General features: G+C 40.9%; 1 long non-coding RNA gene across 4 annotated transcripts; it reads right to left on the bottom strand.

The window, feature by feature from the left end:
* Positions 1-44102: 44102 nt before the first annotated feature.
* On the bottom strand, positions 44103-100200 carry LOC135229516 (uncharacterized). Of its 4 annotated transcripts, none has more exons than XR_010320203.1 (5): positions 84374-86167; positions 67558-73764; positions 60230-60465; positions 49819-50001; positions 44103-47966 (listed from the first exon to the last, which is right to left on the bottom strand). It is a non-coding gene; the product is annotated as an uncharacterized LOC135229516 (long non-coding RNA). The 4 variants fall into 4 exon arrangements; XR_010320205.1 differs by lacking the exon at positions 44103-47966 and adding an exon at positions 100083-100200 and having other exon boundaries at positions 48607-50001; positions 84374-84527; XR_010320202.1 differs by lacking the exon at positions 44103-47966 and having other exon boundaries at positions 48607-50001.
* Between the last annotated feature and the right edge of the window lie 43979 nt (positions 100201-144179).

Here is a 144179-nt window from a genome sequence, read left to right as displayed (position 1 = left end):
CTAATCTGATACTTCAATCACTCATAGGTTATTTCTCTTGATAGAGTCCCACATGATTCTTAGGATTTCTTCATGTTTTTTAAAAATAATTTTCTCTGATTTTTCTTCAAATATATCGGTGCCACGTTATTTATCTTCAATCTCATTAATTCTGCTTTCCATTTCCTCAATACCGTTCCTCTGTCTACTGAGTTGTCTAATTCTGTAATTTTATTGTTAATCTTCTAAATTCCTGATTGCTTTCTTTCTATGGATTGTTGCAGCCTATTAAATTTTTCTTTATGTTCTTGAGTAACCTTTTTAATTTCTTCAGCTACTTTATCTGTGTGTTCTTTGGCTTGTTCTGCATTTTGCCTGATCTCCCTGATCTCTTGAAAGTTCTGTATATTAACCTTTTGTATTCAACATCTGGTAATTCCAGGAAAACACCTTCATCTGGACGATTCCTTGATTCTTTGTATTGAGAGATTGTTGAAGTGATCATGGTCTGCTTCTTTACGTGATTTGATATTGACTGCTGTCTCTGAGCCATCTATAAGTTATTTTATTTTATTTTTTACTTTTGCCTACTGTACCCTAGCTTTTTGCTTTGTTTTGTTTTGATATGCCCAAATAGGGTGCTTGAGTGAGCTTGCTTGATCATTTGCAACTTTCAAGATTTAACATCCTGTCACCAGATGGCTCGAGCTGTTACCAGGTATATGAGCCTAGGAGTCCATTCACTTTTCTTGTATAGATTCAGCTCAGGTGTCTAGATAGTTGGTCATCAATTGTAGGTCATCAAGTCCTATAGTCTTAGATGGGGAGGGGTGATTGTTGGAGACACAGGTATCTGGTTGCAGCAGGCGGTCACACTCTGAACAAAGGCAGGGGGCTGACAACCATCTCCCAAGTGTCTGTGAGGAAAGTGCACCCCTGTTTTCTATAGTGCACGGGTAGGTGGGTTCTGCAGTCAGACCACAGGCACCCTATGCTTTTGTTTGTAAGTACTGGGAGGCACCTGTTATCCTTGGACCCCTGTTGTGGGTGTCTAGATGATGTGGGCGGAGCCACCAGTTCTCAGGCCCCCAGTGTAGGTAGGTAACGACCCTGTTTAATAGGCAGAGCAGTGTCAAACATCAAAAACACACCTCTCCACTGCAAGGTAAAACAGTTGAAGTTGGATACAAAGCACATACACCATTGCAGTAACAAGGGCCTAATCTCCTGAAATGGGCCTACACAGGTCCATGCAGGGGTGAAAGGTATTCAAAGTCCGTGGACCATTTGTGCCTGGAAAGGAGCTTCTTCTGTCCTGAGCTTCCCAGCTTAGTGGAGCTGGCAGATTATCTTTTCCCCCAATTGTTAATTTATTCCTTCTCCAAGGCCAGGAGAATGGCTCAGGCTGCACAGCAACACCTATCTCAGGTGCAGGGAAATCTACAGCTACTGAAGCCGTCTTGGGGGCTGAGTGCACAGTAAAACAAATGCAAGGACTTAGCTTTTGCCAACAGCACTGTTCTTCTCTGATTCCAGAGTTGTGAGTAGACTGTGAGACTTGCTGTCTTCCCCTGAGGAGACTGCATCCTGAATGCTACTGTCAGCCCTACCACTGTCCCTCCAGGGGACTGTGTCCAAGGGGTGCCATTTCTCACCAAGTCAGGTCCGGCAACTGCTCGCCACTTCTGAACCGTGTCTCCCTCCCCCAGCCACTCAGTCTGATTTCCTAACTTTGCCTTTGATGTTCAGGGCCCTTATCTTGTCATGTATAAAATTGTTCCACTTGTTTTTTCAGGTATTTGTTTTTTTTGTTTTTTTTTTTTGGTTTTTGTTGTAAGAGGAATCACTGGAAGTGTCTGACTACTGTGCAATCTTGACTCCACCTCTCTCTATCTTCTTTTGATGCTTTCTGCGTCACTTAATATTTTCCCTGTAGAATTCTTCAATATTGCAACAAAAGGCTTGAATTTTTTCTTCAGTTCTTTCAGTTTGAGAAATGCTGAACATGTGCTTCCCTTTTGATTTTCTAACTCCAGGTCTTTGCACGTTTCATGATAATATTTTACTTTGTCTTCTTGAGGTGCCCTTTGAAATTTTCTGTTCATCTCTTTTACTTCATCATTTTCTTTTTGCTTTAGCTACTCTACATTCAAGAGTAAATTTCAGAGTCTTTTCTGACATCCATTTTGGTCTTCTTTTTTTCTTTCCTGTCTTTTTAATGACCTCTTGCTTTCTTTTTTTTCTGACAGATATACATATATATTTTATTTCATATCTTTATTGTCATACTTTAGATGAAGGTTTACAGAACAAACTAGGTTCCCATTAAACAATTAGTTCACATATTGTTTTGTGACACTAATTACCAACCCTACAATATGTCAACACTCTCCCCTTCTTGACCCTGGGTTCCCTATTACCAGCTTTTCTGTCCCCTCCTGCCTTCTAGCCCTTGCCCCTGGGCTGGTGTGCCCCTTCAGTTTTGCTTTATGGGTCTGTCTAATCTTTGTCTGAAGGGTGAACCTCAGTGGTGACTTTATTACTGAGCTAAAAGTGTGTCCAGGGGACATATTCAGCATTTCTCCAGTCTGTGTCAGGCGAGTAATCTGGTCTTTTTTGTGAGTTGAATTTTGTTCTACATTTTTTCTCCAGCTCTCAGACCCTCTATTGTGATCCCTGTCAGAGCAATGACCTCTTACTTTCTTCAAGTATGATGTCCTTGATGTCACTGCACAACTCATCTGGCCTTCAATCATTAGCCTTCAATTCATCAAATCTATTCTTGAGATAGTCTCTAAATTCGGGTGAGATATAATCAAAGTTGTACTTTGGCTCTCGTAGACTTGCATATGAGAAATTGATGGTCTGTTCCACAGTCAGCCCCGGTCTTGTTCTGACCGATGATATTGAGCTTTTCCATTGTCTCTTTCCACAGATGTAGACATTTGATTCCTGTATATTCCATCTGGTGAAGCCCATGTGTATACTCACCATTTAAGTTGTTGAAAAAAGGTATTTGCAATGAAGAAGTCATTGGTCTTGCAAAATTCTATCATGCTGTCTCCAAAGCCAGATTTTCCAACTACTGTTCCTTCTTCTTTGTTTCCAACTTTCACATTGCAATCATCAGTAATTATCAATGCATCTTGATTGCATGTCTGATCAATTTCAGACTGCAGAAGTTGGTAAAAAATCTTCAGTTTCTTCATCTTTGGCATTAGCAGTTGGTGCACAAATTTGAATAATAGTCGTATTAACTGCTTGTCATAGATTCAAATGTGTCCCTAAAAAATATCTGTCAACTTGGCTAGGCCATGATTCCCAGTATTGTATGATTGTCTACCATTTAGTCATCTAATGTGATTTCCCTATGTGGTGTAAATCCTATCACAATGATGTGATGAGATGGATTAGTCGCAGTTATGTTGATGAGATCTATAAGATTAGATAGTGTCTTAAGCTAATACCTTTTGAGGTATAAAAGAGATAAGCAAGCAGAGAGATATGAGGACCTCATAACACCAAGAAAGCATCCCCAGTAGCAGAGCATGTCCTTTGGACCCAGGGTCCCTGCACCTGAGAAGCCCCTTGACCAGGAGAAGATTGATGATGGAGACCTTCCCACAGTGCTGACAGAGAAAGTTTCCCCTGGAGCTGACGCCCTGAATTTTGAATTCTAGCCTACTAGACTGTGAGAAAATAAATTTCTCTTTGTTAAAGCCACCCATTTGTGGTACTTCTGTTATAGCATCAGTATATGACTAAGACACTGGTCTTCCTTGTAGGCATATGGATATTATCCTATCAGTGACAGCACTGTACTTCAGGATAGATCTTGAAATGTTCTTTTTGATGATGAACTCTCTTCGATTTGGCACAGTAGTCCATAAAAAAAAAAGTCCATATGATTGTCCAATTCAAAATGGTGAATATCAGTCCATTTCAGCTCACTAATGCCTAAGATATTGATGTTTATGTGTTCCATTTCATTTTTTAATGATTTCTAATTTTCCTAGATTCATACTTCATACATTCTATGTTTCTATTATTAATGGATGTTTGCAGCCGTTTCTTCTCCTTTTGTGTCATGCCACATCAGCAAATGCAGGTCTCGAAAGCTTGATTCCATGCATGTCATTGAGGTCAACTCAGAGGAGTGTGTGCAGTTTTGTTCTTCTGTAACTTGTATCTTTTAAAATAAATCTTATAAAGCTTTTGTTTAATTAAATGGTTTTGAAAATTCATCTAAAATCATTGCTAAGCTTTCTGTTACAATTCTTCAATTGCATTTAATTTCTATTAGGTTTTCTGCTTAGACTATTGTATAAACTTCAATAATAAATTTTATATCAATTCACAACCATTATAATTTCTTTTTCTTTTTTGGGGGGTGTTTAAATCTGAAATATAATTATGAATAGAAGTGTTAATAGCAGATATTATTTTCTCGTTTCTTCTGTTAAATAAACGTTTGAACTTAAAACTGTTGGATGATCTGTTTCATCTAAAAAACTCCACCTTTTTTTTTAAGAAATAAACTATTAGTCTTATTTTGTTTATTTATTACATATATATAACTATATACGTCTTTCTTTACTCTCTGGTTCTTTTTAAGATTTTTTATTGTATTTATGTACTGAAGTTTCACTACATTATATCTTGATTCAGATTTATTTTTACTTTGCCCTCTTGGGATATCTTTGCCTTCCCTAATCTAAGGATTGATATGTTTCATTGTTTTTAGTCACTAGTTCCCCAAATGTTTTTTCCTATATTTTTGAAGGGATAGAATTCCTTCACGTTTTGTGAATATATGTACGTCACATTTACAATTACGTTTTTAAAATGATTTTGCCCACGAGGTAGCTAATATTTTCCTAAATTAAAGAAGTGGGAAAAACAGCACAATACAGAAATAATGAATGCCACATCAGATCAGTTATTTGATGCCATGTCTTATGACTGCCAATGGAACATATTGTTTTTTATCCATGTCTCCCTATTTATGTGCTAGTATCCTGTCCTGTGAACTCATTTCAAGGGCTGTGTGCCTGCCCTGGAAGCAGCTTTAAGCATTTTCCCCAGGTCTAAATAGAAGAGGATGTTTTTTCTTCTGTAAAAAGAAATCCAAATAGGGTTTTTTTTTTTTTTGTCCCTTTTATTTTTATTTTATTCATTGAAAGAGAAATAAATATTTATTTGTAGTCTATTTACAAAACTTTTTCACCTGTCTTTATTTTTAATTTTCCCCCACAATTTTGTGATATGGGTATTAGCATTTATTACATTATACACAAAAAGAAAGGAAAAGAAGAAAAAATTCTGATGATAATTTCAGAGAAGAAACAAAAGTGGGAGAAACAAGCCTTAAATCTGGACCATGACCATACATGGAAGGTAAAACTTTTATTCACCACCTTCGCTGGGTGACACCTAAAATATTTCAGAATTTGTGTCAGGATTAAATTGTAGTTTATACTTCACACAACCTCTTAAGGTTGATATCACCACTGACATTTTATAGATGATAAAATTGATATGAGGAGATTTTAAGTAGTTTTCCCTAAATGTCCAGCTTAATTATATATGTATATAAAACCTTTTAAAATACATACCCTGTAAACCAAACCCATTGCCATGGAGTTGATTCCAACTCACAGCTACCCTATATTATCTCTCAACTATTTGAAACTGGTGAATCTAAAGGGTGGTACACTTTTTAATGACATAGAACAGAAAGAGAGAGAGAAAGGAAAGAAGTAAAGGAAGGGAGGGAGGGAGGAAGAGAAAGAGAGAGGGAGGAAGGACGGAAGGAAGGTAGGAAGAAAGAAAAGTTATTAAAATAGAAATTCTCTGTATATAGTAGAGGATCAACAATATATATAAATGAATTTTTATTCCCAGATGAAATTGTTTTAGTGTTAAAAATTTATTCATTTTAACAAATTCTTGTGTTTATATTTCGTCATATGTCCTGGCTCTAACATATTCTCATTCAACAGTGAGTTATTCTAAAACAAATGAATGATAGAAGAAGACATATACACTATCACAGAAAAATGGCTTCTCAGAGCCTCCTAACGAACTCCAATTAAAGTATTGCTCCCAATTCAAAAGTATCTGTTCTTAGGAGATTTTGCTTACAAAGAAACACCCATGTTGTCTCCTTAGTAAGTCAGGGTGTACATATTATGTAAAGGAATATCCTCCAATGGCTTCCAAGTTTGAAATAAATTACATATCATCATGACATGTATTGCCTTGCATTGTTGTTGTTGTTAGTTCCCTCAAGTCAGTTCCAAGTCATAGTGGCACTATGTACAACAGAATGAAACACTGCCAGGTCCTGTGTCTTCTTAGGTCTTCCTTACTCATTGTCCAGTTTTCACGTGCATATGAGGCAATTGAAAACACCGTGGCTTGGATCAGGGACACTTTAGTCTTCAAGGTGACATCTTTGCTTTTTAATGCTTTAAAAATTTCTTTTGCAGCAGATTTTCCCAATGCAATGCATCATTTAATTTCTTGACTGATGTTTCCATGGGTGTTGACTGTGGATCCAAGTAAAATGAAATCCTTGACAATTTCAATCTTTTTTCCATTTATTATGATGTTGCTTATTGCTCCACTGATGAGAATTTTTGTTTTCTTTATGTTGAGGTGTAATTCATACCTAAGTCTTTACAGTCTTTGGTCTTTATCAGTAAGTGCTTCAAGTCCTGTTCACGTTCAGCAAGCAAGGCTGTGCCATCCGCATATCATAGGATGTTAATGAGTCTTCTTCCAATCATGATGCTTTGTTCTTCATGTAGTTCAGTTTTTTGGACTATGTGGACTGCATACAGATTGAATAATTATAGTGAAAGGATGATGCACACCTTTCCTGACTTTAAACCATGCAGTAGCCCATTGTTCTGTTTGAATGACTGCCTCTTCATCTATGCAGAGGTTCCCCATGAGCACAATTAAGTGTTCTGGAATTCCCGTTTTTTGTGATGTTATCCATAATTTGTTATGATTCACAGAGTCAAATTCCTTTGCATAGTCAATAGAACACAGGTAAACATCTTTCTGATATTCTCTGCCTTCAGCCAGGATCCATCTGACATCAACAATGACTTACCTGTTCCCACGTCCTCTTTTGAATATGGCTTAAATTTCTGACAGTTTCTGTCAATGCACTGCTGCAGCCACTGTTGAATGATCTTCAGCAAAAATTCACTTGCATGTGATACTGATGATAATTTCTGCATTTGGTTGAAACACCTTTCTTTGGAATAGGCATAAATATGGATCTCTTCCAGTCAGTTGGCCAGGTAGCTGTATTCCAAATTTCTTGGCATAGACATATGAGCACTTCCAGTATTGCATTTGTTTGTTGAAACATCTCTATTAGTATTCCATCAATTCCTGTAGCCTTGTTTTTCTCTAATGCCTTCAGTACTGCTTGGACCTCTTCCTTCAGTACCGTTGCTTCCTGATCATATGCTGCCTCCCGAAATGGTTGAACATCTACCAATTCTTTTTGGTGTAGTGACTCAGTGTATTCCTTCCATCTTCTTTCGGTACATTCTGAGTTGTTCAATATTTTCTCTGTAGAATCCTTCACTATTGAACTTGAGGCTTGAATTTTTTCTTTGGCTCTTTCAGCTTGAGAAATGCTGAGGGTGTTCTTCCCTTTCGATTTCTAACTCCAGATCTTTGTATATGTCATTATAATACTTTGCTTTGTCTTCCATAGCTGCTCTTTGAAACCTTCTGTTTAACTCTTTTACTTCATCATTTCTTCTGTTCTTTTTAGCTACTAGATGTTCAAGAGCACATTTCAGAGTCATAAATCTTATGACATCCATTTTGATCTTTTCTTTCTTCCCCTTTTAATGACCTCTTGTTTTCTTTGTATGTCTGATGTCCTTGATGTCACTCCACTACTCATCTGGTCTTTGGTCATTAGTGTTCAACATGTCAAATCTATTCTTGAGATGGTCTCTAAATTCAGTTGGGACATACTCAAGGTCATACTTTGGCTCTCATACACTTGTTCTGATTTTCTTCGGCTTCAAGTGGAACTTGCATATGTGTAGTTGACTGTTCTGTAGTTGGTCCCGGCCATGTTCTGACTGATGGTATTGAGCTTTTCCATCATCTCTTTCCACACAGGTAGTCAGTTTGATTCCTGTGTATTCCATCCGGTGAGGCCCACACTTATAAAAAAAAAAAAAAAAACTTGCTGTTTATGTTGTGGAAAAAGTTATTTGCAATGAAGAAGTCGTTTGTCTTGCAAAATTCTATCATGTGATCTCTGGTATCATTTCTATCACCAAGGGCATATTTTCAACTACTGATCCTTCTTTGTTTCCAATTTCTCATTCCAGTAACGAGTAGTTATCAATGCATCCTGATTGCACATTCCATAAATTTCAGACTGTAGTAGTTGGTAAAAATCTTCAATTTCTTCATCTTTCTCCTTAGTGGTTGGTGTGTAAATTTGAATAGATTGTATTAACTGGTATTCCTTGTAGGCGTATGAATATTATGCCATCACTGGCAGTGTTGTACTTCTGGATAGATCTTGAAATGCTCTTTTTAGTGATTAGTGCACAGCTATATTCATTGCAACACTGTTTACAAAAGCAAAAAGATGGAAACAACCAAGATGCCCATCAACAGATGAGTGGACAGATTATGGTATATTCACATAATGGAATATTACACAGTGATAAAGAACAACGATGAATCCATGAAACATCTCATAACATGGAGGAATCTGGAAGGCTTTATACTGAGGGAAATTAGTCACAGAAGGACAAATATTGTATGAGACCATTTTTATAAGAACTCAAGAAAAGATTTAAACACAGTAGAAAACACTCTTCGATGGTTGCCAGTGTGGGAAGGGATGGAGAGGGTTTTCACTAATTAGATAGTAGATAGAATTATTTTAGGTGAAGGGAAGGACAACACACAATGGAGGGGAAGTCAGCACAATAGGACTTATCCAAAAGCTAAGAAGTTTCCAGGATACAACCAAACATTTTGAGGGACAGAGTAGCAGGGCGGAGGTCTGGGGACCATGGTTTCAGGGGACATCTAGGTCAATTGGCATAACAAAGCATATTAAGAAAACGTTGTGCATCTCACTTTGTTGAGTGGCATCTGGGGTCTTAAAAGCTAGCAAACTGCCATATGAGATGCATCAATTGCTCTCAAGCCATCTGGAGCAAAGGACAATGGAAAACACCAAAGACACAAGGAAAATATTAGCCCAAGAGAAAGAAAGGGCTACATAAAGCAGAGACTCCATCAGCCTGAGACCAGAAGAACCAGATGGTGCCTGGCTACCACCAATAACTGCACTGAAACGGAACATGGCAGAGAATCCCTGATGAAGCAGGAGAAAAGTGGGATGCAGACCTCAAATTCCAGTAAAAAGACCAGACATAATGGTCTGAGATGGAGGTACCCCAGAGGTCATGACCCCCAGACTGTCTGTCAGCCAAAACTAAAACCCATTCTTGAAACCAACTCTTCAGACAAAGATTAGACTATAGGACCTAAAATGATACTGGTGAGGAGTGTGATTCTTAGCTTAAGTAGACACATGAGACTATATGGGCAGCTCCTATCTGGAGTCAAGGTGAGGAGGGAGAGGAGAACAGGAGCTGGTTGAATGGACACAGGAAACACAGGTGGAGAGAAGGAGTGTGCTGTCACATTGTAGTGAGAGCAACTAGGGTCACATAACAATGTGTACATAAGTTTTTGTATGAGAAACTGACTTGGATTGTAACTTTTCACTTAAAGCACAATAAAAAAAAATAAAAGAAAATCTAGTATAGACTCATGAACAACTTTTATGACCTTTGGGAGATGATGCTTTTCTTCTAAATTTATATCCTAAGATTTGCTGAAGCAGTGCATCAGCTCCCATTGAGGAGCTGTATTTCTTCCTTGGGTGTTCTGTGCACAATAATGCCAAAGCAAACTTTCTTGAAGTCAGGTATCATTACCTGGATCTTCTCCTCAGAAATCCACGATGAATTACCATTGTCAATTACTAGCTACACAAAGTTATTTTAATTCACATATATATACATATATACATATATCTTCAGTTTCTCTGCTATGCATTCCTTTCTACCCCCTCATCCAATTTCCAAAGTTCTAGTTAACCAGACCTTTTACTGGAGTGTCTATATGACATGGTCATTGTAGCTGCCATGACTCTGCTCAAGCTTTGCGCAAAGAAGTGCATTCTGTCACTCTGGTTCCCTGATGCCCGGCTGACACAAAGTATTGCACAGCGGCGCCTTCTCTTACTCATTTCTCTTTTTTTGAATTTTTTTTTTGTATTTAAAACTCAAGTTATATGATAATTAAGTAATAGAAATGTTATAAATTTAAAAAGAAAAAGTATAGAGAGTATAAAGAGATTAAGAATGAGAGCATGAGATGAGACAGTGAAAGATTTCAGGCCCTTCCCGCCTCCCTGTCACAGCTGGCAACCCCCAATAATCTTTGGTTTGTATAAATTTGCTTATTTCATATAAGTAAGATCATACAGTAGTTGTCTTTTTGTGACTAACTTTCTTCAATCAGCATGATGTTTTCAAAGCCTAGCAAGAAAGAATTTTCAAATTCCAACTATAGCTAACCTCAGTTTCTGCTATCATTCCCAGTTCTCCATCCTTTCTCCAACTAGTGTACCCCCTTTGTCTCTTCTGTTGCTGCCCCATTCTGCCTTTCAGTGGCTGAGCCCTGCTTTCTGCTCTCTCCTTGGTCTCTGTATCCCTCTTACACACTGCTGGCAGGTTCCGTCTCTGGATCTTGTCTCTGGAGCTTTCCCTCCATCCAACACACACGACCTAGCTCTATCTCTTTCTGGATCCTGAAGTCTACAGTCCTTCCCACATATTCACAAACATACACAGACCTTTAGGTTGACATAGGCAACCCACCCAGACACAACCAGTCAAGGTGGTTGTGTGCTGTCTATCTGAGGTTTCTGGCATCAGGTTCTCAGATACGGACATCTCTTTCTGCCTCACGCTGAAGGAGTTTCTCTAATAAGGACAAGGGCTTCTATTCTGAGAAAAGCAATTTTAATCCCCTACTGTAGCTTGGTTAAGAAGGGTACAAGAAAGAGGTATGCATGTAAGAGTCTTAACTAAATATACGCATTCTTCTCTTTAAGTATAACTTCTCCGTAAAACAGCCTTTCAGTAAAAGAGGTTGAAAAGAGATGAGCATTGCTCTCGTTTGAGTGCTTACACCCCAAATTTACTAAGAAAATCACCCTTATAGAAAACTTCTTTCAATGACGTCACACATTTATTATGAAGTTATAGGGGAATGAGGTCATTTCTAAGTTCCAAAGGAACAAGTTCATTGGAATTCAATAAATGTGGAATTAAAGAAAAATAACTTCTTAAAAAATGAACTACCATAAACAGTGCCACTTTACAATGGAGATTTTGTCTTCCACAGCAGTGCCCCCAAGAGGTGGTGGGTCTTTGGGGAAGAAGAAAGAAACCATGGGGTCTGCAGAGGTGGAGGATGTGGTGATGGAGAGGCCTCCAGGGGTCCCTATGACCAAAGCTTTGGGCTCACAGGTGAGAATAAGTACCCTGAAAGCTCAACTAAATCTACTCTCTATTCTCAGAGGTCTCTACCAGAGGAAAATGCCCAAGAGTCAACAACATCCCAAACAAAAAGTCAAAGCTCCAGGCACAGGAAGATTCCAAAACAATCCGAGAGCTCTTTTCCTTCATCTTCCACCAAGCAGACCTCTCACTCCTCTAGCTACGGGGCTACTTCAGAGAAGCAATGGGTCAGGTGTGCACATTTCACCCAGGTGCACACAGTCAAGGGGGTGGCGGTCGCCTGGCAGACCAAAACCTCCTTTGCCCCCGTGGGCAAGATGCCCCAGGTCTTTGAGGCCGAGCTCTCTGAGGAGAGCACCATCGGCTCTGCCCCCAGACTGGCCAACACTGAGTCCCTGGTCAGCAACCTGGAGCCCTGGCAGGAGGGGCCCCAGACCTGTACCCAGGAGCCCACCGACCAAGAGAAGGAGCATTGGGAGAGCCCCCGCGCAGCCACCCCGGAGTGGCTGGTGACCCGTGAGCACGGCTTCCGCTGCGTGGCCTGCTGTCACGTGTTCGAGTCCCAGGAGGCCCTGGTTGCGCACGCGGCGCATGCTGTGAGCCAGGGCTTCAGCTGCCAGGTCTTCTTTGAAGACCTGCTGGAGAGGCGGCTGCCAAGCTCAGTCCAGCGCAGGCCCCAACGCTGCCACCAGCTGGCCAGGCGTTACCTGATGGCCTCCAAGAAGAGGGAGGTGAGGGAGAAGAGAGCGGTCTGCAGGCACCTGGAGGAGCAGCTGGAGAAGCAGAGAGAAGAACTGAAGAGGCTGAGGCACCAGCTGGACAGGCTGAAGAGGCAGGCCAGGCTGCAGAAGGCACAGCACCAAGGCCAGAGGGGGAAGCACCTAAAGACCTGCTAGCACCCTGGGACTAGGAGGAGCAGGGCCTTTGGGCTGGAAACCTAGGCCCTTCAGGAGAGACCTCCATTCAGGTTCGTTTAACCCAGCTTCCCTGGAAGATCCTACCCTCCTTCCCCTCTGATCACCAGTCTTCCACCCCAAGGGCACAAAGAGCTCCAGCCCTAAGGGGGATCTGGATGGAAGAAGCCCCACATAGCTGACCGCAGACACCAGGTCCCCTCAGAGGCTCCCCTGGCCCAGGAGAGGACAGGACAGGCCTCATCTTGATGGTGAGATCTTGGGACCCTAAGGATGAGCACAGCATAAGTAGGGAAAGGGAAATGGGATTTCAGTGGGACTTGGGAGGCTAAGGGGGACCCTGTTGAGGTGTGATGGTGAAGGGGGTATCACTGAGTTCTTTGGAGGAGAAGGAATCAGAGAGATGGCAGGGTGTCAGGAAACCTGCCTGCAGGTGAGCAGTGGGCATAAAGCCCTAAACCAAGGACTCTGGGTCCCTTCCCAGCAGCATACAGGCAGAGAAAGAGGTAGGGCTTGGCAGGAGGAGTGGAGGGCCCGATGAAGGAAAATGAATTCACCCCAGCCATGTCTTCTGGTCTCCCAGGGTGAATTTGGGGTTATGATTAGGAAGCATTGTTGTTGCCTCATTAGGGGAATGTAACTGGGAGGTGGTGTAAAAAAATCCCCCTGGGTGTTAAGAGTTGATCCAGCGCTTGCAGGGTATTTCTTGTAGAGTATGTCCTCGGGTAAGGGGTAGAGCTTTGGAACTTTTTCATCTCCTTTAAATAAAGCTGTACATTCTGGTTCTTGACACGTCAATAAATGTTGTTAATTTTTTTTTTTTTCCTGTGGTCAAATCTGACCTGTCCCGAGGTCAAAGAAATGGAAGAAAAAGGCCCTCTGAGGTGAAAGAAGCAAAAGAAAGGAGAGGCTTCTGAACCTGGGGAGAACAGCGAGAACACAGGTGACCAGAGGTATGGATGGAAGAGGCAAATTCAGGCCCAGACTCAACAGTGGACAAAAAAGACCAAGTCTCAGTCACAACATCAAATCCCAGGTGTGGGGAAGCCCTGGACATGACAGGGATGCATCCATCTCTCTGGGCCATGAGACCACAGAGGGCAGAGGAAAAGGAGGGCAGGGCCTCTAGGATGGGCACCTCCATCCACAGTCTGTCCTGTGTGTATGCCTCAGAGTGACAGAGACAGCTCCTGTGAGGGAGAGGGTCACAGGCAGAGAAAAGCCAAGGTGTTCAGGCCAGGTAAATTCTGCAGTCTCCTAAGGATCCAAAACAAAAATCAGAGATTCTCAGAGGTATCAGGGTGGGAGGGGTTGGCATTCCCAGGCTGGGGAGAGGCTGGCTGGGGAGGTACTGCTTTCTGAAATCTTTTCATCAACATCTTCTTAAAAGCTACCTTCCCAGTTGATGTCCTCTTTTATGCTCTAGGCTCAGACCTCAAAGGGCCTCGAATGCACAAAGGCGGGTTATACAGTGGGTCAAGGCAGGGAGGAGGTGGTACCAGCACATCCAGGAAAGAGAATTTTCTGGAGCGCCATGAGTTACCTAGTGAATCGCACATGGTGTCCAGCCTTCTACATTTAGCTGTAGACATGTGCTTGCAAACGTGTTTGGGGGTTAATTCTACTGAGTTCCCAAAATTATTTTTGGTCATTTCCAGTTATAGAGACCAGAAGAGCTCACTGGTTCCAGGAACAAGAAATCCACTGGATCTGATTATTACTGTCTGTGGTGTGCTCTCCTTCCAGTGATTAAAATCTTTTGTCTGTCATTATAGAAAATTTTCACCTATTTAAAATATCTAACGAAACACATTAAAATATACATGTATCTATAATGTTTATCAATTTCCAAAGTTCTGAAATTATTTTTTATTTTCAAGATTACAGATTTGTATGACAAAAAAGTTATGTCAGGGTCCCACCCTCATATGTAATTTGCTCCCGCTCCCACAAGGTATCCAATGTTAATAGACACATGTGTCCTTTCCTACACCTCTCTGCAGGGACACATACACACAGTCACAGGTACACAAGTACATCTGCTGGGGTGTTTGCTTTTATGGAGACTTCGTCTCACTCTACCCACATTGCTCTCGCCCCTTCTTTCACTTGACATTCTACCTTGATTCTCTGTAAGTCATTAGATATGGCACTAACACTATATTTTGGGGTCTTCAACTTACATGAATAATTTAAATAGATGGTATCAACTCAGTACACTTTATCTGGACTTATATATGTTGTTGTTAAAAGCTATCAAGTCAGTTCTGAGTCACAGTGACCCTAGGCACCACAGAACAAAACTCGGTCCGGTCATTGCAATCCTAATAATCGTTGCTATATTTGAGCACACTGTTGCAGCCACTGTATCTATCTCATTGAGGGTCTTCCTCTTTTTCCCTGGACCTCTGCTTTACTAAGCATGATGTTCTTTTCCAGGAACTGGTCCCTCTTGATAAGATCTCCAAAGCCATCCTTACTTCTAAGGAATATTCTGGCTTTCTCTGCTCAAGACAGATTTATTTGTCCGTACACAACACTACTAATACAGAAGCATTATCATCCATGCTTTTTAAGTCCACTCTTCCTGCATGTTCTAATTCTCCTCCCCCTGTTCTTTCCCACAAGTGAATCCAAGGTAATTCAGGTTAACAATGTGGTAAGTCGTTTCTCCTATCCTTGCTTAAACAAGCACACACAGACATACATGTATCCTCATCTTCTCATTTATACACACACATAAACATCAACAGGTATTCAAGCATATTCAAACAATTGATATTGTTTAACCCAGATGTGCTCATTTTATATACACTTCTCTGCACCTTGATTGTTTCAGTAATACTTCCATAATACTTCATAGAGATTTCTCCCACTCAACTACTACAACTCTTTTTCATTCTAAGGACTCCCTGTTTTATTGAGGATGTAGCTTTACCATAAGTTCTCTATCATTCCACCATCAATGGACAAAGTTTGGTCATATTAATAATAACTATCCTTTCTATACTATAGGATTTGTTTCTGTGGAATAGACTCCACAGAGTGAGATTTTCAATTCAAAGGATGTTAAAAGTACAGAGCCACGGCCATGTCTTTCCCCTAGAGGCTGCCATAATGCACCTCTCCAGCCACGTCTCAGGGCATCCTTCTCCCCACAGCCCAGCCAGCCATAGGTGGTGCTGATTTTCCAATTCTGCCAGTTTCACTGGCAGTTTGATATTTTCTTAACTTGGACTATGTATACTGGGCATGTGGATTTGCTCTGAATGAACTGTTTGAATTCACTGCTCATTGTTCAAGTGCTTAACTTTTATCCTTCTGTGTAAAATGGAAATTGTTATTAAGCCTTGTCATCTCCATTTCACATGATTTTCCAAATCTATCATTTGTGTATCACATTTTTGCAAGCTTTGTCCCCCAGAACAATCACTTGAGTCAGCACCATTTATTAAATAAATATAATTTTCTTGAAATGCTACCTTTGTAAGTTATTGTGACTTCTTAACAGATTTTCTGTTTCATTGGTCGACTTGTCAGCTTCTATGCTATATAATATCAATTTGTTCTGTTACCCGAAGAGATAGACACCTGTTACTATCCTGCTTTTTCATGTTTTACTTTGGTAAAACCGCCCTGGTTTTGCAGCGATTAAGTGCTCAACTGCTAATCCAAAGAAAGTTTGGCAGGTCGGACCCACCAGGTGGCTCCAAGGGAGAAAGACCTGGTGTTCTGCTCCCGTAATGATTACGACCTAGAAAACCCTATGGGGCAGTCAGATGGGATCGCTTTGAGTCAAAAATCGTCTCCAAGTCTCATAACAACAGGAATATTCTTTGTTATCTACTGTACTATTTGTAGCATATGATTACTGTATACAGTTCAAAACAACTATCTTAATATTCCGGCTAGAAATGCATTCCACTTATATATTAGTTTTAGGGACCTCCATTTAATTGACAAGACATTCCATTTGAAAATATGGCATATTTTTGCATATATTCAGGTTTCATTTTATGTACTTTAATACATTGTCTTCCCTCATAGAGGTCCTTTGCTGCTCTGGTTAAAACAATGTTTTGCTAAATATTTTACAGTTTTGGACACAGTGTGATACAGTCAAGTAGTAGGGGAAAGAGAACGGTCTGCCCTTCCCACCCTTGCCAATTTTAGACCCTTATTCTATACTGGAGAGAAACCATTGATTTTGATGCATTTGTCTTTTATGCAGGTATGTAATTATATCATCATTATTTTAAATATCTTTTAATACTTGTACTAGTTATTTAAATTTTCTAGTTCATTCCTTCACCTAAAAACTATGTTGAGTGATACCAAAATTTTTGTCTAGTTCCAAATTTATCGGAATGGGTTTAATATTTTTCCATTTATCTCACACCTGATAAGTTTGGGGATTTGTTATGCACCAATAGATAACTAATACTCTGAGCTACTGACCTTTATGGTAATCTACACACAACTTGTTTGTGACAGTTAAGTACTTCCACCTGGCCTCTGTTCAGCTGGGATACCATGATTTACATTGCTACTAGGCTGCCCAGCCTCCACTAAAACCTGAGCCTATAGAGAATTGTTCTTGTTAGCTGTCATCGAGTCCTTTCTGACTCATGACCACCCCATGTGGGCATAGTAGAAGTGTTCAGTAGGGTTTTCAAGGCTGTGATCCTTTAAAAGCAGATCGTCAGGACTGTCTTCTGAGGTGCCTTTGAGTAGGTTCAAACCACCAAACTTTCAGCTAGTATAGAACACTTAACTGTTTGTGGCATCCAGGGACCCCCTGCAAAGGTACATATTGGTAAGCTCCATGTTGCTGGTGCTCCCCTCAGCTCTACATTCCTTATTCTTTTAATGAAATGGGTGTCCTTCAGGACCTCCAAGAAATGGTCTTATAGAAGACTAACTCAGACATGCCCACATATTGGAGGCTTTTATTCCCTCTTCCAACACCTGACACAGTAGGTCTGGTATTTCGATTTCATAGAATGTGGGCCGCTGCCTTTTCCAAACTTCCAAAAGCAATCCCACAGCATATTAAACCCATTTCCAGAACCCTTGCTATGGCAATAAATCCTTGTCAACAAACAAAGTCTACATAAGAATTAGAGTGTTTCCTTGAATGGACAACATTTTACATGCCTCCATAAAGAAAATGCCTCAAGGGCAAAGTTTAAGAGTAAACCAAGGCATTTCCCATCACTCCTTACCTGAGAGGCTCTTCATGAGGATTTCCTGACACACATGGCAAAGGACATAGTAGACACTGCCTTCTTTTTTACCTCTTCCCTCCTAAACAAACAGAAACCTTTGCTAAGATGTCAGGTGTCAATTCCCAACTCCTCTTCTTATCCTGTATGTAAGTTCTGTAATGAGACCAGGACCCAGGCAGTATTTCCCATCTTTCAAAGTTTGGAGGTCCAGTGAAATCCTGTTACAAGTCACTAGATCAGCCCAGGAGCTGGAAGACTGAAATTCCTGGTCCTCTGACAACTGGGAAGGGCAGGGTGGGATTGGGCAGAGCCTCCTTGACCATCACTTGCCCCAAGAGGCTCTGGAGGCTGCTTCATGTTATAAGTCAAAGGCCCTTCCAGCCCAGTCGCATAAGAGCAGGGAAAGGCTTTTTCCATTGAAAGAAAAGATGGGCTCAGGAGCAGCAGGTTTGAGGCCATTCAGCTTCGGTCAGCTTTGCGGCTTCAGGACATCCTGGCCGCTGGTCACCTTCACAGCTGGGCCTTTATACCTTTTCACCTCTCTCCCATTTTTCTCCCAGTACCATGGGCTGTGGCTTCTGCTAGTTTCAAAGATTTCAGTGTTTCTGTAGCTCCTCGTCCCGCTCAGAGGAGGCAGGTTTGCAGGGTGTGAGGGACAAACCCATAGTGCTGCTTAGGTGTCCTTCAACAGAAACCCTCCTGAGGTGACAAACTGTCCTGACTGATCCTGAGACCAAGACAGAGAGAAACTCAGTGAAAGGGTCATTGGCTTCTGCAAGTGTCAGCGCTCTCAGGGTCATGTCCTGGGGTCATGCCCAATTGCAGGAAAAATGAACTGACTCTGAACCAGTACACAGGCCCCGGAAGCCTCAGGAGGATTCTGTCTTAGTCTAACTCAGCACTGGGGAAATCCTCATGGGGTGGGAGCAGTGATATTCCTGGGATCTTTATTCTAAATTTTCAGAGCAGTTGATACAGTCTTGAGGTAGGAAAAGAGAAAGCTTGGGACCACAGGAGGGTGGCAAAAGAAGGAGCCTCTTATCACTCACTCCCTCTGGGGTCTTGTTCAGGTTTTTTTTTTTAATGCAACTTGGGCTCCAGGCAGGCACTTATTTCTAAAGTTGTATTTCTCTGTTTTAATTTATGATATCTAAGTCAAATCTGGAGTCTGGAGCTCATTTTGATAATTCGTCTTTAGTCTGTGCAGACAAGAGTCCGCTCACACCCATAATGAGAGCAGAGGAAATAAATTCCTCTTGCTCCTCAAACTAAGAGTACCACACTTGGGGAGCTCTCCTAGGGCAGCGCAGGCGGTGAGTCCACTCTGGGGCCCTGGGAGGGGGATGGGGTGGGTGCCAGGCAGTGTGGCTTCTGTGGCTTCACCTTCTTCTCCGGGAAGTGCATCTCGAAGGCCTCCACATTCGGATCCTGACGCTAACCACAAGTTCCCACCCTTCTGTGTCCACTGTCTGGACCCAAGTCCTCACATGCCTCCTCTGCCCTCCTATCCCATCATATGCGCTGTGATCAGGCTCAAGTGTGTACCCTGGGTCTCGCCCTCTATGGCCTTATGCTTCCCCTAGTTCTGTTGGGACCTGCCAGCCTGGTGGGTCTGAGGTCCAGGTGGGGCTGGGTGGGCTGGGACTGTCACAAAAGGCTCCTGAAGCCAGCTCTTTCCTGCTCCCCGCCAGCTTGTGGCAGGGCTGCCTGGGGCCTCGCGCCTCCCCCGGGTGCCCCTCTCTGAGCATCCCTGCCGCCCCCTCCCCTAGTTCTTGAGGCGCCTTCTCTTGATGCACAGGTGCAACTGGGCACCCCACCGCACTGAACCCGAAGTCAGTTCTCAGCTAGATTATACACCTGAACCTGAAATGCACAACCTTAAAACCACTAGAACCAATAACTTGTTGTCATCTAATCCATTCCAACTCATAGGAACCATAAAGGGCAGAGTAGAACTGCCCTATAGGGTTCCCAAGGAGCGCTCGGTGGACTTGAACTGCCAACCTTTTAGTTAGCAGCTGTAGCTTTTAACCACTACTCCACAAGGTTTCTTAAAACTGCTAGATAGGTGTGAAATGAAAAAAGGAAAATAAAAAAAATTAAGAAAAAAAAACAATTACAGAATATGTAAAAGAAAAAAATAACAAAAGAAAAAAACAACTACAAAAAAATCACATAATATGAGACTGTAACCTCACATTATGGACTCAAGGAGGCTGGGTTGTATCTTTCTTTGCAAATAAGTCTTAGATAAGGGAATTGGTACCAGGAGTAGATACACACTCTCACTTCAGGAAAATGGAAAATCTGGGATTAATTGACCTGGATCAGGTGGAAAACAGTGATAACCACATAATATTTAAAGATGAAATCCTAACAGCCTAAAACATGCAGTGGAAATTTTTCTAAGGAAAGTAGCATCAGAAGAGGCCTTTAATCACTACACAAAATGGGTCAGTAGTTCGAGATCTCCCTACAAAGATGGAATCAACTCGATGGCCAACTGGTTTTGGGTTTGGTAGATCACTTTTAGGCAGGTTCCAGCAAACGTGCAAAAAACAGATCATTTCAACCTTGTACACAGTCAATAAAGAAGAGAAAGCTATGAGATGCTCCCCAACTTGTTCCCTAAGGCTACTTTAATATTGATACCAAATTAGAAAAGGAAGGTATAAGAAGAGTTACAGGACAAGCACACTAAGCAACTGAGATGCAAAAATCTACATAAAATGCTGGCAAAGAAATCCAGCAAAGTATAAAGCACGTAATATGCGAGCATCAAGGGGGTTTATTGTCAGCATACAAGCTTGAGTGAACTTTAAAGATTTAATAATTTAATTCACCACATGTGTAGGTTAAGGAAGAAAAGACATAGGTTCACCTCAAGAGACGGTGAAAAAGCAGTGATAAAATCCAACCACACTGAGACATAAGAACTCTGAGCAAACATGGAACAGAAAAGGAGTTCCCGAATGTGGAAAACTACAACTAGCATGATAGTTCCTGGTGAAATGTGGGACATTCTCTTTAAAATTAATTAGAAATAAAATCAGGATGCTTTCTCTCATTATTTCTATTAAATATTTAACACTGGAGTACAAAAAGAAAAACATATAACTCTTATTATTCATAGATTATAGGAATGTCTCCACAGAAAAATTTAAAAACCATAGAAAATATTGGAATTAATATTAGTAAATCATAAATTTTTTTTTTTTATAAATACGAAGTAAAAAATAAAGTGAATGTCTATGCAGCAGCATCAAGGCAACTCTGTCATAGCTCTCAGTGAAAGCAGAGGGCACTGACAGGGAAACAGCAGGATTCAGGTGGGCTAGACGAAGGAGGGGAGAGCACTATTTTACACTGGGCTGGATTTATAAGGACCGGTATGTGTGTTAGTTACCTAGTGCTGCCGAAAGAAAAAAAAAAAAAAAAACACACAATTGGGTGGCTTTAAAGAACAGAAATTTATTTTCTCACAGTTCAGGAGCCTACCTGTCTGAATTCAGGGCATGGCTTACGTCTACATCAGCTTCTAAAAGCTTCCAGCCACCCTTTGTGTTCCTGGTCTTGTAGATGCATCTGCTCCGTTGTCTGTCTTCCTCTGCCACTGAGTGTGTCTGTGTCTATTCTGCTCTTTGTATAACTCAGAAGGGACTAGGTTTAGGACGCAACCTACACTAGTATGGCCTCATTAATATAATTTTAAAATCCCCTATATCCAAATCAGGTCACATTTACTGGTACAGTGGTTAGGATTTCAACATACCTTTTGGGGTTACACAATTCAGTCCATAATAGTGCCCTCACCAGATACTCTGGACTGAGAATACTACCATGAGCAGTTGAGAGTGGTTCTATTTTTTTTTTCTGCATTAGTTGTTTGTAACTTGTCTCAGTGGTCACTCATATGAACTTTGGAGCAACTTTTATGAAGACCCTGACCAACCTTTTGTACCCATGTCCATTGTGTGGAAAAACACACAGACTCCCATCACTGAAGCCTTGGGAAATTCATTGATAAGTGTGGGGAATGGAGTTGGGATCAGAATTGTTTTGTGGCCTTGATAACATGGCATAGCTGTTAGATACCCACATGGAAATATCAGGTAATAATACTAACAGCTAACACTTACTGAGTACATGCAGTGGTGCCAGGATTCTTGTAAGGGCTTCTCCTTTCCTAAGATATTTGTTCTGCATGATAGCCCTATGCGGAATGTATCATTATAATGCACATTTTATACATGAAGAGGCCGATACAGAGATTTAAGCTGATATTTGAGTATAAGTCTGGACCCAGGAGGAGTTGAAATGGCTGGAGGTGTAAATCTCACATCCTCAGCTACAGACCGATGGCTGTGGACTCACTGAGGCATCTCAGAGAGAGGGTGTCAACACAGAGAGAGGACTAAACACCGAGCCCTAGGGCACCCTGACGCCTACAAGCTGGCCAGGTGAACCACAGCCAACAAAGCTCTCTGAAGGCCAGTGTGGTTCCTGGAAGGTGGTCTGTCCTTTCTCTAGGCCGAATTTCCCCACTGTCCTTCCCACCTGCACTGCCTTGTCCCCTTCCTAATGGCAGGGACAGTGTGTAACTTTCACCACTGCCCAAGATTCCAAGGTTACAATAACATTGGTATGGAAAGCAGAATGATGGAGTCAGGAAGCCTGGTGGTCACATGCAACCAGTTGGAAACAGAAAAGAGCAAATAAAGACGGGGAGAAGACCGTGAGCCAGAGGAGTAGGAGAAATGAATATTTCCTGAGTGCTAAGTAAGGCTGGGCGTCTGCTAGTGGCATGTAGTTCCTCATTTAAACTTCAGAGGGACACAATTAGTGGAATAGACATTGCTATCCACTTTCATCATGCAAACATTTTATTATCTTTAATTTTAACAGTAACTTCTTACAAAAACAAATGAGAAAATAGAAAAGAGTATAATAAAAGAATAAAAAAAGAAAACATCTCATCAATTCAGTACTATCATTTTGCCTCAGCAGCTACACATTTTTGTTGTTGATGTAAATATAACACACAACCTTTGCCAAGTGAACGAGTTGTACAGGTGTACACATTACTGACAGGAATTACATTAATCGGCTGTGCAACCCTACCCTTAATCTGTGTGATTTTTCCATAATTGTAAACAGAAGCTCAGTTTCCATATGCAATAAAAAAAAAATACAATAACACCCCTTTATTCCCTCCCTCCTGTCCCTGGGAACCCCTATGAACTTTCATCTCTATACATTTGCCTGTTTTTGTAAAAGGCATGCTTTTTAATTTGAAAGTTCATGACAAGCTACAAGGGTGAATTCATGTGGAAGCAGAAGTTATTTGCAATACATACATCCTACTACAAACTTGGTTCTAAAATATACAAAGGATGATTCATAAAGAAAAAAAAGAATTCAATAGAAAGACAAGTAAATATTTGAACGCTCTCTAAAAGATTTCTGTATGGCCAACATCCATATGGAAAGGGACTACATCAGTTATCAGAGGAATTCTAATAAAAGCTCACAATGTGATCCTAATCCTGCACACCAGAATGGCTAAAATAAAAAAATAAAAAAAAAATGGAAATACCAACTATTTGGTAGAACATGGAGCAACTGGAATTCTAATCTACTGCTAGTGAAAGTGCAATTTGGTACAACCACTTTAAAAATGCTTTGGCCATATCTACTAAAGCTGTGAACATCCATATATTCTATGACCCAGCAATTCTACTTCTAGATACATACCCGATAGAAATGGGTACATATGTTCACCAAAACACATAAGTCTAACCATCTGCTAAGGAATGAACACCCTCCTTCTGAATGCCTAACTTTTGTTTTTAATTGTTCTTTAGATGAAGGTTTACAGAGCAAACTAGCTTCTCATTAAACAGTTAGGACATATATTGTTTTATGACATTGGTTACCAACTCTAAGACATGTCAACACTCTCTCTTCTTGACCTTGGGTCCCCTATTACCAGCTTTCCTGTCCTCTCCTGCCTTCTAGTCCTTGTTCCTGGGCTGGTATGCCCCTGGAGTCTCATTTTGTTTTATGGGACTGTCTAATCTTTGGTTAAGGGTGAACCTCAGGAGTGACTTCTTTATTGAGCTAAAAGGATGTCTGGGGGTCATATTCTCAGGGTTTCTCCAGTCTCTGTCAACCTAGAATTCTGGGTTTTTTTTTTTTTTTTTTTGAATTAGGATTTTGTTCTATATTTTTCTCCAGTTCTGTCCTGAATGCCTCACTTAAAAAGCACTATTCTCGTCTGTTCTAAGGTGATGGCCATATATAATGATAAGCTTATAAAGAAAAGTCTAGAGCTTTCTGTGAAATGCAGCAGCAAATCTCTAGAGGCTCATGTTCTTATAGCTTCTGTTCCCTCTGGAGCTACTGCTTCTGTCTGTCCTTCTGCTGGGCTGCACCACATGGAACCAGTTATAAAATTCAACCTCATCTTATAAATTCACAGGAGTCCTACTCACACAAAATTTTTATTGGCTATGAGAACAGGTGTGTAGAGGAGGTATAGAAGGGATTTCTATTGTAGCAAAGCAAAACCTTAAAATGAAATGGCTGGGAATGGCGGGCCTCCTTCTGTAAAAATGCTTTTCTACATGGAATATGGGAAAATGCAGTTAAGATATGGCTTATGCAGAAAGGCAAAACGGAGTGCTTGCAGCAATTTGGTAATCATTTAGATCACCTGTAAAAATATTTTCATCCTTTTTCTCATAGCTTACAGGAAATGAAATTCCAAAAGGATCGCATATTTAAAAGTAAAATACGTCACCATACAAATTTCAGAAGAAACTATGAGAGGTTTTGTTTTGCTTTTTGTTGGTAAAAGAGAAAGATTTTCTAAAAATCCCAAAGCTGTGAAGGCTCAAACTGGTAAGATACAGATATAGATGTTTGGCATATGAAAAACTATATGAAGAAAGCAAAAATACAGGCAAAAATCTGAAGAAAAATTCATAGGTTAAGGATTTGGAAGATATAGAAATGGTCAATAATCACATGATAAGAAGATCAACCTCATTAGTCATTAGGGAAATGCGAATCAAAACCAAAACGCACTATTATTTCAAAACCACTGAGATGGCTCAAATCAACAGGATGGACAACACAAGTGGTGAGGATGTGGAGAAACTGGAACCCTCATACATTGCTGGTGGACATGAAACATGATCCAATCGCTTTGGAAAACAGTTAGGTGCTTGCTCAGAAAGGTAAACATAGAGTTAGCATGCAACATAGCAATCCCACTCCTAGGTATGCATCCAGGACAACTGAAGCACGTTCACATAATAACTTACAAAAGAATTTTCATAGTAGAATTATTTATAAATAGCGAAAATGTGGAGAGAATCCGAAAGTCATGAACTGATAAACTGTGGTATACTCGTAAAATGGAATATTACTCAGCCATTAAAAGGCATCAGGTACTAATACATGGCACTATATGGACAAACCTTGAGAACGTTATGCTAAGTGAAAGAAGCCAAACAGAAATGACTGCGTGGTACATGATTCCATTTACATGAAATATCGAGAACAGACAAACCAACACAGACAGGAAGTAGATTAGCAGTTGCTATGTCTTGGAGGAAAGGAGTAATGAGATGACTACTAATATGTAGGGCGTTTATTTACAGGGTACTGAAAATATCCTGAAGCTAGACAGTGGTGATTGTTGCACAACTCTGTCCATATACTAGCAACCACAGAATTGTGCACATTATAAAAGGCAATGTTATGGCCGGTGAATTATATCTCAATAGAAATATTTGTGACTCCCGAAAGACTAACATTTCAGTTAAATATATAGAACCCATAAATCAGTAGGCGAAAAGAACCCATTTTACCATATCTCTCTCCAGCCAAAGTGAAGGGGGTACATTCTATTAATACATCTTATTTTTTTATCTCTTCATTAACAAGTTCTGTTCTCATTATACATAACTAGTCTCCATTTCTAATCATACATAACTAGTCTCCATTTCCTTATGTCAGTTTTCACTATTGTAACTACATAAACAGAGCACTTCCATAGTTTTTATAAAAACCCACCCACTCATTCAATCAGACATATCATATTTGGAAGCTTCTTAGGTGCCAGAAACTAGGATACTCTGACCAACACAGCAGACAAGGTCCTGCCTGCATGGGCCTTCTATTTTTGTGGAGCACTCAGATGATAAACCAGCCAAACAGTATGTAATGTTACCTAACATCAGGAGGGAGGCGTATAATTTTGGAGGTGTCCCAACCTGTGTCTCTCTCATGAAGAGTTCCCTCTTGCCTCTGAACCCAGTGGAAAGTAAACACTTTGAAGGAACTGTGAGGTCAGTAAGTGTGAAAAAAAGACATTTCATTTCAGTTTCATTTTGTTGGTATTACCTGCTACGCTGTCCACATTTTTTTAAACACTATCCTGCAGCTGACATCAACCAACCCCCCAAAAAACAAAAACAAAACCCGATGCCATGCAGTCGATTCCGACTCACAGCGACCCTGTAGGACACAGTAGGGTCTCCAAGGAGTTCCTCGTCTTAGGACACAAATAATTCCTGCTTATGAGAATCTGAAATTTGTTCACTGTGGATGTGTGAGGGACTCAGTAACACTTGCAGAGATTCCATGTGGGTGTGGTGCTCAAGTGTGAGCATTGGGAGGAATGGACCCCATGTGCACTTTGCATCCTTCTGGAGATTATGATACAACAAACATTCCCTCTTCATTGTCCTGCATCTTGTAAGAGAACAGAGGGAATTGTTAGGCAGAACCATTTGAAAATGCATGGCAAGAAATTTTATTGAAACATTAAATTCAAAATAAAATCTTCCTATGTTTTTCAACCTTCCCTACCTCATTTCAAGAGGTAACTGGACTCACAGAGTTAAAGCCCTGAAACTTCGAGACTCTGAAGAGTCTGTTGTAAGAGTCTCAGCTCATTGCAGTAATCACATTGAGTGAACTGGAAACCAAGGGAAGAGTGGGAGTCAGACAGCAGAGACCTACACATTGGGAAGGGGTGAGGCCTGCTTCTTGATAATGCCCTGGGCTAGGTGGCAGCACCTCAAAGGGTAATGCAGGCACACAAGTAGACAAACCACATTATGGTGTTCCCAGCCCTGCCAAGGTTCTCATGCTCCATCTGGGAATGGAAGCAGCAGAGACAATGCTTCTAGAGAGATCACCCACATAGGCTGAGGCGATGGGTGTGTTAAAGATCTCTAAACCTTGGTCCTTCTTTAGACCCCGGGGTACCTAGAAAATAAACCAACACCAAATATACCCCTACAAAGAAGTAAGGTTAAAATTTTACCCCAATTTTGTAAGCCGAGAGCTCTGAGTTGGAATTCAGTTTATTTAAAGAAATATCAAGTTTTCTTGCACACATGAATTTGTGCTGATTCACTTACAATTCATATTATTCATTCATCCACGAAGTCAGCAAACATTAACACTATAACAGCTACATGTGAGACCCTATGGCAGTTGCTCTTGATGATGAAATGACTCAGAGAATTTCCCTCAATGCCTGGTGAGAGAAACAGCCAAGTTAACAGTTGTATCAGTCATGTATTGCTGTGTAACAAATGACCCCAAATTGTCGTGTCTTAAAAGAGCAACAATTTACCAGCTCACAATTTTTCAAGTTGTCAGTTTGGAGCTCTTCTGATCTGGGTCAGCCTCAGTGGCTCACAACACGGCTTCCTCATGTGTCTACAATTTGCTTCCAGGTAGCTGGGAGCCAGTTCATAACATCAAGTCAGTGAAACCGCTGGATCCTCCCTCCATTGGTCTTCCATCATCTAGCAGGCTGGCCTGAGGGTGTTCCCATGAGTTCTCAGGGTTTAAGAGCAACAAAAGGGAAGTCTCAATGTAAAGTCTTTCAACTCTCTCATTTTATCAGGTTTTCTACCATCCCAATGTCCAAAACAATAACGTCAGCCCCAACTGAGGGATGGAGAAAGACTCCTACTGCTAATGAAAGGCGCTCCAGAGTCTCATAGAAGGCATGGGCACAGAGAGAGGATAAATGTGTAGACATTTCTTACATCAACCACAAAAAGTAAATGCAATTGTGTTTTATGCTGTGGTAAAGGGTTTTGCAGGTACAATGGAGTAGGGAGCAAGAAGTGAACAAATCTACCAGGAGGATATTTAGGGAAGTGATGTCTGAACCAAGTTGAGAATATGATTGGATAGTTAAGGTGTGAAAAAAGCCCCGGGTCCAGGAAGCCCCATGTCTTCTCCAGAGAGAAGTCTGAGGAGACAGGCTGAAGCCACTTAGGCATTTGGTACATTTGTGACCAGATGCAGATCATCTTTTGTTCTACTGTTTTCCAACCACTCGTCCCTATTTATAGTTTGGAGTCATACAAGAGTAGACCCTAGCATTTCCCTGTTGAAAATTTATTTTCCTCTGAGAAGTCATCACCACCCCAATGTTCTTAATTGCTTCCTCAAATGCTGTCTCCATTTAGCAGCTCCTTTTCTAAATGGGCTCCAGAGTGAAAGCAGAGCCTGGAAGATGCACAGGTCATGGACTTTCCCCAAGTCAACTCCTAAACCTCCCATTCTGGCTGGCCACAAATTCCTGAGTCTTAGCATTTTATGGTGAGCTCATAAGCCCAATCTGTTCCAATGGGGTCAGTTCTCTTAACCACCATGCTTCACCAGAGAGTAGGCCATCAGATGGGATGGGAGAGAAAATCTAGTCACGGGGAAGAGCCTGTGTGAAGCCTCAGAGGCTAAGGAGACCTGAGAGGTGTTCAGAGTGGACATTGTATGACCAGGGCTGGAGAGACATGATTCCAAGAGAGTCAAATGAGAAGTTTTGGAGAAATCAACTCCTGGTCACACTGTAACGATTCCCTGTACTCTCTCTCTCCCCACCAAGGGATAGTAACGACATGGAGTGCAGAGAAAAGTTGCAATTCCTTTTTTATATCTAAGCCCCCTTTTCCCAGTCTGGGACTGGCAGTATTCAAGCTCCTACTTGAACAGTTCCATATTTTTCTTTTTGCTGTGTTTCTATTTAAAGTGGACCCATGGAACTGAGCAATGTCAGGAATGATGTCGCACAGGGTTATGGAAGCCATGCCATTCATGCTGATCTCACCTACTCTTTTGGAGAGGGTGTCGATCTGAGATCCTGTGGGAGAGCACCTGGAACTACTCTATCACAGAAATTCTGGACTAAACCGGAGTCCCCAAGTCACCAAACGGTCATGCATCATGAAGAACTGGGAAAAGGGATAAAGATCCTTCAGAACATCATTATGATTGGACATCTTCACCCGGAGAGGATGAAACAGTGATATACAAGGAAGAGGCCCTTCTCTAAGACTCTAGATAAGGGTGAGAGGAAAAATTGTCCCAGATTGATGTGTGTTATGGAACAAAGGGTCTGGTTTCCACCAGAAAAGACAGCCATGATAGGACAAGATGAAGGAATTGGGAATGGATAAGGTCATAAGGAGGAGCGTCCTGAGAAAGCATTTCCTGTCATTTGGTTGGCAATTAACCAAATTCTTATATCAATAAGAAATGTAGGAATAAGTGAGGGATCAAGCTACAGAATTCATTGGGAGTTCGAGAGCTTTCCAGGCACTCTGTTGTTTAGGATCTGTACCTGGTGGAAAGGAAGGAAGCCAGTGCATAACTAGGGCAGAGAGTATAGGATGGGGGAAAGGGTGGTTAGAGAGAAGCATACTTATTATATTTTCTAATGACATGATATTAATGTACTATGTGAAGAATTAAGAAAATATCTCAGGAGGTTCTGGCAGTGAGAAGTTGAAGGAGCCCAGAGCCCACATCATTGAGGGCAGAAGATGGCTTGCAGACTCCTCCCCTAGATTCAGGAACTCCCCTTCTCCTCCTATGTCTTCTCCCCACATCTCCCGAAGGGCCTAAAAAACCCTCACAGCAAAGAGAGCTATAGGATAGAATTTTTTTACATTCCTTCTTTTCTGAACCTGAATTTTGTCTAGAATCTTTAATTTGCCACTCCTTTCAGGGCAGTTTTGTTGCCCTCTCCACTACCATTATTTTTGCTGCCCCCCACCACTACTCCAGTGCTGCCCTCCACTGGCCCTATTTCCTTTTGCTTCCTAGGTTTCTAACTGGCCTCTAAAACCCTCTTGAGAGATCCCCTGCTGCAACTTCTGTCACGGAGTCTGCACTCCACTCCCAAGATGCTTCCATCTCTTTCTTCCTTAACTCGCCAATCCTACCTTCATACTCAGAAAAATACAGACCCTTATGTTGACATATACAACCCACCCACACACACAGTTGATGTGGTTGTGTCTTGGCTACTGAGATTTGTACCATCGGACTCTCAAATATGGACATCTCTTTCGGCCTCACACTGAAAGAGTATTTCTCATAATGACATGGTGAGAGCTTTCTGTTCAGGGAAAGGCAATCTTAAAGGAGAAGCTTTAAATTATACATAAATATACAAATTTTCCTCTAAGTATAATTCTTTGAATAACAGGTCTTCCCTTAATGGCCACGTAAACCAGAGACGCCATCAGCCTGAAACCAGAAGAACTAGGTGGCGTGCAGCTACAGTCAATAACTGCCCTGACAGAGGATACTAGCAAGTTATAAAAATGATGGTACCCTCAAATACAGCCCTTATACTGAAAGAAAAGACCAATATGAATGTCAGAGATACTCTGAAACTTGCTCTTGAACGTAAAGTAGCTAAAGGAAATGAAAGAAATGATGAAGTAGAAGAGCTGAAGAGAAGATTTACAAAGGGCGGCTCGAGAAGACAAAGTATGATAATGACATGTGCAAAGACTTGGCGTTAGAAAAACAAACGGGAAGAACATGCTTGGCATCTCTCAAGCTAAAGGAACTGAATAAAAAAATCCAAGCCTCGAGATGCAGTAGTGAAGGATTGTACGGGCAAAATATTGAACAACACAGGAAGCATCAAAATAAGATGGAAAGAATACACAGGGTCACGGCACAGACACACACACACACACAAAAGCATGGGTCGATGTTCAACCATTTCAGGAGGCAGCATGTCATCAAGAACTGATGGTACTGAAGGAAGAACTCCGAGCTTCACTGAAGGCATTGGCAAAACAAGACTCCAAGAACTGACAGGTACCAATTGAGATGTTTCAACAAACAGATGCAGCACTGGCTGAATAATTTAGCCAACCGACTGGAAGAGATCCATGTTTGTGCACATTCCAAAGAAAGTGATTCAACAAAATTCAGAAACTATCAAACAATATCATTAATATCAAAACCCAGTACAATTTTGCTGAAGATCATTAAAAAGAAGTTGCAACAGGAATTCAAGTCAGATTCAGAAGAGGATATGGAATCAGGAATATCATTACTGATGTCTGATGGATCTGGGCTGAAAGCAGAGAATACCAGAATACCAGAAAGATGTTTCCATGCGTTTTATTGACTATGAAATGGCATTATACTGTGTCAATCATAACAAACTACGGGTAACACTTCAAAGAATGGAAATTCTAGAACACTTAAGTTTGCTCATGTGAAACCTGTACATAGACCACGAGGCAGTTTTTCAGAGAGAACAAGGGGCACTATGTGGTTTAAAATCAGGAATAGTTTGTGTCAGGGTTCTATCCTTTCATCACATTTATTCGATCTGTATGCTGAGCAAATAATCCAAAAAGCTGCACTCTATGAAGAAGAATGTGGCATTAGGTTTAGAGGAAGATTCATTAACAACCTACGATATGCAGATAACACAAACTTGGTGAAAGTGAAGAGGACCTGAAGCACTTAGTGGTGAATATCAAAGACTACAACCTTCAGTATGGGTTGCACCTCAACATAAAGAAAACAAAAATCTTCGCAACTGGACCAATAAGCAACATCATGATAAACAGAGAAAAGATTGAAGTTATCAAGGATCTCATTTTATTCGGTTCCCCAGTCCACGCTCATGGAAGCAGCAATCAAGGAATCAAATGATGTATTGCAAATCTGCTGCAAAAGAACTCTTTAAGCTGGTGACAAGCACAGATGTCACTCGGAAGGCTAAGGTGTGCCTGACACAAGCCATGACATTTTCAAACGCCTCATACGTATGTGAAAGCTGGACAATGAATAAGGGAAACCGAAGAAGAAGTGCTGCCTTTGAATTATGGTGTTGGTGAACAATATTGAATATACCATAGACTGCCAGAAGAACAAACAAATCTGTCTTGGAAGAAGTACAGCCAGAATATTCCTTACAAGCACAGATGGTGAGTGTTTGTCTCACATACTTTGGACATGTTATCAGGGGAGACCAGGCCCTGGAGAAGGACATTATGCTTGGTAAAGTAGAAAGTGAAAAAGAGGAAGACTCTCAGTGAGATGGATTGACACAGTGGCTGCAACAATGGGCTCTAGCATAATAACAAGTGTGAGGATGGCACAAGACTGGCCAGTGTTTTGTTCTGCTGTATATAGGGTCACGATAAATTAGAACTGACCTGATGACACCTAACAACAACAATACCCAGTTCGGCTCACTGCCTGTCTCTTAGTTTGCTGTACTGTGGTGGTTTGGATGTTGCTATGATGCTGGAAGCTAGGCCACCAGTATTTTAAATACCAACAGGGTTATCCATGGTGGACAGGTTTCAGTGGAGCTTCAAGACTAAGACACACTAGGAAGAAAGACCTGGAGATTTACTTCTGAAAATTGGACAATTAAACCCTTACAGATCACAAGAGAATACTGTCCAATTCACTTGCTTTGGACATGTCATCAGGAGAGATTAATCAGTCCTAGAGGAGAATATCATGGTTGGTGAAGAAGAAGGCCAACAAGGCTGTAGGAGACCCTTGGTGAGATGGACTGGCACATTAGCCATAATGATGGAATCTAAATTGCTGGCACTTGTGAGGATGACACAGGACCTGGCAACCTTTAGTTCTGTGTTACCTAAGTTCACCATTAGTCGGAGTCACCTCAATGGCAGCTAGCAAAAAATTACTGTTTGAGAGGAGAACTGAGATATGAACTTGATACAATATACCAAATATTAAAATGTTCAAAGATCTCATGTTTACTATAAAAGAATAGGAATTGAAAATACAACTTTCAAATCGCTAGAAGGAAAAAGAAAGAGAAATTTCATCATTCCAATAAAAAAAGAAACAGGAAAAGCAGAATAATAATAATAAAAAAAAGAACAGTGAATATGAAGTATAATATTGGAATTATGTCTAAATGTATGAGTAATAGCAAGAAAAAGGGATTAATACCTAAGGAAAAAACATGTACACTCAGCTTAGACTTGCAAATCCACCCATATCTTACTTATAAAAGAAAGTTAAAACATAATGTTAGAAACTTTTAAATTATGTAAATGAAGAAATTTCTACTGTCTAATGACTACATGAACAACCCTCTGCCAGATACTGTTGATACAGAAATGATTAAGAAAAGATTCCTTGCAGTCTGGTGAGAGAAACAGCCCAGTTAACAAATCAGTTATCAATTGCTGTATAAGAAATGACCCAAAAATGAAGTGCCTTAAAAGAACAAGCAGTTACTTCGCTCACAGTTTTGCGGGTTGGCAGTTTGGGGTTCTTCTGGTCTGGGGCAGACTCAGCCGCTCTCGGCTGGGCTCCCTCATGTATCGGGAATCAGCCACGATGTCAGCTGGTGGGCAGCCTGAAATCTTCTCAGCTGGATTCTCTCTCTAATGGTCTCTTGTCATTTATTAGGGTGGCCTGGGATGTTCCCATGGGTTCTCAGTGTTTGAAGAGCAGCAAGAGGGCAAGGAGGAGCCCTGGTGCTGCAGTGATTAAGGGCTCAGTTGCTAAAGGAAAGGTAATCAGTTTGTACCCACCAGCTGCTCTGCAGAAGAAAGACATGGCACTCTCCTTCTGTAAAGATTACAGCCTTGGAAACCCTATGGGGCAGTTCTACTCTGTCCTTCAGGGTCACTATGAGTTAGAATATACTTGAGAGTGGTGGGTTTCGTTTTTGGTAAGAGAGCAAGTCACGATGTGTCTAATTATATTCGGTCTCTGCTTCTACTGGTCTTTGTACTGTCCCAAAGGCCAAAGCAATCATAGATCAGTCCAAATTCAAGGACTGGAGGAAGAATCTTGCTCTTGAGAAAGGGAGCTGTAGGTCATATAATATGTATGGATACATACATATTAGAACATGTGGCCATTTTTGCTATCCATCACAACATGTAAATGCAATCAAGTTTGTCCCTAGTTGTGGCAGAAGCGTTTCTTAAATACAATAGAGTGTGGAGCAGGGTGGGAAATTCTACCAGGTGTAGGGTTGGAAAGGCTTCCACCAGGAAGTGATGCTTGACCTAAATTTTGAAATACGAGTGGATGGTTAGGAGATTTTCTTTTTTTATATATTTCCAACCACTTGCCCACATTCTACCATCTGTCATCACACAAAGCGAGCCCTCTGCTCCCATGTTGACATCTTTCATTTTCCTTCAAATCCTCAGGCTCTCCTCTACCTACCAAGCACAACTTCCCAAACCCTGCTTAAAATGTTTCAACAATTTGCTTCTTCCTTTTCTAATTGCCCCCTGGACAAAAAAGGAGATCAAGCAGAGGACAGTGGACCTTTCCCCGAGGGCTCACCTAAGCCTCCCAGGCAGGTTGACCATAGACGTCGTCCGGAGTCTCAGTGCTTTTCTGTGTTGATGTAATCCTACCCTTTTTAGTGGCTCCAAGGGAGAAGCATGTGGACAGGCCAAGAGGCTTCACAGGGTTGAGAGTCAGGAGGTCAAGAGAGAGTGGCCTAGACACCACCACTGAGTGATGGTACCTCCAGGCAACAGACCAAAAACCCCATTCTGCACGGATGGCTACGAAGGGTGAGTCTTTTGAAAGAGTTTTCTTTTATTTAACCAATAGATATATATTGGGTATCTCCTATGGGTGGGGTTCTGTCTCACTTTCTGGGACTGCCAAATATGAGGCAGACCTTGTCTTTGTCCCCAAGTTATTTACAACACATTTGGAAGACACAAATTGGAAATTGAGCATCTCCTATGACTCAGTGCTATGATGGAGGATTACTAAAAGATTACTAGGTCCTCTGAATACATAAACCAGAAGCACAGACTGGGTACCTTGGAGGAGGAACCAGTCAACAGGAAGGGAGAGAATGTCTACTAGTCAGAGGGAACGGCCTGTGTGAAGCCTAAGTGGCAAAGGAGGCCTGAGAGGTGTTCAGAGTGGACATTGTGTTTCTAGGGCTGGAGAGATTTGATTCAGGGCCAGAGAAGAGGTTTGGGAGAAATAGCGACTCATTATACTCTTCTATTTCCTCAACTCACAGTTTCCTTCCTCTTAGATGTTGACTTCTTTAAGTGAACATTTCAATTCATTTTTAAGATATAATTTCCCTCCTCCCAGCCTCCTAGCCTCTCCCACAACAGTTGCCATATTTTTTCCTAGTGCGCTGTTTAGATTCAAACTGGGCCCTTGGAACTGAGCGATGTCAGCGATGATGTCACACAAGAGTTACTGGAAACCTTGGTGCTCACTCAGATCCCAACTGCTCTTTGTGGGTCTGAGGTCTCCTGTGGGAGAGCGACTTTGGATACCAAATTACAAACGGTTCTGCCTAAATCAAGGTCCCCAACTTGTGAGAGTTTGGGACATCATCTCTACGTGGGAGGAGGAGAAACAGCTTGCCGTTGACCATCCTTCCTGGTTCATCTTCACCCAGCCAGAATGGAGCGTCAATACATGAGGAAGAGGCCTTTCTCTAAGGCCCAAGGTAAGGGTGGGAGGAAAATTCAGTCTGTGCGATGGGTGCTGGGCAGCAAGGGGTTTGATTCACCCCGGAAACAAGGACCACAAGGGATCATCGAGGCTTTCACCTGAAAAAACTTCCTGTCAATTAGTAAACAGTAAGAAATTATAGTGTGAATAAATAAATGAAGGAATAACTATGTGAGTGAAATATAGAATTCTACTGTCATCTGAGGGGCTTTCCATAACCGTAGCAGACAAGTCAGATTTGTGAACTCTCCTGCTTTGTTAGCGGAAAGAACGCAGGTGGGCAACTGGGGCAGTGGGTATAGAACCAGGGAGAAGGGTGGTTACAGAGACTTGTACTTCATTTTTTCATGAGAATGAATTAATATATCATGCGAATAAAAAAAATATATCAAATTTATCAGGAGGTTTTCGGAGTGGGTGGTGTGATGGAGCACAGTACCACACGTTCATTCAGAGTTCCCAGTCAATGTAAGCTGCCACAGTCCTCAGCCTGGACGCAGGCAGAAGAAGGTCCAGGAAGGCCCTGCCCCTCTAGCTCTAGGGATTTCCCTTCTCCTCCAAGGTCTCCTGACCATCTTTACCGAAGGGTTTGACATTTCTTCTAGGTAAAGACAGCTATAGTATAGATCGTTTTTTATTCTCTTGTAATTGCAAAGTTTTATTTTTTTAATTGTGTTGAAAATATACATAAAACATAACTGAATAATTTCTAATGTATGAGTCAGTGATACTCATTACATTCTTCAAGTCATATAACCATTCTCAATACCTTTCTCCAAACTTTTCTACAACCATTAACATAACCTCAATGCCCCAATGGAAAAACTGCCCCTTCCCCCTCCCACAACTGGCAACCACCAATAATCCTTGCTTTCTATATATTTGCTTATTTCATGTAAGTCAGATCGTACAGTATTTGCCCTATACTTAGGGCAAATACTAACTTATTCCATTTAGCATGATGTTTTCAAAGTCTAGCAGGAAAGAATTTTAAAATTCCAACTATAGCTAACCTCAGTTTCTGCTATCATTCTTAGTCATCCATTCTTTCACCGACTAGTGTGCCCCCGCCTTGTCTTCTTTGTTGCTGCCCCATTCTGCCCTTCAGTGGCTGAGCCCTGCTTTCTGCTCCCTCCTTGATCTCTGTATCCTTCTAACCAACTGCTGGCATGTTCCATCTCTGAATCTTGTCTCTCTCTCAAGCTTTCCCTCCATCCAACGCACCCGACCTAGCTCCATCTCTTTCTGCATCCTGAACTCTGCAGTCCTTCCCACAGATTCAGAAACATACACAGACCTTTAGGTTGACACAGACAACCCACTGAGACATACACAGCGGAGGAGGCTGTGTGTTCTCCATCTGAAGTTCTCACATCAAGGTTCTCAGATACGGCCATCTCTTTCTGCCTCACTTCATCTACTAAGGACTGGGCTTCTATTCCGAGAAAAACAATTTTCATCTTCTACTGTGGCTGGGTTAAGAAGGGTGCAAGGAAGAGGTACACATGTAAGAATCATAACTAAATATACACATTCTTCTCTTTACATATACCTCCTCTATAAAAAGCCTTTCAGTAAAAAGAGGATGAAAAGAGGTGACCATTGCTCTGGAGTGTTTACCCTCCAAATTTACTAAGAATATCACTCACATACAAAACATCAAGTCACACATTTATTATGAAGCTTCATGGGAATGAGGTCATTTCTAAGTTCCAAAGGAACAAATTCATTGGAATTCAATAAAGGTGGAATTAAAGAAAAATAACTTCTTAAAAAATGAACTACCATAAACAGTGCCACTTTACAATGGAGACTTTGTCTTCCACAGCAGTGCCCCCAAAGGGTGGTGGGTCTCTGGGGAAGAAGAAAGAAAGCATGGGGTCTGCAGAGGTGGAGGATGTGGTGATGGAGAGGCCTCCAGGGGTCCCTATGACCAAAGCTTTGGGGTCACAGGTGAGAATAAGGACCCTGAAAGCTCAAGTAAATTAACTCTCTATTCTCAGAGGTCTCTATCCAAGAGGAAAATGTGCAACAGTCAACAACATCCCATGAAAAAAGTCGAAGCTCCAGGCCCAGGAAGATTCCAAAACAATCCGAGAACGCTTCTCCTTCCTCTTCCACCGAGCAGACCTCTCACTCCTCCAGCTACGGGGCTGCCCCAGGAAACCCATGGGTCAGGTGCGCATATTTCACCAAGGTGCGCACGGTGAAGGGGGTGGCGGTCTCCTGGCAGACCAAAACCTCCTTTGCCCCCGTGGGCAATATGCCCCAGGTCTTTGAAGCCGAGCTCTCTGAGGAGAGCACCATCGGCTCTGCCCCAAGTCTGGCCAACACTGAGTCCCTGGTCAGCAACCTGGAGCCCTGGCAGGAGGGGCCCCAGACCTGTACCCAGGAGCCCACCGACCAAGGGGAGGAGCATGGGGAGAGACCCCGCGCAACCACCCCGGAGTGGCTGGTGACCCGTAAGCACGGCTTCCGCTGCGTGGCCTGCTGCCGCGTGTTCGAGTCCCGGGAGGCCCTGGTTGCGCACGCGGAGCATGGTGTGACTCAGGGCTTCAGCTGCCGGGTCTTCTTTGAAGAGCTGCTGGAGAGGCAGCTGCCACGCTCAGTCCAGCGAAGGCCCAGACGCTGCCACCAGCTGGCCAGGCGTTGCCTGATGGCCGCCAAGAAGAGGGAGGTGAGGGAGAAGAGAGCGGTCTGCAGACGCCTGGAGGAGCAGCTGGAGAAGCAGAGAGAAGAACTGAAGAGGCTGAGGCACCAGCTGGACAGGCTGAAGAGGCAGGAGACCAGCCTGCAGAAGGAGCAGGTGCACCACCGAGGCCAGAGGGGGAAGCGCCTGAAGGCGTGCTAGAACCCCGGGACTAGGAGGAGCAGGGCCTTTGGGCTGAAAACGTGGGCCCTTCAGGAGAGACCTCCATTCAGGTTCGTTTAACCCAGCTCCCCTGGAAGATCATACCGTCCTTCCCCCTGTGACCCCAACCCTCCCAACCCAAGTGCACAGAGAACTCCAGCCCTAAGGGGGATCTGGATGAAAGAAGTCCCAGATAGCTGACCGCAGACACCAGGTCCCCTCAGAGGCTCCCCTGGCCCAGGAGAGGACAGGACAGGCCTCATCTGGATGGTGAGATCTTGGGACCCTAAGGATGAGCGCAGCATAAATAGGGAAAGGGAAATGGGATTTCAGTGGGACTTGGGAGGATTGGGGGGGGGCCCTGCTGAGGTGTGATGGTGAAGGGGGTGTCACTGAGTTCTTTGGAGGAGAAGGAATCAGAGAGATGGCAGGCTGTTGGGAAACATGTCTGCAGGTGAGCAGTGGACATAAAGCCCTAAACAAACAACTCTGGGTCCCTTCCCAGCAGTATAGAGGCAGAGAAAGAGACAGGGCTTGGTAGGAGGAGAGGAGGGCAGGTTGAAGGAAAATGAACTCACCCCAGCCATGTCTTCTGGTCTCCTAGGGTGAATTTGGGTTTATGATTGGGATGCATCCTTTCAGCCACATTAGGGGAATGTAAGTGGGAGGTGGTGTAGAAAAATCCCCCTGGGTGTTAACCATTTCTGGATAAGAGTTGATCCAGGGCTTGCAGGATATTTCCTGTAGAGCATGTTCTAGGGTAAGGGGTAGAGCTTTGGAACTTTTTCTTCTCCTAAATCAAGCTATACATTCCGGTTCTTGACATGTCAAACAAACATGCTAATTTTTTTTTGTTTTCCTGTGGTCAAATCTGACCTGTCCCGAGGTCAAAGAACTGGAAGAAAAAGGCCCTCTGAGGTGAAAGAACCAAAAGAGAGGACAGGCTTCAAACCCGGGGAGAACAGCGAGAACACAGGTGATCAGAGGTAATGGTGGGAAGGGGCAGATTCAGGCCCAGACTCAACAGTGGACAACAAAGCCCCAGTCTCAGTCACAACATCAAATCCCAAGTCTGGGGAAGCCCTGGACATGACAGGGGTGTATCCACCTCTCTAGGAAATGAGACCACAAGTATCACAGGGAACCCCCCAGGGGCAGAGGAATGGAGGGCAGGGCCTCTAGGATGGGCACCTCCATCCACAGTCTGTCCTGTGTGTATTCCTCAGAGTGACAGAGACGGCTCCTGCGAGGCAGAGGGTCACAGGCAGAAAAGAACCAAGGTGTTCAGACCAGGTAAATTCTGCAGTCTCCTAAGCATCCAAAACGAAAAATCAGAGATTCTCAGAGGTATCAGGGTGGGAGGGGTTGGTATTCCCAGGCTGGGGAGAGGCTGGCTGGGGAGGTGCTGCTTTCTGAAATCTTTTCATCAACATCTTTCTTCTTAAAAGCTACCTTCCCAGTTGATGTCCTCTATGATCTATGCTCAGACCTGAATGGGGCCTAAAATGCACAAAGGTGGGTTATCCAGTGGGGCTAGGCAGGGAGGAGGTGGAAGCAGCATATCCAGGAAAGAGAATCTTCTAGAGGCGCATGAGTTACCTAGTGAATTGCACATGGCGTCCAGCCTTCTACATTTAGCTGTAGACGTGTGCTTGCAAGACGTGTTTGAGGGGTAACTCTACTGATTTCCCAAAATTATTTTTGGTCATTTCCAGTTATAGAGACCAGAGGAACTCACTGGCTCCAAGAACAACAAGAAATCCACTGGATCTGATTATTACTTTCTGCGGTGTGCTCTCCTGCCAGTGATTCAAATCTTTTGTCTGTCATTCTGGAGAATTTTCACCTATTTTAAATATCTAACAAAACATGTTAAAATATACATATATCTATGATGTTTATGAATTTCCAAAGCTCTGAAATTGTTTTTTATCACATTTGCAAGATCACAGATTTGTATGACAAAAAAATTAATGTCAGGGTCCCACCCTCATATGTAATTTGGTCCTGCTCCCCCAGGGTATCCAATGTTAATAGACACATGTGTAACCTTCCCTACACCTCTCTGCAGGGACACATATACACAGTCACAGGCACACAGGTATATCTGCTGGGGTGTTTACTTTTATGAAAGCCTGGTCACACTCCACCCACATTGCTCTCGCCCCTTATTTCACTTGATATTCTACCTTGATTCTCTGTAAGTCATTAGATATGGCACTGCCACTATATTTTTTGATCTTTTAACTTACATGAATAATTTAAATAGATGATATCAATTCAGTACACTTTATCTGTACTTCTACATGTTCTTGTCAGAAGCTATCAAGTCAGTTCTGACTCACAGTGGCCCTTTGCACCACAGAACAAAACACCACCCGGTCATGTGCAATCCTAATAATCTTTGCTATATTTGAGCACACTGTTGAAGCCACTGTATCAATCTCATTGAGGGTCTTCCTCTTTTTCACTGGACCTCTGCTTTACCAAGCATGATGTCCTTTTCCAGGGACTGGTCCCTCCCTCTTGATAACATGGCCAAAGCCATCCTTGCTTCTAAGAAATATTCTGGCTTTCTCCCTTTAAGACAGATTTGTTCGTTCATACATAACACTACTAAAATGGAAACATTATCATCCATGCTTTTTAAGTCCACTCTTCCTGCGTGTTCTAGCTCTCCTCCCCCTGTTCTTTCCTGCAAGTGAATCCAAGATAATTCAGGTTAACAATGTGGTAAGTAGTCTCTCTTATCCTTGCTTAAACAAGGACACAGACTTATACACACACACAGAAGGATAAAAGTTAAGCACGTGAAAAATGAGCAGTGAATTCAAAAGGATCGTTTATGTGTATAACACTCATAAACATAAACAGGTATCCAAGCATATTCAAACAATTGATATTGTTTAACCCAGATGTGCTCATTTTATATACACTTCTCTGCACCTAGATTTTTTCAGTAATACTTCAATAATACTTCACAGATATTTTTCCCACTCAACTACTACAACTCATTTATTGATGATGTAGCTTTACCATAAGTTATCTATCATTCAACCGTCAATGTACAGTCAACGTTTGGTCAACACTAATAATAACTATCCGTTGTATACTACAGGATCTGTTTCTGTGCAATAGACTCCATAGAGTGAGATTTCCAGCTCAAAGTATGTTTTAAAAGTACAGAGCCATGACCATGTCTTTCCCCTAGAGGCTGTCCTAAAGCACCTTTCCAGCCATGTCTCAGGGTATCCTTCTCCCCACATCCCAGCCAGCCATAGATGGTGTTGATTTTTAAATTGTGCCAGTTTCACTGGGACTTTGATATTTTCTTAACTACAAGTGTTTTTGAGCAACTTGGACTATGTTTATTGGGCATGTGGATTTCCTGTGAACGATCTTTTTGAATTCACTGCTCATTTTTCAAGTGCTTAACTTTTATCCTTCTGTGTAAAATGGAAATTGTTATTAAGCCTTGTCATCTCCATTTCACATGATTTTCCAAATCTATCATTTGTGTATCACATTTTTGCAAGCTTTGTCCCCCAGAACGGTCACTTGAGTCAGCACCGTTTATTAAATAAATATAATTTTCTCAAAATAGCGCCTTTATATCAATGTTTATTGTGACTTCTTAGCAGATTTTGTTTCATTGGTCGACTTGTCAGTTTCTATGCTATGTAATATCAATTTGTTCTGTTACCTGAAGAGGTAGACACCTGTCAGTATCCTGCTTTTTCATGTTTTTCTTCTCTATACCTTTTAAAGCAGCCGTAGTGTTGCAGTGATTAAGTGCTCATCTGCTAATCCAAAGAAGGTTTGGCAGGTCGAACCCACCAGGGGGCACTGAGGGGAAAGACCTGTTGTTCTGCTCCCATAATGATCACAGCCTAGAAAACCCTATGGGGCAGTGAAATGGGATCACTATGAGTCAGAAATGGACTCCAAGTCTCCTAACACCAGCAACATCCTCTGCTATCTACTGTACTATTTGTAGCATATGATCACTGTATACAATTCAAAAACAACTATCTTAATATTCCAACTGGAAATACATTCCACTTATATATTAGTTTTAGGGACCTCCATTTCATTGACAAGACTTCTCATTTGAAAATATGGCATATTTTTTGCATACATTCAGGTTTCATTTTATGTATTTTAGTACATTAGTTTTCGTCATAGAGGTCCTTTGATGCTCTGGTCAAAACAATGTTTTCCTAAATATTTTACAGTTTTGAACACAGTTTGATCCAGTCAAGTAGTAGGGGAAAGAGAACGGTCTGCCCTTCTCACCCTTGCCAATTTGAGACCCTCATGTCTATACTGGAGACAAACCATTGATTTTGATGTATTTGTCTTTTATTCAGGTATGCAATTATATCATCATTATTTGAAAAATCTCTTATTATACTTATACTAGTTATTTAAATTTTCTAGTTTATTCCTTCACCTGAAAACTATGTTGAGTGATACCAAAATTTTTGTCTAGTTCCAAATTTATCAGAATGAGTTGAATATTAATTTTCCATTTATCTCACACCTGCTAAGTTTGGGGAGAATCTATTATGCCCCAATAGATAACTACTACTGTGACCTGCTGACCATTATTGGAATCACACACAACTTGTTTCTGACAGTTAAGTACTTTCACCTGGCCTCTGTAGAGCTGGGATCCCATGATTTGCATTGCTACTAGGCAGCCCAGCTCCCACTAACAACCTGAGCCTATAGACAATTGTTGCTGTTAGTTGTCATCAAGTCATTTCTGAGTCATGACCACCCCATGTGGGCATAGTAGAACTAACTGTTCAATAGTGTTTTTAAGGCTTTCATCCTTTAGTAGTTGATGGCCAGGACTGTCTTCCAAGGACCCTCTGAGTACGTTCAAACTGCCAGACTTTCAGATAATAGTCAAGCACTTAACTGTTTGTGGCGTCCAGGGACTCCCTACAAAGTATACATATTGGTAAGCTCTATCTTGCTGGTGCTCCCCTCATCTCCGCATTCCTTATTCTTTTGATGAAATGGGTATCCTTCAGGACCTCCAAGAAATGGTCTTATAGAAGACTAACTCAGACATGCCCACATATTGGAGGCTTTTAATCCCTCTTCCAACATCTGACCTAGCAGGTCTGGCATTTCCATTTCAGAGAATGTGGGCCATTGCCTTTTCTAAGCTTCCAAAAGCAATCCCACAGCATATTAAACCCATTTCCAGAACCCTTGCTACGGCAATAAATCCTTGTCAACAAACTATCCTTGACCCAACTTTATATTAAACTCCCCTTGACTCAGCACCTTCAGCACCCACTCCTCAGCACACCCCCGTCCTGCTCACACAAAGCAGCCAGGTCTTGCAGCTCCTTCAGTGTACAGTCTCTCCCCCCTCAACCACAACAGCACTGCCCCCGGTGGCTGTGCTGGTATCTGACAACTAAGTATCTGGACAAATGCATGGGACACTATCTCAGGACTCTGCAAAGGAAAGTGTTGAAGGTGGATGGGGGCAGGGCAGAACCAGAACATAAAGTATGAACATTCTAGAGGCTGAAATTAAATGAGCCCAAATCTCACAGCTGCACACCCGTTGTGGACAGAAACAGCCCCGAGAGAAGCCCTCTCTCATATAAATGGGATAGAAGGTCCGTAAAGGAGAGAGACAGGCAGCTGGGCAGGTGGGCAGACACCTGAAACTCTGGCAGAGGAGAATCCTCTCTGACCAGAGTATGGAAGAACCAAATATTGTAGAGAAAGCTCCATTACATTTTCTCTCTCTCTGCTGTTAACTGACACCTAGTCAATTCTGCCTCAAAGGGTGAGACTTTTCAAAAGCAGATCACCAGGTTTGTCTTCTGAGGCGCTTCTTGACACGTTCAAAGTGCCAGCCTTTTGGCTGGTTGTCCGGTGCTTTGGCCCCATAGGCAGAACCAGTCACTGATGTGCACAACAGAATGAGGAGATTAAAGCCCCAGCATTCCCGCCAGTGGGCCAGGAAAGCACTCCTTCTGAACTCAGAGAGCAGAAGAGAAAGAGGAGGCTGTGCAAGAAAGAGATTCTGCAGACTTGCTATGAACTCCTGGTTCACCCCCCAGGTGCGTATCCATTGCCCTGACCCTAAGAAGCATTATCAAATCCTTTAAGACCCGCACTATGGGTTAGAATGCCATCAAGGTTCCATACTGAGTGGCGCTCACATAGGTTAGACCTAAATACACCTGCAAACCCTTCAAAAATTGAACTAACATTTGAACCATAGAATACAAAAGATGGGACAGAACTTGGAGCCTGAACATAACTGGGTCAATCGACTGCTAAAAACAAAAAAATTCTCCATAAAATTTAAGCAGGACTTGTACTCTCAAAATCATAAGAAACAGATTTTAAAATGCTATTCTAATCCAAGAAATAACAGGGACACTTTTTAAATAAATGGAAAGATAATAGGTGCTATTTGCAAATGAAAATTTTACATGTTAAAAGTACAATCGTAGGAATAAAAAATTCAGTTGATATTTTCACAATAGCAGAATGGTGATGACAGAGAAAAAAACTAAATACTTGAAATAGATCAGTAGAAAATATCCATTCTGCAAACAGAGAGGAAAATATGGAAAAAAATGGACAGTGCCTCAAGAACTAGACAAAAAGCTTATTTATTGGAACTCCAGAAGAAGTGGACAAAATGTGTGGTGAAGAAAATAGTATTTGAAAAAATACTGGCTGAACACTTTCCAAATGTGGTGAAAGACATAAACTTACAGATTCAAGAAGTTCAGCAAACCACAGCAAGTTAAAGAATTCCATGCCCCAATACCGAATTTTCACAAAAATATTCTGTGGGTTATGGGTTTTTTGCCAACCCAGTGGGCCTTACCCCACATCCCAAGTATATTTGTAAGTACATTACTCTAATTTTTTTTTTTTTTTTAACAGCAGCATGTAAAAAGAAAAAAACAGTATACTGTACTCACAGACACACCCGGGAGGGGAAAAACAGTTCACACATATATATATATATATAGAACATGGGTTACTTGCATAAAAATACCATACATCATAATCAACTGCAGAATAACAAAGGTCAAGAAAATACTCAGGAAGGAGGTAGAGAGAAAACAACACATTTCACCTGAGAAAAATAATTTGAATGACTCTGTATTCACTATCAGAAGCCATGGAAGCCAAAAAAAAAAAAAGATTGTGAAACATCATTTTTTCAACCCTGAAAGATGGAAATATTAACCCAGAATTCTATGTCCAATCATTACCTTCAGGAGTAAAGCACAAATAATGCCATTCTTAGGGGAAAGAAAACTGAGAGAATTCATCACCACCAGACTTCTAAGTGAAACACTAAAGGAAGTACTTCAGGTGGTAGACTTGGAATTTCAGTTGTATTTATGGAAAGCAGAAAACGTGGAAACTATGTGGATAAATATACTATGTCAACACTGTAGTTACTGCACAACATGGCACTGAACAAGCCTCTTTGGAAAGTTTTTCCAGTCTCTTGGAAATGCTTGGAAATACATCCTGGCAAATCATTATTAGAGAATGGAATTAATTTTGACAATACCTGAGAGATGTCTGTAGTCAAGTCTAGTGAACAAACTGGAAAATAAATTTACTGACTGAAACTAAGGTGTGGTAACAAAACATGAGTCTCAGTTCCCGTGTGGCCATGAGCTGGTTCTGAAGGCCAACCTTCCCCAGAGAGGCACTTCAAGCACATGGGGGGCAACGGCTTCCTGTTGATATTGCTAGGTGCCATCGAGTGGGTTTCTGAGTCATTGTGGCCCAGTGTAAAAGGAGAACTTCCCCGATAGGGTTTCCTGGTTTGTAATCTTAACGGAAGCAGTTCGCCAGGTCTTTACTCCTTAGAGCCTTTTGGTGGGTTCAAAAAACTAACCTTCGGTTAACAGCCGAGTGCTCAAACTTGGCACCACCTGGGCTCCTTGGAGCAATGGCAGCACCACAGAATTTCGTAGAAACCTTCCCATAGGCCTTCTCTGAGAGGTAACCCCTTGCTTAAGGACCAAGTTTAGGTTTTATATATACTCATTCTACATAAAGTCTAGATAAGAACTACAGTGCTTCCTTGAGCGGACAACATTGTATATGCCCTCCATAAACAAAATGTGTCAAGGGCAAAGTTTAATATTAAACCAAGGCATTTCCCGTCAGTCCTTACCTGAGAAGGTCTTCGTGAGAATTTCCTGAGACTCTTGGAAAAGGATTTAGTAGACACTGCTTTCTTTTTACCTCTTCGCTCCTGAACAGAAACCTCTGCTAAGAGGTCATGCGTAAAGCTCCAAATGCCTCTTCTTATCCTGAATGTAAGCCGTGTAATAAGACCAGGAACTAGGCATTCAGCTGGGTGAAGAAACCCAGGAGTACTTCCTGTCTTCAACACCTTCCAGTTCCAGAGAAATCCTGTTACAAGTCACTAGATCAGCCCAGGAGCTGGAAGACTGAAATTCCTGGTCCTCTGACAAGTGGGAAGGGCAGGGTGGGGTTAGGCAGAGCCTCCTTGACCATCACTTGCCCCAAGAGGCTCTGGAGGCTGCTTCATGTTCTAAGTCAAAGGCCCTTCCAGCCCAGGCACATAAGAGCAGGGGAAGACTTTGTCCATTGAAAGAAGAGATGGGCACAGGAGTAGCAGGTTTTAGGGCACTCAGCATTGGTCAGCTTTGCGACTTCAGGACATCCTGGCCCATGATCACCTTCACAACTGAGCCTTTATAGCCTCTTCACCTCTCCGTCCTTCCCAGTTTTCTCCCAGCACCATGAGCTGTGGCTTCTGCTAGTTTCAATGATTTCAGTATTTCAGTAGCTCCTCACCCCACTCAGGGGAGGCAGTTTTGCAGACTGCAGGACACAAATCCACAGTGCTGTTTACGTGTCCTTCAGCAGAAACACTTCCGAGGGTACAAGTTGGCCTCAGAGATTCTGAGACCCATGCAGAGAGAAGCCCAGGGGGAGGGTCACTGGCTTCAGGAAGTGTCAGCACTCTCAGGGTCATGTCCCTGGGGTCATGCCCAACTACAGGAAAAACGAAGTGGGCTCTGAGGCTCCGTGTGCTGACCGTCCAGTACACAGGCCCTGGAAGCCTTGGAAGGATTCTGTCTTACTCTAACCCAGCACTGGGGAAATCCTCACAGGGTAACAGCAGTGATATGCCTGGGGATCTTTATTCTAAAAGTCTCAAAGCAGTTGATACAGTCTTGTGAGGTGGGAGATGAGAAAGCTTGGGACCACCGAGAGAGGGTGGCAAAAGAAGGAAGACTTTATCACTCCCTCTGTTCAAGTTTTTTTTTTTTTAATTCCAACTGGGGCTCCAAACAGGTCTTTGTTGTTAAAGTTGTATTTCTCTGTGTTAATTTATGATCCTTAACTCAAATCTAGAGTTTCGAGCTCATTTTGATAATTCCTCTTTAGTCTGTGGAGACAGGAGTCTGCCTTCAGCCAGTGGTGAGAGTGGAAGAAATAAAGTCCCTGGTCCAGACTGGGGCAGGCTCTGCTGCTCCGCAAACTAGGGGTGCGGTCCCTGAAGAGCCCTTCTGAGGACAGCACAGGAGGGGCGTCCCGCCTGGAGAAAGGGCGGAGGGGGGTGGGGGATTGCTGTGTGAGCAGTGTGGCCTCTGTGGCTTCGCCTTCTCCTCCTGGAAGTGCAACCTGGGGCCCTTCACGTGCGGAGCCAGAGTCCTAGAGTGACCACAACTCTCCCACCCTTTCTGGGTCACCCTCTGGACCCAAGTCCCCATACGCCTCCTCTGCCCTACTATCCCAGCATAAGCACTGTGACTGGGCTCAGGGGTGTACCCTGGGACTTGACATCGGTAGCCTCAGGCTTCCCCTAGTTCTGGTGGGACCTGTGAGCCTAGCGGGTCTGAGTTCAGGCCAAGGCTGGGTGGGCTGGGACTCTCGCGAAAGGCTCCTGCAGCCAGCTCCTTCCTGATGCACCTGAGATTGTGGTGGGGCAGCCTCCGACCTGGCACCTCCCCTGGGCGTCCCTCTCCACACAGCCCTGCCCAGTTCCCTCCCCCCTCCCGCAACCGCCCAACCACCTCCTCCTGCCTCCTAGTTCTAGAGGAGTGCTCTTTTGATGTCCATTTGCAACTAGCACCCCATGGCCCTGCACGGAGTCAATCCAGCTAATGACCTCAACCTTAACTGCACAACTTTGAAACTGCTAGATAGGTGGGAAATGAACAAAAAAAAAAAAAAAAAAAAAAGAGGAGAAACACTTAACAACAGTTACAAAAAAAGTTATATGGGACTGTATTCTCACATCATGGACTCAAAGATGCTGGGTTGTATTTTTGTTTGCAAACAAGTCTTAGATAAGGGAATTGGTGCCAGGAAGAGATGTAGAGTCTGACTTTGGAAAAATGAGGGAAAATCTGGGATTGATTAATTGACGTGGATGAGACTGAAAATTGTGATAACAACATAACATTTAAAGATGAAATCCTAGCAGCCTAGAACATGCAGTGGAAATTTTTCTAAGTAGCACCAGAAAAGACCTTAATCACTACACAAAGTGGGTCAGTAGTTCAAGATCTCCCTAAGAAAATAGGAGGCCGAGACCACTTTCATTCAGGTTGCAGCAAACAGGCAAGAAACAGAGCATTTTAATCTTGTGCAAAGTCAGAAAAGAAGAGAAAAAGATGAGATGCTCCTCTACTTCATCCCTAAGGCTAGTTTAATATTGACACCAAATTAGACAAGGATGATAGAAGAAGAGTTACAGGGCAAGCACACCAAGTAACTGAGATGCAAAAACCTACATAAAATACTGGCAAAGGAAATCCAGCAAAGTATAAACCATGTAATACGCCATCATCAAGGGGGTTTATCGTCAGCATGCAAGCTTGAGTGAACATTAAAGATTTAATAATTTAATTCACCATAAGCATAGATGGAAGAAGAAAAGACATGCTCACCTCAAGAGATGGGAACAAAGCAGTTGATAAAATCCAATCACACTGAGAGATAAGGACGCTGAGCAATCATGGACCAGAAAAGGAGTTCCTTAAGTTGGAAAAATACAACTGGCATGATAGTTCATGGGAAAATGTGGGACATTCTCTTTAAAATTAATTAGCATTAAAATAAGGATGCTTTCCCAATTTGAAGACTGGCGTCTGGCATCTTAAACATTAGAAAGCAGCCATCTTAGGTGCATCCATTGGTCTCAACCCACCTGGATCAAAGGAGAATGAAGAACACCAAGGACACGAGGTGATTACGAGCCCAAGAGACAGAAAGGGCCACGTGAATCAGCTACTACATCATCCTGAGACCAGAAGAACTAGATGGTGCCCGGCTACTACCAATGACTGCCCTGACAGGGAACACAACAGAGAAACCCTAAGGGAGCAGGAGAACAGTGGGATGCAGACCCCAAATTCTCATAAATTCATACTTAATGGTCTTACTGAGACTGGAAGGATCCCGGTGGTCATGGCCCCCAGACCTTCCGTTGCCCCAGGAAAGGAACCATTCCCGAAGCCAACTCTTCAGACATGGATTGGACTGGACAATGGGTTGGAGAGGGATGCTGGTGAGGAGTGAGCTTCTTGGATCAGGTGGACACTTGAGACTATGTTGGCATCTCCTGCCTGGAAGGGAGATGAGAGGGTGGAGGGGGTTTAGAAGCTGACGAAAAGGACACGAAAAGAGAGAGTGGAGGGAGAGAGCAGGCTGCCTCATTAGGGGGAGAGTAATTGGGAGTGTGTAGCAAGGTGTATACGCGTTTTTGTGTGAGAGACTGACTTGATTTGAAAACTTCCACTTAAAGCACACACAAAAATATTAAAAAAATAAGGATGCTTTCTATCATTATTTATATTAAATATTTAACACTGGAGGCCCAAGCTAGAACAAAATGACAACAAAAAGAAGGAAAAGCTGCAACTGCTATTACTCATAGATTACAGAAATGCCTCCACGGAAAAATTAACAAACCATTGAAATTAACGCTAGTCAATCATAAATATAAACTAAAAAATAAACTGCATTTCTATGCATCAGCATCAAGCCGACTCTGTTGTAGCTCTTAGTGAAGGCAGAGGACACTGACAAGGAAATAGCAGGATTCAGGTGGGCTAGACAAGGAGGGGAGAACACTATTTTACACCAGGCTTCATGTATAGCCATGGGTATGTGTTAGTCATCTAGTGCTGCCATAAGAAAAAAATAACACAATTGGGTGGCTTTAAAGAACAGATATTTATTTTCTCACAGTTCGGGAGGCTAGAAGTAGGAATTCAGGGCATGGCTCGTGTCTACTTCAGCTTCTAGCAGCTTCCAGCCACCCTTTGCGTTCCTGGCCTTGTAGATTATCTTCCCCTTTGTCTGTCTCCCTCTTCCCCTGTTTGTGTCTGTGTCTATTCTGTTCTTTTTGTAACTCAGAAGGGATTAGGTTTAGGACTCACCCTACACTGGTATGGCCTCATTAAAATAATTTTAAAAATCCCCTATTTCCAAATCAGGTCACATTTATAGGTACAGTAGTTAGGATTTCAACGTACCTTTGGGGTTACACAATTCAGTCCATATAGTACCCTCACAAGATATTCTAGGCTGAGAGTACAAATATGAGCAGCTGAGAGTTCTATTTTTTGTCTATATTAGTTGGCTATCACTTGTCTGAGTCCACCCATATAAACTTTGGAGCAACTTATTATGAAGGACCAGGCCAACCTTTATTAGCCGTGTCCATTATGTGGAAAAACGCACACATTCCCATCACTGAAGCCCTGAGAAATTCATCGATAAGGGTGGAACGGGGTTGGGACCAAGAATTGTTTCATGGCGTTGGTAACATGGCATAGCTGTCAGACATCTACGTGGAGATGGCAGGTAATAATACTGACAGCTAACACTTACTGGTGCCAGGACTCTTGTGAGGGCTTCTCCTCTCTTAAGATACTTGCTCTGCATGATACCCATGTGAGGAATGTATCATTATAAGGCACATTTTACAGATGAAGAACTCGGTACACAGAGTTACTCTGACATTTGAATAGAAGTCATGAACCAGGAGGAGTTGAAATGGATGGAGGTGTAAACATCACATCCTCAGCTACAGACAGACAGCCACCGACTCCCTGAGGCATCCTAGAGAGAGGGTGTCAATAGAGAGAGAGGACTAAGCACTGAGCCTGAGGGCACTCTGACATCTAGAAGTCGGACAGATGAACGGCAGCCAACAAAGCTCTCTGAAGTCCAGTGTGGTTCCTGGAGCATGGTCTGTCCTTTCTCTGGACTGCATTTTACCAGTCCCCCTCCCATCCGCACTGGGTGTCCCCTTCACAATGGCAGGGACAAAGTGTACTTTCACCACTGCGTCCACATGATGTAGACTATTCCTGGCACGTGGAATCTTTATCTGAAATTCCACAGCACATCTCTAGAGGCTCATGTTCTCATAGCTTCTGTCGCCTCTGCAGCCCTTGCTTCTGTCTGTCCGTCTGCTGGGCTGCACCACACGGAACCAGTTATGAAATTCAAGCCCATCTTACACTCGCCAAGGTCCTACTCACACAAAATTTGTATTAGCTTAAAAGAAAAGGTGTGTAGATAAGATACACAAGGGATTTAATTGCAGAAAACAAACCTTAAAATGAAATGGCTGGGAATGGTGGCCTCCCTTTGTAAAAAGGCGTCTCTGTACAGACTACGGGAAAATGCAGTTAAGATATGGGTCATGGGAAAAGGAGCGTTTGTAGCAATCTGGTAATCACTCAGACCACCTGTAAAAATGTTTTCATCCTTTTTCTAATACCTTACACAAAACAAAATTCCAGATGGATAGAATATTTAAAATTAAAATATGCAACCATAAAAATTTTAGAAGTTTTTATTTTCTTTTTATTGATAAAAGAGAAAGACTTTTTAAAAATCCCAAAATATGAAGGCTAAAACTGTTAAGATCTATAGATCTTTGGCATATCAAAAAGTATATGAAGGGAGTAAAAATACAGGCAAAGAGCTGAAAAAAAGCTTGCAGGCTAAGGATTTGAATAGAGATTTCTCGAAATCAGGTGTAGAAACTGTCAACAAGCACAGGAAAAGAAGCGTAACCTCATTAGTCATCAGGGAAATGCAAATCTAAACTAAAGTGCACTATTATTTCAAAACCACTAAGATGGCTAAAATCAACAGGATGGACAAGTGTCGGCGACGATGTGGAGTAGCTGGAATACCGCTGGTGGAAATGTAAAATGATCCAATTGTTTTGGAAAATGGTTTGGCAATTCTGCAGAAAGTTAAACAGAGAATTCCCATACAACACTGCAATTGCACTCCTAGGTCTGCACCCGGAGAATCAAAAGCATGTTCACATACAAACTCACACAGAAGATTCCTAGTAGTGTTATTCGTAACAGCCAAAATGTGGAGAGAACCCACATGTCATGACCTGATAGACAGGATGTGGTATATTCATAGACTGGAATATTACTCAGCCACAAAAAGGCACCAAGTACTGATACATGCCACAACATGGACGAACCTTGAGAACATTACGCTAAATGAAAGAAGCCAAACACAAATGACCGCATCGTGTATGATTCCATTTACATGAAATGTCCAGAACAGACAAACCAACACAGACAGAAGTAGATTAGTGGTTGCTACGGCTTGGAGGAAAGGAGTAATGAGGATGACTGTTAATACGCCTTTATTAACAAGGGCCTTTATTTACGGGGCACTGAAAATATTCTGAAGCTAGAAAGTGGTGACTGTTGTGCCAAGTCTGCCCATATACTAAAAGCCACGGTATTGTGCATATTTTCAAAGGCAGTGTTACGGCAGGTGAATTGTATCTCAATAGAAGTATTTGTGATTCCTAAAAGACTAACTTTTCAATTAACATATAGAACCTATAAATCAGTAGGGAAAAAAACAATCCAATTTTAAAACGTCTCCCTCCAAAGCAAAGGGAAGGGGGTACATTCCATCCGTACAGCTTATTTTTTTTATCTCTTCATTATTCAACTTCTATTCTCATCTTATGTAACTCTAAATTATACAAATAATTGTCTCCATTTTCCTTATCCCTGTTTTCACTATTTAACTAAATAAAGACAGCAACACAGTGTTTTTTATAAAAACCCACCCACATTCACTCAAATCATTTTTTAGCACTTCTTAGGTGCCAGGTACCAGGATGCTCTGACAAACACAACAGACAAGTTCCTGCCTGCATGGGCCTTGTATTTTTGTGAAGCAGGCAGATGATAAATCAGCCAACCAGCTCTTAATGTAACCTAACATTAAGGAGGGAAACATGTAATTTTGGAGCTATCTCAAGCTGTTGTCTCTCTCACAAAGATTTCTCCGAATCTAGTGAAAAGTAAACACCTCGAAGGAACTCTGTGGGGCCAATAAATGTGAAAAAGCCATTACATTTCAGTTTTGTTTTGTTACTTTCACCTGCTACCCTGTCATTATTTTTTAATAACATGATTATGGAGCTGACATCAAACTCTCACCACTCGGCTGAAAGAAAAAACCAAACCCGTAGCCATCGAGTCAATTCTGACTCAGAGACCGTATAGGACAGAGTAGAACTGCCCCATAGGGTTTCCAGGGAGCAGCTGGTGTTAGGACACAATTCCCTCTTATAAGAATCTGAAGGCTGTTCACTGTGGATGTGGGAGGGACTCAGTAACACTTGCAGAGATTTCCACATGGGTGGGGTGCTCTAGTGTGAGCATCGGGGGAATGGACCCCATGTGCACTTTGCAGCCTTCTGCAGATTATGACACAACAAACATTCACTCTTCATCGTCCTACATCTTGGAAGAGAACAGAGGGAATTGTTAGGCAGGACCCTTCGAAAATGCAGGGCAAGAAATTTTATTGCAACATTAAATGGAAAATAAAATCTTCCTACGTTTTTCCTCCTTCCCTACCTCATTTCAAGGAGATAGCTGGACTCACAGTGTTGAAGCCCTGAAACTTCAAGACTCTGAAGAGTCTGTGGTAAAAGCCTCAGCTCACTGAGGTGATCACACTGAGTGAACCGGAGCCCAGGGGAAGAGTGACAGTCAGATAGTAGGGTCCTAGACATTGGGAAGGGGTAGGACCTCCTTCTTGATAGTGCCCTGGAGGGGGTTACAGCACCTCAAAGGCTGATGCAGGCACATAAGTAGACAAACCCTATTATGCTGTTGACAGCCCCACCAAGGTTCTCATGATCCAGCTGAGAATGGAAACAGCAGAACGAATGCTTCTAGAGAGATCACCCACATACGCTGAGGCAATGGGTGTGTTCAAGGTCTTCTCCAAGCACTGGTCCTTCATTAGACCCTGGGAATCATTGCATATCTGGAGGAGGGAGTACCCTAAAAGTAAGTGAGGTTAAAAACTCCCCTCAATTTTGTAAGCAGGTAGTTCTGAGCCTCAATTCATTTTATTTTTTAAAAAATCATGCTTTTATTCATACATGATTTTGTGCAGACTCGCACATAAAATTCGTATTACTCATTCATGCATTAAGTCAACAAAGATTTCCTGTATAAACAGCTACATGTCAGACCCTAGGCCAGATGCTCTTAGTGATGAAATGACTTACAGAAGCTGCCTCACTGCCTGGTGAGAGAAACGGCCAAGTTAACAGGTGTATCAGTCACGTATTGCTGTGTAACAAATGACTCCAAAAGGTAGTGTCTTAAAAAAACAACCATTTACTAAGCTCACAATTTTTCAGGTTGTCAATTTGGGGTTCTTCTGATCTGGGCCAGCCACAGCGGCTCACAGCAGGGCTTACTCATGTGCCTACAATTTGATTCCAGGTCACCTGCGAGCCAGTTTCATAAAATCAACTCAGGGAAACCGCTGGATCCTCTTTCCAATGGTCCCTCATCATTCAGCAGGCTGGCCTGGGGTCACTCCCACAGGTTCTCAGGGTTTAAGAGCAACAAAAGGGCAAGACTCAATGTAAAATCTTTTCAATTCTCTCCTTGTATCATCTCTGCTACTATTTCAATGGCTGAAGCAACCGTAAGGTCGGCCTTCAACAGGTAGAAGAAGACTCCTACTGCTAATGAAAGGTGCTCTGGAGTCTCATAGAAGGCGTGGGCACAGAGAGAGGAAGAATGTGTAGTAAATGCAATTGTGTTTTATGCTGCAGTAAAGGGTTTCCTGGGTACAATGGAGTACAGAGCAAGAAGTGGACTCATCTACCAGGAGAAGATTCAGGCAAGACTACAACCAGGAAGTGATGCCTGAACCAAGTTGGGAATATGACTGAATAGTTAAGGGGTGAAAAAAGGCCGAGCATCCAGGAAGCCTCAGGTATTTTCCAGAGGCTTCAGTAAAAGGGGAGGGATGGCTTGATGAGAAAAGTCTGAGGAAACAGGCTGAAAACACTGGGGCATTTGTTACATTTGTGAACAGGCACAGATTATCTTTTGTTCTATTGTTTCCCTACCATTCCTGCCTCTTCTCTCCTTTGGGGTCACACAAAACAAGCCCCTACCATCCCCATGTGGAAACTTTTATTTTCCTTGGAGAAGACTCCTCCTTCCTCATCACCACCCCAACCTTCTTAATTTCCTCCTCAAATGGTCTCCCCATTTGCTGCTTTCTCTTCTAAATGGCCTCCTAAACAAAAGCAGTTCCCCAAGTCAACTCCCAAACTTCCCATTCTGACTGACCACAAAACTCCTGAGTCTTAGGGCTTCTTGGTGAAGTCATGAGCCTAATCTTTCCAATGGGGACAGTTTTCTTCACCTTCACGCTTCACCAGGGAGAGTAGGCCAGCAGACGGGAAGGGAGAGAACATCTCCTAGTCAGAGAGCAGAGCCTGTGTGAAGCCTCAGAGGCTAAGGAGACCTAAGAGTGGCTCAGAGTGGACATTTTATAACCAGAGCTGGAGAGACATGATTCCAACAGAGTCAAATGAGAGGACTGGGAGAAAGCAGCTGCCCATGATACTGTTATCATTCCCTGTGCTCTCTTTACCCACCAGGGGATAGTAACCCCTTACACGGCACGGAAAAGTTGCAATTCATTTTTAGTATCTAATCTCCTTCTTCCCACATTGGCACTAGCACTTCTCAAGTGCCTACCTGACAGTTTCATGTTTTTCTGGTTGCCCTGTTTAGCTTCAAACTGGGCCCATGGAACTCAGCACTGTCAGCAATGATGTCACACAGGATTACGGAAGCCTTGGTGCTAACTCAGATCTCAGCTGCTTTTTGAAAAGGGTGCCGATCTCAGGTCTTGTGGGAGAGAAACCTTAGCTACTGAATCAAGGAAATTCAGGAGCAAGCCAGAGTCCCCAGGTTATCAAAGGGTCCTGCTGGGAGAAGGGATAAATGTCCTTCAGAGACCATTATGTTTGGACATCTTCACCCAGGCAGGATGAAACAGTGATACACGAGGAAAAGGCCTTTCTCTAAGACTGTAGATAAAGATGAGGAAAAATCGACCCAGATTGATGAGTGCTACAGAACAAAAGCTCTGACTTCCACCAGAAAAGAGAGCCATGGTAGGACAAGATGAAGGATTTGGGATGAATGGATAAGGTCATAAGGAAGATTCTCCTGAGAAAGCACTTTCTGTCATTTAGTAGATAATTAACCAAAGTTTATTTTGTCAATAAGAAATGTAGGAATAAATGAGGGATGAAACAAAAGAATTCAATTGTAAGTTTGAGAGCTTTCCAGAATAGCTGCAGACAAGGCACTCTTTTGTTCTGGATCTGAACATGATGGAAGGGAAGGAAGCCAGTGGGCAACTGGGGCAGAGAGTATAGGATGGTGGAAAGGGTGGGTAGGAAGAAGCGTACTTCATTATTATATTTTCTACTGAGATGGAATTAATATACCATGTGAAGAACTAAGGAAATTATTCAGGAGGTTCTGGGAGTAGTAGGTTGAAGAGCCCAGAACCCATATCATTGAGGGCAGAAGAAGGGCTGTAGACTCCTCCCTAGATCCAGGAACTCCCCTTCCCCTCCTGTGTCTCCTGCCCACCTCCCTCAAGAGCCTAACAACCCCTAACCACAAACATGGCTACAGGATAGAATTTTTTATTTTCCTACTTTTCTCAACCTGAGCTTCATCTAGGATCAGTCATGTATCACTCTTTTCAGGCCAGTTTTGTTGCCCTCCCCACTACTATTACCTCTGCTGTCCTCCTCCACCCAGTGCTGCCCTCCACTGACCCTGCTTCCTGCTGCTTCCTGCTTTTCTGACTGGCCTCTAATACCCTTTGAGAGATCCCCCACCCCATCTTCTGTCTGTCACTGGAGCTTACATTCCCCTCCCAAACTCCTTCTCTTTCTTCCTTAACTCGCCAATCATTCCCTCATACTCAGAAAAATACTGACCCTTATGCTGACATATTCAAGCCCTGCCCCCCGCCCCCCCCCCCAGGAGGCATGGTTGTGATTTGGCTGCCCTCAGTCTAACCAACACTGAGTTCCTGGTCAGCATCCTGGAGTCCTGGCAAGAAGAGCCAGGTACCTCCAGGAGCATATGGAGGAGGAGACAGGGGCTGAAGAGGCTACCACACCTACTGGTGCTGCTACACATGTGGGAGACCTGGCTGCAGAGGGTGCAGGCATGGCCTCAAAGTCAAAGGAGAAAGCACATGAAGACATGCTAGGACTCTCAGACTGAGAGAAGCAGGATGTGTGGACTGCAAAATATGCACCCTTCAGGGAAGAACTTCATTCAGGCTTCTTAAACCCACCTCACCTGGAAGATCCATCCTTTTAGCCTTGTGCCCCTTCCACGCCCCCTCTAGTACATGGAGAGATCCAGCCCCAGAGCACCAGGGTGGAAGAAGCCCCAGGATAGCAGTCCGAAGACATGAGGTCCACTCAAAAGCCAAGGAGAGAAGAGGACAAGACTCACCTGCAGATAAGGTCTCGGGGCCCTGAGAATGAGCACAATGTTTGTAAGGGAAGAGAAATGGGATTTCAGTGGGACATGGAAGTCTGAGAAAGAGCCTCTGCAAAGGTAGCTCTAAGGGAGGTGTGATTGTGAAGGTGGGCTGGTCACTGAGTTCTTTGTAGTACAAGGTACCAGACAGAAGCCAGACTCTGGGGGGAACCTGCCTGCCGGTGAGCAGTGGGCATAAAACCCTAAACCAGTGAGAATCGAATCCCTTCCCAGCAGCTTCTGCACAGATCAGTGATGTTTGCTTGGTCTTTCTCTTTTCTGTGGTCTAACCTGATCTGTCCTGAGATCAGAGAGTTGGAATAGAAAAGCCTGACTGAAATGAAATGAGCAAAGAGAAGACAAGGCCTCCTAAATCTGGTGAAGACAGAACACAGATAACCAAAGGTGAGGATGGGAAGAAACAGATTGAGTTCCAAGTCCCATCCACAGTATCCCAGGGCCTGGGAATCCCTGGAAGTGCCAGAGGTGTGTACTCCCTGGGAGATGCGACCCCAAGTGTCAGAGGAAGCCCTATGGAGCAAGGAAAGGAGGGCAGGGCCTCTAGGATGGGCACTTCCATACAGGCTGCCCATGTGAATTTCTCAGAGTGACCATGACAGATCCTGAGAGGGAGAGTTTGAGGCAAAGGAAAGTAAGTTTTCTGAAGAGGGGTGAATTCCACAGTCTCCTGATAATGAAACAGAAATCCTGTCCTGCTCAGAGGTACTGAGTAGGAGGGATTGTGAATTCCCATCCTGCACAGAGGCTGGCTGGGAAGTTTGACTGTCTAAAGACAATGTGGCCAAAGTCTTTTTTATCTTTCAAAGATATATCTTTAACTTCCTGCAAATTCAATCCTGGAAAAAAGCCTAGAATATACAAGTGTGGGTTTTTCAGGAGAGCAACAAGGGGAGAAGGTGATAGTGGCATATCAGAGAAGGAGAACAACAGTCTAATAGTCCCTGTGTTACTTAATGAATCACACATGGTGTCCAGCATTCTTCCTTATCTGTAGACATGTAAATGCAGTAGATGTTTTAGCAATAACTGAATTAATCCTCACAGAATTCGTTTTGGCCATTTCCAGGTACAGAGACCAGAAGAAGTCATTAGTTACAAGAGCAAGCAATAATTCGCTGGTCTGAATTTTGTTCAATTTCTGTGTTTGCCCTTCATAGATGGATAAAAGTCTCTGAATCTGGCATTGAAGACAGTGTTTTCTCTATTGTTATGGATTGAATAGTGTCCCCCAAAATGTGTGCCCACCTGGCCAGACCATGATTCCCAGTATTGCGTGGTTGTCCTGCATTTTGTGATCTGATGTAATTACTTATGTGTTGTAAATTCTAACCTCTGTGATGTTAATAAGGCGGGATTAGAGACAGTTAGGTTAATGAGGGAGGACACAATCTACAGGATTAGGGTGAGTCTTGAGTCAGTCTCTTTTGAGATACAAAGAGAAGAGTGAGCGGAAATGAGAGGGACCTCATACCACCAAGGAAGAAGTGCCTGGAGTGGAGCACGTCTTTTTGACCCAGTGTCCACACGCTGAGAATTTCCTAGGCCAGGGGAAGATAGATGACAAGGACCTTCCCCCAGAGCCACAAAGAGAGAAAGCTTTCTCCTAGACCTGGTGCCCTGACTTCAAACTTGTTGCTTCTTAAACTGTGAGAGAATAAGCTTCTGTTTGTTAAAGCCATCCACTTGTGGTATCTCTGCTATAGCCACACTAAAAAAAAATAGCCACACTAAAAAAAAAAACTAGATAACTAAAAAACACATATATAAAATAGTAAAAAAAAAAAAAAAAAGTTTCAAATACACACACATACACGTATGATGTTATTAAACTTTAAAAGCTTTTACATTCTTATAACACATTTAACAATAGAGATTTGTATATAGAAGTTTTAATAAGAGCCATCCCCACATAAGTATATTGTACCTGCTCCCCTGAAGTGTCCAGTGTCCAAAGATACATATGTACCGTTTTACACACTTCTTTTTGCCGGGACACGTGTAAGTACATTCATTTCTTTGTTTTTATGGAAATTAGGTCACACTCTACCCATGTTTTTCTCTGAATCACTCTTCACTTGGTCAATATCATGAGTCAGAATCAGGCCAGGGGCTGACTGCAGAACAGATGATCAGTTGCTCATATTCACGTTCAAGTTGAAGCTGAAGAAAATTAAAACAAGTCCATGAGTCAAAGTATGCCCTAGAGTATATCAAACCTGAATTTAGAGAGCATCTCAAGAATAGATTTGATGCACTGCACACTAATGATCGAAGACCAGATTAGTTGTGGGATGATAGCAAGGACATCATATATGAAAAAAACAGTCATTAGAAAGACAGGAAAGAAAGCAAACACCAAAGAGGATGTCACAAGAGACTCTGAATCTTGCTCTTGAATGTACAGTAGCTAAAGAGAATGGAAGGAAAAATAAAGTAAAAGAGCTCAATAGAATACCTGAAAGGGAAGCTGGAGAAGACAAAGTATGATAATATAATGTGAACAGATCTGGAGTTAGAAAACCAAAAGGGAAGAAAACACCTGGCATTTCTCAAGCTAAAAGAACTGAAGGAAATATTCAAGCCTCTAGGTGCAATACTGAAGGATTCTATGGGCAAAATATCGAACAACAGAGGAAACATCAAAAGTAGATGGAAGGAATACACAGACTCAATACACCAAAAACAATTGGTCGACGTTCAACCATTTCAGGAGGTAGCATAGGATCAAGAGCTGATGGTACTGAAGGAAGAACTCCAAGCTGCACTGAAGCCATTGGCAAAAAACATGGCTCCAGGAATTGATGGCGTACCAAATGAGATGTTTCAACACACGGACGCAGTGCTGGAGGTGCTCACTTGTCTATTCCAATATATTTGGAAGACAGCTACCTGACCAAATGACTGAAAGAGATCTATATGTGTGCCCATTCCAAAGAGAGGTGGTCCAACGGAATGCGGAACTTATCGAGCAATGTCATTAACATTACATGCAAGAAAAATTTTGCTGAATATAATTTAAAAACAGTTGCAGCAGTACACAGACAGGGAACTACCAAAAATTCAAGCTGGATTCAGAGGAAGACATGGAACGTGGGATATCATTTCTGATGTCTGATGGATCTTGGCTGAAAGTAGAGACTATCACTAAGATGTTTACCTATTTTTGTTTACTATACAAGCACACTCAACTGTGTGGCTCATGACAAATTGAATAGCTTACCAAAGAATGGGAATTCCAGAACACTTAACTGTAGTCATGCAGAATATCTACGTAGACCAAGAGGCAGTCATTTGAGTAGGGCAAGGGGATACTGTGTGGTTTAAAATCAGAAAGTTGTGTGTCATGGCGGTATCCTTTCACCATACTTACTCAATCTGTATGCTGAGCAAATAATCTGAGAAGCTGGTCTGTAAGAAGAAGAACATGGCATTAGTTTTGGAGAAAGATTCACTAACAACCTATGATATGGAGCTGATACGACCTTGCTTGCTGAAAGTAAAGAGGACTTGAAGCAATTACTGATGAAGAGCAACCACTACAGCCTTCAGTATGGATTACACCTCAACATAAAGAAAACAAAAATTCTCACAACTGGACCAGTAAGCAACACCATGATAAACAGAGAAAATACTGAAGTCATCAAGCATTTCATTTAACTTGAATCCATAATCAATGCCCACAGAAGCAGCAGTCAAGAATTCAAACAATGTATTGCATTGGGCAAATCTATTGCAAAAGACCTCCTTAAAGTGTTGTGAAGGAAAGATGTCACTTTGAGGACTAAGGTGTGCCTGAGCAAAGCCATGATATTTTCTATCACCTCACATGCTTGAGCAAGTTAGACAATGAATACGGAAAACCAAAGAACTGATTCATTTAAAATATGGTGTTGGCAAAGAATACTGAATATACCATGGACTGCCAGAAGAATAAACAAATCCATCTGGGAAGAAGTACACCCAGAATGCACCTTAGAAGCAAGGATGGCGAGACTTCGTCTCACGTGCCTTGGACATATTTTCAGGAAGGACATGTCCCAGGAGAGGCTCATCATGCTTGGAAAAGCTGAGGGTCAGAAAAAAAAAGAGGAAGGCGCTCAACAACATGAACTGACACAATGGCTGCAAGAATGGGCTCAAACATGGCAATGATTGTGAGGATGGTTCAGGATCAGGCAGTGTTTCATTCTGTTTTACACAGGATCGATGGCCTCTAAGAGCCACAACTAACATATGTAAGCATATGTGTGTGTGTGTGTGTGTGTGTGTGTGTGTATACCCATTGCCGTCGAGTCGGTTCCAACTCATAGTGACCCTACAGGACAGAGCAGAACTGCCCCACAGAGTTCCCAAGGAGCGCCTGGTGGATTCGAAATGCTAACCTTTTGGTTAGCAGCTATAGCTATTAACCATTATGCGACTAGGGTTTCCATATAAAAAAAAAAAAATTTATGTATATATATATATACACACATATATATATACACACACTTTTTTTTTTCATATATATGTGTGTATATATATATTCTGTTCACCAGTTTTGCATCTCTAGAGATCCCAGGCTAAGATATTTGGTACCTACAGTGGTTCCAGAGGAACCAAATCTTAAGGACGAGTTTTTTGAATTGATTCTCAAGTCTGGCTAATCTTAAAGGCACTGATGACTGTCTCCAGTAGTAAATAGGCTATTGCTAATCCATGGTGGGAGGTGACAATAGAAATACGCAAAATACTACTACCACTGGATCAAATATTTGTGAGAGACAAGGCTCTGCCTGATTACATATTTGATACTTTTCTATAATTTTGTCAGAATAAGAATAATAAGGAAGCTGCTTGGTTGGTCCTGCTTTTGGAGCCACACTGGTGAATGAAAGAAATGGGCTCAAAGCTCAAGCACCACATACAAGACCTGAAAGCTGCCACTTGTGCCCAGAAAGAAAACCATATTTCTTATAGTAACAAGGCTAATGCTGCCAAAAATAAACTCAGATTCTTATCATAAGAGTGACTGAATTAAAGCGCCAGTTGAATATCCAACCTCAAATGGTTTCTGAAGTTAAAGTAAGGGCACTGATTGGGAAGAAATGGGATCCTGAAACTTGGGATGAGGACATATGGGCAGATAGTCAGGAAGCGGGGGACAATGAACCTCCAATTTCTGTTGAATCGCTCTTCCTAACAGAACCAGACCTCTTACTCCCATCTGAAGAGATTCTCTAACTCTGCCTGCTAAGGCACCCTTCCCAGTAAAACAATTATCCCTTCCACCTCCATCTGATGAGATTACCCCAGCTGTGCCTGAAGTGTCTTGTTTGAGTTGTCTCCTGGGGTGGTGTCTGGGGCATTGCCTGGGGCATCACCTTAGGCAGATGCCTTATAAGACACGGCTGAACATCCCACTGCCACTGCCCATTTTTGCTTCCAGACCTATACCTAGGCTTCAGTCCCAACAAGCCCCAAAAGGTGAGCTATGAAGTGTGACCCAGGAAAAGCTATGCTAAACTCCAAAAGAACTGCTTGATTTTTCTAATATATACATACATACAGAAACCTGGGGAATATGTGTGGGAATGGCTATTATGGCTGTGGGATAACGGTGCAAGCAACATAAAGGTGGATTAGTCTGAGTTTATTGATATAGGCCCAGGAAGCATAGATTCTTCATTCAGTGTTTCAGCTTGAGAGGTTAGAAAAGGATCTCATAGTTTATTTGGCTGGTTTACTGAAGCATGGATTAAGTGGTGGCCTAAAATAAATCAAGTGGAAATGGCAGATCTGCCATTGTATACTGTAGGAGAAGGTATCCAAAGGCTGAGGGAAATTGGCATGTTAGAATGGATTTATTAGGCTGGACCCACAGACCCACACACGGAGTGCCCAGAGGGCTCTCTTTTTACCACAGCAGTGAGGTCCAAATTTGGGAAGCAAGCCCCAGCATTATTGAAGACTTCTGTGGTTGCTATTTTATGTAAGTAAGAGTCCACAGTGAGAACTGCCCTAACTGAATGAAGACACCTAACTACAATGCAGTTGACTGGACCCCATGGTGGTAGCAGCCAAATGGTAGCACTCAATCAACAAAGACAAGGTGGGTGTGGTTACCATAACAGACAGTAGAGTCAAAGCAGTAATCAGAACAGTCTGCTCGCATGGATTTATGGCATTGGCTACTTAGTCATAGTGTCCCTGGGAGTGAAAGAGCTGGGAAATGTACATCTCCTGGTACCTAGCGTCTTAGATATCCAGTGCTCCTGTAACAGAAACACCACAAACGGATGACTTTAACAAAGAAAATTATTCCCTCACAGTCTAGAAGGCTATAAGTCCAAATTCAGGGTGCCAACTCCAGGGGAAGCCTTTTTCTCTCTGTCACTCCTAGGGGAAGGTCTTTGTCACCAATCTTCCCCTGGACAAGAAGGTTCTCAGCACAGGGATCCTAGGTCCAAAGGATGCACTGCTCCTGACACTTCTTTCTTGGTGCTACTGAGGTCCCCCTGTCTCTCTGCTCTTTTCTCTTTTATATCTCAAAAGAGATTGACTTAAAACACAACTTAATCTTGTAGACTGAGCCCTGCCTCCTTAACATAACTGCTTCAAAACCTCGATCATTAACATCATAGAGGTATGATTTACAATACATTGGAAAATCACATCAGCTGACAAAATGGTGGATAATCGCACAATACTGAGAAGCATGGCCTAGTCAAGCTGATATATACATTTTGGGAAGACAGAGTTTAATCCGTAACACCTAGTATGCAGCTATCAACCTGTTAAAGCCTTTTTCTCCATACCTGTTTCAAAGTATCACCCGAAACAGTGTGCCTTCTCTCTGACCTAAGTATAAGGACCAAATAATGTACAGGAATCTCTGTTACATTTTCTCCATCTTACCATTATTTGGCCTCATACACAGACCCAGTCACTTAATTGCGCAGCAGAATGAAGAGATTAAAGCCCCAACATTTTTGCCAGTGGACCAGGAAGGTAGCTGCTCAGACATCAGAGAGCCTCAGAGAGACAGAGACCAGGCGGCTCAAGAGAGGGATACCATAAAGTTGTTTTTCATACCCCTCCCCACTCCCACAGTTGCATATGCTTTGCTCTGACCCTAAGAAGTAGATCAATCCTTTGAGAACTGCATTATGGGTTAGAACACCAACAAGGTCCCAGACTGAGTGACACTCCCATAGATTACATCCAAATATCACTGCAAAGTCTTCAAAATCTGAACTGACATCTGAGCCACAGCACACAGAAGTTGGGAAAGAACCTGCAGCCTGAACATAACTGGGTCAAGTGATTCCTAAAACAAACAACATCGACATTTTCTGTAAGATTGAAGTAAGACACAGTCTTGGAATCACAGACAAAAACTTTAAAAAGCTACTTTAACCATGCTCAAAGAAGTAACAGGCACAACTTAGAAAAATAGAAAAATACATAGAAACCATTCACAAATGAAAATTTTAGACAGGAAAAACAGAAAAATAGAGATAAAAAATTCACTTGATCAGCTCTACAGCGGAATGCTGTTGACAGACAAAAGGATCAATGAGATGAAAACAGTTCAATTGAAAATATCCAATCTGAAAACAGAGAACAAATATTGAAAAAAAATGAACAGAGCCTCAAAAAAATTCAAAAATATCTAACATTTATTTATTGGAATTCCATACGGTGTAGAGAAAATATGTGGTGTAGAAAAAAGTATCTGAAGAAATACTGGCTCAACACTTTCCCAATTTGTTGAAAGACATAAACTTACAGATTCAAGAAGCTATGCAAACTCCAACAAGTTAAACTCACATAATTTTACGCCCAAATGCCTCATTGTCAATTGTGGAATAACAAGGACCAAGAAAATATCTTCAAAGAAGCTAGAGAGAAAACAACTCATCTCACACAGGAGAAACAATTGGAATGACTCTGTATTCATCATCAGAAGCCATGGAGGCCAAAAGGCTGTGAAAACAACATTTTTTCAACACTGAAAGAAACATTAACCCAGTGTTCTATAGGCTGTTATTTCCTTCATGAGTAAAGGAAAAATATTGACATTCTCAGGTGAAAGACGCTTAAGAGAATTCATCGCCACCAGACTTGCTCTAAATGAAACACTAAAGGAAGTTCTTCAGGTGGCAGGCTTGGAATTTCAGCAATTATGGCAAGCAACAAAGTGGAAAGTATCTTCGGAAGTTCGCCCTCCACCAAAGATTAGACAGGTCTATAAAACAAACAATAACACACGTGAAGAAAGTGTTTCTTAGTTCAATCATGTGTATGAGACCAAAAGTACAAAACCAGCCCAAAAGCACTGAAAAGAGGGCAGGACGGAACAGGAATCATGGCGGATGGAAACGGGGAACTGGAGCACAGGAGAGAACAATATTGACACATCATGAATATTGCAACCAATGTCACAAAACAATTGTGTATAAATGGTTGAACAAGAAAGTAATTTGCTCTGTAAAGTTTCAAATAAAGCACAATAAAAAATAAAAAAAAAGTGGTAGGTATCTCGGTAAACATATTATGCTAACCCTGTTGTCACTGCACAACATGGCGCAGGACTCCCCTCTTTGCAAAGACTTTCTAGCCTATTGGAAAAACTTTGGAATATACTCTTGGTAGCAAATTAGTATTAGAGAATGGGGTTAATTTTGAAAATATGAGATGTCTGTACTCATGCCTGGTGAATAAACTGGATAATAATATTTTCAGAGCGAAATGAGATGTTCTAACAGAAAAATAGGCCTGAATTCCCACCTGGGCCATGAGCCTACTACTCTGAAGGCTTTTCCCAGAGAGGCATTTCAGGCACTTCTAGAGCAGCAGGAGCGCTGGGGAATGCAGGTGTCAACCTCCCCCAGGGCCTTCTCTGAGGGGTAAGTACCTGCTTTAGTACTGAGCTTAGTGGTTCATAAATAGTCATTCTGCATAAGGTCTTCAGGTTCAAGTCTGTAATCCAGCTGGGACTCTGTGTGTGCTGCATCTCTGCATCAAAAGAACATGCTTCTAGAAGCAGAATGCCAGGAGAGAGGCGGTTGGGCAGTTGGCGTTGGGGGGTGCTGCGCAGACAGGGGTGCCCGAGGGAGGCACAATATAGTCATTCTGCAGGAGGTCTAGTCCTTCTGCACAAGAATTAGAATGCTTCTCAATGCACAATAGTTTACATGCCGGACATAAACAAAGTGACTGAAGGACAAAGTTGAATAGTAAACCAAGCCACTCCCTGCCAGTCCTTACCTGAGAGGGTCTTCATCAGGACTTCCGGGGATGGAGAAGGAAACAGTAAACGCTGATTTATTTTACCTCTTCCTTCCTCAAGAAACAGGAACTGGTGTTAAGATGTCAGGTGTCAAGCCCCAAACTCCTCTTCTGGTCTGTATTTAAGCTGTATAATAAAACTGGGAATCAGGCAATCAGCCATGAGCAGACAGACCCAGGAGTATTTCCAGTGCCCCACATCTTTGAGCTCCAGTGAGATCCAGTTCTTAGTCCCTAGATTAGCAGAGGAGCTGAAAGACTGAAATTCCGTGTTTTCAGGCAACTTGGGCTTCAAGCAGGCACTTATTGCTAAAGTCGTATTTCTCTGTGTTAATTTATGATCCTTAACTCAAATCCGGACTTTTAAGCTCATTTTGATAACTCCTCATTAGTCTGCCTAGACAAGAGTCTGCTCACAGTCAGTGATGACAATGGAGGAAACAAAGTCCCTAGCCCAGAGGAGGGACTGTTTCCCAGATTTGGGGCAATGCCCCTGGGGAGCATCGGCGAGGTGCACTGTGGCCTCTGTGGCTTTGCCTTGTGCTCCTGGAATTGCACCCTGGGGGGGCGTCCATATGCAGACGCAGAGTCCGTGGGTGACCACAACTCCTGCCCTTCTGGGTCATCGTCCGGACGCACGTTGCGATATGCTTCCTGCCCCCCTTCCCAGCATAAGTGCTGCGATCACACGTGGCAGAACCAGTTCCCAGGTCCAGACCCTAGGTCTTGCCCTCCTTGGCCTCAGGCTTCCCCTAGTCCTGGGGGAACCCGCAAGCCTGGCGGGTGCGAGGTTAGCACCCGGCTGGGCGGGCTAGGGCCTGTCTCAAAAGGCTCATGGCGCACGCAGGTTCCGCCCCCTTGGAGTCTGCAGGCTTGCAGTGGGCAGCCCGGCATCTCCTGCCTCCCTCGGACGCCCTCTCTGGGCAGCAGCTCCCCTCCCCCCGCCCCGCCAACCACCCAACAGTCCCACTGCCTGCTTACTGCTTCTAGAAGCGTGTTCTTTTGATGCACACATGCAGCACACACAGAATCCCAGCTGGATTACAGACTTGAACCTGAAACGCACAACTTTAAAACTACTAGACTGGGGGGGGGGGGCGGTATTGGCAGTGAAAAAAGGAAAAAAAAAATAAGAAAGAGAACAATTACAAAAAAAGTATTAGAAGACTGTAACCTCACGTTATGGACTCAAGAAGGCTGCGGATACACAACTGCGTAGATAGCATACTGTTGTCTCTTTCTTTGCAAATAAGTCTTAGATGAGGGAATTTGGTACCAGGAATCGTTGCAGGGCCTGACTTTGGGGAAATCTGGGATTGATTAATTGGCTTGCATGAGGCTACAAGCCCTGATAATCAATATTTAAAGATGAGATTCGAGCAATCTAGAACATGCATCAGAATTTTTTACAAGTAAATTAGCACCAGAAGAGGCCTTTAACCACTAAATAAAATGGGTCAGTAGTTCAAGATCTCCCTACAAAGAAAATGGCAGACCTAGATCGTTTCCAGTCAGGTTCCAGCAAACATGCAAGAAACAGTCATTTTAATCTAGTACATAGTCAACAGAGATTAGAAAACCATGAGACACTCCCCTAACTTGATCCTTATGGCTAGTTTAAAAATGATAACAAATTAGAGAAAGAAGGTAGAAGAAGAGTTAGAGGACAAGCACACTCAGTAACTGAGATGCAAAACCCTACACAAGATGCCAGCAAAGGAAATCCAGCAAAGGGTAAACCACGTAACATGCCATGATCAAGGCGGTTTATTGTAGGCATACAAATTTGAGTGAACATTAAAGATTTAGTAATTTCATTCACCACATGCATAGGTGAAAGAAGAGAAGACATATGCTCACCTCAAGAGATGGGGGCAAAGCAGGTTGATAAAATCCAATCACACGGAGAGATAAGGACTAGGAGTAAACATGGAACAGAAAAGGAGTTCCCGAACGTGGAAAACTACAACTAGCATGATAGTTCATGGTGACGTGTGGGACATTCTCTTTAAAATTAATAAACAATAAAATAAGGATGCTTCTATCATTATTTTTATTAAACATTTAACACTGGAAGTGTAAGCTAATACAAAAAAAGTATAACTGCTATTCATAGATTATAGGACTGTCTCCATTGAAAACCGTAGAAAATATTGGAATTAATAGTAATCATAAATAAAAAATAAATTGAAATTTCAATGCGTCAGCATCAAGCGGACTCTGTCATAGCTCTTAGGTGAAAGCAAAGGACACTGATAGGGAAAGAGCAGGTTCAGGTGGGCTAGACCAAGGAGGGAAGAAAACTGTTCTGCACTGGGCTGAACTTATAAGCACGGGTATGTGTGTTAGTTACCTAGTCCCTCCATAACAAAAAATAACACAACTGGATGGCTTTTAAAGGACAGAAATTTATTTTCTCACAGTTTAGCAGGCAGTAGTTCGAATTCAGGGCATGGCTGTAGTGGGAGGTCCTTCCTTGTCTACCTCAGCTTCTAGTAGATGCCAGCAATCATTTGTGTTCCTGGCCTTCTAGAAGCATCTGTCTTCTTTGTCTGTCTTCCTTTTCACCTGTTTGTGTCTGTGTGTATTCTGCTCCTTTTATAACTAAGAAGAGTTAGGCTTAGGACCCACCCTACATTGGTATGACCTCATTCACATAATAAAAGCAGGCCCCTTATTTCCAAACAAGGTCAGAATTACAGGTACAGGGGTTAGGATTTCCACATACATTTTGGAGGGACACAATTCAATCCCTAACAGTCGACTTACCAGATATTCTGGATTGAGAGTACTCACATGAACAGCTGAGAGTAGTTCCAATTCTTTGCTACATTCAGTGGCTGAAACTTGTCTCAATGGTCACCCATAGGAATGTTGGAGCAATTTATTGTGCAGGACCTGGCCTACCATTCCTAATCATGTCCATTGTGTGGAAAAACACACACTCCCATCACCGAAGCCTTGAGAAATTCATCGATAAGAACGGAATGGTGGTTGGAACCAAGAATTGTTTCATAGCCTAGATAACATGGTGCAGCTGTTAGATACCCACATGGAGATGTCAGGTAATAAAACTTCACCCCACACGGAGATGTCAAGAATAATACCAACAGCTAATGTTCATTGAGTACCTACACTGGTGCCAGGCACTCCTGTGCTTTCCTTTCATGTTTGCTTTTCATGATGGCCATATGAGGAATGTATCATTATAATGCATAAAGAGGTCATTACAGAGAGTTAGGCTGACATTTGAATATATGAGTCTGGACCCAGGAGGAGTTTGAATGGATGGAGGTATAAACCTCACGTCCTTAGCTACAAATAGACAGCAGTAAACTCACTGAGGCATCCTAGAGGGAGGGTGTCAATAGAGAGAGGAGTAGGCACCAAGCCCAAGGGTACTCGGGTATCTAGAAGCCTGCCAGGTGAACAGCAGCCAACAAGCCTCTCTGAAGTCCAGTGTGGTTCCTGGAGGGTTGTCTGTCCTTCCTCTCAGCTGCATTTCCCCAGTGCTCCTCCCACCTGCACTGGGTTGTCCCCTTCATGACGACAGGGACAGTGTGTACCTTTCACCACTGTATCTGCATAACATAGACTACTTCTGGCCCATGGAATACACTGACTGAATGAAAAATAAACAAACGATAAGGACGTAAAATCCTTCGTAGTTGATACCTTGAAATACATTAAGGGGCTTCATGAGTAAGAGGGAGAAAAATTGATCAGGGCTGCTTCTGAGACCATCCCTTAGGCGTAATGAGTGTTAAACAACACTTAAACAAAGAGATTTAATGGCAGAGATGTATGTTAAAAAGATGTAAGTATAGCTTAAAGATTACTAGAAACATGCACATTATTGCAACTATAGTCAAATCGCTAAAAAACATATACTACATGCACACAGAATATTATAAAGTAATTTAATGCCCTCATTAAAAAAAAACAAAAAAAATTACCATGAAAAGACTAATGTTGAATGAAAATATCAGGATATAATATCTGTGTTAATATACATAACTGTGTGTGCTAATACACACATAAAACCAGTTGCCACTGAGTCAGTTCTGATTCATGATGACACCAGTGTGCCAGAGTAGAACTGTACTCCATAGGGGTTCCAATGGCTGAGTTTTCGGAAGTAGGCTGCCAGACCTCTCTTTCATAGCAATTCTGGGTGGACCTGAACTCCAACTTTCTGTCAGCAGCTCAAGATATTAACCATTTGCATCAACCAGAGACTCTAATACACATACATGCCAATATAAGCAAGAAAAATAGACATATCGGAACGTTAATAATTTATTCTATGCATTACGTATGTTTTCTTGTTTTTTTTTTTGCATACTTTCCCATTGCTTCCAAGTTTTTGAGGAATAGAATGTACTTCTGGAAAAATTCATGAGAGATTTTTAAGTAATGAAATAATTAACAGAAACAGAATGAGTAAATCTGTGGCAAGGCAGCCCATGAACCCAAGATTACAGTAACACTGGTATGAAAAGCAGAATTGTGGAGCCCTGAAGCTCAGTGGTTCCATGCATCCATCAGGAAAGAGGGAAGAGCAAATAAACAAGGAGAAAATACAGTGAGCCAGAGGAGTGGGAGCCCTCTGTTGTGGGCACAGTTTTCTCATGAAACTTTAGATGGACACAGTGGGTGAGATTATCCACTTCCATCATACAAACATTTTTATTACCCTTGATTTTAACAGAACTATGTTATAAAAACAAATAATAAAATAAAGTATAATAAAAGAATAAATCTCATCAGTGGACTACTATCATTTTCCCCAGCCACTGAGGAGGGCAGGAGACACACAAGGGAAAGAAGATGGAGCAGTGTGAAAACTCATGCTAAGTGGGGAGGAGAGTGTTTCTGAGACAGGCCTTAGCTGCTACCACCTAGGGAAGTAGGCAGCCATGCACAACCAACTGGAAGAAATGGTACATTATTTCTGAGACCTACTCCAGCTCATAACAAATTATGGATAACATGGGGAAGAATGAGATTTCCAGGACACTTAACTGTTTTTATGAGAAACCTGTACATAGAACAAGAGGCAGTCATCTAAACAGAACAAGGAATACAGCATGGTTTAAAGTCAAGAAAGGTGTGCATCACCGTTGTATCCTTTCACCATATGTATTCAACCTGTATGCTGAGCAAATAATCTGAGAAGCTGGTCTGAAGAAGAAGGCATCAGAATTGGAGGAAGACTCATTAATAACCTGAGATATGCAGATGATACAATCTTGCTTGCTGAAAGTGAAGAGGCCTTAAAGCATTTACTGCTGAAGATCAAAGACTACAGACTAACAGCCTAACAACTGGACCAATAAGCAACATCATGATAAACGGAGAAAATGTTCACGTCATTAAGGGCTTCATTTTTACTTGGATCCACAATAAACACCCACGGAAGCAGCAGTCAAGAAATCAAACGACACATTGCATTGGGCAAATCTGCTGCCAGAGGCCTCTTAAAGTGTTCAAAAGTACAGATGTCACCTTGAAAACTAATGTGTGCCTGACTCAAGCCACGGTGCTTTCAGTCGTCTCATACGCACACGAAAGGTGGGCAATGAATAAGGAAGACCAAAGAAAAATTGAAGGCATTGAATTACGGTGTTTGCAAAGAATATTGAATATACCACGGACTGCCAAAAGAATGAACAAATCTGTCTTGAAAGAAGTACAGCCAGAATATTCCTTAGAAGCAAGAATGGCGAGGCTTCATCCCACATATTTTGGACATGTTGTCAGGAGAGATCAGTCCCTGGAGAAGCAGGTCATACTTGGTAACAAGTGGCCACAACAATTGGCTCAAACATAACGACAACTGTGAAGGTGACGATAGGTAGTTTAACATACATTTTGACCCATATGAATTAAAATTTAAACAATTATTTCATGCCTTTTTGTAGGGGTTTTAGAATACACAATTAAAATAAATGTAAACAATAGAAAAAATCTCTGAAAATAAAATTTAATTTTTTTACATCACTGCTCCATACCCCAAATCTAAATGGCTTGATATACAGCACTGGTCTTTGTGATTCACAAAAAGCAGGTACCAATTCCTGAACAAGAACTGAAGTGACAGGAGAAACTCCCCATGCTGTTATAGCCCGGAGTATGGGCCCTAATCCAGTGATCTGTCTTCATTAATTCCTTTTCATTTCATCTCTGTGGAAGAGGGGAGGGAGAAGGTGAGAGAGGGTTACATGTGCCTATTCTGTTCTTTAGCATCTAGTTCACTGCCAGGAACAAGTATTCGTAAGAGTCTAAAAAACGTTAAAGTACAAATAAGGAGGAAAACCTCCTAGTATATATATGTATTAGGTGGCACAAAGAGTTAAGTGCTCAGCTACTAACTGAAAGGTTGGCAGTTTAAATACACTCAGAGTTGCCTTGGAAGAAAGGCCTGGCAATCTACCTCCAAATAGTCACAGCTATTGAAAACCGCATGGAGGGCAGTCCTACTCTGAAAACTCACGGGGTCGTCATGAGTGAAAATCTACACAATGGAAACTGGATTGGTAATCTATATATGGCATAAATGTTCGGAAAATTAGTTTCTGAACATATACACGGCATACAGAATACACTGCACATTAGTATTATGTGCCAAAACCCACTGTCATCAAGTCGATTCTAACTCAGTGACCCCAAAGGACAGAGTAAAACTGCCGCATAGGGTTTCCAAGGCTCTAAGTCTTCACTGAAGCAGACTGCCACATCTGTCTCCTACAGAGAGGCTGGTGGGTTCGAACCACTGACCTTTCAGTTAGCAGCCAAGTTCTTTAACTACAGAGCCACTAGGGCTCACTGCTGTCATGTACAGTGATTACATAAGCAAATTCTGAAACAAACTGCCTGGGTTTAAATCCTAACTCAGTTTATCAGCTGGGTGATCTGGGCACGTTACTTTACCTCTCACTGCCTCAGTTTCCCATTTCTAAAATGGGTCTTACGCAAAAGGTTCTTACGCAGGTTAAATAAAACACACAAGGCACTTAGAAAAAGGCCTTACACACAGAATGAACACAATAATTGTTAGCTTTCATAATTATTAAGGGAATACAAACAAACGGCTAGGTTGAAGGAACTTCCATTGAGAAAGAGTTGAGTTCCAAAATTCATGTGTAAAGTCATTTACATCAACTGTTAAAGTTGTATGTTTAGATTCAAGTGATTACTGAGGTGTGTTATGATCTTGAACAGAGTTCTGGGGACTATACAGGCAGACTCTGCATGCCCTTCTCCTGCACATCCATTCCATCTCCCTTGGAGCCCAGACATCATGTTATCAATTAAACCCCTCCCACGCTGGTGGTGTACTGTTTAAGAGCTACGGCTGCTAACCAAAAGGTCATCAGTTCAAATCCACAAGGCGCTCCTTGGAAAGTCTATGGCACAGTTCTGCTCTGCCCTATAGGGCCACTATGAGTTGGAATAGACGCAGTGGCAATGGGTTTTTAACGGGTATGAGGTAACTGTTCAGTGCTTAAAGACGTACGAAAAGCAACCACTAACACAAAAGTATAGTAAAAGGTTCTTATTTCAGAGTAGCAAAACCTTAGTTTCTAACACAGTGGTGAATTAGGGTGGACTGTGGATCAAGAGGAGCTCTGGTGGCATAGTGGTTAAGAGCTCAGCTGCTAACCAAAAGGTCAGCAGTTCGAATCCACCAACTAGTCCTTGGAAACTCTATGGAATAGTTCTATTCTATGCTATAGGGTCTCTATGAGTTCGAATCAACTAGGGTCTCTATGAGTTGGAATCAACTCTGATGGTGACAAGTTTGGTTTGGTGGGTGTCATGGATTGAATTATGACCCTAAAAAATGTGTGTCTCAACTTGGTTAGGCCATGATTCCCACTATTGTGTAGTTGTCCTCCATTTTGTGATTGTAATTTTACTTTAAGAGGATTAGGGTGGGATTGTAACACCACCCTCACTCAGGTCACCTTTCCCTGGGGTGTGGCCTGCACCACCTTTTATCTCTCCAGAGATAAAACGAAAGGGAAGCAAGCAGAGAGTTGGGGGCCTCAGACTATCAAGAAAGCAGCACCAGGAGCAGAGCATGTCCTCTGGACCCAAGGTCCCTGCACCTGAGAAGCTCCTTGACCATGGGAAGGCTAAGGACAAGGACCTTCTTCCAGAGCCGAAAGAGAGAGAAAGCTTTCCCTTAGAGCTGATGCCTTGAATGTGGACTATTAGCCTACTTCAATGTGAGGTATTAAATTTCTCTTGGTTAAAGCCATCCACTCATGATATTTCTGTTACGGCAGCACTAGATGATGAAGACAGTGGGTCAAGGTGGAAGGGGTGGATGAAGGACAAAAAAAGAAAAATGGACAACAGGAGAAATATAAGAATTCAGAGAACTGTGAAAATTTAATTCCTGAATATACTTTCTTTCTCCTCCCTATAACTGGAAGGACTTTTCTCATATACAGCATATATAAGTAAATCCTTGCAATATTTAAAACACTTAGATTTTTGTAAAACTCATTCTCTGAAAACTCATGGTGGCCCCATTAATTTCTGGCTTAAAAACAACTCAGAACTAAAAAGAAGCATAAATAAATAAATAAAGGCACTGCTGCCATTTGCGGGTGATGTTCTTTTCCTGCTATCCACAACCCACACACTCGGGTTAATTTTCCAGGGTCAGTGTTCATAGACCATCCTCTTTCTCTTACCACCACCCCACCACCCTTAATTATTTAGAAAAGGCAGGGCCAGTCAGTGCTCCAAACATCAAGTTTTCTCTCCAAAATGCCAACTGGCACTTGGGGAGCAGGCTACATTCTCAGCTGTCAGCACTTCCACTAGCCCCTGCAGATAAGGAATGTGTCTCCACTGAACTGTTCATTGTAATCAAAAAAAAAAAAAAAGTAAAAAACTGTTTCTTAAAAAAAACCAGGCATTTCCCTATTACCCACCCACCCCACTCTCCCACACCCAGTGCTCCCTCACCACACACACACTCAAATATTTCATACCAAGGGTGTGTCCCAAGCACGGGGTCTGGCTCCACTCTTCTTTTACACCCCTTGGAGGCCTCTGGAGAAACCATACCTTTGGTTGGCAATTCCCTGAACCCTGCCTATTCAAGCTGGCACTTATTCAAAAAGGCAGGTGAGTCTTCAAGTCAGGTTTTTAAAAGGAGTTTAAGAGGTGCCAGGTGATATGCCTACTCACCCTCAAATTTCTCAAAGGTAATAATTTCTTCAAATGTTTACAATGTCTCAACTATGGGTTAATTAAATCCCTTAGGATGGTGGGCATAGGAAAATCCTCCATCTCAATGCCCCCCATTTCGAAAAAAAAAGAGGGGAATCTCCAAAATTACAAATTTCAATTTCTACATACTTGATTGAACTAAGGAGTAAGTTCCTCACATGTGTTATTCTTGGTCTGAGTCCTGGTGGTCCAGTGGGTAAGAGCTAAGCTGCTAACCAAAAGGTCTGCAGTTTGAATTCATCAGCTGCTCCTTAGAAACCGTATGGGGTAGTTCTACTCAGTCCTATAGGGTTGCTAAGAGTTAGAATTCACTGGATGGCAATTGGTTTGTTTGCTTTTCAATCTTTGGCTGAAAGGTGGACTTTGTTATCAATTTATTAAATCAACTGGTAATTTGCTGGATATTTCTCATACAGGAACTTATGATGTCTTCAAATCCAGCTAATCAGGTTTAGGGAGAGAGAAACTTCTCTACCTTAGCTTCCCTGCCATTCCCACACCTTTTTCATTGATTTCCATGCCCTGTTTAAGTAACGTCACTCATCACTTCTCACTGTCTAGGTTATCTGAGCCAATTCATGGCAGTCAATTCCACCTGCGCCCTAGGATACCCTCATTTACATACTCTGCCCTGTTCCTTCACCAATGGCTGACCTCACATCTCCCCTTGAATGTCTACTAGGCATCTCAAACTTAATGTGGTTCAAACAAATTTCTTCGTCCAAGTGTCTTATCTACCTCCCAGTCTTCCTTATCTCAGCAAATGTTCTCACTATCCTCTGGGTCGTTCAGGACAAAAACCTAGAAATCATCCTTGATTTCTCTCCTTTATTCAAATCTTGCATCCAATCCATTGACATATTCTGGACTCTTGGCACTACCTTAACATAAATCCTGACTCTATCCACTTCTCACTACCTCCACCTTACATCCACCATCATCTCTTGGTTAAAACTGGACTCTATGCACCGATCTTCCCTCTTACAATCTACATAACAGCATCATTTCAGTGGCTTCTCATGGCAATTAGGAAAAATTCCCAAATCCTTCCCATGGTCTTTCATGATGCGGGGCTTGCTCACCATACTAACCTCATTTCCTAACAGTCTTCCCTCGGTTCACTCCACACTAGCCATGACTTCTTTCCTGAGCTTCCTCAAACGTGCCAAAACACTTGGTTATTTAAGGGCCTCAGAAACAACTCTTTCCTTTATTGGCAATATCCCTCCCTTCAGAACTTCATACAGCTATTCTCTCCTTTGATATAGGTCAGTTATCTCCTCAAATATCCTGCTCCCAGAAGCCTTTACTATTAATCTAAAACAGCTCACCCCACTCATTCCCTCACATGCAACTCTGTCTTATTTTCAAAATATTTAGCTCTCCTTGACATTTTTTGTTAATTATTACCTGTATTTTTTCTGGTTGAGAATATATGCAGCAAAAAATACACCAACTCAACAGTTTCTACCTGTACAATTTAATAACACTGGCTACATTCTTGAAGTTGTGCAACCATTCTTACCCTCCTTTTCTGAGTTGTTCCTCTGTCATTAACATAAACCCACTGCTCCTTAAGGTTCCTATCTAATCTTTTCAGTAGCTGTTGTCAATCTGATGCCATGTAGACAGTTCTTAAAAGAGCATATGCTCAAGGTAGACCATTTTTATTAGTTAAGTAAGCTAATGTTCTGGAGCCCTCATGGCACAGTGGTTAAGTGATACGGTAGCCAAGCAAAAGAAGAGCAGTTTGAATCCACCACCTGCAGCTTGGAAACTCTATGGGGCAGTGCTATTCTGTCTTACAGAGTCTCTGAGTTGGAATCAACAGCAACAGTTTGGTTTTTTCTTTTTCATACTTCGGTTTTAAGATGATTCAAGGGAATGCTTTTGGTGTAATGTTTAAAGATTATCTCACGGCAATAGTTTCAGGAGTTCATTCACCCTCAGTGGCTCCAAAAAGTCTAGGGTTCATTTGAAATTCTGTTCTGCATTTTCCCCCTTTTGATCAGGGCTTTTCTATGGACTCTTTGATCAAAATGTTCAGCGACAGCAGCCGGGAACCTTCTGGTTCTTCTGGTCTCATGGCATGCTAGACGTTCTTTTAAAAAACATGAGTGGATGCTGAAGGTTATCAAATACTTATTTTATTACACCTATTAATATAATCACATTTATTTTTCCTGTACATATGGCAAATTATACTGATTCATTTTCGAATGTTAAACTAACCTTGAATTCTTGGGATAGACCCAACTTGGTCATAATATATTCTTCTTTAGAGTATTGCTGGATTTGTTTTGCCTATTTATTTTTATATTTTGCATCTATGTTCATCAGTGACATTGGCCTGTAATTTTCCCATCTTCTGCTTCTCTTGTCAGGTTTTGGTATCAATATTCATTCTACAAACTTTATAAAATGAGTTTGGGTATATATTTCATTTTATATTGAAGAATTTGTGAAATATTTCTTGAATATTTGGCAGAATTTGCAGGAAAAGCCATCTGATATGAAGTTTTCTTTTTGAGAATAGTTTGAGCTCTAATTCAATTCTATTAACAGTTGTGGAATTACTTTTGCTTCCTGTTTCTTCTTGAATCGTTGTTATTAACTTACATGGTATGATACGTTTGCCTACTTTACCTAAATTTGCAAATTTATTGGCTAATACGGTCCATAACATTCTCACATTATCTTTATGTTGTACAAGATCTGTAGTCATTTTCTTTCTAATTCCTGATATTCGTTTTTTATATCTTCATTCTTTTTCACTTGATCAATCTTGCCTAAAGTTTGTCAATTTTACTAGCATTTTCTAAGAATCAACTTTAGTCTTTGTTGATCGTCTGTTGCATGTATTCAATCATTAACAGAAACAAAAATTCCTATGAATGTTTGTTTCTGGTTTTTTCCCAACATTTTGAATGGATGTTTAACTCACTTATTTTTCAAGATTTGTTCTTTCCAATTATATTTTTAAGGCTATAAGTTTCCTATATTATATTGTCTGTACTGCACAAATTTTTATATGCACTATGTTCATAATTGTTCACTTCAAAATGTATTCTAATTTTCATTATGATGTCTTTTTTGACTCATAGTATTTTAAAATATCCGAGCACATGGAGATTTTGTATTTTCATTTTCTAAGATGGTTTTTTTTTTTTTTTAATTATGGTGTACTTACATAAAAAAAAAATGGAGATTTTGTATTTTCATTTTCTAAGATGGTTTTTTTTTAATTATGCTGTACTTATATCCTCTATATTATTGCAGACTCTTGAAATTTGTTGAGACTTGCTTTATAACACAGTATACAGTTAATTTTTATACACACTATGTATGTGCATGAGATGAATGTATATTCTTTCATGGTTAGATAATACACACACATACACATATATCAATTTGGTATTTTTTTACATGTTAAATCTTCTGTATCCTTGATAATTTATGGACTTCTATGTTTCTGAGGGGTGTGTTAAAAATCTATTATGATGCATGATGTCAAAAGGAGCCCCAGTAGTGCAGTGGTTAAGCACTCAGCTGTTAAACCTTTTGATTTGATCCACCAACTACTCCACAGGAGAAAGATATGACCGTTCCCTTCCATAAAGATTACAGCCTTAGAAACCTTTGGAGAAGTTCTACTCCATCCTATATTCACTATGAGTCAGAATTGACTCAACAGCACACAAGAAAAAATGTATAATGTGATGGAAACTCAGAAGTACGAAGCTAAAAAGAATTGGTCCTACCTCCAGGGTCAAAGGATGAAGGACAGAGAAAACAGCAGAGACATCCAAAAGCTTGGAAAAAGGGCTGAGAGGACAATGGTTGGTGGTTTAAGGGCTTTGAAGGGCTACCATATATACTGAGGAATCTGAAGTGCAATGTTCTTGCCTAAGGATGAAGATATGCTCATAAAGATCCTGACAAAGCTTTAGGCTTGCACCTCTGGCTGATCTTTGGGCTCCATGGGGGCAGGAAGTGAAGGCTAGGGCAGAGTTTTAGGCACTCTTGCTTAGCATTGAAAGAACGCGCCAGTTCAGAGCCAATCTGCAAAGACTGGGATAATGTTACTTTTTCTTTTTGGCTACAAGCATTTAAAGAAAGCACTGTCAGGTCATGAACTGACTGCTGAGATAACAGAACAGAACTTCAGTGTCCACACATGAGAAGACATACAATCTCTGCAGAAATAGTTTGGAAACATCACTAAGCAAATGGATGACTGGCCCTCAACAATTAAAAAAAAAAAAAAAAGCAAACCCTAATGACAGGAGGGAATCTGATTTCCAGAGTTACATTATAATATTTAAGATATCCAGTTTGCAACACACTATTCTAAGTCATAAAAAGAAAAAAGAAAAGGATGGTTCATTTGTTAAGAAGAAAGAAAGAAGAGAAATGAACAGAAAACATCCCTAAGGAAACACAGATATTGGGATTACTAGACAAAGATTTTAAACCAATTGTCTTAAATTTCCTCAAAGAGCTAAACAAACCATAGACACACACACAAAAAAAGGAAACCAAGAGAAGAATGTATGAACAAGTAGAAAACATTAATAAAGAAATATTATACAAAAGAACCAAATAGAAATTATAGAGCTGAAAAGTAGAATAGCTGAAATAAAATTTTCATTAGAGGAGCTCAACAGCAGATTTGAGCAAGAAAGCAGGAAAATGTAAACTTGAAAAAGCACAACTGAAATTGTTCTAACTGAGGAGCATAAAGGAAAAAGAATGAAGAAAATGAACAGAGCCTAAGGGACCTGCGGGACAACATCAAGCATACCAACATACTCATTAAGGAGTCCCAGAAAGGAAAGAAAGATGAAAGGACAGAAAGAATATTTAAAAATGTAATGACTGGAAGTTTCCCAAATGTCACCTAGATATCCAAGAAGCTCAATAAACTCAAAGGACAGTAAATACATAGATATCCACAGACAGACATAATCAAAATGTCAAAAGACGAAGATAGAAACTTGAAAGCAGCGACAGATAAGTGACCCCTAATGTACAAAAAAATTTTTTTTTTAATGTACAAGAGAGTCTCAACAAGTTTAACTGTTGATTTTTCATCAGAAACCATTGAGACAAGAAAATAGTCGAATGATGTATTTAAGGTACTGGAAAAAAAATACAGAAACAAAACTATGAACCAAGATGTCAATATCTAGCAAAACTATCTTTCAAAAATGAAGGTGAAATTAAGACATGCCCAGATACACAAAACCTGAGGGAGTATGTTAGCAGCAGAACTGCCTTATGAGAAATGCTACAGGGAATCATCCTGGCTGGCACGGAAGGACACTAGACAGTAACTTGAAGCCATAAAAAGAAACGAAGACTCTGTAAAGGTAACTACTTAGATAAAACAAAGTCAGTAATATTTTTATATCACGCCTCTCTTTTTCTCATATATGATTTAAAGCACAAATGCATAAAAATACTTATACATCTCTCTTAACGGACACACAATGTATAAAGATGCAATTTTTGTAACAGCAACGTAAGTAGGGGAGGTAACTGAGATGAATAAAAGCAGAATGTTGTATACTGTTGAAGCTAAATTTGTATTAATTAAAAGAAGATTGTTATAAACATAAGATATTAATTGTAATCCTCATGATCACCACTAAGAAGTTAAAAAATATAAGGAAAGGAAATAAGGAGAGGATCAAAATTGTACACTTGAAAAAAATCAGTCAAACACAAAAGTGGACGGTAGTGAAGAAAATGAGAAACAAAATACGTATATGACCTACTACAAAGTAGAAGACATAAGTCCTTCCTTATCATTAATCGCTCTAAATTTAAATAGATTAAATTCACAATTGGGATCATTAAAGTTGTGTGTCAACTTTGTTGGACCATGATTCTCAGTGCTTTGGCAGTTATGATGTAGTTTAGCAGTCGTATAACTATGCAATCATTTCCATGATGAGATGTGATATAATGTGATTACCTCCATGATGGGATCTGCTGTGAGTAGCCAATCAGATGTAAGGGAGTTTCCTCGGGGGTGTGGACTGCATCCAATATAGGTGGACTTTCTGGCAAGGCTCTTGAGTTTTTGCTCACTCGGAATCCTGCAGCTGGCTCCTCTTCATCTGATCTCAAGATTTTGGGACTTGAACTCTCAGCTTACCTTCCGATTTTGGGATTCACCAGCCTCCGCAGTCTGTGAGCCACGGCCTGCCAGCTTACCTGCCGATCTTGAGATCTGTCAGCCTTTGCAGCCTGTGAGCCACAGACCTGTTGTATGACCTGCAGATCTTGAGTTCTGCAGTCCCTGCATCTATGTGAGTCAGGAGAAGCCACAAGCCTGACCCATGGACTTGAGACTTACCAGCCTCTACAGCCTCGTGAGCCATTTTCTTGATATAAAGCTATTTATATATAAATATATATATATACACCTCACTGGTTTTGTTTCTCTAGAGAACCCAGCCTAAGATACCAATTAAAAGACAAACATTGGCAGAATGCATAAAAAAATCATTCGATTGCTATCAAGCTGATCTGACTCATGGTGACCCCTCCCCTCATGTGTGTCAGAGTAGTACTGACACACAAGTGTGTCAGTTCAATGGCTAATTTTTCAAAAGTAGATCACCAAGCCTTTCTTCCAAAGTGCCTCTGGGTGGACTCAAACCTCCAACATTTTGGTTAGCAGCTGAATGCATTAACCGTTTGTACCTCCCAAGGACTACAACATGTATCTATGTTTATTTCTGTATTACTTCTCTTTATACTATATACATACATACACACATACACACACATAGACATCCATGAGTGGTTCATACAGATGCTTTGGACTTCAGCTAGCAGGGCTCTATTAATTATTGATAGAAAAGTACTGATACCAGTTATAAATGCGTATTTGTCCATTTCCCCTTTCAGATTTATTAGTTTTTGTATTTTGGAGCCCTGTTGTTAGACACATACACATTTAGGAGTGTTGTATCTTTTTGGAGAATTGAACGTTTATTATGTTATGTCTCTACTTATTCCCAATAATACTCCTTTTTCTGAAGTACAATTTGTCTGATATTAATACAGCCACTGCAGTAGAACTGGATAATTTTCAACCATTTCAAGAGGTAGCATAAGATCAAGAACTGATGGTATAAAAGGAAGAAATCGAAGCTGCATTGAAGGCATTGGTGAAAAACTATCCTCTCTCCACCATCTTCACTAACCCTGACACCAACTGTCCCTCACACAGCACTCCCTACTTCTCTGCTGGGTTCAATAACTCATTGCAATGGCCACACAGAACTCATAGTCCATATTCACGATTATGGGGTTTATTAGGGAAGTAACAGTTATAGCTCAGGCTCAAAGACACTCAGAATACAGTTCTTCTATCAGGACAGCCTCTTCCCTCCTGTGCTGATAGGCGTGCCTCTGCCTGGCCTTGGGCCGGCCTCTCTCCAAAGGCACTCAGCTTTCCTTCTCCATGGGCCATCATCTCCTATAGCCAGGTCCCTGTTGCTCGGTCTCTCCTGCCATGGCATCTTACCATCTTCAGGGTTACAGCTTCCTCTCTCTATCTCAGTCTCTTGCTTCTAGGAGCTTCTCAGTGCAGGGATCTCAGGTCCATAATATACGCTCGGCTCTTGGCTGTTCTTCCTTGATGGGAGTTGAATCCTCCTCTTTGCTCTGGAACTGGTTCTCTTTGAAGGGAAAATAAACAATCCCCTTGGTGAGCCACAATTACCCTATCACACAGTCCTGCCCAAGCACCAGGGTGGATGTTATAAGACCATGGCTAGAAAGGCCACACAAAGTAAACAATCACATCACAGTACCTTGGACTCATTTTTCAAGTGAAGTACCAAAAATCCCACACAAACAGATTGGTAAAGAATATAATCAACAGCAAGAACATTTTCATACTTATGTTTTCTGTATTTGGAAGAAATCTATAGCACTATTCTTATTTTGCCAATTCACAGGGATCACAGAGATTAGTGGTAGATGTTGCGGTACCAGAAAACTCTCTGGTGAAACAGTCTGTGAGCAGTCTTACAAACATGGATATTCCACTAGAGTCAAAAGAATGACGTTACATATCATCAAAGAGAACATTTCAAGATCTAGCCTGAAGTACAATGTTGTCACTAATAGGCTAAAATCCATACACTTACAAGGAAGACTAGTTTATACGACTATTCAAATTGATGCACCAACCACTAATGCCAAAGATAAAGAAATTGAAGATTTTAAACAACTTCTGCAGCCTGAAATTGATCAAACATGCAATCAAGATGCATTGATAATTACTGGTCATTAGAATGTTAAAGTTGGAAACAAAGAAGGAAAAGTAGTTGGAAAATACAGCATCGATGAAATAAATGACACCAGAAATCTCATGAAAGAATTCTGCAAGACCAGTGACTCATCCACTGCAAATATTTTTTTTCACCAACATAAACGGCAGCTATACACGTGGACTTTACCAGATGGAATACACAGGAATCAAACTGACTACATCTGTGGAAAGAGAAGATGGGAAAACTCATATCATCAGTCAGAACAAGGCCAGGGATCAATTGTGAAACAGACTGTCAATTGCTCATATGGGAGTTCAAGTTGAAACTGAAGAAAATTAGAATAAGTCAAAAGGGGCCAAAATATGACCTTGAGTATATCTCACCTGTATTTAGAGACCACCTCAAGAACACATTTTACGTGTTGAACACTAACGACTGAAGACCAGACGAGTTGTGGAATGACATCAAGGACATCACACATGAAGAAAGCAAGAGATCCTTTAAAAGACAGGAAAGAAAGAAAAGACCAAAACGGATGTCGGAAGAGACTCTGAACGTTGCTCTTGAATGTCGAGTAGCTAAAGTGAAAGGAAGAAATGATGAAGTTTTGAGTATTGAGACGCCACCAGTGATCCCTCTTACAAAAAAGACCAGAAAAAACAAGTGAAGCGATTATATTTATGAGAAGCTAGGAGCCCTGAACATCAAAGGTAAAGTTAGAAAATGGACTCAGCGGCAGGGGGAGGGAGAGACTATTCAGAAGTGGAGAGGAGTTACTGGACCTGAATAGCCAGGAACCCTCAGGCACCGTTCCCTGGAGCGACTGCAGTGGGGCTGGCAGTGGCGTTCCACAGGCGTTTAGCTCAGGGAAGGACAGCAAGTTGCACAGACTACTCACACCTCCAGAACAAGAGAAGAACGGCACTCTCAGCAAAAGCTAATTACTTGTGTTTATTTTACCACGCCCCCAGCCCCCAAGCCGGCTTCAGTGGCTGTCAACTTCCCTGGGCCTGAGATAGGCCCTGGTACCACTCTGAGCCATTTTTCCATCCTTGAAGAAGGTGTAAGTTCACAACTGGGGGAAAGATAATCTGCCAGCTCAATTAAGCTGGGGAGCTCAGGACAGAAGCAGCTCTTGTTCAGGCACAAACAGTCCATGGGCTTTGAATACCTTTCACCCCAGCATGGACCTGTGTGGGCCCATTTCAGGAGAATAGGCCCTTGTTGCCAGACTGCAACTGTTTCACCTGAACGGTGGAAAGATGGGTATTTGATGTTTGACACTGCTTTGCCTATTAAACAGGGTCTTCACCTACCCACATCAGGGGCATAAGGACTGCTGGCTCCACCCACAATACCTAGCCACCTGTGATAGGGCTCCAAGGATAAGTAGTACCGCCCAGAACTTACAACCAAAAGCATTGGGTACCCACTGCCCTTCTGCAGAACCCACCCATGTGCTCTACAGAACAGGGATGCACTTTCCTCACAGACACTCAGAGCACAGCTGTCAGACCCCTGCCTTGATCAGAGCCTGACCCCCTACTGCAGCCAGATACTTCTGCCTACACCAATGACCCCTGCCCCTTTAAGACTGTAGGACAGAGCCCGTACCACACACTTTATGACCAACTACCTGGGCACCTGAGTTGAATCCATACAAGAAAAATAAATGAACTCCTAGGCTCATATGCCTGGTAACAGTGCTAGCCATCTGGTGATAGTACATTAGAGCTTCAAAGGTGAAAATAATCAACCTAGTGCACTCAAGCAGCTTATTTGGGTATACCAAAACTAAACAAAGCAAGAAGCTAGGATACAAAAAGCAAGCATAAAATAAACTAATACAATAACTTATAGATGGCTCAGAGACAACAGTCAATATCAAATCACATAAAGAGGCAGACACGGGGGCAGGACCAAGATGGCTCACTAGGTAGAAGATTCCGCTTATCCCTCTTGAAACAAAGACTCGAAAAAACAAGTGAACTGATTACATAAAGGACAATCTACAAACCCTGACCATCAAACACAGAACTAAGGAGTTGACCTGAGTGACGGGGGAGCGAAAAGCCACGCTGCAGCAGGGACCACTTCCAGAGCCAGTGTCCCACGCCACAGCCTTGAGCCCTCGTGGTTTCCTGGTGTCAGAGTGGTGGGGCTGATTGTGGCTTACTGAGACACGGAAGAACAGATATAGGCCCAACCCTCAGGACCAACCTCAGAGGGGACCCAGGCAGCACACACAGGCTCCACACAGACGTGGCTGACAGGGAAACGAAAAACTATAGGGAAGCAGCGACTGGTTCTGGAGCCTGGAGTGCAGCGTCCCAGAAAGGAAACCCTGGTGCTGGGCTTTGGACTAAGTGTGGGGGAGCCGATTGTGGCTTCCTGAGACGGTGTGAGCATGGACGCAGCCCTAACCCTCTGGGACAGTCTCAGCAGGGATCCAGCCACCACACACGAGCGACACAATGCTCTGGAATCTCAGAAAAAACAGTCCTCACCAAACAACATAAGTAACTTTGTATATTTTGCCAGGCTACTCTCTTCTATATATCTGATTCCACCCCTCATTGCCCCAGCCAGCTTCATTAACATTGGAATTCTCTGTGCCAGAGAGTGAAGTGCACTGCTGGATTTTTTTTCTTCTTTCTTTTCTAACCCATTCTCCTGGCCTGAGAAAAGCAGCATTTAACAATCAAAGAAAAAATCCTTCCCTGACTTCCCTAAACTGAAATAACAGTACAGAATCAGCTCCATCCAGGCATTAACAGACCCATAGTCTTTGGCTTTCACCCTACAGGTAACTAGGTGGCTATTACAATGTAAAGGCAATTCTGATAGAGATCTGACCATAATTGTTTTAGCTCAGCAGTGGAAAGGCAAGTTTTGGAGGTCAGATATCTCTCTACCTATTAAACAGAGCCCTCGCTGATCCACACCAGTGAACTGAGGGCTGAGACTCCACCCACATCACCTAGCCACCTGCTAGAGGGGTCTGAGAATAGTGACGCCTACCCAAGCATTGGGTGCCTAAGATACAGCTGCAAAGCCCACCCACCAGAGTGCTCTAGAGAATAGAGCCACACCTACCTCACTGTCACTTGAAGGAAGGCTGTCAGCATCCTGCCCTCCTCGAAATGTGACCCCATGCCACTAATAGAAACTGGTGCATACAACCATCACCACTACTCCTCTAAGATAATACGTGAGAGCCTACACCACACACTAGGTGACCAGCTATCAGGACACCTGAGCTGATTCTATTCAAGAATAGTGAATGGACTCATACACTTATATACCTGGTAACAGCTCAGGCAAGCTGGTAATAGGACGTAAGTGATTCAAAAGCTAAATCAATCACGATACCACAATCTAGTAGCCCATCTGGGTGTCTTGTAACAAAACAAAATAAGAAGATAAGACTCAGTGAGCAAATATAAAAGAAAATATTACAATATCTTATAGATGGCTCAGAGACAGCAGTCGACATCAAATCACATGAAGAAGCAGACCATGATTGCTTCTACAAACCCCCAAATCAAAGAATCAAAATCATTCCCAGATGTAGATACATTCCTAGAATTGCCAAATGTAGAATATAAAAAAATTATATACAGAATTCTTCAAGACATCAGGAATGACCTCACAAATGAAATAAGGCAATCTACAGAAAACACCAAGGAATACACGGATAAAGCAGTTAAAGATATCCAAAAGATTATTCAAGAACATAGTGAAAAAATTAATAAGCTGTAAGAATCCATAGAGAGACAGCATTCAGAAATCCAAAAGATTAACAATAAAGTCACAGAATCAGACAACTCAATAGGAAGTCACAGGAGCAGAATCGAGGAACTGGAATGCAGAGTGGGGGAGCTGGAGGATAAGACAATTGACACAAATATAGTTGAAGAAAAATCAAATAGAATTTAAAACTATGAAGAAACCCTAAGAATCATGGGGGACTCTATGAAGAGTAATTTGCGTGTGATTGGAGTTCCAGAACAGGGAGGGATAACAGAAAATACAGAGAGAACAGTGGAAGATCTGATGGCAGAAAAATTCCCTGGCATTGTGAAAGATGAAAAGATATCTACCCAAGATGCTCATCGAACCTCATACAAGATAGATCCCAAAAGAAAATCACCAAGACATATCATCAAACCTGCCAAAACCAAAGATAAAGAGAAATTTCAAAAGCACCCAAGGATAAACGAAAAGTTACCTACAAAGGAGAATCAATAAGTTTGCACTACTCGGCAGAAACCATGCAGGCAAGAAGACAATGGGATAACATATATAGAGCACTGAAAGAGGAAAAACTGTCAGCGAACAATCATATATCCAGCAAAATTCTAAAACATGAAGGTGAAATTAAGATATTTACAGATAAACACAAGCTTAGAGAATTTGCAAAAACCAAACCAAAACTGCAAGAATTACTGAAGGAAATTCTTTGGTCAGAAAATCAATAATATCAGATACCAACACAACACAAGGTCACAGAACAAAACATCCTGATATCAACCCAGATACGGAAATCACAAAAACAAAATAAGATTAATTAAAAAAATTACTCAAAACAGGGAATCATTGATGTGATTATGTAAAAGATTACGATAGTGAAAAAAGAGGGACTAAATACAGGAGGCTTAGAAATTACATATGGAGAGGAAACCAAGGTGATACAGGGCGAAACAACTTAGGTTTTTACTTACTCAAACCAGGGTAAATATTAAGGTAACCACAACAAGGTCTAACAATTCCATACTTCAAAATAAAAACCAAGATAAACATAACGACTCACCAAAATAAATTCAACTACTATAAAAAGGAAGAACACACATTCTACAAAGAAAAACTCAGCACAAAAAGGTAAATGGAAAATGAAATTGTCAAAAACAGGCATCAAAATGACAGCACTAAACTCATACTTATCTATAATTACACTTAATGTAAATGGACTAAATTCACCAATAAAGAGACAGAAAGTTGCAGACTGGATAAAAAAACACGATCAGTCTGTATGCTTCCTAAAAGAGACACGCTTTAGAGTTAAGAGACACAAATAAACCAAAACTGAAAGGATGGATAAAAATATATCAAGCAAACAACAATCAAAAAAGAGCAGGAGAGGCAATATTAATTTCCAACAAAATAGACTTTAAAATTAAATCCACCACAAAGGATAAAGAAGGACACTACATAAAGATTAAAGGGACAATTTACCAGGTACATATAACCGTATTAAATATTTATGCACCCAATGATAGGGCCGCAACATTCATAAAACAAATGTTAACAGAATTAAAAAGTGAGATAGACACCTCCACAATTATAGCAGGAGACTTCAACACAACACTCTCGGTGAAGGATAGGAAATGCAGTAAGAAGCTCAATAGAGACACGGAAGATCTAAGTGCTACAATTAAACAACTTCACTTCATAGACTTATACAGAACACTCCACCCAACAGCTGCAAACTATAATTTCTTTTCTAGTGCACATGAAACATTCTCTAGAATAGATCACATATTAGGTCATAAAACAAGCCTTTGCAGAACCCAAAACATTGAAATATTATAAAACATCTTCTCTGAACAAAAGACCATAAAAGCAAAAATCAATAACAGAAAAACCAGGGAAAAGAAATCAAATGCTTGGAAACTGCACAATGCCCTGCTCAAAAAAGACTGGGTTATGGAAGACCTTAAGGAGGGAATAAAGAAATTCACAGAATTCAACAAGACTGAAAACACTTCCTATGAAAACCTTTGGGACATGGTGAAAGCAGTGCTCAGAGGTCAATTTATATCAATAAAGGCACACATATTAAAGAAGAGCCAAAATGAAAGAACTGTCCCTACAACTTGAACAAACAGAAAGAGAGCAACAAAAGGAACTGTCAGGCACCAAAAGAAAGCAAAAAATAAAAACTACAGCAAAATTAAATGAATTAGAGAATAGAAAAACAATTGAAAGAGTTAACAAGGCCAAAAACTGCTTCTTTGAAAAAATGAACAAAATTGATAAACCATTAGCCAGACTGACTAAAGAAATACAGGAAAACAAACCAATAATCCAAATAAGAAATGGGATGGGCCATATCACAACAGATCCAACTGAAATTAAAACAATCATATCAGATTACTACAAAAAATTGTATTCCAACAAATTTGAAAACCTAGAAAAAATGGATGAATTCCTAGAAACACACTACCTACCTAAACTAACACAAACTGAAGTAGAACAACTAAATACACCCATAACAATAAAAGAGATTGAAAAGGTAATCAAAACACTCCCAACAAAAAAAAGCCCTGGCCCTGATGGCTTCACTGCAAAGTTCTACCAAACTTTCAGGGAAGACTTACCACTACTACTGAAGGTATTTCAAAGCATAGAAAAGGACGGAATACTACCTAACTCCTTCTATGAAGCCAGAATAACCCTGATACCAAAACCAGCTAAAGACAACACAAAAAAAGAAAATTACAGACCTATATCCCTCATGAACATAGATGCAAAAATCCTCAACAAAATTCGAGCCAGTAGAATTCAACAACATATCAAAAAAATAATCCACCATAACCAAGTAGGATTTATACCAGGTATGCAAGGTTGGTTCAATATTAGAAAAACAATTAACGTAATCCACCACATAAAAAAAGGACAAGAACCACATAATTTTATCAATTGATACAGAAAAGGCATTTGACAAAGTCCAACACCCACTCATGATAAAAACTCTCAGCAAAATAGGAATAGAAGGAAAATTCCTCAACATAATAAAGGGTATTGATACAAAGCCAATACCCAGCATCATCCTAAATGGAGAGAGCCTGAAAGCATTTCCCTTGAGAACGGGAAACAGACAAAGATCCCCTTTATCACTGCTCTTACTCAGCATTGTGCTAGAGGTCCTAGCCAGAGCAACTGGGCTAGACAAAGAAATAAAGGGCATCCAGATTGGTAAGGAAGAAATAAAATTATCTCTATTTCCAAAGACATTATCTTATACACAGAAAACCCTGAGGAATCCTCAAGAAAACTAATAGAAGGGTTCAGCAAAGTTTCAGATTACAATACAAACACACAAAATCAGTTGGATTCCTCTATATCAACAAAAAGAACATTGAAGAGGAAATCATCAAATGAATACCATTCACAGCAGCCCCCAAGAAGATAAAATACTTAGGAATAAACCTTACCAAAAATGTAAAAGAGCTATACCAAGAAAACTACAAGGTACTACTGCAAAAAAAACAAAAGGGACCTACGTAATTGGAAAAACATATCTTGCTCGTGGATAGGAAGACAACATTGTAAAATTGTCCATTCTATCAAAAGCCATCTATAGATACAATGCACTTCCGATCCAAATTCCAATGACATTTTTTAAACAGATGGAGAAACAAATCACCAACTTCATATGGAAGGGAAAGAAGCCGCGGAAAAGTAAAGCATTACTAAAAAAGAACAAAGTGGGAGGACTCACTCTGCCTGATATTAGAACAAATTATACTGTCACAGTACTCAAAACAGCCTGGTACTGGTACAGCAACAGACACATAGACCGATGGAACAATATTGAGAATCCAGATATAAATCCATCCACATATGAGCAGCTGATATTTGCCAAAGACCCAGTGTCAGTTAATTGGGGAGAAGATAGTCTTTTTAACAAAAGGTGCTGGCGTAACTGTATAGCCACCTCCAAAAAATGAAACAGGACCCCTACCACACACCATGCAAAAAACTAACTCCAAATGGATCAAAGACCTAAACATAAAATCTAAAACGATAAAGATCATGGAAGAAAAAATAGGGACAACATTAGGAGACCTAATACATGGCATAAACAGAATACAAAACATTACTAGAAATGACGAAGAGAAACCAGATAACTGGGAGCTCCTAAAAATCAAACACCTATGCTCATCTAAAGACTTCACCAAAAGAGTAAAAAGACCACCCACAGACTGGGAAAAAGTTTTCAGCTAAGACATCTCTGCCCGGTGCCTGATCTCTAAAACCTACATGACTCTGCTAAAACTCAACCACAAAAAGACAAACACCCCAATTAAAAAATGGGCAAAGGATATGAACAGACACTTCACTAAAGAAGACATTCAGGCAGCTAACAGATACATAAGGAAATGCTCTCGATCATTAGCCATTAGAGAAATGCAAATCAAAACTACAATGAGATTCCATCTCACTCCAACAAGGCTGGCATTAATCCAAAACACACAAAAAAATAAATGTTGGAGAGGCTGTGGAGAGACCGGAACACTTATATTCTGCTGGTGGGAATGTAAAATGGTATACAACCACTTTGGAAATCAATTTGGTGCTTCCTTAAAAAGCTAGAAATAGAACTACCATACAACCCAGCAATCCCACTCCTCGGAATATATCCTACAGAAATAAGAGCTTTTACACAAATAGATACATGCACTTCCACGTTTATTGCAGCACTGTTTACAATAGCAAAAAGATGGAACCAACCAAGGTGCCCATCAATGGATGAATGGATAAATAAATTATGCTATATTCACACAATGGAATACTGCACATCAACAAAGAACAGTGACGAATCTGTGAAACACTTCATAACATGGAGAAACCTGGAAGGCATTATGCTGAGTGAAATTAGTAGCAAAAGGTCAAATATTGTATAAGACCACTATTATAAGATCTTGAGAAATAGTTTAAACTGAGAAGAACATATTCCTTTGTTGTTATGAGGGGGGGAGGCAGGGAGGGTAGGAGAGGGGTATTTACTAAAGAGATAGACAAGAACTACTTTCGGTGAATGGAAGAACAACACTCAACACAGTGGAGGTCAGCACAACTGGACTAAACCAAAGCAAAGAAGTTTCCTGAATAAACTGAATGCTTCGAAGGTCAGCAAAGCAGGGGCAGAGGTTTGGGGACCATGGTTTTAGGGGACATCTAAGTCAACTGGCATAATAAAATCTATTAAGAAAACATTCTGCATCCCACTTTGAAGAGTGGCATCTGGAATCTTAAATGCTAGCAAGCAGCCATCTCAGATGCATCAATGATTCTCAGCCCACCTGGATCAAGGGAGAATGGAGAACACCAAGAACATAAGATAATAACGAGCCCAAGAGACAGAAAGGACTACATGAACTAGAGACTACATCATCCTGAGATCAGAAGAACTAGACTGTGCCGGGCCACAACCAATGACTGCCCTGACGGGGAACATAACAGAGATCCCTTGAGGGAGCAGAACAGTGGGATGCAGACCCCAAATTCTCATAAAAAGACCAGACTTAATGGTCTGACTGAAACTGGAAGGACCCCAGTGATCATGGCCCCCACACCTTCCGTTTACCCACTACGGGAACCATCCCCAAAGCCAGTTCATCAGACATGGGTTGGACTAGACAACGGGTTGGAGAGGGATGCTGGTGAGGCGTGAGCTACTTGGTTTGGGTGGACACTTGAGACTATGTTGGCATCTCCTGCCTGGAAGGGAGATGGGTGGGTAGAGGGGCTTAGAAACTGGCAAAATGGTCACGGAAAGAAAGAGTGGAAGGAGGGAGTGGGCTGTCCCATTGGGGGGAAAGTAATTGGGAATATGTAACAAGTTGTGTATAAGTTTTTATGTGAGAGACTGCCTTGATTTGTAAACTTTCACTTAAAACACAATAAAAATTATTAAAATAAAAAAAAAAAGAAGCTGACCCATGATTGCTTCAACAAGCTCTCAGAACTAAGACTCAAGGAATCTTCTCGATGAAGGTGCAATCCTGGAATTACCAGATACAGAATACAAAAGATTAATATACAGAACTCTCAAAGATATCAGGAAGGAAATGAGGCAAAATACAGAACAAGCCAAGGAACACAAAGATAAAGCAGCTGAAGAAATTAAAAAGGTTACTCAAGCACATAATTAAAAATTTAATAAGCTGCAAGAAACCATAGAGAGACTGCAATCAGAAATTCAGAAGATTAACAATAAAATTACAGAGTTAGAAAACTCGATAGAAAGTAAGAAGAGCACAACTGAAGAACTGGAAGGCAGAATTACTGAGATAGAAGATAAAACTCTTGGGACCAATATATTTGAAAAGAAACCAGATAAAAGAATTTTAAATGAAGAAATCCAAAGAATCATGTGGGACTTTATCAAGAGAAATAACTATGAGTGATTGCAGTACCAGAACAGGGAGGGCTAACAGAAAATACACAGGGAACTGTTGAAGATTTGTTGGCACAAAACTTCCCTGATATCATGAAAGATGCTCATCAAATTCCACATAAGGTGATCTCAAAAGAAAGTGACTGAGACATATAATAATCAAACTTGCCAAAATCAAACATAAAGAGAATTTTAAGAGAGGCTAGGGATAAAGGAAGTCACCAACAAAGGAGAGTAAATAATGATAAACTTGGACTACTCAGCAGAAATCATGGAGGCAAGAAGGCAATGGGATGACTTATACAAAATATTGAAGGAAAAAAATTGCCAACCAGGAATCAAACCATAACCCTGGCCCTCTGGCCTTAGCCCTCTAACTCTAGCCCCTAAGCCCTAAGTCCCAAAGCCCCTAAGGCCCTAAGCCCTTAGGTCCTAACCCCCAAGGCCCTAAACTCTAACCCTAACCCAAACTCTAACCCCTATACCCTAAACCCTAAACCCTAACACCTAACCCCTAACCACCCTAACCTTAACGACCCTAACCCTAACCCTAACACTCGAACCCTAACCCTCTAACGCTAACCTGAAACCCTAACCCTCTAACTCTAACCCTCTAACCCTAGCCCTCTAATCCTAGCCCTAAACCTAACCCCAACCCCCAAACCCAACGCCAAACCCTAAACCTCAAATCCCTAGCCCTAAACCTAAGAATGAGTCTAAGCCTAACCCTATCACTTAACCCTAAACTGTAAACCCTAACACTTAAAACCCTAACACCCTTACCCCTAACACATTCAACCCTAACACCCTAAATGCCAAAACCCTAAACACTAACACCCTTAACCCTAACCCCTAAACCCTAAACTTAAACGCTAAACCATCTAACCCTCTAACCCTAATACCCTAACACTAAACCCTAAACCCTAACCCCAGCCCCCAGCCCTAACCCTCACTCTAAGCCTTAAACCCTAAACCTTAAGTCCTAAACCCTAGGCTCTAAGCCCTAAGCCCTAAACCCTAAGTCCTGAAATCCTAAACTCTAAGCCTTAAGCCCTAAACATAACCCTCTAACCCTAAACCCTAAAACCTTACCCCAGACCCATCCCACACCCCTAAACCTGAACCCCTAAACCCTAGCCCTAACCCCTAACCCTAAACCTCTAAACCATACCCCTAATCTTCTAACCCTAAACCTCCAACCCTAACCCTCTAACCCTAACTCTCTAACCCTAACCACAACACCAACCCCAACCTCTGAACCCTGAAACCCTAACCCCCTAACCCTAAGCCTCTGAACCCTAAGCCTAAACCCTCTAACCCTAAACCCTAACCTTTACCCCCTCACACCCTCACCTTCTCACTCCCTCACTCTATAATCTTCTCAACCTCTAACCCCCTCACCCTCTAACCCCTCACCCTCTAACTCCCTCAATCTCTAACCCCCAAACCTCTAACACCCACTCTCTTACCCCAAACCACATATCCCAAACAAACCCAACACCAACCCCAACCCTAAACCTAAATCCTGACCCCTAAAACCTAACCCAAACCCTACCGACTAAACCCCAAAACCCTAAACCCCCAAAACTGTAAACCCCAAACTGCAACCCCTAACACCTAACCTGTAAATCCAAACTCTAACCTCAAACCCTAAACCTAACCCTAACACCTAACCCCAACCGAAAAACCCTAACCCAAACCCTAACAACCCTAACCCTAACATCCCTAACCCCAAAACCCTAACCCCAACCCCTAACCCCAAACCCTAACAACCAGAACTCTAACAACCCTAACCCTAACATCCCGAACCTCAAACCCTAACCCTTTTTGTTAGCAGCCGTAGCACTTAACCACTAGCCACCAGGGTTTCCATGAGCAGTCACAGGAATAGACATATGCACACCCGTGTTCACTGCGACATTATTCACAGTAGCAAAAAGATGGAAACAACCTAAGTGCTCATCCACGGAGGAATGGATAAACAAACTACGGTACATACACACAGTGGAACACTACACGACAACGAAGACCAATGATGAATCTCTGAAACATCTCACACCATGGATGAATCTGGAGCGCATCATGCTGACTAAGTCAATCACAAAACGACATATACACTAAGAGACCACTATCATAAAAACTCATGAAAACATTTACACACAGAAACAATCCTTGATGTTCACCAGGCAGACGGAGAGTGGGTAGAGAAAAGCTAACTAAATAATAACCAAAAAAAAACAAACCACCGCCGTCGAGTCGATTCCAGCTCATAGAGACCCTATAGGACAGATTAGAACTGCCCCATAGAGTTTCCAAGGAGCGCCTGGTGGATTCGAACTGCAGACCTTTGGTTAGCACTGGTGGGTCTTAACCACTATGCCATCAGGGTTTCCAACCAAACGACAGATATGTGGTAACTCTGGTGAAGGAAGAGACGGTACACAAGACTGGGAATCAACCTCAGCCTCACTCTAACCCTAACCATAACCCTAAACCACTTGTGCCCTAGCCTAGTAACCCCAGCCCTAACCCCGACCCCAGCCACCTAAAACCTATACCCCTAAACCTAACTCCCAAGCCTCTAACTCCCCAACCTGAACCCCTAACACCAAACCCTAACCCCTAACCCTAATCCTCTAACCCTTCTGCATCTCTGGGCCTCTCGACTCTCCGTCTATTTTCTCCCTCCAAATCCTACTAACACTCAGTGGAATTTTGAAGTTTCAGCTGTGCTTTGCTTCTTGTTGTCTCCACCGGTCCCATCAAGGCACTGCATCATTTATTTGCTCTGCTTCACTATTGAGTTCCAAAACCATGGCTTAGAATCACCTGACACTGAACCTCAGCGATTGGGCGCAAGGCCGCGAGAGGGCGTGCGCACCGCCGGTTCTGTTCTGCCCACCAGACCCTCCGAGCATGGGAACCTCCTGGACCTAAGACGGGACGAACTGGGTACCGCTCCAGTGGCGACAGCAGAAGCTTTTCTTCCCGAGGGACCCAACGCCCCAGGGCGCTCTCTCAATACTCCCATTAATGCTATGATTATCCTAACCCACTCCGTCTGTGAGACCTAGTGGGTCCTCGACCAGGCCCAGCCTTCAAGACCCGCACCCCCCTGCCGTGGTCATGTACAGGAACCTGCAGGGCCGCGCCCTCCCCGCCCAAGCTCTGCCCCTCCACACCCTGATGCCCTGCAGGCCTCTACTAGGTCCCCGCCCAGGGGAGAGCTGTCGCCCCGCACGGGGGGGGTGGGCCACGAGGAAACATTCGGAAACCACCCCCAGGCACGAAGCCGACTGCCCCTATTGAGACCGTGTGAGCAGGGCTGCCCCGCCGACTGGAGCCTGCAGGGAGGGCATCACTCACGTTTGTCAGCTTCTCATCGCCCTCTGGGCTCAGGGTCCCAGAGCAGCCAACCCCCCCCAGGGGGGGGGGGGGCGGTCAGTCCGCAGGGGCTGGAAGATCGGGTTGGTGCCCATGGCTGGAGCGCTTAAAACCCTTACAAGCCCTCATAAACCGTCAGCTCCAGACCTTCAAATGTCAGCCCGAGAGACACCTAATCTCCAACCTAAAAAAAAAAAACCACACCTGTTGCCATCGAGTCAATTCTGACTCATAGCGACCCTATAGGACAGAGTAGAACTGCCCCACAGAGCTTCCAAGGAGCGCCTGGTGGATTCAAACTGCCAACCTTTTGGCTAGCAGCCTTAGCACTTAACCACTACGCCACCAGGGTAACCCACTGAACCCACTGCCACCAGGGTAGAGGCTCCAAATCCCACCAGTTTGAGGAACCCTCAAATCCCCTCAGCACCAGAGACCGCGTCCACAGCTACCGCTACACAGCGCCGCACAAACGTTTAAGTTAACAAACAACATGGGCGCTCAGGACCCCTTCCTGCTACCCCCACCCCCGCCACCCAGAGGGGGAGCGGGACCCGGCACCCACACTGTTAACACACACTGAATCGCTGCTGCTTCCACAAGGAGTAGGATCCCCGCGCTGCTCCACAGATTCCCAGGACCCCTTCCTTTCCAGGTGGGGCTGGGGCCGCGCCGACGCCCCAGCCCCGAGAGTAGACCAGCCGGGCGCGGGCGCGGGCGCGGGGTGCCTCAGCCTCCCAGGCACAGCGCCCAAAACAGTAAGGGGCAGCGGGGCCTTGGGCGGGGGATCGCTCTCTCCCCGCCCCTGGCACCCTACGGAGTCTGGTGGGGGTGGGACGACGAACGGGGGCGAGTGCCCCGTCTTCAGTCTGGAGTCTCACCCCCCCGGGCGAACTCTGGGCCTTCGTTTCCCCCCCCCCGGCACAGGGAGCAGGTGGGGGGCGGGGGGGCAGGCGCCCATCCCCCAGCTTGGCCCGCAAACCCGCCCAGGCAGAGTAGGGACCTTGGCGCAGCCCTGGACACGGCCTTTCTCCCCAAGCCCTTCAAGCCCCCAGGCCCGAGGGCACTCCGCAGCTGGATCCCCCCCCCCGCAAATCCATGGGGATGAAATTTCGCAGACCAGCTGCGTCTCCCGGGCCAGAGGCTCCCTCTCGCAGCCCCTAGAGTGGCTGCGTCCGCCCGGCCCCGCACCGCGTCCGCCCCTGGGGATCACTCGGGACGGGGTACGCCGGAGGGGGCGATGCCAGCTGCTAACCCAACGTCCGGACTCCCCAACCTCTGGAGCCCACAGACTGCTGGGACTGGGAACCGCCCTCCTGGCGCCTTCCCTCCACACCTTCGAGGGGCCGGGCTTGTTCAGTCTGGGAGCGGGTCCCTCCACCCACCTGCCGGAGTTTCCTATCTTTCAGAAACCACGGCACAGAAAGCAGCACAAACACCATCCTCTCTAAGGCGCGCCATCCGGCCCGGGCCCCTCACCACCCGTCCCAGCACTTCCGGGAGAAACTGGCTGGACGGCTAGGAACATGGCTGCCGGCCCCGCCCAGCGGCCCGGGTGTGGGGCGGGCGTGGGGGGGTTGGGCCTCCAGAGGGGAGGGTGGGGTCTAGAAGCAAGGACAACGCCAAAGTGTGCGGGGTGAGGAGACGGGAGACGTCAGGAGAGGGCCCTCTCGCGTGCAGAGTTAAGTATTGGAGGTGCAACGGTTAAGTGCTTGGCTAACTGAAAGGTGGGCCGTTGGAACCCACCAGCTCAGGGGTTGAAAAGATCTGGAGATGGGCTCCCATAAAGATTCTAACCAAACAAAATCCGAACCAGTTGCTATTGAATCAATTTCGACTCATAGTGACCCTATAGGGCAGAGTAGAACTGCCCCATAGGGTTTCTAAGACTATAAGTCTTTACAGAAGCAGACTGCCATGTCTTTCTGCAAAGAACCAACTGGCGGATTCGAACTGTCCACCCTTTGGTTAGCAGCCGAGCTCTTAACCACGGGGCCACCAGGGCTGCACCATAAAGACTGCAACCTAGGAAACCTTGTGAGGCAGTTCTAAGTTGTCATACAGGGTTGATATGAGTCAGAATCTCTTGATGGCACACAACCATGATTGTACTAAGAAAAATTCCTCCAAGCATCTGCCTACATGACCCCTGAAGCACACATGCATGCACGCTATCAAAGCAGTGCAGCCAAAGACAGGAAATTGGGATAGAGACATTATAGACTGCACACTGAAAAGTGATTTCTGAGGGGCATGCAGCTCAAGCGGAGGAGGTAGCATACAACTAAATGCCCTTCTCCTTCTATTGTTCAATGGTCTTGAGAAAGAATGTGTCCCAGGAATTAACTGTAGCCCAGGAGAACTTGAAGACAGCAAATACAGAGGACCGGTCAGGATGCTTCTGCAGTGGTCAGGGTGAGGAGTGATGGTGGAAGTGCAGATGGGAACAGTGGGCAGGCTTGAGGTGTACTTTGGAGCTTGAGCTGCCAAGAATTGGTGGTCGATCAGACGTATGGGATGAGGGGAATGGAGAATCAAAGGTGACTTCTAGAATTCAGGCTACCATGAGCGCATGGTCACCAGAGCCATTCTCTACCATGTGGAAAACCATGGAGGAACAAGCTTGAGAAAATGACCAAAAGATTTTTTTCTGTACATGTTAGATTTGGATGTCTGAGGTCATCCAAGTGTGGAGAACAGTTCCCAGCTGTGGATACCACTCTGAGGTAGAGTAGTTTTCTGGGTTCTAAGAATTTGAAGATCATCAGCCTATAGCTGATTTGAAAGCCACTGGTGGTGCAGTGGTTATGCATTTGGCTGCTACCAAAAGGTCTGCAGTTTGAATCTACCAGTCGCTCCTTGGAAATCCTGTGGGGAAGCTCTACTCTGTCCTATAGGGTCCCTATGAGTGAGAATCCACTCAATAGCGACTTTTTTTTTGTTTTGTTTTAATACTAAGCTCAGAAAAGTTGTGTGTCAGGGTTGTATTTTTTCACAATACTTATTCAAGCAGTTCGAATCTACCAGCCACTCCTTGGAAATCCTATGGGTCAATTCTACTCTGTCGTTTAGGGTCGCTATGAGATAGAATTGACCCAACAGCAATGGACTTAGAACTTGGACTTAGAGGAGCCCTTTCTTTGTCAAAGCTGAAAGTTTTACTTCATACTTTTTAAAAACTGCCATGTCTCATGTTACGTGGCTACCCTTACAGGAGCATTTTTGGTGCTAACTTGACTTGTCCTTGGTGAAGGGCTCTGTATTCATTTTCTAGGGCTGCCATAGTAAATTACCAAAAACTCAGTGTCTTTAAAAAAACATGTAATCCATACAGTCCAAGAAGCTGGATCATATGAAGAAGAAGGGGCACGAGGATTGGAAGAAGACTCATTAACAGCCTAGACATGCAGATGACACAACCTTGCTTACTGAAAGTGAAGAGGACTTGAAGCACTTACTGATGAGGATCAAAGACTTCAGCCTTCAGTATGGATTACACTTCAACATAAAGAAAACAAAAATCCTCACAACTGGAACAATAAACAGAGAAAATACTGAAGTCGCCAAGGATTTCATTTTACTTGGATCCACAATCAACACCCATGGAAGCAGACTTCGAGAAATCAAATGACATGTTTTATTGGGCAAATCTGCTACAAAAGACCTCAAAGTGTTAAAAATCGAAGATGTCACTTTGAGGACTAAGGTGTGCCTGAACCAAGCCATGATATTTTCAGTCGCCTCATGTGCAGCTAAAGCTGGACAATGAATAAGGGAGACAAAAGAACTGAAACTTGAATTATGTTGTTGGTGGAGAATAATGAATATACCATGGAGTGCTAGAAGAATGAACACACCTGTCTTGGAAGAAGTACAGCCAGAATGCTCCTTAGAAAGGTGGGTGGCAAGACTTGGTCTCACGTACTCTGGACATATTATCAGGAGGAATCAGTCCCTGGAAAAAGACATCATGCTTGGTAAAGTAGAGGGTCAGTGAAAAAGACAAAGATCCTCAATGAGACAGATTGAGACGGTGGCTGCAACAGTGGGCTCAGACACAGCAATGAGAAAGGCCCAGGGCTGGGCACTGTTCCGTTCTGTTGTACACAGGGTCTCTATGAGTTGGAACTGACCCAACAGCACCTGACAACAACATCATAAACTCACTAGATCTCCTGGGGATAGAATGTCATATTCACTGTGGAGTAGATAGTTTGTCTGTTTGTTTACCATATTTACTAATACTATGATTTACATTTGATAACTTCCACAATCTGTTGGATCGCTTTTCTTTGGAATGGACACAAACATGCATCTCTTGCAGTCTGTTGGCCAGGTAGCTAGCTTCCACATTTCTTTGCATAGTGGAGTGGGCATGTACAGGGCTGCATCTGTTTGTTGAAACAACTCAGTGGGTATTCTCTCAGCTCCTGGAGCCTTGTTTTTCGCCAGTGCCTTCAGTGTAGCTTGGACTTCTTGCTTCACTACTACCAGTTCTTCATCATATGCCACCTCATGAAACGACTGAGAGTCGACCATTTCTTTTGGTACTGTGACTCTGTGTATTCTTTGCATCTTTTGTGTGTGTGTGCTTTAAGTGAAACTTTACAAATCAAGTCAATCTCTCATACAAAAATTAGTATACAGCTTGCTATGTGCTCCTAGTTCCTCTCCCACTAATGAGACAGCACACTCCTTCTCTCAGCCCTGTATTCCCCGTATCCATTCAGCCACTTTCTGTCCCCCTCTGCCTTCTCACCTCCCCTCCAAACGGGAGCTGCCCACATAGTCTCATGTGTCCACTTGAGACCAGAAGGTCACTCTTCACCACTATCATATTCTATCCTATAATCCAGTCCAATCTCTGTCTGAAGAGTTGGCTTTGGGAATGGTTCCAGCCGTGGGCCAACAGAAGGTCTGGGGACCGTGACCTCCAGGGTTCCTCTAGTCTCAGTCAGATCATTAAGTCTGATTTTTTTATGGGACTTTGAGGTCTGCATCTCACTGTTCTCGTGCTCCGTCAGGGATGCTCTGTTTCGTTCCCTGTCGGGGCAGTCTTCGGTTGTAGATGGGCACCATCTAGTTCTTCCGGTCTCAGGCTGATGTAGTCTCGGATTTACGTGGCCATTTCTGTCTTTTGGACTCATAATTACCTTGTATCTTTGGTGTTCTTCATTCTCCTTTGCTCCAGGTGGGTTGAGACCAATTGATGCATCTTAGATGGCCGCTTGATAGTGTTTTTAAGACTGCAGATGCCACTCACCAAAGTGGGATGCAGAATGTTTTCTTAATAGATTTTATTATGCCAATTGACCTAGATGTCCCCTGAAAACATGATCCCCCAACTGCTGCCCCTGCTACTCTGGCCTTTGGAGCATTTGGTTTATTCAGGAAACTGCTTTTGGTTTAGTCCAGTTATGCTGACCTCTCCTTTATTGTATGTTGTCTTTCCCTTCACCTAAAATAGTTCTTGTCTACTACCTAAATTTGCAAATATCCTTCTCCCTCCCTTTCTCCCCACCCTCATAACCATCAAAGAATATTTTCTTCTCTGTTTAAACTATTTCTTGAGTTCTTATAATAGTGGTCTCATACAGTATTTGTCCTTTTGCAACTGACTAATTTCACTCAGCATAATGCCCTCCAGATTCCTCCAAGCTATGAAATATTTCACGGATTCATCATTGTTCTTGATCTGTGTGAAGTATTCCATCGTGTGAATGCACCACAATTTATTTATCCATTCATCTGTTGATGGGCACTTTGGTTACTTCCATCTTTCTGCTATTGTAAACAGTGCTGCAATGAACATGGTTTTGCATATATCTGTTCATATAAAGGCTCTTATTTCTCTAAGATATATTCCAAGGAGTGGGATTGCCATATGCTATGGTAGTTCTATTTCTACTTTTTTAAGGAAGTGCCAGATTGATTTTCAAAGTGGCTGCACCATTTTAAATTCCCACCAGCAGTGAATAAGTGTTCCAGTCTCTCTACAACCTCTCCAACATTTATTATTTTGTGATTTAGGATTAATGGCAGCCTTGTTGGAGTGAGATGGTATCTCATTGTAGTTTTGATTTACATTTCTCTAATGGCTAATGATTGTGAGCATTTCCTCATGTATCTGTTACCTGCCTGAATGTCTTCTTCGTTGAAGTGCCTGTTCCTATCCTTTGCCCATTTTTAAATGGATTATTTGTCTTTTTGTTATTGAGTTTTTGCAATATCATGTAGATTTTAGAGTTCAGATGCTGATCAGAAATGTTATAGCTAAAAACTGTTTCCCAGTCTGTAGGTAATCAGTTTACTCTCCTGGTGAAGACTTTGGATGAGCATAAGTGTTTGATTTTTAGGAGTTACCTAATTTCTCTTTGGGTGCTTGCACATTGTTAGTAATGTTTTTGTTACATCCCACCCTAATCCTCTTTAACATAAAATTACAATCACAAAATGGAGGACAGCTACAGAACACTGGGAATCATGGCCTAACCAACTTGGTACACACATTTGGGGGGGGACATAATACAATCCATGACATCCACCTTTTAGTATATTTTGGGGACTGGCTCTTTTAGTCAGAAACAGGTAGAATAAAAGTGCTTCCTTACCAGCAGTTTCCCAGCAGTGTTGGTGACGGATCCCCAGTTGGATACACACAATCACACTGACTGCATTTGCAGTGCCTCAGCAAGTCCCACTTGCCTTCATAACACTGATCTCTACAACAAAACACAGCTCTGTAAGCAAGTCAGTTAAAAATAAAGGCATTGGATATTGAACATCACTAAAGACATAAGTGCATATTGGTTCTGTGCTGGTTGCCGGAATCTAATTCTCTTAATTAATTCGTATTTTTTGTAGATATTTTTCTTGCTCCATATACCCAGAGTTTTGTGTACATATAATGAACATTCTACACGTAGTTTTCTCACAAATATTACCCAATATCATTCATTTTTTTGACCATTCACTCAATGTTCAAGAATAAATTGAAGCATAGGAAATATTCTTATGGTTATTTAACTCTAAGGATGAAGAAATTGCATAGCGGGTCTTGGCTCCCTTTAGAAATTCTCTACCTGATGCAGTTCCGCACAGCAACACGGACCTTCATCTCAGCACAGGAAGAAAGACAGCTTTGTCTCAATATTTGCCACTGCTCTTCACCTTCTACTAAGGTAAAAATTCTTCAGCCTGCCAAGAGCATTGTTCAAGAATTGGCTCCAAATCTCTCCTTGAAAATTACAGTGAAAAATCTTATAAAAATGTTAAGTTTTATTATTAGGCAAACCACTATTTCATCAAATCATCGTCTCTATATAAATTTTTCACCACTATGTTTTTTTTTTAATGTGGCTTAAGACAACAATCAGGTGTGTAATAATGTGTATATCATTACATTTCAAATTATAAAGTGATGTTCCAATGGTTTAAAGAGTTGGAGGGACTATTGTGGCTAGAGAATACTGAATCAAAAAATATTTTGACATGAAAGTTTCAACAACAAATATGTTCCATAACTATAGGTGTACTTGTAGGTAAATGTTTAATGTAATAATTCGGATGGTTAAAAAAGACAAAAACAAATAAAAACACATTAAACGGCAGAATAAGTCAATAGATATCTATTGTCATGACAGATACAAACAGAAAACAAAGAATAAAAAATAAGTGCAGCAGAGGTTACCAGCGTTATGTAAAAGAGAGGAGCATCTTGACACCGAAATAAAATAGCTAGATGCTTCAAAATGTGCATCCAGCAGCTTTTCTCTTTAGCAGGTGTTGCAATTTCTGATTTATTGGAATTAAACTAGTTGTCCATGTCATTCAAGTATTATTTTAATGCAATAAATCATTTTACAAGTCCCATGCTGTAGAAAAAATGCTTAAATCATTACATAAACATAGCTTTGCTCACAACTCTTCCCATTCTGAATGCATTACTTTTCCCTTTACCACTTCCTAAATAGCTGTGAAAATCTTCACAGTGCTGTAAACCCAAGTTCTAGTCCCACCACCATTTTATGTGATACTGATCACTGTGTGTCCCTGTGAAGTCTTTTTTTTTTTTTAACATCCTATATATATATATATATATTTTTTATAGCACTATGGTCACTATTGTCGACTCAACATGTTTACTGCCTTATTGCGCTCTTTACCTGTTGTTGAAGCCTTGTTATTTACTTTTAAATGTCTTTCTTATTTCTCTACCTTAACACTTAAAACAGTGTTTCATTTTATTTGCTGTTGTTGTTTTCTTTTATTATATTCTTGTCCACTCAGAGTTCAGGCATGATTAAAAAGTAATTACATTTTTGTGGAGACAGAATGGGATTTAGAATCAAGTTTCAATTACCTGGGTTTTACTTCCTTCATTGACTAGCTGTATATCGGCAATACTTACTGACTATAAAACTTAATTTCAACATTTGTAAAACAGGTTACAATCTATCTATGCTTTTTTTAGATATATACATTTCTTTTTAATTTCAAAATATAAATTCACCAAAAATGATGTTAACATTTAGATTTTTCTTGTGTTAAAAAAAACTAAACCAAACCTGTTGTCATCAAGTTGATTCCAACTCATACCGACTCTGTAGGACAGAGGAGAGCTGCCCCATAAGGGCTTCCAAGGAGTGGCTGGTGGATTTGAACTGTAGGCCTTTTGGTTAGCAGCCAGGTTGGAATCCGCTACATCACCAGGATTCCTTTCTTGTAATAAGTCAGATAAATTGATAAGCTTATATTCCAGCTATGTATTTAGTGCATGAAATATGTCAAAGAGAATTATGTAATGTTTAAAATTTTAAATGTAAATTGATCAAAAATTATAATAAATTCCAAATAAGTAAGATCAAATGATTAGCTCCAGTTCTCAGTAGGGGTTTAAATGCCTTTGAGACCAGTTGGTGCTCCTGTTTTCACCCATTCTCAATGGCACAAACTCAGCATCAGTCTCTGAGTAGTGATTATGATACTAACACGGTAGACAGTCAGGAGTGGTTGGGCTACTATTTTCACATGTTTTGCTGGCTAATAGATTTAAATTATCTTTACTGTCTAATATTTCTTATCTTTTACTTTTGGAGAACGAAGTCAATTGTTCATGTCGTATTATGTATGGTACAGCCCAGAGTGTTTGTAGTGTTCAATACTTTAAATTTCTCACCACTTTCATCATTACTTTTTTGTATAGGAAACTCAGGAATCAAATAGGTATTTTATACTGTCCAGCAATGCTTACATTGTAAGTATAAAGTGGGAGCCATTATAACGTTAAGGGAAATATCATTGATACAATGTTGGCTTTTTAATTACGCAGATTTGTATTTGTAATCCCACTCTGCCCTTAATTGGCTGATGACTTTAAGTATGCTTCTTTACTTTCTGTAGCCTTGATTTACTCACCCACAAAATGGGATGATGACCCTCATCTGGAAAGAATATACATATATATATATATATATATATATATATATATATATACATACATACGTATGAAACTTACTTCTGACAATGGATGAAACAAAGCCACTACTAACAAATATTGCTATTTCTTCTACCTGCCTTCTTTACTCACTCCAAGCTTCTAGACAGTTTGCTCAGATACGTTTCCTTCCTTCCCGTCTTCTTTCTTTCTATGCTACCTCTTTTTGTTTCCCTTTCAGTTTCATTGTGAATTCACAAACACTAGGTTGAATTTCAGTGTTTATATGCTATTGGGGGTATGCATCTAAGTAAGCAATTTACCTTCCTGAAATTAAAATATAGATAATTCCTGCACTGCCTGCCTCACATGGCATGCGAAAGTTATTTAAAATAGTAAGAAAATATAAATATGTTACTTATTATCTATTGAATCCATACATCAGGCTAGATAATTTAACTGTCATGTTGAAGTGATAAATTTATAAATATAGATATTAATATTTTGTTATTAATGTAAGAAGAGTAAGTTAGAAACCTAATATGAAGAGCAGGTGAGGATTTCAAAAGGATTGGTTCTCAGAAGGGTAGGACTAGAACAGTAATAATCAAACAAAATGTAAAATATGTTCATAGCAGGAACATACAGAAGGTTGCTTCTACAATGGTGTTTAAAATAGAATAATGTATATTTGATTAGACAATCATTTATGGGAATAAAAAGATTAAGAAAATTTATCCTTACCTGCAAAATCTTAGAACCAAAAAACCAAACCAAACCCAGTGCCGTCGAGGTGATTCCTACTCATGGCGACCCTATAGGACAGAGTAGAACTGCCCCATAGAGTTTCCAAGAAGCGCCTGGCAGATTCTAACTGCCGACCCTTTGATTAGCAGCCATAGCACTTAACCACTATGTCACCAGAGTTTCCACAAAATCTTAGAAGCAACAATATATTCATCATATTTCATCCAGAACATTCCTGATGTCCTGCAGTCATGCATTTGAACTCATTTGTGCAGAAACATTCATTTTTATAGCTACTTACCTTCCTGGTGGTTACATCATTGGCTCCTAAAGACCAGAAAAAGAACCAAATGCAATTTGGCTGTCTTGACTGGGCCCCAAAGAAGACTCTTAAAGTTAAACAAATGAACAGAAATATCTTGAACAAGCAATATCTTCTAGGTGCAACTGCTTGTGTGTGGCACGAGGAAAATAAACACTAATCAAGGTAACTTAATTCTCAGTGAAATGAAACCTCATATGGAAACATGGGAATTTTACTCTTCCTTGATAATTACATCATCTAGAATCATCTCATGTGAGATTTTTATCATAAAGGAAGGGTTCATGGAAAGGAGATGCCTGACTGGAGCCAGCTGTGGATTATTCTTAATTGCCTCTCCACTCTCACATTCCCAAAAGGAAGGAGGATATCAGGGCTTAATATGACTCAAGTAAAGCATGAGAAAATGGAATGTGTTTACAAATGTCAACACAACTATTTGTAAAATAATTCGATATTTATTAAATCTTTTTGTGAGAAATGAAGTGGCTCTAATCAGACTTAAATAAATGGGTTGACTAATTTTTTTTTTGTTAATATTTGAATGTACCATGCAACTAGGTTGATGGAAGTTGTATATAAAAGTTATCCAAATCACTCAGTAGGATGATTTCGAAGAATCTGAAAAAAGTTAGGAAAATAAATTTGAAATACTGTGGCACTATGAGTCAACCAGAATTACAGAGCGTTCAGTAAATTGGAGTTAAAAAGAACTGAAGGTATCATTTTCAAATTGATTGTTGTTGTTAGGTGCCATCAAGTCAGTTCTGACTCATAGCCAACCTATGTATCACAGAACAAAACACTGCCTGGTCCTGTACCATTCTTAAAATCGTTACTATCCTGGAGCCCATTGTCGCACCCACTGTGTCAATCTCTCTCTTTGAGGGTCTTCCTTTTCTTCCGCTGATCCTGTACTTTACCAAGCATGATGTCCTTCTCCAGGAACTGATCTTTCCTGACAACATGTCCAAAGTATGTAAGACACAGTCTCGCCATCCTTGCTTCTAAGGAGCATTCTGGTTGTACTTCTTCCAAGACAGATTTGTTCCTTCTCTTGGCAGTGCATTCAATATTCTTTGCCAACGCCACAATTCAAAGGCGTCAATTCTTTTTTGGTCTTCCTTATTCATTGTCCAGTTTTCACATGCATATTGGGCGATTGAAAACACAATGCCTTGGGTCAGGCACACCTTAGTCTTCAAGGTGACATATTTGCTTTTCAACACTTTAAAGAAGTCCTTTGCAGCAGATTTGCCCAATGCAATGTGTCTTTTGATTTCTTTCTTCTTTTTTTTTTTTTAATTTTTGTTGTGCTTTAAGCGAAAGTTTACAAATCAAGTCAGTCTCTCACACAAAAACTTATATACACCTTGTTACGTACTCTCAATTGCTCTTCCCCTAATGAGACAGCCTACTCCCTCCCTCCACTCTCTCTTTTCATGTCCATTCCTCCAGCTTCTAACCCTCTCTACCCTCTCCTCTTCCCTCCAGACAGGAGATGCCAACACAGTCTCAAGTGTCCACCTGATCCAAGAAGCTCACTCCTCACCAGCATCCCTCTCCAACCTATTGTCCAGTCCAATCCCTGTCTGAAGAGTTGGTTCCTGTCCTGGGCCAACAGAAGGTCTGGGGGCCATAACCACCAGGGTCCTTCTAGTCTCAGTCAGACCATTAAGTCTGGTCTTTTTACGAGAATTTGGAGTCTGCATCCCACTGCTCTCCTGCTCCCTCAGGGGTTCTCTGTGTTCCCTGTCAGGGCAGTCATCAGTTGTAGCTGGGCACCATCTAGTTCTTCTGGTCTCAGGCTGATGTAGTCTCTGGTTTATGTGGCCCTTTCTGTCTCTTGGGCTCTTAATGACCTTGTGTCCTTGGTGTTCTACATTCTCCTTTGATCCAGGTGGACTGAGACCAGTTGATGCATCTTAGATGGCCGCTTGCTAGGGCCGAAGACTCCAGATGCCAATCTCCAAAGTGGGATGCAGAATGCTTTCTTAATAGATTTTATTATGCCAATTGACTTAGATGTCCCTTGAAACCATGGTCCCCAAACCCCTGCCCCGGCTACTCTGGCTTTCGAAGCGTTCAGTTTCTTCAGGAAACTTCTTTGCTTTTGGTTTAGTCCAGTTGTGCTGACCTCCCCTGTATTGTGTGTTGTCTTTCCCATCACCTAAAGTAGTTCTTATCTACTACCTAATTAGTGAATATCCCTCTCCTTCCCTCCCTCCCTCCTATCTCTCTTAACCATCAAAGAATATTTTCTTCTCTGTTTAAACTATTTCTTAGTTCTTATAGTAGTGGTCTTATACAATACTTATTCTGTTGTAACTAATTTCACTCAACATAATGCCTTCTAGGTTCCTCCATGTTATGAAATGTTTCACAGATTCATCACTGTTCTTTATCAATGCGCAGTATTCTGTCATGTGAATATACCATAGTTTATTTATTCATTCATTCATTGATGGGCACCTTGGTTGCTTCCATCTTTTTGCTATTCTAAACAGTGCTGCAATGAACATAAGGATGCATATATCTGTTCCTGTAAAAGTTCTTATTTCTCTAGGATATATTCCAAGGAGTGGGATTGCTGGATCTTATGGTAGTTCTATTTGTAGCTTTTTAAGGAAGCGCCAAATTGATTTCAAAAGTGGTTGTACCATTTTACATTCCCACCAACCATATGTAAGTGTTCCAATCTCTCCACAACTTCCCCAACATTTCTTGTTTTGTGTTTTTTGGATTAATGCCAGCCTTGTTGGAGTGAGATGAAATGTCATTGTAGTTTTGATCTGCATTTCTCTAATGGCTAACGACCATGAATATTTCCTCATGTATCTGTTAGCTACCTGAATGTCTTCTTTAGTGAGGTGTCTGTTCATATCTTTTGACAATTTTTTAATTGTGTTATTTGTCTTTTTGTAGTTGAATTTTTGCAGTATCATGTAGATTCTAGGGATCAGGCACTGATTGGAAATGTCATACCTAAAAACTTTTCCTCAGTCTAGGTAATCTTTTAACTCTTTTGGTGAAGTCTTTGGATGAGCATAGGTGTTTGATTTTTAGGAGCTCCCAGTTACCTGGTTTTTCTTCTGCATTATTAATAATGTTTCATATACTCTTTATGCCATGTATTAGGGCTCCGAACAGTGTCCCTATTTTTTCTTCCATGATCTTTATCATTTTAGATTTTATATTTAGGTCTTTGATCCATTTTGAGTTTGTTTTTGTGCATGGGGTGAGGTATGGGTCTTGTTTGATTTTTTTGCAGATGGATATCCAGTTATGCCAGCATCATTTGTTAAAAAAAAAAACTGTCTTTTCCCTATTTAACTGTTTTGGTACCTTAGTCAAATATCAACTGCTCATATGTGGATGGATTTATGTCTGGATTCTCAAATCTGTTCCAGTGGTCTATGAACCTGTTGTTGTAGGAGTACCAGGCTGTTTTGACTACTGTGGCAGTATAATACGTTCTAAAATCAGGTAGAGTGAGGCCTCCCACTTTATTCTTCTTTTCCAGTAATGCTTTACTTATCATTAAAAAATGTCATTGGACTCATTAGACATGGATTGGACTGGACAATGGATTGGAGAGAGAGTTGATGAGGAGTGAGCTACTTGTATCAGGTGGACACCTGAGACTATGTTGGCATCTCCTGTTTGGAGGGAAGATGGGACGGTTAGAAGCTTACAAAATGGTCACCAAAAAAGAGACTGGAAGGAGGGAGCGGGCTGTCTCATTGTGTAGTAAGGCGTATATTATAAGTTTATATGTGAGAGACTGACTTGATTTGTAAACTTTCACTTAAAGCACAATACAAATTATTTTTAAAAAGTTGGAATTTGGCTCAGAATTGCATTAAATCTATAGATTGCCTTTGGTAGAATAGACATTTTTATAATGTTAAGTCTTCCTATCCATGAGCAACGTATGTTTTTCCACATAGGTAGGTCTCTTTTGGTTTCTTGCAGTAGTGTCTTCTAGTTTTCTATGTTTAGGTATTTTACATCTCTGGTAAGATGTATTCCTAAGTATTTTATCTTCTTCGGGGCTATTGTAAATGGTATTGATTTGGTGATTTCCTCTTTGATGTTCTTTTTGTTGGTGTAGAGGAATCCAACTGATTTTTGTATGTTTGTCTTGTATCCTGATACTCAGCTGAACTCTTCTATTAGTTTCAGTAGTTTTCTGGAGGATTCCTTAGGGTTTTCTGTGTATAAGATCATGTCATCTGCAAATAGAGATACTTTTACTTTTTCCTTGCCAATCTGGATGCCCTTTATGTCTTTATCTAGCCTAATTGCTATGGGTAGGACCTCCAGCACAGTGTTCAATAAGAGTGGTGATAAAGGGCATCCTTGTCTGGTTCCCTATCTCAAGGGGAATACTTTCAGGCTCTCTCCATTTAGGATGATGTTGGCTATCGGTTTTGTATCAATGCCCTTTATTATGTTGAGGAATTTTCCTTGTATTCCTATTTTGCTAAGAGTTTTTGTCATGAATGGTGTCGAACTTTGTCAAATGCCTTTTCTGCATCAATTGATGAAATCATGTGATTCTTGTCTTTTGTTTTATTTATATGATGGATTACATTAATGGTTTTTCTAATGTTGAAACATTCCTGTATACGTGGTATGAATCCCACTTGGTCATGGTGAATTATTTTTTTTTTGATATGTTGTTGAACTCTATTGGCTAGAGTTTTGTTGAGGATTTTGGCATCTAAGTTCATGAGGGATATAGGTCTGTAATTTTTTGTGTGTGTGTGATGTCTTTACGTGGTTTTGGTATCAGGGATATGGTGGCTTCATAGAATGAGTTTGGGAGTATTCTGTCCTTTTCTGTTCTCTGAAATACCTGTAGTAGTAGTGGTGTTATCCCTTCTCTGAAAGTTTGATAGAACTCTTCAGTGAAACTGTCCGGGCCAGAGCTTTTTTTGGGGGGGGCAGTTTTTTGATTACCCTTTTCGCTTCGTCTTTTGTTATGGCTCTATTTAGTTGTACTACCTCTGTTTGTGTTAGTTTAAGTAGGTAATGTGTTTCTAGGAATTCATCCTTTCTTCTAGGTTTTCAAATTGTTAGAGTACAATTTTTCAGAGTAATCTGATATGATTCTTTTAATTTCAGTTGGGTGTGTTGTAATATCGCCCATCTTATTTCTTATTCGGGTTATTTGGTTCCTCTCCTGTTTTTCTTTTGTCAGTTTGGCCAGTAGTTTATCAATTTTGTTGATTTTTTTCAAAAAAACTAGCTTTTGGTCTTATTAATTCTTTCAATTGTTTTTCTGTTTTCTATTTCATTTAGTTCTGCTCTAATTTTTATTATTTGTTTTCTTCTAGTGTCTGTGAGTTTTTTTTGTTGCTCTGTTTCTATTTCTTCAAGTTGTAGAGATAATTCTTTCATTTTGGCCACTTTTTCTTTTTGTATGTGTGCATTTATTGATATAAATTGGCCTCTGAGCACCGCTATTGTTGTGTCCCAAAGGTTCTGTTAGGAAGTGTTTTCATCTTAATGGATTCTATGAATTTCTTTATTCCATCCTTATTTTTTTTTTTTAATGTCTTCTATAATCCAATCTTTTTTGAGCAGGGTATTGTTTAGTTAGTGTTTGATTTCTTTTTCCTGCTTTTCCTGTTATTGATTTCCACTTTTATGGCCTTCTGGTCAGAGAAAATGCTTTGTAATATTTCAGTGTTTTGGATTCTGCTAAGGCTTGCTTTATGACCTAATATGTGGTCTATTCTATAGAATGTTCCATGTGCACTAGAAAAGAAAGTTTAGTTGGTTGCTGTTGGGTGGAGTGTTCTGTATATGTCTATGAGGTCATGTTAGTTGATTGTGGCATTTAGATCTTCCGTGTCTTTACTGAGCTTCTTTCTGGATATCCTGTTCTTCAGCGAAAGTGGTGTGTTGAAGTATCCCAGTATTATTGTGGAGCTATCTATCTCACTATTCAATGCTGATAGAGTTTGTTTTATGTATCTTGCAGCCCTGTCATTGGGTGTGTAAATATTTAATATGGTTATAGCTTCTTGGTGTATTGTCCCTTTAATCATTATATAGTGTCCTTCCTTATCTTTTCTGATGGATTTAACTTTAAAGCCTATTTTGTCAGAAATTAATATTGCTACTCCTGCTCTTTTTTGCTTATTGTTTGCTTGATATATTTTTTTCCATCCTTTGAGTTTTAGTTTGTGTCTCTAAGTCTAAGGTGTGTCTCTTGTAGGCAGCATATAGACAGATCGTGTTTCTTTATCCAGTCTGAGACTCTCTGACTCTTTATTGGTGCATTTAGTCCATTTACATTTAGAGTAATTATGGATAGGTGTGAATTTAGTGCTATCATTTTGATGTCTTTTTTTGTGTATTGACAGTTTCTTTTTCCCACTTGATTTTATGTGCTGAGTAGATTTTCTTTATATATTGTCCTTTCCTCATATCTGTTGTTGTTGATTTTGTTTCTGCTGAGTCTCTATTTTTTTTTTTTTTTTAATGGGTAGGATAGCTTGTCTCCTTTGTGGTTACCTTATTATTTACCCCTATTTTTCTAAATTTAAATGTAACTTTTATTTCTTTGTATTGCCGTATTTTCCACTCCATATGGAAGGTGTATGATAACATTTCTTACTCCCTCTTTATTATTCTAATGTTGTCTTCTTTTCTATGATAACATTGCTGTTCCCCTGTTTTGAGGGTTGTTTTTTTTTTTTTTTAATAATCTTGCTTTGTATTTTTGGATTTCCCTGTCTGGGTTGACTTCTGGTTGCTCTGCCCAGTGTTCTAGTCTTGGGTTGATACCTGATATTATCAATTTTCTAGCCAAAGAACTCCCTTTAGTGTTTCTTGTAGTTTTGCATTGGTTTTTATGAATTCTCTAAACTTCTGTTTACCTGGAAATGTCTTAATTTCACCTTTATATTTGAGAGACATTTTTGCTGGATATATGATTCTTGGCTGGCAATTTTTTCCTTCAACTTTTTATATGTCATCCCATTGCCTTCTTGCCTGTGTGGTTTCTGCCTAGTAATCCAAGCTTATTCTTATTGGCTCTCCTTTCTAGGTGACTTTTCCTTTATCCCTAGCTGCTCTTAAAATTCTTTCTTTATCTTTGGTTTTGGCAAGTTCAAGTATAATCTGTCTTGGAGACTTTCTTTTGACATCTGCCTCATGTTCAGTTAGACGAGTATCTTGGATAGATATCTTCTCCTCTTTCATGATATCAAGGAAGTTTTCTGCTAAAAAGTCTTCAACAATTTTCTCTGTATTTTGTGTTATCCCTCCCTGTTCTGATACTCCAATCATTCGTAGGTTATTTCCCTTGATACAGTCTGCCATGATTCTTAAGCTTTCTTCATTTTTTTAAAATTCTTTTATCTGATTTTTCTTCAAACATATGACTGCCAAGTGCTTTATCTTCAAGTTCAGAAATTCTGCCTTCCATTTGCTCAAATCTGCTTCTCTGGCTTTCTATTGAGTTGTCTATTTCTTTATTTTTATTGTTAATTTTCTGAATTTCTGATTGCTGTCTGTCTATGGATTTTTCCAGCTTATGAAATTTTTCATTATGTTCCTGAATAATCTTTTTAATTTTTTCAATTGCTTTATCTGTATGTTCCTTGGCTTGTTCTGCACATTGCCTTATTTCCTTCTTGATGTCTTGAAAGGTTCTGCATATTAATGTTTTGTTTTCTGCCTCTGGTAATTCCAGGAATGCACTTTCATCTAGAAGATCCCTTGATTCTTTGTTTTGAGAGTTTGTTGAGGTAATTATGGTCTGTTTCTTTATGTGACTTGAAATTGACTGTTTTTTTTTTTTGAGTCATCTATAAGTTATTGCATTAGTTTATTTTATGTTTGCTTACTGTGTCATAGCTTCTTGCTTTGTTTTGTTTTGATATGCCCAGATGGTTGCTTGAGTGAGCTAACTTGATTATTTTCACTTTTGGAGCTCAGATGTCCTCTCACCAGATGGTTAGAGCTGTTATCAGGTAGATCAGTCTAGGAGTGCATTCACTTTTCTTGTATGAATTCAGCTCAGGTGTCTAGGTAGCTGATCATCAAGTGTGTGGTGCAGGCTGTGTCCCACACCCTTGGAGGGGCAGGGGTGATTGGTGCAGGTACCTGTATCTGGTTGTAGCAGATGGTCGTACTCTGAACAAGGCAGGGGGCTGAGAATCATCCCCCAAGTGTCTCTGAGGAAAGTGTGCCCCTATTCCCTAGAGTGTACAGTTGGGTGAGTTCTTCAGACGGACCATGGGCACCCAATATTTTTGGTTGTAAGGACTGAGAAGTACCAGTTATCCTCGGATCCCTTTTGCGGGTGGCTGGGTGACCTGAGTGGAGCCATCTGTCTTTAGGCCCCTGATATGGGTAGGTGAGGACCCTGTTTAATAGGCAAAGCAATGTCAAACATCAAACACCCACCTCTCCACCACACAGCTGAAATAGTTGGTGTTTGCCAACAGGGGCCTATTCTCCTGAAATAGGCCCAGACAGGTCCATGCAGAGGGGAAAGGTTGTCAAAGTCCACAGACCGTTTATGTCTGATCAGGAGCTGCTTCTGTCCTGAGCTTCTCCAGTTAATGGAGCTGGTAAATTATGTTTTTCCCCAATTGCAAATTTATTCCTTCTCAAAGCCCATGAGGATAGGTCTAGGCTCTCAACAGGACCTATCTCAGGCCCAGGGAAGTCAGCCACTGAAGCCATCTTGGGAGTAGGGGGGGCAGGGGGGCAGAGTGGGGGGTGCAGTGAAATATATGCAGGTAATTAGCTTTCGCTGAGAGCGCCATTCTTCTCTGGTTCCAGAGGTCTGAGTAGGCTGTACGGCTGGCTGCTTCTCCCTGAGGAAACTGTGGCCGAACACTAGTACCAACCCGCCACTGCAGCTCCTGGGAATGGGGCCTAAGGGCTCCCCATGATTCAGGTCTGGTAACTCCTCTCCACTTCTGAACCATCTCTTCCTCCCCCTGCCCCTCAGTTCTTTTTCTAAGCTTGCCTTTGATACTCAGGGCTCCTAGCTTGTCATAAATATACTTGTTTCACTTGTTTTTTTCAGGTGTTTGTTGTAAAGAGAGCTCGCTGGAAGCGCCTGTCTATTCTGCCACCTTGGCTCTGCCTCTGGAAATAGCATCTTTTGATTTCTTGATTGCTGCTGCTATGGTATTGATTGTGGATCCAAGTAAAATGAAATCCTTGACAACTTCAATCTTTTCTCTGTTTATCGTGGTTTGGCTTATTGGTCCAGTTGTGAGGATTTTTGTTTTTTTGTGTTGAAGTGTAATCCATAATGAAGGCTGTAGTCTTTGATTTTCCTCAGTAAATGCTTCAAATCCTCTTCACTTTCAGCAAGCAAGGTTGTGTCATCTGCATAATGCAGGCTGTAATGAGTCTTCCTCCAATTCTGATACCTCATTCTTCTTCATATAGTCCAGTTCCTCAGATTATTTGCTCAGCATAGAGATTGAATAGGTATGGTGAAAGGACACAACCCTGACATTCACCTTTCTTCACGGTAAACTACTCAGTCTCCCCATGTTCTGTCTGAACAATTGCCTCTTGATCCATGTACAGATTCCTGATAACACAATTATGTGTTCTGGAATTCCCATTCTTCACAATGTTATCCATAATTTGTTATGATCCACACATAGTCGAATGCCTTTGCATAGCCAGTAAAACACAAGTAAACATCCTTCTGGTATTCTCTGCTTTCAGCCAGGATCCATCTGACATCAGCAATGATATCCCTGGTTCCACTCCCTCTTCTGAATCTGGCTTGAATTTCTTGCAGATCCCTGTTGTTATACTGATATTCAAATCTATTAATGTCCCGTTTATCTTACCATTAATAAGGACCAGTTATAAAAATATATAAATGGTCACCTAATGGTATTAAAAATATGATATTCAAGTCAGCTATTATAGGGACATCTTTGGTTTAGGGTCTGTCAAAACCAATATGCCTATTGTTCATAGGAGACACCTGTGATATCTCACTGGTTTCTAGTCATGCTTGTAGAGCAAGTCAAAATTTCACCCAAGCTCCTGTCAGTATTAATTATATAAAATACATATGGGTTGGGACGGGTGTATATCATCACCATTATCATCAGCAGCAGCACTTTTTTTGCATTATCACTAAATCAGTTAAAATTTGTGTTAACTGGGTTAAAAAAAAAAAAATCCTGAGTTCAAACTTGTATAATAATTACAGGTGCATGAACCCCTTCTAGAATAAATAAACAGTTGACCTAATTAGACAACATCTGGTTTAATTCATGCTCCAGAAATAATCACGACAAATGTGATTACTGTTATTGGTGAAATGGTTGGGTTATATCCTTGGAACTGGGCTTGAACTCTATCCTAGTTGATTGACAATCCACAAGTTTCATTGACTTAAAATGTGGGGATATTTCTCATTTATAATACCTCTTGGGTGTGAGTCAAGTGCAAATCTGCTCTGTATTATCATCTTTCCTATTTCATTTCTGGTTAGCAGCTCTTATGTTAGTCACTATCCTGGCAAATGCATAGGAATATGGATGGAACCAGGTAAATGGCACTTAATTCTTCTGTTTGAATGTGGAATCTTTCACTTCATTCATATTCCATTTGCCCAGCAAGTCATATGGCAAATCCTGATGTGGAAGAGATGAGAAATACCCCGCTACTCAGGATGCACCAAGGATAACCCTTTCCCTTGTTTCTAGGTATAGTGAATTAATCATATACTTCATATACCATTAGGTCTGTATTTGGCTTCCATATCACGTTCCTATATTAGTCATGGAATCGACTCGAAGGCACTGGGTTGGGATATTAGTCAGAATTTTACTACAATAATGATGCATAAAAGACAACCACAAAATCTTAGTGACACGTAGTAAAAAGTATTTCATGCAACTCTACAGATCAGCTAGGTTTTGAGTTCAGGTTGTTTCCATGCATCTCTTAATTTCCTTGGACAAGTTGAAGGGGCGGCAGACACTTGAGGCAAGTTCATCTCATGGTAGAACTTCAAGCTTTCAGAGGAGAAGTCTCTTACACACTAGGCTGGGAAACACCACACTCACACTCATATCCACATTCCATTAACCAAGTAACATGGCCAAGACTAGTGTCAATGGGTCAGGAAATATACTCCTCCCATGAAGACAGTGTAGGTCTGTGGGGGGGGGGCAAGCAGGGGAATAATGTCAATATTTGGTGACTAATAATCTAATCTACACAAGTTGCATTCACTCATCCAAGAAATACTTTCTGGACACAAATATTTTTTTCAGATACCAAAGCAGGATGTCAAAGTATATGCATTCTAGTTGTTGTTAGCTGCCATCAAGTTGGTTCTGAGTTACGGTGACTTTATGCATAATAAAATGAAAGATTGCCATGTCCTGGAACCTCTTCATGATCTTTGGTATTTTGAGTCCATTGTTGCAGCTATTGGGTTATTCCGTCTCACTGAGGGTTTCCCCCATTTTGGTTGGCTCTCTACTTTACCAAACATGGTACCTTTTCCTAGCAATTGGTTTTTCCTGATGACATGTCCAAAGTAAGCAATTTGAAGTCTCACCAGCTGTCATGGATTGAATTGTGTCCCCCCCCAAAATATCTGTCAACTTGCCTAGGTCATGATTCCCTTGTCCGATTCTATGATTGCCTATCATTTTACGATCTGATGTGGTTTCGCTAAGTGTTGTACACCCTATCACTATGATGTAATAAAATGTATTAGCAGAAGTTATGTTGATGAAATCTATAAGATCAGGTAGTGTCTTAAGTGGATCTCTTTTGAGATACAAAAGAGAGAAGTGAGAAGAGAGACATGGGGGCCTCATACCACCAAGAAAGGAGTGCTGGAGCACAGCATGTCCTTTGGGTCTGAGATTCCTGCACTGAGATGCTCCCAGACCAAGGGAAGATTGATGACAAGGGCATTCCTCCAGAGCAGACAGAGAGAGAAAGCCTTCCACTGGAGCCGACGACCTGAATTTGGACTTGTAGCCTACTAGACAGTGACAGAATAAATTTTTCTTTGTTAAAGCCATCCTCCTGTGGTATTTCTGATATAGCAGCATTAGATGACTGAAACACCATCCTAATTTCTAAGGTACATTTTGGTTGTATTTCTTCTAAGACTGCATGAGTAAACATTCATTCTATTGGGAGTCTATGGTATATTCAATATTCTTCATCAACACTGGAGTTTGCATGCATCAATTCTTTTTCTAGTAGTAGACAGAAATAGATACACATAATTACATATATAGTTAGATGGTGCCTTGCTCTCTGAAGAAAAATTAAAAAAGTAGGGTAAAGGACAAGATAGTAACTGGTTCAGGGATGAAGTCTCTCTATCATTTCTAGAAGCAGACTGCTCAAAGCAAATGAACTGGCTGAAGCCCTGAAATAAGAGATGAGTTAGTATCCAAAGAAGAAACCTCAGCAAAATATAGCTGTAATACAGTGAAAGAGCCCAGTGATGTAATAGGAATTGAGGAGCACACAACAATGGAAGCCAGGTGGAGTTGGGCCCTGAGTTTAATTTTAAAAGCTTTCCATTCAACTCAGGTTTTTGTAAAATTGAATAGAACCGTAATAAAATCTAACATACTTTAAATGGATTATTCCATGTGCTTTATGGTACAAAGATGGGCACAGTAAGACAATTTAGATAGATATTACAAAAGTACAGGTGAGTAAGTATGATGACTTGAACCATCAAGTATGGAAAATAGCAAAAGTAGCAAAATCCTGAAGACAATGAGCAAATGCTGAACAATGCATTCTTTGAGAGAACAGTGGAGTCAGGGATGCTACTAAAGCTTTGGTTGAATAAAGGCATCATTTATTGATAGGATGAAGATAGAGCAGGAAAATATCTTGGAGAGCCTAATCAACCTTTAAACTTCAAATACATCAACTTTGAATACTTGACATATATCCTCATGGAGATATTAACTTGGAAGTTGATATTCAACCATAGATTTCAGGGAAGAGATTCTATTTGGAGATATAAATTTGGTAGTTGTAAACATAGAGATAGAAATTAAACAATGACATAAACGATTTAGTCAAATGAGAAGTCTGTTTATTTAAATAAGGACACAGCACTGTTCATTTATTACAAAATGTCAGGTATCTGGTAGGGGCTGTTACTTATTTTTTAGTATTACTCTAGCTACTATTGGGCCTTTACATACCTACGTAAGTTTTAGAATTAGTTTGTCATTTTCTTTACAAATTTTGTTGTGATTTTTATTAGATTTGCATAGAATATATAAACAGTATTGATGGAATTTAGTCTTCTTAACCATTAACTTTCTATATCTCAAGAATTATTGAGATCTACCTTCATGTCAATATTATAATTTTATCCGTGAAATCCTTGAGTGGATATGTGTGTTCATGAGTGTAGGAGTGTGTGCATGCATGTGTGCGTTCATATACACGCGTGTAAGTCTGTTCACAGATATACATTAACAAAATATAATCAATAAAATACGAAAAAAACACTGAATAGAAAATACCTAAACTAGAAAGCTACTGAACCATTAAAATCCAAAGCAAATCACTGTCATATAATTTTTATGTTACTTTTATCAAAATAGCAAGAAACTTGCAATTCTTATACTTTGTAATATATTGCAGACACAGGGCATAGTGAGGGTAAGGAGTTTCCAGGGGCAATCTCTAAGTTCAGCCTTTTCCTATCCCAAATTTCAAGATGAATAGATGTTGATGAGTCAGCAGAAATGCCTTCCCCCTCTTGTCTGGCTTTCGTATTTGTGGTGCCTAAAAGCATTCTGTACCTTGTCTGCTGCACCCTTGGACTTGGACCCTGGGACATGTGCCCTCCTCTGCCCCCCTTTTGCTATGCTTCTGTTTAGACAATGGAGAATATAAAATAGAACAAAACCATGTGATTAATAATAATCATACAAATTCTAGTTGCATGACCAAGAACAAGTTACTTAACCTCTCTGAGCCTCAACTTTGTCATATGTACAATGGCAGTAACAACAGTAACAGATTCAATAGAAGTAATAGGTTTTGATGTTGTGAGGATTAACTAGTTGCCATCCAACTGATTTCATCTCATGGCAAACCCATACTCTGTAGGGCTTTCAATTGCTGTGACCTTTTGGAGGTAGATCACTAGGTCTTTCTTCTGAGGTGCCTCTGGGCAGACTGAAGCCACAAATATTTTGGTTAACAGCAAAAAAAAAAAAAAAAAAAAAATTTTTTTTTTTTTTTTAGTGCAACTAGGGACTCCCTGTGAAAGTTAAGTGACTTATTATAAACAAAATGTGTAGAACACTGCTTGGTATATTGTAGTTGCTACTTAATTGTTATCAGAAATTGTTATCAATATATCATGAATATTTATGGCATTATCACTGAAACATTTGATAAAAAGAACAAAAATATAAAGTTGGACAAGCCTCACTTATGCATATTATTTAATACCATAAATCAAATCCCAGAAAATGAATGCTGTCAGTAGATAAAAAAGATACTGTATTTTAAACATATATTTGTAATTACAAAATTCCTAAGATGGCCCTACAATAGGACCAGTACAATAATCCATTCATTAAAAAATATTAAGTAAGTGCATATTGTTTGTCAACTGCTGTTTCAGGTCCCATAGAAACAGAAGTAAACCATCAGACAAATCTCTGCCCATCAGAAACTTACATTCCAATGTAGAAATACACAAAAAATGCATATACAAATAGAGATACAGTAAAATTCAAAGTAATGCTAATGCTTACAAAATGAGCAAGGCATTGAAGTAGAATGTTAATTTATAGGTTAAATTAGTTGGTCAGCAAAGTCCTTTCTTAAGAGTGGTATCTGAGCAGAGATCTGAAAGAAAGGGGAGAGACAACCAACAGGAAAATATGCAAAAAAAAGAAAAAAATGCTAGGAGAGAGAACCAACCCCAGTCCAAAGGCCTGGAGGCAATGAAACAAAACAAGGAGGATGCACAACAGAAATCAAGGGAGAGAGGGGTGCTCTGTAGTGAGGTGAGAGATATGTCCAAAAGACTATCATGGCAGCCTAAAGGACTTGGATTTATTTAAAATCTTTGAAAAGATTTGATCAGAGAGACATGTCCCCTGAGTAATGTTTTAAGAACTTCCCCCTGGTTGTTGTCTGATTAGACTCTAGAGGGAAAAATTGAAGGTTGGGAGAGCAGTTAGGAGGCCCTTGCAGTGTCTGAGCAAGCTGTAATGGCAGCCAGGCCCAGGGTGTAGGCAAGGGAGTAATTTAGAAGTGGGCAGATATGGAATCTATTCTGAAGATACAACCAACAGAAAGTGTTGTATATAAGATGTTAGAGAAAGAGAGAAGTCAATGATGACTCCAAATTAGAGAAAAACCCTGACATCACATAAGTGGGGGATAAACATTTTTGGTAAAAAATAATGCAAATTCCCATAGAACACTAAATACAAACATACTAATTTTTTTTGATAGTCTAGAAGAGGCAGAAAAAAATCTGTAATATGATAAAATGCATACATAGTTTAAATGGAAAATAAAACACTGTTAATGTTTTCCATCAATGTTACAATCAAACATTAAGGATCAAATACTCAACATTTTTCTTGGAAATTGTAGACCTGGATATCATGGCAAACAACACTGGAACCAAAAATATCTTACCTTTGAAAAGCTAGCAAAAACGAATGGTATTTACGTATGATATAATCAACCTGAAACACTATTAGACTCAACTGAAAAATCATATGAACTAAAAAGAATGCTCAGAAAGTATAATTGGCACCCCATTAATATAGATAAAGTATAACCCTGAAGAGTTACAAATTTTATTTTCTCATAAATAAAAAATGCAAAAAAATTTATACATTTCCTAAATATAAATTATCAGTTTAGATTTAGGAAATGTATTTTGTGATATTTATATAAAACATTTTTTCCTTGAACTCCACTTAAACCAAATGAAACCCATTGTTATTGAGTTGATTCCAACTTACAGCAACCCTATAAGAGAGATGTAACTGCTCAGTAGGATATTCTTGCTGTACTTCTTCCAAGACAGATTTTTTTCTCCTTTTGGCAGTCCACGGTACATTAAATATTCTTCACTAAAACTATTATTCAAAGGCACCAACTCTTCTTTGATCTTCCTTACTCCTTGTCCAGCTTTCACACACATATAAGGCAGTTGAAAACACCATGGCTTGGATCAGGCACTCCGTGGTCCTTAAAGTGACATCTTTGCTTTTTAACACTTTAAGGAAGTCTTTTGCAGCAGATTTGCCTAAAGTAACACGTCATTTGATTTCTTGAATGCTGCTTTGATTGTCACTCCAAGTAAAATGAAATCCTTGACAAGTTCAATATTTTCTCCTTTTATCATGACGTTTCTTAGTGGTCTGGTTGTGAGGATTTCTGTTCTCTTTATGTTGAGGTGTAATCTATAATGAAGGCTGTGGTTTTTGATCTTTATCACTAAGTACTTCAAGTCCTCTTCACTTTCAGTAAGCATCGTCTTGTCATCTGCATATCACAGGTTGTTAATGAGTCTTCCTCTAATCCTGATGCCAAATTCTTCTATACAGTCTGGCTTCTCAGGTTACTTGGTCTGCATACAGATTGAATAAGTATGGTGAAAAGATACAAACCTGATGCACATCTTTCTTAACTTTAAACCATGAAGTATCCCCTTGTTCTGTTGGAACGATTGCCTCTTGATCTATGTCCAAGTTTCTCATGAGCAAAATTCAGTGCTCTAAATTCCCATTCTTTGCTATGTTATCCGTAATTGGTTATGATCCACACAGTCGAATGTCTTTGCATAGTCAATAAAACACAGGTAAACATCTTTCTGGTATTCTCTGCTTTCAGCCAGGATCCATCTGACATCAGCAATGATATCCCTCATTCCATATCCTCTCCTGAATTCATCTTGAACTTCTGGCAGTTCCCTGTCAATACACTGCTACAGCCACTTTTGAATGATCTTTAGCAAAATTTTGCTTGTATGTGATATTAATGATATTGTTCAAGAATTTCTGCATTTGATTGGACCTCCTTTCTTGGGAATAGGCATATATATTGGCTCTCTTCCAGTTGGTTGGCCAGGTAGCTCTCTTCCAAATTTCTTGGCATAGACAAGTGAGCACTTCCAGTGCTGCATTTGTTTGTTGAAACATCTCAGTTGGTATTCTATCAGTTCCTGGACCCTTGTTTTTTGCCATGCCTTTCAGCATAGCATGGACTTCTTCCTGCAGTACCATTGGATCTTGATCATATGCTACATCCTGAAATGTTGAACATTGGCCAATTAGTTTTGGTATAATGACTCTGCGTATTCCTTCCATCTTTCTCTTGATGTTTCCTGAGCTGTTCAATATTTTGCCCATAGAATCCTTCAATATTGCGACTTGCAGCTTGAATTTTTCTTCAGTTCTTTTGGCTTGAGAAATACTGAGAGTTTTCTTCCCTTTTGATTTTCTAGCTCCAGATCTTTGCACAGTTCATTATAATATTTTATTTTGTCTTTCAAGCTGCCCTTTGAATCTTCTGTTCAGCTCTTCTACTTCTTAATTTCTTCTATTCCCTTTAGCTACCGGATATTTTAGAGAAAGTTTCGAAGTCTCTTTTGACATCCATTTTGGTCTCTTCTTTCCTTCCTATCTTTATGATACATATAAACCAAGTCATTGAGTCAATTTTGACAGAGTGGAACTGCCCCATAGGGTTTCCAAGGAGCACCTGGTGGATTCAAACTGCCGACCTTTTGACTGGCAGTCATAGCTCTTAACCACTATGCCACCATAGCACTCCTCAAATCAACATAAAAGTATAAAAATGAGCAAAATATATGTCAGGAGAGTCCAGTAGAAGATAAGAAGGCACTAATATATTCATGGAAATTTATCTAATTTCACTAAAAAATAAATTTAAATTAAAATGGCAGCTGGAATTCATCGTTTTTCCAAATGGTTTATCAGCTATTGGAAGACTTAAAAATAGTAATAGAAATGGTCCAAGGGAAAGCAGGTGCCCTCAACCATTGTTGCAAATATGGATTGTGAAACTTTGTGATGATATATTTGCAGTTGTTTTCAATATTTATATTTATGCTAGAAATAATCCAAGTTAGGAATTCATAAAATGCAAATAAACAATTTTACATACTTTTCTTCATTACATTTTATAAGAGGATTTTTTGAATCAAAAAAAAAAAAAAGGAAAGAATTCCCATGACTGTGAATTTCCATCAGTCAGGCATGAGAACATAATGTCTACTTTGAAAGCATGAGGAAAACTTATGTTCTAACCTAGAAAAGTATCTATCAAATATAGCTAGACAAGAATGCATCAGATGCAGGCAGGGCCAAGATAGTGGAGTAGTCAGATGCTTCTGATAGTCCCTCTTACAACAAAGACCTGAAAAAACAAGTAAATTGATTATATATATGACAAGCTAGGAGCCCTGAACATCAAAGGCAAAGTTAAGAAATTGGACTTAGCAACAGAGGGAGGGAGATATGGTTCAGAAGCAGCAAGAAGTTGCCGGACCTAACTCAGTGTGAACCAGCGCCCCTCATCCCTAATCTGCTGGTGTGACTGCAGAGGGGCTGGCAGTAGCTTTCTGTACACGGTTTCCCTAGCCACAGAGAGCCAGTGGCACAGAGTCTACTCACGCCTCCAGAATCAGAGAAGAACAGCGCTCTCGGCATAAGTGCTAGCATTTAATTCACTGCACAGATCAAATACCTCCCCTTTCAAAAGAACTCTCTCCCATTTATCTGATCCCTCACCCTCTGTCCCAGGCCCCCAAGCTGGCTTCAGTGACATTCGATTTCCCTGGGCCTGAGATAGGTCCTGGCATGCAACCAGAGCCATTGGAGAAGGAGCAAATTAACAAACAGGGAAAAAATAATCTGATGGCTCCTCTAAGCTGGAAACTCAGGGCAGAAGCAGCTCCTGTCCAGGCACAAGTGGACCATAGACTTTGAATGGCTTTCACCCCTGCATAGAACTGTGTGGCCCATTTCAGGAGCTGGGTTCTTGTTACAGTGCAAGGGTGTGTGGCCTAAGGTCTGACTTTAACAGTTTCAGCTGTGCAGTGGCGAGGTGGGTTCTTGATGCTTGACACTGCTCTAATAAGCAGGGTCCTCACCTACCCAAATCAGGGGCCTGAGGACTGGTGGCTCCACCTGCACCACCTAGCCACCCATGTCAGGGGTACAAGGATAAGTGGTGTCTCCCAGTCCTTACAGTTAAAAGTATCGGGTGTCAATGGTATGGCTGCAGAGCCCACCCACTTGTGCACTCTAGAGAACAGGGACATGTCTTCCTCACAAACACTCAGGGAAAGGTTGTCAACCCCCTACCTTGCTCAGAGTGTGACCACCTGATGCAACAAGAGACCTGTGCATACACCAATCACCACTGCTCCTCAAAGACAGTAGGTGGGAGCCTACACCACACACTTGGTGACTAACTACCTGGAAATATGAGCTGAATCCTTACAAGAAAACTGAATGGACTTCTAAGCTCATATATCTGATAACAGCTCTAGCCATCTGGTGACAGGACATTAGAGCTTCAAAGGCTCCATTAATCAAACCAACTAATTTGAGCAGCCTATTAAGTATTTCAAAACAAAACAAAGCAAGAAGCTAGGACACAGTATGCAAACATACAGAGACAACAGTCAATATCAAATCACATAAAGAAGCAGACGATGATCATGTCAGCAAGCTTCCAAAGCAAAGAATTGAGGAATCTTCCAGATGAAGATATATTCCTAGAATTACCAGAGATAGAATACAAAATAATAATATACAGAACTCTTCAAGATATCAGGAAAGAAAAAAAAATAAAAAAGAGATCAGGCAAAATGCAGAACAAGCCAAGGAACACACAGATAAAGCAGTTGAGGGAATTAAGAAGGTTATTCAAGAGAATAACGAAAAATTTAATAGGCTTCAAGAATCCTTAGAGACACAGCAGTCAGAAACTCAGAAGATCAACAATAAAATTTCAGAATTAGACAACTCAGTAGAAAGTCAAAGGAGCAGAATTCAGGAAAGTGAAGTCAGAATTAGTGAGACTGAAAATAAAATACTTGGCACCAATATATTCAAAGAAAAATCAGATAAAAGAATTTTAAGAAATGAAGAAACCCTAAGAATCATGTGGGACTCTATCAAGAGAAATAGCCTACAAGTAATCAGAGTACCAGAACAGGGAGGAAAAACAGAAAATACAGAGAAAATTGTGGAAAATTTGTTGGCAGAAAACCTCCCAGATATCATGAAAGACGAGATCTCTTTCCAAGATGCTCATCTAACCCCACAGAAGGTAGATCTCAAGAGAAAGATATCAAGACATATTATAGTCGATCTTGCCAAAACCAAAGATAAAGAGAATTTTAAGAGCAGCTAGGGATAAACAAAAAGTCACCTGTGAAGGACAGTCAGTAAGACTAATCTCGGACTACTCAGCAGAAACCATGCAGGCAAGAAGGCAATGGGAGGACATATATAAAGACTTAAAGGGAAAATAATTGCCAGCCGAGAATTATATATCCAGCAAAACTGTCTCAGATATGAAGGTGAATTATGGCATTTCCAGATAAACAGAAGTTGAGGGACATTGCCAAAACCAAACCAAAATTACAAGAAATTCTAAAGGAAATCCTCCAGTTAGAAACTCAATAACATCAGATAACAATCCAAGACAAGAACAGAGGACAGGGAAACCAGATATCATTCAAGACAGAGAAATCACAAAACTAAATCAAAGCTAAAACGCTCAGAACAGGGAAACAGACATCATGAAGTAAAAGATGACAACATTAACTCAAAAAAGAAGGACTAAAAGATATAGTCATAGATCTTTCATATGGAGTATGAAAATAGGGGTAAATTTATCAAGGTAATCACAAAGGAAAATAACAATCCTGCACATCAAAATAATAATAAAAAAGAAAAACATGAAGACAGCAAAAACAAAAGCAACAACACTGGAAAAGAGGAAAAGATAATACATAAAGAGAAATTACTCAGCACAGAAAATTCAGTGGAAAAAAGAAACTGTCAACAACCAAAAAAAAAAGGCATCAAAATGACAGCACTAAACACATACCTAGACATAATTACGCTGAATGTAAATGTACTAAATGTACCAATAAAGAGACAGAGAGTGGCAGAATGGATTAAAAAAACAAGATCTGCCTATATGTTGCCTACAAGAGACATACCTTAGACATAAAGATACAAACAAACTAAAACTCAAAGGATGGAAAAGAGATACCAAACAAACAACAACCAAAAAAAGAAGAGTGGCAATATTAATTTCTAACAAAATAGACTTTAAAGTAAAATCTACCACAAAGGATAAGGAAGGACCCTTTTGTGCAGCCAATGACAGGGCTCCAAAATACATAAAATGAACTCTAAAAGCACTGAAAATAGAGATGGGCAGCTCTACAATAATAGTAGGAGGCTCCAACACACTACTTTTGGTGAAGGACAGAACATCCAGAAAGAAGCTAAATAAAGACAGTGAAAGTCTAAATGCTGCAATCAACCAACTTCATCTCATAGGCACATACAGAACACCCCACCCAACGGCAGACAAGCATATTTTCTTTTCCAATGCACATGGAGCGTTCTCCAGAATAGACCACATATTAGGTCATAAAGCAAGTCTTAACAGAATCCAAAACATCAAAATATTTCAAAGCATCTTTTCTGACCATAAAGCCGTAAAAGTAGAAGCCAATAACATAAAGCAAGTGAAAAAAAAAACCAAACGCACAGAAACTGAACAACACCTTGCTGAAATACTACTGGGTTATAGAAGAAATTAAGGGTGGAATAAAGAAATTCGTAGAATCAAATGAGAATGAAAACACTTCCTACCAGGACCTGTGGGACACAGCAAAACAGTGCTCAGAGGTCAATTTATAGCAATAAATGCACACATCCAAAAGAAGAAAAGGCCAAAATCAAAGAATTATCCCTACAACTCAAAGAGATAGAAAGAAAGCAGCAAAAGAAGTCCTAGGGTACCAGTAGAAACAAAATAATAAAAATTAGAGCAGAATTAAATGAAATAGAGAAAAGAAAAACAATTGAAAGAGTTAACAAGACCAACAGCTGGTTCTATGAAAAGATCAACAAAATCGATAAACCATTGGCCAAATGGACAAAAGAAAAATAGGAGAGAAAGCAAATAACCCGAATAAGAAATGAGATCGGCAATATTACAACAGACCCAACTGAAATTAAAAGAATCATAACAGAATATTATGAAAAATTGTACTCCAACAAATTTGAAAACTAGAAGAATTGGATAAATTTCTAGAAACACACTACCTACCTAATCTAACACAAACAGATGTAGAACAGCTAAATAAACCTATAACAAAAGAAGAAATTGAAAAGATAATTAAGAATTCCTAATAAATTAAAGCCCTGGCCCTGATGACTTCACTGGAGAATTCTACCAAACTTTCAGGGAAGTGTTAACACCACTACTACTAAAGGTATTTCAGAACATACAAAAGGATGGAATACTCCCAATCTCATTCTATGAAGCCAGCATAACCGTCATAACAAATCCAGGTGAAGACACCACAAAAAAAGAAAATTACAGACCAATATTCCCCATGAACTTAGACACAAAAACCCTCAGCAAAATTCTAGCCAACAACATATTGAAAAAGTAATTCACCTTGACCAAGTAGGATTCATACTAGGTATGCTGGGATGGTTTAACATTTGAAAAACAATCAATGTAATCCATCATATAAATAAAAGACAAGAACCACATGGTCTTATGGGTTGATGCAGAAAAGGCATTTGACAAAGTCCAACATCCATTCATGATAAAGACTCTCAGCAAAATAGGAGTAGAAGGAAAATTCCTCCACATAATAAAGGACATTTATGTAAAGCCAACAGCCAACAGCACCCTAAATGGAGTGAGTCTGAAATCATTCCCCTTGAGAACGGGAACCAGACAAGGATGCCCTTTATCATCACTTTTATTCAACATTGTTCTGGAGGTCCTAGCCAGAGCAATTAGTCTAGGGAAAAAAAAAAAAAAAGCATCCAAATTGGTAAGGAAGAAATAAACTATCTCTATTTGCAGATGATATGATTTTATACACGGAAAACCCTAAAGAATCCACAAGAAAACTACTGGAACTAATAGAAGATTTCAGCAAAGTATCAGGATACAAGATAAACATGTAAACATGCAAAAACCAGTTGGATTCCTCTATATGAGCAAAGAGAAAGTCGAAGGGGAAATCATGAAATGAATACCATTTACAATAGCCCCAAGAAGATTAAATACTTAGGAACATATCTAACCAGAGACATAAAAGACCTATACAAAGAAAACTATGAGACACTACTGCAAGAAACCAAAAGAGACCTACGTAAGTGAAAAAACATACCTTGTTCTTCGATGGGAAGACTCAAGATTGTGAAAATGTTTATTCTACTCCAAGCAATCTATAGATAAATGCAAGCCTGATCCAAACTCCAATGGCATTTTTTAATGAGATGGAGAAACAAATCACCAAGTTCATATGGAAAGGGAAGAGGCCCTAAATAAGTAAAACAGTACTGAAAAATTAGAACAAAGGGGGAGGCCTCACACTACCTGATTTTAGTGCATATTACAACACCAGGGTAGTCAAAACAGCCTGGTACTGGCACAACAGCAGGTACATAGACCAATGGAACAGAGTTGAGAATTCAGACATAAATTCATCCACGTATGAGCAGCTCGTATTTAACAAAGGCCCAAAGTCCATTAAATGGAGAAAAGACAGTCTCTTTAACAAATGGTGCTGGAATAACTGGATACCCATCTGCAAAAAAATGAAACAAGACCCATACCTCTCACACCATGCAGAAAAACTAACTCAAAATGGATCAAAGACCTAAATATAAAATCTAAAATGATAAAGATCATGGAAGAAAAAATAGGAAGAACTCTAGTAGCCCTCAAACATAGCATAAACAGTATACAAAACATTGCCAGCAATGCACAAACACTGGAAGGTAAAGTCGATAACTGGGAGCTTCTAAAAATGAAACACTTATCCTCATCCAAAGGCCTCACCAAAAGAGTAAAAAGACTACCTATAGACTGGGAAAAAAAATTTGGCTACAACAAATCCGATCAGTGTCTAAATCTTTAAAATCTACCAGATACTGCCAAACTTCAACAACAAAAAGACAAATAAACCAATTAAAAAATGGGCAAAGGGTATGAACAGAAACTTCACCAAATAAGACGTTCAGGCGGCTAACAGCTATGTTAGGAAACGCTCATGATCAATAGCCTTTAGAGAAATGCAAATCAAAACTACAATCAGATACCATCTTACCACAACGAAGCTGGCTCTAATCTAAAAAACACAAAGTAATAAATGTTGGAGAGGTTGTGGAGAGACTGGAACACTTATACACTGCTGGTGGGAATGTAAAATGGCACAACCACTTAGGAAATCGATTTGGCGTTTCCTTAAAAAGATAGGAGTACCATACGATCCAGCAATCCCAGTCCTTGGAATATAGTGTAGAGAAATAAGAGCCCTACAAGAATAGATATATGCACACCCATGTTCACTGCAGCACTGTTACAATAGCAAAGAGATGGAAACAATCAAGGTGCCCACCAATGGATAATGGATAAACAAATTATGGTATATTCACACAATGGAATACGATCCAACAATAGAGAAAAACAATGAATCCATGAAACATCTCATAACATGTAGGAATCTGGAAGGCATTATGCTGATTGAAATTAGTCAGTCGCAGGACAAATATTGCTTGAGACCACTATTATAAGAACTCAGGAAAAGGTTTAAACACAGAAGAAAACATTCTTTGATGATTACGAGAATGGGGAAGGAGGAAGAGGGATATTCACTAATTACGGAGTAGACAAGAATCATTTTAGGTGAAGGGAAGGACAACACACAATACAGGGGAAGTCAGCACAACTGGACTAATCCAAAAGCTAAGCAGTTTCCTGAATACAACGAAACACTTCGAGGGACACAGTAGCAAGGGTGGGGGTCTGGGGACCATGGTTCAGGGGACATCTAGGTCAACTGACATAACAAAATGTATTAAGAAAGTATTCCACATCCCACTTTGATGAGTGGTGTCTGGGGTCTTAAAAGTTAGCAAGCGGCCATATAAGATGCATCAATTGATCTCAATCCGCCTGGAGCAAAGGAGAATGAAGAACACCAAAGACTCAAGGAAACATGAGCCCAAGAGACAGAAAGTGCCACTTAAACCAGAGACTCTAACAGCCTGAGACTGGAAGAACTAGATGGTGCCCGGTTACCACCAATGACTGCACTCTAAGGGAACACAACAGAGAATCTCTGATGGAGCAGGAGAAAAGTGGAATGCAGACCTCAAATTCTAGTAAAAGAGACCAGGCTAAATGGTCTGACTGAACACTGGAAGGACTCCAGAGGTCATGGCCCTTGGACTCTCTGTTAGCCCAAAACTAAAACCATTCTGAAGCCACTTCTGCAGACAAAGATTAGACTGGTCTATAAGACATAAAATGAAACTGGTGAGGATTGTGCTTCTTAGCTCAAGTAGACACATTGTGGCTGTGTGGGTAAAGCTCTCTGGAGGCGAGATGAGAAGGCAGAGGGGGACAGGAACTGGATGAATGGACACAGGAAATACGCAGGGGAGAAAGAAGGAGAGTGCTGTCACATTGTAGGGAGAGCAACTAGGATCACCTTAACCATGTCTGTATAAGTTTTTGTATGAGAAACTTACTCGAATTGTAAACTTTCACTTAAAGCACAATAAAAAGAATACTTAATATTAAAAAAAAGAATTGTTATCCATACACATTTTCTAAATATTTACTTCTGAAAAGCTTCATATACCATAACTTCCCCATTACCCTCACTCTGTTTATGATTTTTAAAATAAGCTTAAAAATTTCAATTTAGAACAATTTTATATCTTGCTATTATGATTTCACTTAAAGTAAATTTATTGCCAATCATAGCTTTTATAACAAAATATTAATTCTTTTTCCCTTGCAAATAATTCATTTGATTGGACTATGTATATATATATATACATTTTTTCTCAATGAGTCCATGTTTAAATTTCTTGTTTATAATTTCTTTTCTTATCCACTCCAAGCCTGGAAATACAATTTGCAGAATGTAGTAGCAAGTTTTGATATAAGACCATGGATTCACTTTGGAAACCCTGGAAACATAGCGGTTAAGAGCTACAGCTGCAAACCAAAAGGTTAGCAGTTCAAATCCACCAGGTACTCCTTGGAAACCCTATGGCGCAGTTCTACTCTGTCGTATAGGGTTGGTCGGAGTCAGAACCCACTCGATGGCAACGGGTTTTAGGGAACTTACTTTATGCAACATAAAAAAAGAAAATATAGCCATCAATTTACATATTATTTAGGTCAACAGTTAGGTTATCAAACACTTATCATTTATTAGTCACCGTGCAGGTCATGGTGCCATGAATAGTGATGTTTATGGTCTCCAGATACCAAAAGAAAAATGAGTAGTGATGGTGAACATTTAGAAATTTATTTCATCTAATAAAAAGGAAATACTTTTTTTCTGATTTTTGATGCTCTACCCACTTTTTTTTTTTTTACCCACTATCATCTGATGCCTACAGCCACGTTTTCTTAGCATTAGAAATATTTGTTTGTTTTTCTGTGAAAGTAATTTACAAGTGAGAACAACTTTCGTGAGGGAAGGGGTCATGTGCATCCTCTGAGGGAGGCTGAGGAATATACTCAGCATTGCATAATCCAGTATATTGGCTGATGCCTTATTGTTTTCCTTGGCAATTTTATTGCATACTCCCAGAAATAAAACAAATTAAGAGAACAGTTTATTGTGATACACTCAGTGATTATTTTTGAAAGCTGGAAGGATATATTTATTTTTACCTTTCAAATATTTTTGATATGAAAATAAAATGCAGAAATCTTAATGAAAAGTATAATTTCTGAGATTATTCTATAAAATATGAAAAGAACAAAAGAATTTATTTTGTATTCCCCTATGTAATTTCCATCTATCCTATATCAGTATTTTTGAAGATTGGGTTACTTCAGAGTCTATGTCTTATTTTGTTAGAAAAAAATTTTAAAAACTACCAAATTATTTTAACATTGGTCTTTACCACTTATACACAAATCTAATTCCCCTTCAACACTGAAATTTTACCCTCTGTGTACTTAGCTACATTCCCAAATTTCTCACTGGAATGACAAGATTTTGTTAATTTTAGATGAGTGGAATCACAAACATGAATTTTTGTCTAGAATGTGGGCAATTAGTTATAATATTCTAGTTTATGCTGTGGTATAACACCAGTGATTAAAAAAAACTCTATCATAAAACCACAATAGTGGATTTCTGGATCACGCTGCATGTTATCTTGGGATTTGTCCTCCCTCAGGGACACAGGCTGATGGTGCTTCCCTCATTGTGAAGCAACAGCAATTTATGGAAGGTGTAAAACCCAAAACCCAGTGCCGTCGAGTCGATTCCGACTCATAGCGACCCTATAGGACAGAGTAGAACTGCCCCATAGTTTCCGAGACGTAAAGAACATGGAATTTCACTCGCTGGCTCTTAATTCTTGCCATGGGTTATGCATGCCACTTGCACTAATGTTTCACAGTCCACACCTAACTTCAGAGAAAAGGGAAGTGCAATCTAAACTTGAGCCAGGAAGGATGAAGATCAGATGATTAACCAACATTCCTAATCAAGTAGTTCACCCATCTGGGTCCCAGCTCCTCTCCAAAGGAGACAACCAAATGTCCCGTTCAGTCATGGAATAAGCTCAAAGCCCAGGATCTCTTGGTGATAAGCAGTCACCAATAAGGTCCATCTTTTATCTGATGACCTGTGAATTATCTAAATTTCCCAGTTATCCAAATATCCAGCATGTCTTGGTTGGACAGGGACAGGATAACGGAAATAAACACTGGTATTAGGAAAGAAAGAATGAGATATCCACAAGAATCGTGGGTCCCCAGAAATTCTGAAATTCCATTAGGCAGACATTTAAAGGCCGACTATATTTCTGATGAGGAATAGTCACTGATAAGGCCACTTTTCTGCCTCCTTGGAGTAGTTTTCACATTCATTTTTTTGATAGCATAGCCTCTGGATCTTCTCTCTGAGATATGCTTTTTAAAAGATTCATATTGCCTTATCTGCCATGATGCAAAACCCCAAAAAACCCACTGCTGTTGAGTCGATTCTGCCTCATAGCGACCCTATAGGACAGAGTACAACTGCCCCATAGAGTTTCCAAGGAGCGCCTGGTGGACTCGAACTGCCAACATTTTGGTTAACAGCCATAGCACTTAACCACTACGCCACCAGGGTTTCCTATCTGCCATGATAATTGTGGAATATACTCTTATGGTTGCTAAAGAGTTTTTTCAACTAACTTTCTGCCCATGGTGTTTGGAGTCTGTGATAAAGAGACTATCATTTGACAAGTATTTACTGCCTTCTGCTGATCACATGAGGAGCACACTTCTTCACTCCATCACGCGTTAACCTAGTGATTTGATAAAGTTTGCTCAATAGCATGTGGCTGAAAGTGTCTGTATACCACTTCCAAGCCTAGAGTTTCAGCGATATTATATTTTCGTATTTCTCTATTGTTTCTTCCATCATCATGAGAAGAAAATGTCTCCAGTAGGTTGTCTCTTTCAAAAACTTTTTTCTAAGCCTAATTTCCTCATCTAAAAATCAGTTATCAGGAGAGAGATCACTAGCTATTTCAAAAGAGAGAACAGAATTCAGATAAGTACTTCAATAGGAGATGAAGGAATCAAGGAACCAAACAAGGGAAGCTGAATCAACTTAGAGACTCCCATCAGTATGTTGCTTCCAACACCCAGAAAACTGTCAAACAGCAGGACAAGGTGGCTTCCAGGACCCCATGGGTGGGGCCCTCATGCAGAACCCAGAACCAAGGTGAGGACCAGCAGACAATATTTGAAACCATGAAGAGAGTGGCTATTTATTCAAAGTGAAATCATGGCGAGCCACGGTTACTTCCAGGAACTATAGTTGAAGTGGGGAAAGAGACAAGGAGAAATTTGCTGACTTCTGTCCTATAGCCTTTCTAATCTTCTGACAGTCTTACATTGTGATTTCCTACAAGAAATATGCTGGCAAAGGATCTTGGGAAATGTAGTTCTCCTTGGTATAGAGTCAAATAAAGTCAGTGAAAGTATCTGAAAACCAAGGCGCATTACAAAACATGCTGGCTAATATGAAAACATAAAAACCAATCATGTTGAGTCAATTACAACTCATAGCAACCCTATAGGGTGAAGCAGAACTGCCTTGTAGGATTTTCAAGGAGCAGCTGGTGGATTTGAACTGCCAACCTTTTGATAAGTGTCAGCTTTTAACCACTGCACCACCAGGACTCCAAGCTAATAATCCAAAAAATAGAGCCTGTCTTATATGGTGTGTGTGAGCATCTTCATATCTAGAGTTTTTTTCTTAAAATCTGCTTTGTTTAATATTTTATAGCTAAACCATATTTCCTTTTAATTAATATTTGTCTTACGTATCTTTTTGACCTTTTAAATTTCATATATTCTTTGTCTTTATATTTAAATATGCCTCCTTAAAATTTCACTCAAGTAAAATTTTGCTGAAGATAATTCAAAAATGGCTGCAGCAGTACATCAACAGGAAACTGCCAGAAATTCAAGCCGATTCAGAAAAGGATGTGGAAACTAATGGGCCACAACTACCACAGCCTCCACCAGACTGAGTCCAGCATAACTAGATGGTGCCCAGCTACCACCAACGACTGCTCTGACAAGGATCACAATAGAGGGTCCAGGACAGAACTGGAGAAAAATGCAGAACAAAACTATAACTTACAAAAAAAGACCATACTTACTGGTCTGACAGAGACTGGAGAAACCTCGAGAGTATGGCCCCTAAGTGTCCTTTTAAATCAGTACTGAAGTCACTCCGAAGGTTCACCCTTCAGCCAAAATTTAGACAGACCCGTAAAACAAATCAAGACTAAATGGGCACACCAACCCAGGGGCAAGGATGAGAAGGCTGGAGGGAACAGGAAAGCTGATAATGGGGAACCCAAGGTTAACAAGGGTAGAATGTTGACATGGTCTAGGGTTGGCAACCAATGTCACAAAACAGTATGTGTATTTATTGCCTAATGAGATATTAATTTGCTCTGTAAACCTTCATCTAAAACATAATTAAAAAAAAAAAGAGAAAAATCAAAATATCTACCTGATAACATTTGGGAATTACTGTTATTTCCATCATTGCTATCACATAATAACAATTATAACATGTGCATTGTTAATTATAATTACAACATTTATTGTGCACTGTCAGGAACAGTACCAAGTACTTTTCATACATTGCTCATTCCATGCCCGTATTAACCCCATGAAGTAGGTGCTATTATCACATCCAGAGTCCTGTGGATAGTAATGGGTAGGAATGTAAACCTAGGTTGAAATTCTTAACCACTGTTACATTAACTTCAGTTCTACTTCTGGCCACGGTGGTTCTGTTTTTATATATTAATTGATTAAATGTATTGAAGAAGACTGAGACTATAAACCTAGAGAGATAAATTTGAATATGTAAGTATATAGCCAGTGGAAGGATTTCAAAGAATAATGGAATCAGGGTATTATAATGAAGAAAGATCTGGATCATTGGGATGGCAGACCAAAGAGTAAGAAACACTAACTCTTCAGATGAACTATGTGAGCACTACCCAACTGGCACAATGGTAAGTTCCATCACTTGCCTTGTCAAAGAAGATATGACATACTGAAGCCATATACAGCTGTATTTCTGTATGACTTGATTCTGATCCATTGGGCAGACAACCATGTATAATGACTCTGATCTACAAGAAATATGTGCTCTGTGTGCTAGGCTTTGGGTACACAGATATATGTTCCCTTTCTTTTCTTTTCTTTTTTAAAAATAAGTTGTGGTTAAATAAATATTAAAATAGAAAAATCCTGATTTGAAAGAAAAAAAATAAAGAAAATGACACGGAAGGAGGGATATAATTGCTGATGTCCAGTGGATCTTGGCTAAAAGCTGAGAATACCAGAAAGATGTTTATTGTTGTTGTTATTAGGTGCAGTGGAGTCGCTTCCGACTCATAGCGATCCTATGTACCACAGAAAGAAACACTGTCCGGCCCCGTGCCATACTTACAATCGTTGTTATGCTTGAGCCCGTTGTTGCAGACACTGTGTCAATCCATCTCATTGAGGGTCTTCCTCTTTTAAGCTGACCCTGTACTTTACCAGGCATGATGTCCTTCTCCAGGGACTGATCTCTTCTGACAACACGGCCAAAGTATGTTAGATGCAGTATCACCATCCTGGCTTCTAAGGAGCATTCTGGCTGTACTACTTCCAAGACAGATTTGTTTGTTCTTTTGGTATATTAAATATTCTTTGCCAACACCACAATTCAAAAGCATCTATTCTTCTTCAGTCTTCCTTATTCACTGTCCATCTTTCACATGCATATGAGGCAATTGAAAATACCACTAATGCTTGGAACCTGAAATATACGACGTATGAATCTAGGAAAATTGGAAATCTTCAAAAACGAAATGGAACACATAAGCATCGATATCCTAGGCATTAGTGAGCTGAAATGGACTGGTATTGGCCATTTTGAATCGGACAACACATAGCCTACTACGCCAGAAATGACAACTTGAAGAGGAATGGTGTTACATTTATGGTCAAAAAGAACAATTCGAGGTCTATCCTGAAGTACAGTGCTGTCAGTGATAGGATAATATCCATAGGCCTATAAGGAAGACCAGTTAATATGACTATCATTCAAATTTACGCAGCAACCACTAAGAACAAAGTTGAAGAAATTGAAGATTTTTTTCAGCTTCTGTAGTCTGAAATTGATTGAACGTGCAATCAGGATGCATTGGTAATTACTGGTGATTGGAATGTGAAAGTTGGAAACAAAGAAGAACAATTGGTAGTCGGAAAATATGGCCTTGGTGACAGAAACAATGCCGGAGATTGAATGATAGAGTTTTGCGAGACCAATGACTTCTTCATTGCAAATACCTTTTTTTCACCAACATAAACGGCAACTATGCACATGGCCCTCGCCAGATGGAATACACAGAAGTCAAAACGACTACATCTGTGGAAAGAGACAAAGGAAAAGCTCAATATCATCAGTCAGAACAAGGCCAGGGGCTGACTGTGGAACAGAAAGATCTTTCTGTGTTAATTATTGACTATTCAAAGGCATTTGACTGAGTAGATCATAACAAATTTTGGATAACATTGCAAAGAGTGGGAATTCCAGGACACTTAATTTTGCTCATGCGGATTCTCTACATAGACCAAGAGGCAGTAACTGGAACACAACAATGGGACACTGCTTAGTTTGAAGTCAGAAAAGATGTGCATCAGGATTGTATCCTTTCACCATACTTATTCAATTTGTATGCTGAGCAAATGATCTGAGATGGACTATATGAAGAAGGCAGCATCAGGATTAGAGAAAAACTCATTAACAACCTGCAATATGCAGAACACACAGCCTTGCCTGTTGAAAGTAGAGAGGACTTGAAGCACTTGCTGATGAAGATCAAAGACGTCAGCCTTCAGTATGAATTACATCTCAAAATAAAGAAAACAAAAATCCTCAAAACTGGACCAGTAACCAACATCGTGATAAATGGAGAAAATACTGACGTTGTCAAGGATTTAATTTTACTTTGATCTACAATTAACTCCAGTGGAAGCAGCGGTCAAAAAATCAAAGGATGTATTGCATTTGGCAAATTGGCTACAAAAGCCCTCTTTAAAGTGTTAAAAAGCAAAAATGTCGCTTTGAGGACTAAGGTGCACCTGACCCAAGCCATTGTATTTTCAGTTGCCTTTTGCCACTTCTGCATGTGAAAGATGGACAACGAGTAAGGAAGACCAAAGAAGAATCGATGCCTTAGAATCACGGTGTTGGTGGAAAATATTGAATATAAAATGGACTGTCAAAAGAATGGTCAAATTTGTCTTGGAAGAAGTACAGCAAGAATGCTCCTTAGAAGCGAGGATGGCGAGATTTCGTCCCATGTAATTTGGACATATTATAAGGAGGAACCAGTCCCTGGAGAAGGACATCATGCTTGGTGAAGTAGAGGGTCAGCAAAAATGAGGGATTAACACAGTGGCCGCAATAATGGGCTCAAACATAGAAATGATAGTTAGGTTGGGGCAAAATGGGGCAGTGTTTCATTATGATGCACATAGGGTTGCTCTGAGTAGGAACCCACATGAAGGAACCTAACAACAACAATTAAAATACGAAAAGGTTTTCTCCAGTCTAGATTCTTTGCTCGGAATATTTAGACTATTTACATTTGCTGAAAAACTTATGTTTTTCAGCTTATTAGTTTTTTTATTTTAAATTAAAAAAAACTTTATATTATTCAATGTAGTGATTTTTAGTTACTTATCTTCTCTGTGTCCCCCCTTCATCTCATTCCTGTCTTCTTTGGATTGATTATTTTTTTGCCTTTCACGATTTCTTTGTGTCATTTAAGACAATATGCACTTTACTTCTTTATGTTTAGTGATAATCTAGGACAATGTACCATACACTTAATTAATCAAAAACTAATTTTATTACAACTTCATCTACTCAAACAATAAAAGGTATTATATATTTTAACTCATATCTTCACAGCTATTGCTGTCTAACAAAACACCACAAAACTTGGCAGTTTAAAACAATGTTATTATCTCCCCAGGATTCTGGGTTGAGTGGGTTGGTTCTCTGCTAGAATGTCCATTTTGAAGTTGCAATCAGATACTGGCTGGAGTCATCTGAAAACCTATTGGGCTGGATGTCCAAGAATACTTCTTCACTCCCATGTCTAGTGCCGCAATGCTGCTCCATGAGACCTCTCTCTCCAGCAGACAATTACGGGCTTTTTATGTGACCTACAAGTTCTTGACCGAGTTCTCAGCCACTCTACTTGGTGCCATTCACTGAGAAAGAATTTTCTGCAGATTTCCTGGACCTACTTGAGGAGCTGGGAGGTTAATTTCTAGCTAACTCAGACAGAATTGTGTTGTCCCTTACATTCCCTGGTTTATTCAGAGTTCTTCTGAATCCTCACCTTTAGGGGCCTTGTAGTTTATCTCCTGTTGTCCATGAAACACAGAGCCATGAAAGTTGATACAGCATTGTTTTTTTATTTCCTTTGACTAATATTCTGGTAAAGAAGCTACTTCCTTCTGCCTTATTTTTCTAATTACTGTTTTTATTTGTGTATGTGTGTGTCTGTGGTATATATATGCAGTTCTTTAATGCATGAAAGAAAAACTTAGATCCACATGCCTATAATCTGTTTCCAAGTCTGTCTATCTATCTATTCAACTAGCTCTGTGTGTTGGTTATGATACCTCATCTGCCATGTTTCCAGGCACTGAAGTCTCTGTCATGTTATTTTCACATTACTAACTTAAATTAATCTTGATAATACATATATTTTTAATTTTAGGAATGCTGTTTTTATAGACAGAATAGCTGTATATCAGAGAAGCTAACTTACCCAAGGTACATGTTCTTAGTTGACTGATCCCAGACGGCAACCCCTGGCCCTCTCACAGAAAAATCTAAGTGGTTTTCCTCAACCACATTGTTTTTGATTTTTCACTTCTAGAACATCTTAAAACTTTAATCAAAGCCGAAGTGGTAAGACTTCTCTGTAATATAAAATAATTCTAAACAGATAAAAATATTATTTTCAGAACAGTGGTTCCAGATTATATGAAGTAGGGAAAGAGAATTATAACCCCTTTTATTCAAATGTAGTTCATATCTTTATT

This window comes from Loxodonta africana, unplaced genomic scaffold (assembly GCF_030014295.1).
Source record: "Loxodonta africana isolate mLoxAfr1 unplaced genomic scaffold, mLoxAfr1.hap2 scaffold_33, whole genome shotgun sequence".
Taxonomy (NCBI): Eukaryota; Metazoa; Chordata; class Mammalia; order Proboscidea; family Elephantidae; genus Loxodonta; species Loxodonta africana.
Note: the sequence above shows the minus strand (reverse complement) of the source record. Positions and strands in the feature narration are given on the sequence as shown.